Source organism: Choloepus didactylus, chromosome 7, assembly GCF_015220235.1.
Source record: "Choloepus didactylus isolate mChoDid1 chromosome 7, mChoDid1.pri, whole genome shotgun sequence".
In the NCBI taxonomy this organism is placed as follows: domain Eukaryota; kingdom Metazoa; phylum Chordata; class Mammalia; order Pilosa; family Megalonychidae; genus Choloepus; species Choloepus didactylus.
The window spans coordinates 8,723,003-8,867,181 of NC_051313.1; the positions used below are offsets into that span (position 1 = coordinate 8,723,003).

The following is a 144,179-nucleotide window of genomic DNA, read 5'->3' on the forward strand; positions in this document are numbered from 1 at the left end:
TTATATTGTATGATAAATGCCTTTTGATCACATATATAAATTTACATTAATTGCTGACCAAGAGCAGACGTTAGTAAAGAAATAGGTACGAAACTGGGTAGATGTATCTTAACAGAGTCAGTACTAGCAATGTGTGATTTTTACACTAATAAAACAGCACAGCATTTTACCCTTTGTACATTTTTTAACAAGGATTTAAATTTTTAAGAATTAGGAAGAATTTGTATTTTCATTGTGGAAAGAAGAAAATGTTTAAATAGCTTAGGTTCACACTCCTAGATTGTACCAGTTCATTTTATTGTCTTAAATGAGACTGTGAAACAAAAAGGAAACTGACAACCTAAAGCATTTAAGAGTAATGTAACCTGCATTTAGCCCTAACTAAGAATATTATTACTACTGCATGCATGAGCTAAAGTTTTCAAGTGGTTGACAGGTTATGGCTTTAGTTTGTTAAAAATAATCAAATGAAGACTTCAGAGGCCCCAGAAAACTATTCAACATCTATTTTGCTGTTTCTCTGTTTCAAAACAGAACTTTTTTTTTTTTTTCCATTTTTACTTAGCTGAATTCCATTATAGGTGAGTTTTGCTAGCTTTCCATTTATTTTTTTGTTTGCTTTTTTCTTCAGAAGCCTTCTAATTTAACAATGTCACAAATATTTTTAAAGCTTTTTGTTTTAACAGTCTAAGAATTCAGTTTTAGAAACAAAAAAAAACATTTTAAAATTACAGAATGTTTTAGTACTTTGGTTTTAGTGGTATATTTTTAGTGGTCTCTAAAGGAACACGTTCATATTAAGGATATGTGTAACAAGTTTTTGAATAAATAAACTGCCATTTTGAATCAGTAATTCTTTGTTGAAAATGTTAAAGATGATTGGTAAATCACCAACAATGAAAATGTTTCTCTAGAGTGGTCATTTAAGAAATTTCATTCTGACTTTACTTTTCATTAGATCATAAAGCGAAGCATTAGACACACACTGTGCTTGCTCTGTCTTAGGTTTCATGAGTCAAATACTCAAAATAATATTGTCCATGAAAAATACCAAAAGAAGTGATTCAAAATTTTGGACTCAGATTTGTTCATATCATACCCCAGGTGACTGGGCATGGATGGGGGCCTTCAAAAGCTGGAGGGAACCCTATGGGTCACCGTCCCTTCATCATTCATATTAGATAACGACTTGGCCACTTGCTGAATCTTCCAGAACAGACAGTGCACAGGGTCCGACCTGGCCGGGGAAGATCTGCACCCCCAGTGTTTCCCTTCAGCCTGGTCTCACGTCTCTGTGCTACTTTTGATTGCGCTTTGGAGCACTGACAGCCACAGGAATTTATCATCCTCAGTCTCTGTAGCACAAATCCATTCATGTTTTGGACCATGAAGAATAAATGCATTCTTGATATCTGTAAAAAAAATTTGAGGTACGTTAATCTTAGTGGGTAATAATCAAAAGAAAAGAGGAAAATGTTTTAAAATTCTTGAAAATATCCAAGAATTGACCAAGTCATCTTTATGAACTTTTTGAAGACTAAAATTAGGGATCAAAACCAGTTTCGAATGTAATCTTCCTAAAATTACTGAATAATTCAAATATATCCTAAACTGAAATAATCTCATCTTTATATTACACTTGTTTAATTATAATTAGCAATTATTTTTAAAGACTAAATGATAAATGATGCGATGTTCTGTAATTCCTTGTCTCGGCCTCTCCAGGAGGAGCTGGAATTGGTAGTCTTGACTAGTGGTTTCCTCAGGTGGAGACGCTGAGAGCCAGACCTCGGCCGCCTTGGCTGCATGTCCGCTGTCCGCTAGATTCATGGCCGCGCTGAGACATGGGGCGGGGCTGGTTATGGGGGGAGGGGAGGTGAAAGGAGACACGGTGCACAGTATTTTTAACCATACTCATGGTTATGGGGAACTAACCCGTTTTACCCAAGTGTGTCTTCTGGGTAGAAATTTTTGTCCCCATCATAGTGTTCTTTTCTTTCTCAGGCTCAGATTTAAAATGGGGCTGAAGCTAATGGGAAACAGCCCCCCTTTTTAAGTTAATTCCTTTACTGAGATCTTCGTTCCAGCTTTAACCTTAAGTCCTGCCTTTACTTGCATTTAAAATTCTGGAGTGAGGGCTGTTAGATTTAGATTGTCTGGCCTAACAAACACAGGAAAGAGATGAATCCTTTTAAGCTTGGGAAGTAGAGTGTAGGATAACAACTGAAAATAGGCACAGAAGTTTCAGGTAGGATTTCTTTTTGTGACAAATGAAATTTCTATTTGAATTGCTATGAAAAAAATGTGAGCATTTTGAAGATATAAGCATCCTTTGCAAATCCGTTGATTCCTTTAGGGAAAAACTCCCAACTCAAATATGAATTTAAGTATGGCCAGATACTTAATAATCACTGGGCTCTGGTTGAATGGAACAGTACTAGGGAGAAGTCTGAACCAGTTCTTCAAGATTAGCACCCGGAGGCAGTGTGGGACGGTGGGCAAGAGCTGCTTTGGGGCTCACAGTGAAGGGGGTCGTGCCTGCCCTGTGGCCTTACAGGCTGTTTTCTTGCTGTCTCGCGGATGTGTCTGACAAGGCCAGCAGTCCCTTCTTTTGCTATTTCAGAGGCAGATGAACGTTTATGTTGTTTAATGAAATCCTAATATTTTGGAAATTATTTGCAGGCCGGCAAATTTAAATTACAGTCCTTTTCCTACTTTTTAAATCATTATGAGCTTTATATCATATAGCTTCCAAAGAAGGTATTTATCTCTTGGAAGGAAACAAATACGTACATTTGGAATCTGGAATATCTTCTATAAGTAACCTGTGAAGGGCCACGGAAGCAATGAACTGATGGGTTGTTTTTGAAGTCCTTGTAAATGGGGTGTGAGACATGGCCCGACTAGAAACGAGCAGCGCGTCGTTGAAGAGGAAAAGGCTGAGGTCGCGGATGTGTTCGTAGAGCCTGTGTTAAAAGGAGAGGGGGTTAATGCGCGTGTGCTTTGCTGCACAACTCATCTTACCGCGGGGAAGCCAGTCAAGGCTCTTCACCCCTGCCTGGCTCACCGAAGTCCTCCATAGGAGCGCCCTGGTTGATTAGCCCCCTGCCCCTCAGGCAGCACCAGGGGCCCTCAAGTTTCCTGGGAGGGGTTGGAGCTTGCCCTTTGGACGAGTATTTCATACCGTCAGGAAAATGGACACCGAATGCTCCCTCATTTATGAAATAAAACATACATTGTAACTGTGGGTTTGTTTTTTTTTTTAAATCTTTTAAGTTTGGTATTATATGTGTGGTGTATTTGGGCACTCTGGGGAAATAAATTTGGGGGGAGTTGTTTTAATCTTCAAAGGTAACAGATTGGGGTGAAGAAAGACTCAAGAGCCACTTTGGCACAAGGTGTGCCCAGAGAAAGCAGGGGAGGAGGCACACTGGACCACCAAGAGAAAGCAAAGGCATTTACATTTTGATTGGAGGGAAGTTGGTGGGTGTCTTAGTTTCCTAGCAGCTAAAACGAATACAATACCACAGGTTGGCTTAACGAATTTATTGGCTCACAGTTTCAGAGACTAGAAGATTTGCTTCCTTCCAGGGTCGGTATCTTCTGTCTGGCTGGCAGTCTTTGGGGTTTCTTGGCTTTTGGCTTTTCTATCACGTGGCAATGTTCATGGCGATGTCTTCTTTCTCCTCTGGGTTCTGTTGACTTCCAGCTTCTCACTGCTCCCCAGGCTTCTCCTTCAGGCCCAATTTCCTTTGCTCATAAGGACATCAGCCCTATTGGGTCAAGGCCCCTCTCATTCAATTTTGGGCACCCTAACTAATCACATCTTCAAAGGCCCTAGTTAAGATGGGGTCACACCCCGAGGACCAGGGGTTGGGAGCTGAATCTAAATGCCTTTTGTGAGGGGCTTGATTCAGTCCGCAACAGCAGGTAACTTAGTAGACGACATCGGTGTGAAGGTTTGAATTTAGTAGCTCCTCATTTTCACTGAGGTGGTGTGCACAGCCCACTGCCCTCTGTTTGTCCTGGTGTTGGAGCAGCAGTGCCGTACTGGCAGGTTCGACTCCACTCTCGCAGGGTCATCTGTGTGGGTGTGAGTCCCCCAACAGAGCTCCAGTGACACACACACACACACACACACACACACACACACACACACACACACACTAGCCCCCAAGGGAACAAGCTAAACGTTTATAGAGGGTGACTAAATGCGTTTTTTCTCTTATAAGCATGAAGCAGCCCTCAGGAAGTTACTCTAATGAAGAGTCCATTTGTTGTCTTGTTCAGGGGAATGTTATTTTTTATCTTTACTATCTTTAATTTTTAAATTGTCTATTTAGATCCATGTATGGTTTTACATAAATACGTAAGTGGCGTCAGTTCATACCGTTGGCTTTTTTTTTTTAGGGTACCCTTTATTTTTTCCACATTTCTCTTTGCTTGGCTGATGCCTGCCTATACTCAGGCCACCAAAGTTAGCGAGCTGGTCCACTCATTCGCGCTCTCCTCCTGGCCCAGGTGATGCACAGGTTTGGGCAGGTGAGCGCACCTGTTTGCAAGGACATGGCCATTGTTTGACCAAAACGGGAATATTACTGACACTTGTTTCCTGCTTTTCTCACTAGCACTGGAAATTGCTTCAAGTTAACTGGGATGACTTTCATTCTTTATAATGGCTAAAATTATACTTCATGGTGTGGTGGGACCATCATTTATTTCCTCCCCCCTGCCCTGCCCTGCCCCTGAGGGGGTCTTGCTTTGTTTACAGGCTTGGCTCTCCCTTCCCCTCCCTCATTTCTTTTTTTTTTTTTCCTTGTCTCTATGAATGTTGTTACAATAAGCTGATTCTTACATATAAACAAATTCCTTATGCATGTTGTTATTTCTATTAGACAGGGTTCTGAAGAGTAGGACCAATTAGTAAAAGGGTGTATGTATTTTTTTTTTCTTAAGGAGTTGTGAGGGTAGAAATAAAAGGTGGCTCCAAATGCGGAGTTGGTGAGAAACGTAATTTCTGAGTGAGACAATAAAATAATCAAACAGGTGTATGTTTTAGGAGACATCTGAAGAAAATAAAGATGAATGACATGGACAGAATTAAATAGTTTAGTTTATTTGAAAGAGCAAGGGCTTGGGAACTAGGTAAACACAAGCTGGATGCTGTTTAATAGCGATGTAACACTGATTAGCTGTTTAATCTGAAGAGCAACAGTTTTCTTACCTGTGAGACTGGATTAATGATACCCAGCACCTTGGTTTGTTAGGAAAGTTCGATTATATTATGCACATTAAGCACTTAGCATAGTGCCCATGATATTTTACATTATTACGATTTTTCTGAAAGCAAATCTTATTATGATTGCCCTCCTAGCAGCTAGCCCAGTGCCTTGCAGTTAACTCACCTACTTACAAAAGGAGGATCTTGGGGGAGATTATCTTTTGTGGAAATAAAATTTGATGGTTTTCAATTCAGTTGGCCCAATGTTCCTAGCAAGTCTTTCTGCCAGATACCCCACCTGTTTCCATAGCATTTTTCAGTTCCAACCTCATTCTAATGCATATGTAGATGAAGTGGAGGGTGCAGGAGAGGAAGACCATTCAGTCATTCAGCCACCCAGTAGTGGCTATGGGTGCCTAACATGTGCTAAGCACCCTGTTTTGAAGACACAATGCTGAATAAACACAGACAGTGTGTCAGCTCTCATGGAGCTGAGAATCTAGAATTGGAGAAAGGCAGTCAATTCATCATACATGTTAAATTGCTTTTGTGATAAATTCTGTAAAGGAAAGGCATATAGTGCTTAGAGAACCTGCAAGGTTGGGGAAGGATCCCTCGAGGCTAAGGAAATGATGCTTGAGCTGAGCCCTGAAGACGCATTGGAAGTTTGCTAAATGGAGACAAGGGGCATTTCAGTAAGAAACAGCAGCTTGTGGAAAGGCTGCATGGTGAGATGGGGTCATGAAACTATGCAACATTGACTTACAGGCCCAGCGGGTATATGTATTTTTATCAAAGGATTCCAGGTTCTCCCTACATGCTCTTCTAATTCACTTTATATGAGAATGGCTCTGACTTGTACATAGTACAAACTTAAGTGTGCATCTGAATTGCCCGGGGATTTGATGAAATTCAAATTCTGATTCTGCAGATCTGGGTTGGCCTGAATTGTCAGTTTCTAAAACCCCCTCGTGATGCCAGTTCTGCTCACCTGCAGCCCACGCTTTGGGTAATGAGGCCCTTGAATCATTAGTTACAACCATGCCTAAGAGCTGGGCAGAGACCAGGGAGTGAAGAAGGTTGGAGGTGTGCTGTCTTTGGATTTGGCTCTTTGGAGTTAGGAAGTCATGTCCTGTTAGGTGTGGGGACGATGGAAATGCAGCAGCGCCCACCCCCAGGAGTCCCCATTCCCTGGAGCCAACCCCGCCCTCCCACATCTCCCTTATACCCGGGTCTGTGTAGTTACAAGTGAGGCTGGAGGGATGGGTGCATCCTGCTCCCTCGTGATCAAGTCGATGGGTTCTTAACAGAATAGTGGATTGGCCAGAACCAGGGATGAGGGAGAGAGGGCACAAGAAAAGTGGGGATGCGTCTTAGATCTGTGTGGGGGTGGGTGAGGAAGGGCCACTTTGAATGAGCAAAAGAGCTCCACCCAAGGTCTTGCCTTTTTTTTTGGGGGGGGGGGGGCAAGATTTTTACCATATCACTGATAAGAACAATTATTTTGGGTACCAAAATTAAAAACATGCTTAATGTTATAATAAAAGTTTGCTGTTATCTGAAATATTAGAGCATGTGCCTGGGGGTGGCTTCGACAGGGTGTCAGCTTTGGTAGATAGAGGCGCCTTTGTCTTCCGTTGGAAGGGCCAGCACTGAGGATGGGGGGAAGTGAAAGAGCTTTCCAGGTGTGCGGCCCATGAGGGTGGGCCATGGGTGCAGATGACTCGGGGAAGGGAGCTGAGGCCACCGGGAGGGGAAGGTACTCACGCATGTGAGCATGGGAAAATGATTGCTCCGAAGAGGGAGAAACTGTGATTTAGGCCACCTTGAAAAAAATGCTTATAAATCCTGACGCTTCCAGCCACAGCAGTTTTTTTAGCACCCTGAAAGTGCTGAATGGAAAGGATGATACTTACACTGGTTTAAAAAACAGTTCCATTGTCCCGTTTTAAAAATCTATTTGCTAAATCAGGCCCCCCAAAATGTTTCCGAAAGCCCCCCACTCACACTCTAAGCAGCAGTCCCTAGGGTGGAGCTATTTCCCTGAACTTAGGGTTTCTCACTTATTTACAAATAGGTCCCTGGCTCAGCAAAATGGAACAGATCTATGGTCATTTAAACTTTTAACTACCCTTGAGAAGCGTGTCGTTGCTGCACCGCCAGCCCAAGAGAAAGGCAGGACGTGTCCACCTGCCAGAAACACATGAGCCTTTAAGAGAACTTTCGGGACACAAGCTTTGTCGTGAACAGACAGCAGCAGGCAGGCAGCTGGGCCGGTGGTGTGATGGCCTGAGCCCCCCACCTCCACGCTCACCTGGCCCCCACCTCCATGCTCATCTGACCCCCATTTCTGCACTCTGGGTCCTCAGGGTGAGGCACTTCTGAGCCAGAGCCCCTGCCAGGTCTGGGATTTGCCACCCCACCCCATCCTCCACCCCCACCTCCAAGGTGCAGGCACCCTGGGGAGCGACGGCCCCTCCCTTGGGGAAGCTGAGACGTGCTTTCTAGAGCACAGTTTGGCAGTGTGGGGGGTCATTCCTCAAGGGGACTCTGGGTCTGGGGAGCAGGTGGCTCCTCTGGTGACCCCGGGCCAGGCCCACCAGTCCTACAAGCCTCTGCTTTTGCCCCTTTGGCAAGGCCCCACTGGGACAGAAAAAGCAGCTCACTTAAGAATCAGGAGGCTTCAAGTCCTAAAGCCCCACAAATGAAGATTGGTGTTTCTGAAAAAGCCACAATACTCACAAAAGGTCCACAGTCCACAATATGGACATAAAAAGCTTAATGTTCCTGCAGTTCTTCATGCTATGTCCTCAGAGGGGCCAATGCCCCAAATTTCCTAGCCCTGATAGTGACTCTATGACTTCATCTTCATCCCAGAGTAAGATTTTTCTTTCATAATGCAATTTGCTTAGATCTGTGGCACAGCTCTGAACTGTGCTGGTGGCTGATATGTGTAGCGGTCGTCGTGCTGGTTTGTGACGGGAGAGCAGCTCACATACGGCTGCATCGGGTGAGAGAAGCGGAAATCCGTGGTCACCATAAAACCGCGCTCTCGCTGGGCGCTGCCACCCGCGTGGACACAGAGCAGCTCTCCTCCAAGTGGGAATTCCTGATGCAAATCACAGGGAGTGCATTTCCTGGATTTCATGTGACTTTCTAAAACGACCGAAAACAAGGTTGCTGGCTAAAGATTCTGTGTGGTACCCTTTGGAATATGAGCCTGTTCTGCATTTACTTAATTTCAAATATGAATATAAAATGGCATTTATAGCACTTGCTTGGCAAATCACTAAGGGTCTCTTTAAAAATAAATGCATGGCATAATTAGAGGGTAGAATAAGTTCACATTCCTCCGTTATCCTTAGATGCTCAAGTGCACTCTCATCTGCTACCCAGATTGTAGTGGAAGTTTGAGTTCTAACAACCAAAACCTGGGTCCGTGTAGCACGTCTGTGGGTTTGGAGTTGCAGGGTGGTGGCTGGTTGCCTTCCATCACAAGAACTATTTTCTGTTGCTACTAACCAAAAGGAAAAAAAAAAAAAAAATCTCCCCCTCTACATAAAAATCACTGTGCTAATGGGAAAGGGGACACAATCATGTGATCTGATTTTTCTTGAAGAACCACTGAAGTGGGATGGGGAGGGGGGACTGATTTCTTCAACCTGCCACCCCCCCACACACACTGGGCCTCTGGGAAACATTCTCAGAAATAGCCATTGAAATAATCGACAAATCACTTGTTATTTCCTTGGTTGGAGTTGGACAAATTAAAAGACTTCTTTCACTCCATTTGTTTGCTACTTGCTGCTATTTGCCGTTGATACTGAGAACATAATTGGATGAACAGTTCCCTAGAGCAGAGGTCCGCGAACGCTGGCCTCTTCGGTCAGTCACGTTTTATGGGGACACGGCCGCGCCCACTCGCTCCGTCCGGCATGGTGGTGTTTAGGGGCGTTGTGCTGGTCGTTTGGGGTGGTATCCGTAGCTGCTTTGGCTACGAACGAAACTGAGTGCTCGCTGCAGAGATCAATCAGTCCGTAAAACCTAAATTATTTACTCTCAGACGCTCTGCAGAAAAGGTTTGCCCAGCCTTGTTCCCCCACACCCCGACCTGACTCGGCAGGAAAGTGACCGACCACCAAGTTCCTGCCTCTGTGGCGCTGGTGGTCCTGGCAGAGACACTTATTTTTTCCCATCCTGCCCCAGGAGCTGCCTGGAATGAGAATGAGCTGGTAAAGAACCTGACACCGTCTCGAGGGGCGGGTGTGGGGTGTGGGGGTGCGGATGTGGGGGTGTGGGGGTGGGTGGGAAGGGGTGGGAGGAGAGTGGGGAACGGGGGAGGTATGAGGGGTGGGGGCGTGGGTGTGGGTGTGTGTACAGGTGGGGAGTGTAACTTTTCAGCTCAACACCAAGATTTACCATAACCTCCCATGTGCCCGACTTTGTCGCGGACGCCAGGCAGACAAGAAGATAAGACTCACTCACCTCTTGGGGCACCCTCCACCTTAGGACAGTAACTTAGGATAGTCACTGGTTTTTACCTTAAAGAGAGACTTATTTCCTCATCACAGCAGTGAAGTTGGGCTACATCTTGGATCCTAATCAGATATCTGTTTACTTCTGATAGAGTCTATGAAAACAAAAAAAAAAATTAGAAATACACAAAAATTAAAAAAAAAAAAAGTCCCACTACTGCAGAACCATTTTATATCCCAGAATATTCAATTGTTGACTAGTACTCAGTTCAATTCCAAAAAAAAAAAGTGTTTCCATTTTTTATAAAACAGGCTTTTTAGGAAGACCACACTTTTTAGGAAGATCGACAATGAAAACTGTATTTGAGGGCACTAAATTTATAAACTACTGAAATTCTTATTGATGAATGCTTTCCTAGGAACAAAAACAAAACCGATGGGGATGGGTGGGGTAGAGTGAGGGAAGTCCCCAAGGAAAGGAAGTGAAAGGATCATAAGAGGACACCATAAACAACTGTATGCCAAAAAATTAGACAACTTAGAAGAAATGGACAAATTCCTAGAAATACATGAATAACCTACACTGACTCTAGAAGAAACAGAAGACCTCAACAGACCAATTACAGGTAAAGAGAGTGAGTGAATCAGTCATCAAAAACCTCCCAACATGTTCCTTTTTACTTTTATTTTCTATTCTTATTTTTACTTTTTCTGGTATAAGGAAAATGTTCAAAAAATAGATTGGGTGATGAAGGCACAGCTATATGATAGTACTATGAACAGTTGATTGTACATCAGAGTTGGCTGTACGGTATGTGAATACATCTCAATAAAACTGAATTAAAAAATAAAACAAAAAACCTCCCAAAAAAGAAAAGCCCAGGACCAGATGGCTTCACAGGTGAATTCTACCAAACATTCCAAGAGGAATTAATTAACAGCAATCCTGCTCAAATTCTTCTAAATAATTGAACAGGAGGGACCACTACCTAACTCATTCTATGAAGCCAACATCACCTTAATACCAAAGCCAGATGCTACATGAGGAGAAAATTATAGACCAATTTCTCTTACGAATATAGATGCAAAAATCCTCAACAAAATACTTGCAATTTGAACCCAACAGCACATCAAAGAAGTATACACCATGATCAAGTGGGTTTTATCCCAGGTATGCAAGGGTGGTTCAACATAAGAAAATCAATTAATGTAACACACCACATCAACAAAACAAAGGGAAAAACCACATGCTCATCTCCACTGATATAGAAAAGGCATTTGACCATATCCTGCATCCTTTCTTGATTAAAAACAAACAAACAAACAAACAAAAACAAACTTAGACAGGAATAGAAGAACACTTCCTCAACATGATAAAGGGCATATATGAAAAACTCACAGGTGACATCATACTCAATGGTGGAAGACTGCAAGCTTTCCCTCTAAGATCCGGAACCAGACAAAGATGTCCACTGTCACCACTGTTATTCAACATTGCACTGGAAGTTCTACCCAGAGCAGTTAGGCAAGAAAAAGAAATAAAAGGCATCCCAATTGGAAAGGAAGCAGTAAAACTTTCTGTATTTACAGATGATGTAATCCTATATAGAGAAAGTCCCAAAAAATCTACAACAAAACTACCAGAGCTAATAAATGGATTCAGCAACGTGGCAGTGTTCTAGTTTGCTAATGCTGCCAGAATGCAAAACACCAGAGACGGGTTGGCTTTTATAAAAGGGTGTTTATTTGGTTACACAGTTACAGTCTTAAGGCCATAAAGTGTCCAAGGTAACACATCAGCAATCGGGTACCTTCACTGGAGGATGGCCAATGGTGTCCGGAAAACCTCTGTCAGCTGGGAAGTCATGTGGCTGGCGTCTGCTCCAAAGTTCTGGTTTCAAAATGGCTTTCTCCCAGGACGGTCCTCTCTAGGCTTCAGCTTCTCTCCAAAATGTCACTCTCAGTTGCTCTTGGGGCATCTGTCTTCTCTTAGCTTCTCCAGAGCAAAAGTCTGCTTTCAAAGGCCGTCTCCAAAATGTCTCTGTAAGGTGAAGCTCCTCTCTCAGTTCCAGTGCATTCTTCAAAGTGTCCCTCTTGGCTGTAGCTCCTCTTCAAACATCACTCAGAGCTGCACTGAGTTCCCTCTGCCCGTCAGCTCATTGATATGGCTCCACTGATCAAGGCCCACCCAATGGGTGGGCCAACACTCCATGGAAATTATCCAATTAGAGTCATCACCCACAGCTGGCTGGGGCGCATTCCAAAGAAACCCTCAAAGAATTACAATCTAATCAACACTGATTACATCTGCCTACACAAGATTACATCGAAGATAATGGCGTTTGGGTGACACAATATATTCAAACTGGCACAGGCAGGATATAAGATCAACACGCAAAAATCAGCAGTGTTTCTATATACTAGTAATGAGCAATCTGAGGAGGAAATGAAGAAAAAAATACTATTTACAATAGCAACTAAAAGAATCAAAGCTAGAAATAAATTTAACCAAGATGTAAAAGACTTACACATGGAAAATTACAAAACCTTGCTAAAAGAAAGCAAAAATGCTCATGAATTGAAAGAGGAAATACTGTTAAGATGTCAATCCTACCCAAAATGATTTACAATCAAAGCAATCCCAATCAAAATTCCACCAGCCTATTTTTCAGAACAGGAATAGCCAATTATCAAACTTATTTGGAAGGGAAAGGGGCCCTGAATAGCCAAATCTATCTTGAAAAAGAAGAATGAAGTTGGACGACTCACATTTCCTGACTTTAAAGCTTATTACTGAGCTACAATGGTCAAAAAAGCATGGTACTGCAACCAGCAGGCATACAGACCAGATGAATCCAATTATGAGTTCAGAAATAGACATTTCTATCAATGGCCAACTGATTTTTGACAAGGTTTTTAAGGCCACTCAATTGAGAAAGAAGAGTCTCTTTAAGAATAGTGCAAGGAGAATGGATATACACATGCAAAAGAATGAAAGAGGATCCTTATCTCACACCATATACAAAAATTAACTCAAAATGAATCACAGACCTAAATATAAAACCCAGAAATATAAAAGTCCTAAACCCTAAAAGAAAATGTAGGGAAGTATCTTCAGGATCTTGTATCAGGCAAAAGTTTCTTAGACTTTACACCCAAAGCACACACAACAAAAGAAAATAGACATTTTTGAGGGACCTCCTCAAAATTAAAAACTTTTGTGCGTCAAAGGACTTTATCATGAAAGTGAAAAGACAGCCTATGCAAGGGCAGAAAATATTTGGAAACCACATATACAATAAGGGTTTATTATCCAGAATATATAAAGAAATCCTACAACTCAACAATAAAAAGACAACTGGCCCAATTAAAAATGGGCAAAAGACTCGAATAGACATTTTTCCAAAGAGGAAATACAAATAGCTAAAAAGCACATAAAAAGATGCTCATCTGCACTAGTTATTAGGGAAATGCAAACCAAAACCACAATGAGATACCATTTTGCACCCACTAGAATGGCTACTATCAAAAAAAAAAAAAAAAAAAAACAAAAAAAAACAAATTTGCGAGTGTTGCAGAGGATGTGGAGAAATAGGAACACTCATTCACTGCTGGTGGGAATGTAAAATGGTGCAGCCGCTGTGGAAGACAGTCTGGTGGTTCCTCAGAAAGCTGTGATATATAGAATTATCATAGGACCCGGCAATCCCTCTACTGGTGTATACCCAAAAGAACTGAAAGCAGGGACTTGGACAGATACATGTACACCAATATTCATAGCAGCATTATTCACAGTTGTCAAAAGATGGGAGCATCCCAAGTGTCCAACTGATGAATGGATAAACAAAATGTGGAATATACACACAATTCAAAATTATTCAGCCATATAAAGGAATGAAGTTCTGGTTCCCGCAACAACATGGATGAACCTTGAAGAATCATGTTGAGTGAAACAAAAGGACAAATATTGTATGATCTCACTGGTATGAAATAATTGGAATAAGCAAACTCACAGAATTAGAATATAGAATATAGATTACCAGGGACTGGGGTGGGCATCAGGAATGGGGAGTTAATGCTTAACTTGTACAGAATTTCTATTTGGGTTTACTGTAAAGTTTTGGAAATAGATGGTGGTGATGGTAGCACAACATTGTAAGTGTAAATAACAGCACTGAATTCTATGTGTGAATGTAGTTAAAAGAGAAAATTTTAGGTCACAGAATGTAAATTAAAAGATAGAATATACAACTGTACAACACAGTGGACCCTAGTGTGACAGAACAATTATAAAAATGTTCTTTCATGAATTATAACAAATGCAGCATATTAATGCAAGGTGTTAATAGGGTGGTATGTTGGGAAAAAACACATCCTAGTTTAAACTATGGACTACAGTTAACAGTACAATTATAATATTCTTTCATCAGTTGTAACAAAGGTCCCACACACTAATGCAGAATGTCAATAACAGGGTGTGGGGTATTTGGGAACACTATATTTTTTACATGATTTTTCTGTAAACCTATAACTTCTCTAATTACAAAACTTTACAAAAAGAAAAGGGAGCGAATGAGTCGGGGCTGATTAAGCGGTCAAGTCTGGCACTGGTGTGGACCCAGGAGACGAGGGCTTGGCATGGCCCTGCTCCGGAGGCTGAGCTGTGAGCCACAAGTTCTGTGGATCCTGGGACTTCCAAGAATTTGGACTTGATGCCATCTTTTCTATGCTCAGCTCCGGTTCTCTTTCCCCACCTAACATGCAGATCTAAATTATGACAACTCCACTTCGATCCCCAATTCGACAAGATAAAAATAACAGCTTCAATCCACTGACTCTCTAAGACAACGAATCCATGTATTGAGCTCCTACGATGCGCCAGACCCTGAGGCAGGTGTGGGGCTGGGAGACCAAGTGCAGCCCGTAGCTGGTGGAGCTCCTGGTGCTGGGGCTGCAAGGGATGGGAAGGTCAGGATGCTGCCGAATGCCGAGGAAGGGGTAACCCAGTGCTGGAGATGTTGGGGGAAATGTCACCAAGAAGCTGGTGATTGACCTGATTGTTAAAGGAGTTTACCAAGTGCAGTGGGAAGTAAGGCAATTTCAGAGAGTAAACACCAGAGATGGGAAGTGAGGCTAACCTTGCAGAAGGGTGAGTGGATAGATGTGTGTGTTCTGCACACAGGGCTAGGGATAGAGAGAAAGTGGGGAAGCAGTTAGGGAGAAGGCCCAGTGGGTGTGGGTGGGGGTGGTGACATTCTGTGGGCAACAGAGGACTTCCAAGACTTTTCAGATATCCTCAGTGTGCAGAATCCTGCACCAGGTACAACGTGCAAGGAGACAGACACTGACACAGCCCCTCTTCTCGGGCCACCAGCAGAGCAAGACCAAGCAAGGGGCGAAGGCTGCAGAAAGGCGCTAGATGGGGTCCAGCATGCTTGGGCCTCTTCCCCCACAGCTTCCCTGCAGATCCAGGAGGTGAAACAGGGGCACATGGCAGCACCAGCTCCTGGCAGGCACCAACACACGCTGGCTCAGCTGCAATCCACATGTCCTTCGCTAGTGACGTGAGGTTACATTCATGAGCACAAGAGCTGGCAAGTGTGTTGCAATACGTACAGGGCACCCACAGATGCTTCTCTGGATGTCCGACAGCTGATCTTTCCTAAGGAAGTTTTGCTTCATCTAGAAAACAAAATGATTTTAGACAAACTCAAGTTGTGAAATTTTTATACGGAAAAGAGATTGAAATATTTCATGGCACTTGACACCGGACTCGGTATTTTCAGAAGCTATAATGAAAATCTCAATTTTCTTTACCCAATGACTTAACAAGACAAACGATAAGACTGTTCCAAAAGGCATCTTCTGGGCACAACGTGACATGAGCCTGCAATCAGCAGGGCCGTGCCTCAGGCTCCCCACAGTGTCTTTTCGAGTGATAGGGCTGTGTTCCCAGATGCTGGGCTCTTTTTGAGAGAATAAGCATGATCAGTACACTTACAAAGGTGAGGAAGCTAATTAATGCATTAAAAAGCTCTAATTGAATCAAAGGATTTGAACTCTTTTTTAGTTATCCGGAAAAATCCGCCAAAATACCCCATTCTTCAAACTCTCGTATTAATAAGGCTTTTATATTACTTGTACAGAGATTTTAAAACCATCTGTCTCATGTTATTTGGTTTAGAATAAATGCCTGTTGGACTCCGAATCACTGAACACAGCTACTGATTCAGCATTAAAAGGATGAAGGACTCTTTTAACGTGGTGCAGAGGGGGAGGCGTCTGGGAATCTGTCAGGCAGGGCCCCGTGGGAGCACAGCCACACTTAACGCTTAGAAGGACACAGATCCCCATCCACCAACCTGCTCGATGTAGCCTTTGTAGTTTTTGATTTGCTCGATGGCAGTGGTCAGGTCTCCGCGATCGGCGTGTTCTGCCGGGGTGTGCAGCCTCAGGGCGTAGAGGAGATGGAGATACTCGCCAAATCTCCGGGACGGGCACAGGAGCAGCTCCTGCAGGCTGTGTGGACAGAGGGTGCGGCTGTGTCCTCTGGACATCACGGGACGCCCGTGGCTCCCAGCCAGCGCCCCAAGGACTCACCTCAGCATCTGGGTCACCACGGTCCTATCGCGCCTCTTCAGGAAGGCTCGGAAGGCTGGTATCATCTCCCTGCACTGGAAGGGGAGCATTTGAGGGTCAGAACTGGGTTCCTTGATCATTGCAACGCCGCCTTCTGTTCCACCAGACACGCGCGAGCTCCAGGACATGCAAAGCAGCAGGGCCACCTCTGCATCCATCAGTCACGGCATGGTTGGTGCTTTGGGCGCCTTGCTAATATATTAGAGTGGATTAATTGCACTATAGACCTACCCAGAGTCATGGAACTTAGCGTAGACACATGAGAACAGACGGCAGCCAGGGAGAGGTGGAATCGAGTTGGAACGGACGGCCAGTGCAGCCTTGCCAAGGGACTGTGCTTCCCTGGGCCTCAGTGTCCTCCTCTGTAAAACGGGTATCGTCCCTAACTCACAGGATTGCGGTGATGGACAAAAATCCCATACAAGTGCGTGACACTCAGGAAATGTTACCTCATATAGTAAGGGACGTCGCTGGCACTCGCCTGGAATACAGCTGTCAATCATGTTATGAAGGCGCTTGTCCCTACCTAATTTCTGTTTTCAAATCTAGTCCTGCATCACTGTGAGAGCTCCTTCCACCGAGAGTAGGTGGGTACACGCTACATGATGGAGCAGTGCTAATTCCAAGAAACCAAATATGCACTGATTTCAATACTATTAATGGCTGTCGTATATTGAGTACTTCCCTGCTGATAAAATAGGTATAGCTATTAGCCATAGTTACAAAAACTTTGGCTCCAATTTGTGGTGAAAGTGCAAGCAGCCCTGTGAGGACATATTTGAGGAGAAAGTTATGTGTTTCTGGTAACAGGTGGTGCTGACCTCAGGGTGGGCCCTCGGAGATTGCGTCATTTGGGCATCAAGCGGCCCCACAGTGGCTCAGCTCCCCAGCAGGGTTACCTGTGGGAGACACGCCCTGAGGCCAGGCTGCCTCTTGTGCTGCGGGGAGGGGCTGGGGGCTCAGCAGAGGACACCCCAACAAGGGCAGCAAGGGCTGCGAAGGAGGTGGCTATTCCTGCTTGAACTAAGAGCTGGCCTAAGTCACAACAGGAAAAATCGGTCATAATGAGCTCTCCAGGGAATGTAAGCCAAAGGAGCTCCTTCCTCACAGTGGGATTCCTAAATTGCATGTTCTTGTTACAAGAACTCTCTGCCTTGTTATTTCCTCTCCCAGGGCAGGTTGCTGAGCTCCCAGGCCGCGTAGGATGGCTGGAACAGGGTGGAGGCAGCTCCCGATCTTGTGATCTTGTTGCTACCTGATTGTTGACCAGGCCCCAGCAGCCGGGACACAGGAGGGGCTGCAGGGGTGGCCGCTGGTGTGGGCACTAGTTCACTTCCACACCCGGTTCCCGGCCCCTGCTCCGGGCCGGCCACTGTACGGGCCCCTGTGGCCAAAACCAAGCAGGTCCAGGTCCCTGCCCCCAAGGGGCTCGCAGAGCTCGGGGGTAGCCCGGGAGGCGAGAGGAGGGAGGGCACTTTGCAGGTCACGCTGGTCTCTGAACTGCACACGCGCGTCCTTGCTCACGCTGAGCCCAGTGCAGTGACAGGACAAGTCAACCACTTACCCTCTCAATAGTTTTCAGGATAGCAGGGTAGTTGTTGAAGAAGTTGGTGTATACGTCCAGCCGGCTCCCAAACTTGATGACTATGTCCCCCACACAGTGGGCCGGGCCCCAGCCCCGCAGCCGCTCTCCCAGGTGGGCTAGGAACTGCCTGCAGAGGAGGGAGCCGGGCGTGAGGACTCAGAACGAGCTGGCGCCGCCTTTCTCGGCCGCCAGGGGCTGGGGGGCAGGCAGGAGCTGGCGGGGGCGGGTCCCCAACTCTCCCCTCGGGGCCTGAGTCCGAGCACAGATCACGGGCTGCCCCGGTCGCCCTGTCCCCAGTCACCAGGCGGGCAGCGGGCGAAGATTTCCAGCGGTCCCCGGGGGCAGCGTGTTCCACGCCGGGAGGTGCAGGAGCTGCCATCGAGTTGGCCCCGCCTGCGGGTCCCCACGCAGGACCCGAGATGCTTAACCCCATTCCGTGCTCCTGTCCCTTCTCCGTTGCTCCATCTCGCTGCCTCCTGCGCGCAGAGCGCACGGGTTCCGGATCAGCCCCCCGGACCCTGGGTGAGCCCCGGCGCCATCGCGGCTGCCCTCGGCCCGGAGGGACGCGCGGGGTCTCCTCGCCCGGGACGATCAGGCCCCCGGGAAGGGCCGAGAGGACGGAGCGTCCCCCGCGACTGAGACAACTCGAGAGCTCCTGGCGCCGCACGGTGAGTGTCATTCAAAATACGTGTCTGGGCGTTACCTGTTGAGACTCAGAATCCGCAGGACGTCGGCGAAAACGACGTCGGCGCTGGCGGCGCTCAGCACGGCCCGGTTGGAGGCCAGCGCCGCCGCCAGGGGCCGCGCGTACACGGCCCGCACCGTCTCCAGCGCCCGCACGTAGCGCCGCTCGCTCGCCAGCAGCTCCGCGACCACGCGGGCGCGCCCGGCGGCGGGGTCCTCCCGGAGCCTTCTCTCCTGCGGAAGAGCCGCGGGTCGGTGGGGAAGGCGCAGCGCCTCTGCCCCGCAGCCCCGTCGTCGAGGCGGCCGGAGGAGCGGGCGCAGCGAGCCGCCAGTCGCTCCGAGCCTCCCCTCCCTGCGCACCCTCGAAAGGGGACTCGGGGGGACGGCGCTGACCGCCCGGGTCCCCTCAGGCAGCCGAGCCCCCCAGCAGGGCCGCAGCGGAGGGGAGGGCGCGTGAGACCTTCCTCCCGGCCCCCCAGCATGGCTCAGGCGTGTGGTGCCAGGTGCAGCTGCGGAGAGACGAGACAAGGACGCAGAGCCAGGCCGCCAGGGTGTTTCCGTCTCCAAGGAAGCCTTTGGGTGCTCCACCCTGGGGAGCCTCCCCATTGCCCCCGTGGTGTTTCACTGATTATCCTGCAGACGGTAGAACCGAAGCGAACTGTCCCTGCCCCCCCCCGGGCACGCTCTGGAACACTAACACGCAGCTCTGCCTTCCAGATGAACCTGGGACAGTCAGGTTTGCAGGTGTCCTACCTTTTCTATTTCAAAGTCCCATTTTATTTTTAATGTACAGGGGAAATCATAACCTGAGGTAAGGAAATTCCACGCACAGATATTATTTGTGCTATGTCGGCATGTGGAGAAATCAATTCTCATCTCTGGGACTAGTCATTCTTTTTCTTTTATCTGTATTTTTAAAAAATCAAAAAATAAGCAACTTTACAATAGAAAGCCATTAAAGTATTTAATTTTAAAATTTTACTGGTCTGGTATTTGAGCTGAGAGCTAATCACATCTTTGAACACCATTTTCTCTTTTTCCTCCAGCCCTAAGTATGTCCCACACTGCCCCAAATAAAACAGGACAAGGCAGAGAGTGCTGTGAGATCTTCAGTAGAGGCGAGTCGACCATAATTTCACGACATACAATAAAAATGTAAAAAATGATGGAGAAAAATGAGGAAATGCACTCTGTTTGAAATATTATAAACACACAGTTCTTAGTTATTTAAATTTTCCTTTCAAACACATGGTCTGCATGTAATGCTTACTAAGACACAGCTAACGAGTTAAAAATCCATCTGCCTCCCACTTGGCAGCTGGCTCGCAGCCCATCTTATATTTCTATGTGTATTTACATTTATATGTATTTTAAATGTTGGAGTTAATCCAATAATTGATCCAAAATAATCTAAATTAATAGTTGTGACCTGAAGTTTTGGTTGTCAAACCAAAACCATTGTCAGATGTTATCACCAATTGTCAGATGGGACCGTCACCCCTGTGGCCATCTGTGAACACGGGAATGGCCAGTGACACTGGTGGTGAGCGACCCCTGGCCTGCCAGGTCTGCGGCCAGCGAGTTAGGCCCAGCGTGCCGTGGGGCTGCAAGGATTTCCAATCCAGCTGGTCTGCCCTTAGGGAAGCCACTTAGCTTTTCTAACTTAGCTCCTCATCTATAGAACACAGCTGCTAACACTTACTGCACTGGTCTCTGGTGATGGACTGTGAGAAAATGCATATGGGCTTTGCAGAAGTACAAAGCAGCATGCACTTGCTGTGTTAGAGGACAGGACCCAGCTGCAGCGTCTTCAGAAAGTTATACCTACTATACTCCCTTTTGGAATCAGGCCATAGGTTGGTGGGTCAATTAGAAACCATGCGCCTTAATGTCAGGCGCCTTTATGTCAGGTGCCATTAGGTCCTACTGATAATACTGGAGCATCACAGAGTAACATCTGGACCAACCACACTTCCACGATTTCTCACTGCTTCCTCTGGGCTCGACTTTTTTCAGGCCAGGGCTTTGTGTACAGACCAGTATTCAACTGGAAATGCTGCCAGCTGGATTGCCCCCAGTTATAATCAGTTTTTTTCTGCCTAGAGGAAACTTGCAAGGTAAAAGGAGATGACCCAGGATAAAGGCTGAAAATTCACTGTCAGGAGCAAAGACCGTGGAAAGCGTGTGCCACGACTCAGTGGGCTCACCAGCGCGACCAGCTCCTCAACATTTGGACCCTTGCTTCTGAGACTCAGCGTGGTGTCCTGAGAACTGTCTTCTGTGACTCTGCCTTCCTGAGGAGGAAATGGAGACCTGATTATTTGGAGGCAGGACTGGGTGCCCACGGGACCTCGACCCAGGGCAGAGCTCGGCAGCCATCTGCCTTCAGCCTTTGCCACTGAGTTCCCTCGACTCAGTGAATTAAGTGCATGGAAACTGGATGCCTCACTTACATGAAATTTGGTGTTAAAAAATAACCTTTAGAGTCTTTCAAACTACATTCTACTTGGGAAACAATTCACTGGGGAGGCTCCGTGTTTCCCAGCGGAGTGATTCTAGCAGTCGGCCGCTTCTCACCATCCCAAACATCCCACGCACTCCCGGGCACCAGCCTTGGCCACAGCTCTGCTGGGTCACTTGTCTGCTGAGGGCAAAAAACTTACCTTACGTTTAAGATGCCGGAAGGAAAAGCTCACAAAACTATAAAAGTCACCCTTCTTCTCACCTGATGATAATGCGTCATAAACAAGTCACATAACTTTTCTACACCTATCTGTTTCCACTTTGAAATATGACATATTCTTTCTTCACCCTTCTTTGTTTTATTGTTTTTGTTGTGGTTTCCACATAAATCAGCACAGGTTTTTCAAACAGCCCCATCCGGCTGCATCTCAGAGTCCGCTCGAGCAGTGGACCCTGGTCCCATGTTGGCCTTGAGAGAAACTGATGTCCAAGTCATTGCTCCGTCCTCCCTAGTCAGAAATAAAGCCACCGCCGAGAGCCTGGAGGTCCGGGGCGAGGCTGGAGGGAAACAACCAACGGGGAACCAAGGCTGCCCCGGCCGTACTCTACTCAGACAAAATGCATTTTTGCCCTGAGATGGCAGCTGCCCCACGTCTAAGGCACCCGGCGCACTGGGCTGCAGCCAGCAGCTCCCCCTGGCCCATGCCAGGCCCCCCTGAGCCCCAGGGAGACTTGCAGTCAGGGCTTTGTCCTCCCTGCCTGGGGTGCCGCACATCAGCATATGTGGATTCTTCAGGCTGGGAAGAGAAGCTACTTTGAATTTTGACAAAATAATCCAAAATTTCCATCTGAGTGGAACACTTTTTTTACAAATAAATATATTGATAATAGTGCTGATTATTTATGGTCAAGAAATGACAACTTCATAAATACCTGAAACTATCCAACTGCAATGATTGTATAACTATGTAGCTTATATGGGGTGACAGTGTGATTATGAAAATCCTGTAGATTGCACTCCCTCTCTCCAGTGTATGGATGGATGAGTAGAAAAATGGGGGCAAAAACTAAATGAAAAATAGGGTGGGATGGGGAGGATGATTTGGGTGTTCGTTTTCTTTTATTTTTTATCCCTATTTATATTCTTTATGGTGTAACAGACTGGGGTGATGAATGCACAATTATATGATGGTGCTGTGAACAGTTGACTGTACACCACAGATGACTATATGGTAATGTGAATATATCTCAATAAAACTGGATTTTTTTAAAAAAGAAAAAACAGAAAGAAATGACAACTTCAAAGAGTCAGTGGTGCCACCAGTTGTCATGCAGATTGAAAGTGGCTGCAGAAAGAAAATGAAAGTCAGACTCTAAGGGGTGCAGGCTGAGATGAGTGCATCCCAAACGATATAGAACCGTGTGGGGTCTCGTAGACCAGGAGACACCCTCCCTGGAACATCACCCCACTGTGCAGGCTCACTTAAAAACTTCTACGCTAAAATGCAGGTGTTGGCATGAACCCAAGAACACCCTGGCTATTCTAGAACCTTCTTCCTCACATGGGGGCTTGGTTTCATCTTTGGCTCCAGAGCAGCCACTCTTTTCAGTCTTTGGTTCTCCTCACTCCATCCTTTTCATGGACCCTCGCTTCCTCTGTCATTTTATGTTTTGTAATTTTTTGTTGCAATCTGGACATTTAGATAGTTTAATGTCAATTAAGCTTGTATCCAGTCAATGCTTTGATAGAGATTTCCTTGAAGGCCAGGAGCTAACAACAACAACAAAAGGATAACAGAAAACGCCTTTCCCAGTCTCTGCAGATGGGCCTGTGGGCGTGCTCTCCCTCAGAACTGAGCCGTCTTAATAAAGAGGCAAGCACATAGAGTCCTCCCCAGTCTTCTCTGCATGTGCGTCTTGTCCTGGGCATGCACGCAGGGCCTAGGAATTCCCCTGTTTATACGGATATGGAGGTCCTCAGTCCCCTAGGACACAGGGCCTCCTGAGTGTCCGCAGCTGGGGCACCTTTGTCCGGAGACAGTTCTCTACAGTGTTCTCCAGCAGAGCTCTGTGGGATGCCGCGACGTGCAGAGCAAGTTCTGGGACAGCGAGTCTACAACCTGTGTCCTGGTTCATCCCTTCGGGCCACCACCAGTCAGACTGGCACAGGCATACATGGTCCCAGTATAAGCATGCGGGAAACTCCGCTCCCTCCAGAACCAGGAGCACCAGCCGGCTCCACGCCAAATGGTGAGGGAAGCGGGGGTGGGCAGCAAGGTGCCCCGAGCTTTGCCTACCATTTCCAAGACACCTTTCTCTTGGCTCGGCATGCACCCTGCTACTGCAACCCTTTAACTGTTTCCTGGAGCTTCAAGAAAGCCGTTTCTGCCTGTTCTTGGATGGTTGTTCAAGCTTCTGTAGGGGACAGAGTCCCAGAGCATCTCACTCTGCCATCTGATCAGAAAGTACTTTTTTAAAATAAATGTTTCCTTGTGGATAGGAAATCGGCTTAGTGTATTATTTTGTTTGAACCTAAAAATGGCAACTTCTCTTGTTTTATATTATACTTCTAATTATTCAGAGTTTCAGAACCTAGTTTTAGACTAAGGTGCCATCCCATGCTTATTTTATTTCTGGTGATGATTTCAGAGGAAGTAACAGGGGCAACAGACTTTGCACATCCAGGAGAAAACTGTGTACTGGGGGCTGGTGGGCTTTGCCTTGACTCCTTCCAGAACACATAGGGGAGAGCGTCAGAAATGAGCTTGCCCAACTAGCCTCTGCCCACACGGGGGGAAGCTCCCCCAGGACGCAGCAACGGCAGGCACTGCATTTTCCGGAGACATCCAGGCCTGGTGGTCGCTGGGGCTTCCCCCAGAAAACCCTCGGCTGCCGGGATAGGGGCCAGAAACAGTCGTGAAAGTGAGGGCTAGAGCTCAGGAACAAGGGGGTCCCCACTGTGAATCCATCACCATGGTCTGCGTTGTCGGGGTCTACAGGAGCCCAGAACTCAGGAGGGAGCACGGAGAGGACAGCAAGGTGGATGGACAGACAGATGGACAGATGGACAGATGGATGAGAGAGACAGGGACACACACACATGTGCAGAGTGTGTCTCCACAGTCTGGGTCTGGCAGGCAAATCCTGTTGCACGAGCCCCTGTGGAAGTATCTTCTCACAGTGGTCTCAGCAAACACTTCCTTTCCACTCCTCTGGACATGAGTCGCTGTGCTCTTCTGAACAAGTATTCAGTTTTAAATATAAACCCTGATGTGTGGAGAAAATGAGCATCTCTATTTGATTCAAAATCAGCACCTATGGTTTTTCCTCGTAGATGCCCCACATTTATTTTTATGGGTTTTGTGCACAAGCTTTTAAGCATTAAATAATAGAAAACCAAATGAGAATCTAATGTATGCTTTTTCTAATTTGATTTTAGAAAGAAAGAAGGAAAACCATCAGAGAGATTCCTGGCAGGAGGGGCTTTCACATTTCTTTTTTTTTTGTTTTGTTTTGTTTTTTTACATGCAGGTGATGTAACAAAGCAAGCTCAGTTTCTAACAGAGACACCTTTAAACCCAAACATTCTGAGTTATCTTATGGATGTGATCAGAGGTTTCAGCCAACAGCAGGCTGAGAAGACGGCTCGATGAGGATTTTATGTGGTGGGGAAAACCTAAGGGCCAAGAGTGGCAGCGTCTCTGAAGGGCAGTGCCCAGGGATCACCCCTGCAGGCCTGGGGGATTCGAGGAGGCTCTCACCAGTCCTCGGGTTTTCACATGCAAAACTCAGGCTGCAGACGAGGGAGCCCCTGCCTGTCCTCCTGCTCTCAAGTCTTCCTGCTCCCAAGAGGGCCATGTCCGGGGTGGGGGTGGGATGACAGCGTCCCCTTAGGGTCACAGGTGGAGGTGGAGCTCCCCCAAGGTTTCCGGGGAGGCGGGCATCATCACAGGAAGGCTCTGGAACCCGGGCACTGGGAAAACCAGAGTGGTCATGAGGCCGGGGCGCTGCTCCCCAAGGCCTTCATGGGCCAAGGGCTGCGTGGAGACCACCTCCCCAATGGGGCAGGGGGGCATCTCAGGTGGCTCTCCATGCCCGGGGCATTGCTGGGGTCAGCTGTGTAACCACGCAGGGGACCGACCTCTCCCAGGGCAGTGGTCACAAGAGAGAGACTTCCGGAAACAGGTTCCTGCCTGCAAAGGTCTTCATATGCCCCTGGGAGTGTGCTGTTAAGATCCCCTTGGGGAGGATGGTGGGGTGGAGAGTGGGGTTAAACCAGGGTCTGACCCCAGCAGGCAGTGGGTCGGGGTCACTGGGGCCCACCTTTTGCTGAGCAGCTTGCCTGGCAGAGAGGAGGCTCCCCAGCACCTCCTTCCCACTATCCTCTAAAGAAATGCCAAGCAAACCCGAAGAATATCAGCTTAGGGGGGCAACCAATAATTTGCCTGAGAGGAGAAACCAAAGGCTCCTTCCACAAACAGTCTCTGAGCAAGTCTGTTGGAGGCTGGTATCCAAAGTCTCCAAACATCAAAAACAGGTGATTTTTCCCCAGGGGTAAAATGCTTCTGAGATGACTTTTCCCTACAGGGCAGTCAGCTCACTGGATGACAACACAATTTTCAGTGTTTCACGAGGTGATTATTTCACTTTGCCAACAGTGTATGGACTCTGACAAATAGTGTTGGGAAAACTATTCTTTTTCTCGGAAAAAAACTGGCTTCAAATCCATTTTTTTCTTTTAGGTATTCGAATCTCAAGAAAAAAAAAAGAGTCATTCTTAGTTTCACAGACAAGAGTGTCCTGGCTGCAAATGAAAAAAGGTTTTCTCCTTAAGATATGTTCTGGTTTGCTAATGCTTCTGGAATGCAAAACACCAGAAATGGATCAGCTTTTATAAAGGGGGTTATTTGGTTACACAGCTACAGTCTTAAGGCCATAAAGTGTCCAAGGTAATGCATCAACAATCGGGTACCTTCACTGGAGGATGGCCAATGGTGTCCGGAAAACCTCTGTCAGCTGGGAAGGCACCTGGCTGGCGTCTGCTCCAAAGTTATGGTTTCAAAATGGCTTTCTCCCAGGACGTTCCTCTCTAGGCAGCAGCTCCTCTTCAAAATGTCACTCTCAGTTGTTCTTGGGGCATTTTTCCTCTCTTAGCTTCTCCAGAATGAGAGTCTGCTTTCAATGGCCATCTTCAAACTGTCTCTCATCTGCAGCTCCTCTCTTAGCTCCTGTGCGTTCTTCAAAGTGTCCCTCTTGGCTGTAGCAAGCTCGCTCCATCTGTCTGAGCTTATATAGTGCTCCAGTGAACTCATCAAGGCCCACGCTGAATGGGCGGGGCCACACCTCCATGGAAATTATCCAATGAAAGATCTCGCCCACAGTTGAGGGATCACATCTCCACGGAAACATCCAATCAAAAGTCTGCAACCCAATCAACACCAATACATTTCCTGCCCACACAAGACTGCATCAAAGATAATGGCATTTTGGGGGACATAATACATCCAAACCACCACAGAATATTTCAGGGTTTGTCAGAATAAGAAGCAACAAGACAAAATGCCAAAGCTGAACTCTCCCCCCAGCCCAGACAGAACTGTGAGCCCGGGGCTTGTGGACCACGCCTGCATAGCCTTGCAGAAGACATCTGCTTTCCTGGCTGTACCTTTCTGAAATGGACAAATGTTACCTACTTATCAGGACTACAGAAAACCATTTTTTTGGGTACTAATCCTAGAAGATGAAGGTCGTAGGACAAATGACAAATCAAAAGCTTTCCAGGGCATCCTCACCCCCATCTGTGAATTCCTTCCCCGCGGGGTCTCCCTCGACAGGGGAAGCGGCTGCCTGAGAGTGCACCGACAGCTCACCTTCGCGATGGACGCTGCCTTCGAGCCACATTTTGCCGGAAGACCATTCCCTTCGACTTCTTTGCTCTTTTCACTGCATTTCTTCAGCAGGAAAGATGACAAGAATTCCAGGGGGTTGTCCTGAAAAATCCACCCAACATCCCACAAAAAGAATTCCTATTTAAAACATCCATCTGAAATACAGGTCATCAAAGCGAAAAGAGAATACATCTTCTTTTGTTTGTTTGTTTTTAGTAAAGTTTTGGCATTCTACCTAATTAATTTATATCCCCAGAAAATAGAGCAGCTATTGTTCAATTCAATTCAGTCGATGGGACTTTCTACCTGATGACACATTCCAGCTCCCAGATGTACTCTCGGGTCTCTGCCTGTGTCACGAGCTGGCTCGGGTGGCAGCTGGGACGCAGCATCTCCCCAGGCCTAGGGTGTCCCTGGGGCCGTCCCTGACCATCTGTCCTCGGGGAGCTCAGGCCGCAGCTCCCTGTGGCCTCTCCAGGTCCACCCAGGGTGGCTGGCGAGGGCAGGCCCAGGGCCCACATGGAACCTGGAGCTGAGACAGAGCATGTGAGCAAGGACCGGGCAAAGTCACCGCCGGGTCCAGTCGCTCCAACGGGAAAGAAGCTCCAGGCTTTCCCTGGACACCAGAGACCCTCGCCCAGCCTCTGTGTCCTTGTCGGCCCTCGCCCCCTTGTCCCCAGCCTAGTCCTGGCTGCCCCGGACAGACAGCTGCCTTCTCAGGCCCCATCAGCCTCGCTGTCGTCCTTGTGCTTTCCTGGACTGGCCTCTCCTGTTTCCTGACCCTGTTTCCTGTTTCCCTCCTCTGCTGGGAGAACCCCCAGGACTGGCCTCAGAGGAAAAGTTTCTCCAGGCCTCCCACGCCCACCCCCAACCAAATCTCATTTCGTTATTTCTGGGCTTTTGTGTCTCCTTCCCTCCCTCCTGCAGGCCCCTTTGCCCTTCACCTTTTTATATCCGGCCCCAGGCTTTTTCCACTTGCCCCTCACACTGTTGGTTGATTTAACTGTTGGGTAATGTTTGTGTGAAATGCAAAGCCACTAGCATATTTTTTAAAGAAGTCACTTCTGACTGAAATTAAGCACCATAAACAGTGCACAATGTAATCAACTGTAAATAAGTTTTCCATGTTCTCTTCTGTGTACCTTGTACATCTTGGGCCCAGAATCCCTCAATGGCTGTTTTCATAAACTGATGCAGTTTCTCCGAGAAACTGTGCCCCCCTGGTCAAAGTAATAATTATAGCAATGAAAACTAAGAATGCAAACTCCAAAATACATGTAAGTGCTGGCGTTTTTGTGCTCTGCTTTCTTCCACAAACACTCACACAGTTTTCTCTTGACAGCTCCGTAAGTCCGTCTGCCAGGGCTTGGGCAGTTTCTTGGTTCTCCAGAATTCTGGCCACACTCATGTTGTCGGACACAAACTGCCCTGTAAACACAAGGCCACACGCCCTGTCATTTACATAAGAGCTGTGAGCGAGAAGAAAACAACTCAGTCCTCACAGCTGGTTTTCAGTGAATGAAAATACAAAGAATAAGAATAAATATTCTCTTCTGCTTTTATCCACCATGATAAAAAAAAAAAAATTGGCAAAAGCAACCCAAAGTGCAGCATGTAAAAACACCCACCTTGAATATAAGTGATAGTGCTGGGCTATCTGTGAATGTGGCTGAAAGGGGTTGTTTAGAGTCATGGATGTCACCAGAAGGAAAGTGGAGGTGAAAACATGGGACCATAAAACACAGGGAACCTTGTAGTGGACAATGTCAGTGATTGACACTAAAAATGTAAATAAGTTCTTTCATGAACCAGAACAAAGAGTTAATAGAGGGTATATGGGGAAAAGAAATTATGGACTATTGTTAACAGTAATATTTTATATTCTTTCATCAACAGTAACAAATGTATTCAAATTGATTGCGATGATTGCACAACTATGGGATGATACCAGAACCACTGATTGTGTATTTTAGATGGATTATACTGTGTGTGAATATATCTCAATAAATACATTTTTTGCACTAAGAAAAAAGTAACTAGCCTGACAATGCTAAGATTGGATGAAATCTCTAAAAGGGGACAATACAGAAGGAATATGTGAAAAGGAACCTTATACATTTAAATTTTAGATTCTCAAACCCATCAAAAATTCTTCCACACTTTCCTTCATCTTTGTCCTCAATTTATAAATATTTTAAGTTCACAGGAAATTACATACAAACATATATACATAGACTTACTTAGTTTTCTTTTACATTTTGAACATGCATTTAAATGAAAATAATTTTCTTCCATTTGATGTCTCATTGCTTGTATATACTTCAACAAAACACTTTTCTCATTAAAAAGTTTATCTTTCCATCTTTCTCTCTAGTCCTTAATATCTATGAAAGGACAAAGAGAACTAATTTATCACCCATTTATAAACCCCATTACTATTTTGAAATCTTGAACACTTACTAAATGTGGTAGAGTACATGGTACATAAAGACAAGAAGACAAGTCCCTCTGCTGGAGGCTTTTCTTTAAAGAGATGTAGGAAATGTAGAGACAGATGGGGTATCTGTGAGCAGGCTGCTGGGTTACAGCTCGTGTGTCAACAAGTAGCTATGTAAACAGACCCTAAAGATAGCTCAGGGCAGAGGAAGGGACAAAAGGAAGGCTGTCATAGTTAACTATATAATACAGAATACAGCATAATTATATACTATAATTATATACTATATAATTTCATGTATTATATAGTGATTTCATTGATGTAGTATTTTAGTCAGATGGGAAGAGTTAGGAAAAACTTGAATAGGTAAAGATGGGGGCAAAAATACTTTATTTTAAAAATGGACTGATTTAGGAGAAGATCCATAAGTGAGATAGGAATGTTTCCAGAAGACCCTGTCATGCCAATTCTTTCACGGGAATGGAACGGGAATGGGAAAATGGGTTCAGTGATGTCTGATAGGATCAGCAAAGGACCACGGAGCCCGTCACCAAATTACATTTCTGGGTAGAGTAGGACAAGGCTTTGGGGGAAGCGTTTTAGTAATGGATTCTGTTGCCCCAGAGATGCCTCGAGGAGGTGTTTGGGGGCAACTTCTAGAGCAAACCAGTGAGAAGAGGCAATGCTCTCTAGCTCAGCAAACACTTAGTGAATTTTGTCTCAGTAAGTGGCTGCCTCACGCAGGATTTAATAATATGGCCAAATGTGGAAATAAGAACTAGCTTTGGCATTTCGAACCTGAGCGTATTTGTGGTCTGTGGGTGTTTGTTGTATTTGAAAGGAGCTACGAATAGCAAAGGGAGTCAAGTTCTGCTGGAGCTGCTGGAGGGTGGACCTGCACTTGTGACGCCGACCCCGGAGAGGCCGGGGACAGGGACCCGTCCCCCGCGAGAGAAGCGGCGCCGGTTCTCACCGATGAGCCTGCCGCTGACCTCCTCCTGCAGCTCCTGGAAGAGCGGGCGCAGCTGCCTCCTCGCCGCCGCCAGGGCGTCCTCCAGGCTGTCCGTGAAGCGGCACCAGGCCTGCAGCTTGGGCTCGCAGAAGTAGACGGCGGGGGGCGGCCCTCCCGGCGGGGGTCCCAGCCAGTCGCTGAGAACTGACAGCACGTTCTCCTTTTACCATCGCGGACTTGAGCTCGGGGGGGGGGATTGTTCAAAGTGCAACCAAAATGGGGTCGTATTTATATTGGATTTATGACCCTTCCTCACTAGAAGACTGCAACACTGAGAGTCTGCTTCCAAAGGTGAAATTGGAAATTCCAAAGGAACGCAACGGATCATTTCAAATGCCTACCTACTCTTTGACAGACAAGGGTTGACATATTTGAAACCAAAAAATTAAACAGCTGCTGGGTCGTGCCTGGGAAGCAGAGTGGGCATCTAAATAGGACAGTGCTGCTTTCTCTTTATATGCTAAAAGGGGAAATACAGGAAAAACCCCCTCGGCCTGGCTTCCCTGTAACACTGTGAAGTCATCTCCATCGTAGCCAACCTTGCATCCTTCTCACCTTGGTTCCAGCTGCCGCCTCTCTACAAATTTCCCTACAAGCCTGTGCTGGGCACTTACGAACATTTCTTTCCTTGAAGATCGATTCATCTGAGTGATACAACAGCTCGTTAAATTTGGTTTTCTGTCCTGAGTACTGAGAAAGCCTTACATGCTTTCTTCCCCCAGCCTTATGGACAGACACGTGACAAGCGTATGACAGGATCTGCCATAAGGAGGATGAGGAGAAGAGGGAGGGTCAACGGAGGAAGGGAAGAGGCGAAAAAGAGGAAAACCTGTTCCACGTTGCAAAAAACAACATGCCAGGCTGAAGCCTCTCTCTGCAGGCAAAGAGACTATGGTCTGGCGATGCTACTGTATCAAATAAAATCAACAGGAGACTTATGCTTCAAGACTATATTAAGTCAATGTGCTTTTTTGACATCTACAGGGAATCTTTTCCTTTACTAGTTTAGAAACCGTGCCAGCTTTCCCCAGTCCCGAAAGGCCCTTGGCATTTGGGATTGGAGAGGCAACGCTTTCAGTAGATTCTACATAGCTCCCAGCTCTGTCTGGCAGGAGATAAAGGAGTTTTAAAGTGGAAAATGATTAGCATAACTGCAGCAAGGCAACTTGGTTCTCACGTTGGCTGGCTGCTGTTTCATTTTGACCCAGGATTTGCAGCTTTAATATTGGAATGGAAGTTTGCATTCAGGTATCTTTTGGTTCTGACTGTTTTCTCCCCTCAGATAATGCTACTGAAATGGAAATGAAGGGAGCCCCTTCTGCCATCTCTTTGTAGCTCTTTCATTTTTCCGAATGAAATCATAATGATATTGAGTATATTTTATTAAAAAGAAGTTTCCTTTGTCTTTCATATTTCTCTTGAATAGCAACTGTAAATCTTTGCTTAGCTGTTAAAGATGATGTTCTCGACAGAGTTTTTGCAAATGATGGTTTGAAGCAAGTGTTTGCAACGAATCATCCCCTTTTAAGAAAAAGACTGAGTGACATGAGATTATAAGTAATTTGGGAGGAACTAGCATTCTTCTGAAAAAGCAAGGAAGACAGGAATGGGAACACAGTGCCCACCGTGAATACCTGTGCTTTCCTGCATCGGTCCCGGCTCGGTGTCCCCACCCACTTACTGTGATGGTAGGAGCCAGCCGCGGTCCCCGTGGGGGCGGTGAACAATGTGCCCGTGAGTTGCGACAGCTGAGAAAGAACTTCCATTCCGGCCTCTGTGCTGTCAAAAACACTTCCATTAGTTTACTCACAAGTTGAAATGGAACCGCCACGTATTACCAAGGAGCACTAGTGAGCTGCCGAGGAAGGTCACCAGCAGCTCTCTTCCTCATTTCCAATCCCCCCAGGGAGCACCCCTAAACATTTTACAGGCCACCCCTAAATGCTGACACCAAACATTTAACTTATGAGGCCAAGACAACAGGGTGGGAGAAAGAGCAAGAATTTCAGCCTGGCGCTTGGGTTCAAATTTGGAAACTCAACCCAAGGAAAGGGAAAATCTATGTGTATTTTTAAAATAGTCTGACTCAAAGCAGGTCTCCTTCGAAGAGAACAGATTTGAATGAGAAACACACAATAAATATGATGGTCCAAATTGAGGTTCAGTTCACTCTTTGGTGATGTAGCAGAAACACTTGGATGAAACTCATATAATGGGTCGTGTATTTTAATTCTTTGTTGACCAGGAATGAGCAGTTATTCCAATCCCCTTCGATGGCTGCTTCAAACGGGATGGCAGTAGCTGAACAGGTGGGCTGTCTCTTACTGGCTGGGATCCAGTGTTTTCAGAGTTTCCTTGCCAAGTTTATAAAGCATTCCTCTCTGTGCTCAGAAAAGGTTTGATATCTTCCTTCCACAGAGCTCTTCCCCCGTTTTACGAACAGTGAAAAGGACACTGGACTCCGAGTTAGAGGTCTTGGATTAAAGCCCCAGCTCTGCCAGTCCCTGGGTGTGGGATTTTCTGGGTTTCACACTCTTATCGGTGAAATAATAGGGGCAGCTAAACAGACTCTGCGTTACCTCCCGGAAGGCGTATTTGACTCTTGTTTATAAAACTGTTTCAATGAGTTTAGCATTAGATGGCTTTCAGCTTCGAGTCCCACAACACCAGGTTCAACATAAATTAAACAACCGAGGAAAACATCCTTTCCTATCATTTAGTCTCAAAAGAGAGGCAGGGCCGGCTCCGGGAGGGACTCGGAGGCTCAGCAGTGTCATCAGCAGCCGGGGTTCTCTCCCCGCTGCTCTGCCATTTCCAGCACGGGCCCTGGGGGTCTCATTGAAATGCAGACTCTGAGGCATGAGGGGAGCTGGAGACTCTGCACCCCAACAAACCCCCCACCCTCAGTCATAAGATGCCCACCAGCAGCAACCAGGGCCCTGCCTCTCTGGTCATGATGAGGGGGACAGAGAGAAACTCTCTCCCAGTGAAGGGAGAAAAGCCCCTCATTTTGGTCTGATCAGGCCAGCTTAGTCCTGAGCCCACCCCCCGACCAGCACTCCACAGGGCTCAGACTGGCCTTGAGTTACCGGGGCCCACCTGGACCTGGGGATACAGCCGGTACCTCCGGGCAGGGTGGACCCTGTAACAGTTGGGGTTCTGATGGGAAGGAGGAAGAGGGAGTGGGTCCTGACTCAGCCACCAGTGGTGTCTGTCAGACACGGTAGTGAACTTTGTGCTGCATCCAACCTCAGTCACCAGTGCAAGGGCATTGCCTCTGATTTCTATCACTTAGTCGTTTGGTGAAGCTTTAAGTGCTCCTGCGGGCACAGCACTGTGCTGACGGTGCGGGTATCACGTTTAATGACACATTAGAAAGTATTTCTAATACAGCGTCATATGCATTTTGCAGCAGCACTGAAACGGGAGATGTGTCACTGAGGGAGGACGCTCCCAGCTTTGCAGGCTCAGAAACCTTTTTGCACATATCTTAAGAGTGACTCAATCTCTTGGGGAATAGACTCAAAATGAGCCCACTCACTAGAGCTTGATAGATAAACCAGAGTGCCACTTTCTTAATTTATTAAAAATATAACCAAGGGGATGAGACTTTAAAGTCCTCTGGCCAGCACATTCTCCCCTTGAGAAGAAATCTCCGTGAGAAGATGATATTGCTTGAACACCGGGGCAAAGGGAGTCAGTCTGTGATGTGCTCAGGAAGTGCACCCCGTGACAGTGAGGTAACACCAGCTGAGGTCATGGCCGGGGAAGCCCGGGCAGACGGCCCCCACCCAGGGCCCCGCGGCTCCTTTCACCCCAGTCGCTCCTTCTGAGCGAGGAAGCCCCGCTATGGAGACACTGCACCAACAAAAGTCAGGCCTTCCTGCTCCTTGCCTGGGGCCTGAGCCTTTGGGATAGACGCCATCCTTTTCAACGCCCAGCGGCTGAGCTGGGGAGGGGAGGGAGGGCCCGTTGGTGCCTCGGTGTTTGCCGACACCCTCATTGCAACCACGTCTGGAAGGACGTCCGGGATTCTGCCAAATGTGCAGGATTGGAAGACAGTGGGAGAGAGAGGGACGCTAGCAGAGATTCAGGCTTCCAAGCACGGGACTCTGCGTGTGCAGAAGCGTGGACGAAAGTAAATGGACAGCTCGGCTTGCTCAGGAAACAGGAGAGTAAAGAAGAGGCCGCGGGGCCTGGGGGCTGCATCGGGGAGACCGGGAGGATGTCCGTCTGGGTGAGACGCGGCTGCGAGGCCACAGCAGGGTGAGGACGGAGAAGGGACAACCGGACTTGGGCGCATGGAGCCCCGATGGTCTCACCGAAAAAGACCCGGGGTAGCTTGAGGCGAGAACGGGGTGGGGGGGTGCAGTGAATGAAGAGCATTGGTTCCCAAAGTGGGGTCCAGGGACTAGCAGTGTCGGCACCACAGGGGAACCTGCTGAAATGCAGATTCTGGAGCCCCCCCAGCCCTCCCGAGCCAGAGGCCTGCGGTGGGGCCCAGCTATGTGCATTTTAACAAGCCCCCCCAGGTGAAGCAAACACACACTATCATTTGGGGGGCCTCAGAAGGGCTGAGGAAAAGTGTCTGCCTGGTTTTAAGACCAGAGATGCCTCAGGTGTGCCTGATGCAACAGGAAGGAGCCAATAAAGAGGGAACTGAGGCTGCAGGAGCGCAGTGGTGAGAGGTGAAGGGACAGAGGTGAAAGGTGAAGGGACGAATGGAGTAGCTGACCTTTGACACTAGCAAAGGGCCTCTTCCACCGAAAGGGAAGGGAAGACGGAACGAAGGTGGGGGGGGTGGATATGGGGGAAGGGGGTGGAATCAGGAAGTTTCCACGCGATGCTGCTCTCAGGGAACTGAGAGGTGAGGTCAAAAGCCGAGAGGCTTAGTGAGAACCTGAGGACAGAGAAGGTACGAGATGGTCCCCGCACGGAGCGGGAAATGAGTTTACTGAAGACGCGTCGTAGGAGTGCGCTCGGCGGCGCGGTCCTGTTTGACTCCGAGGCCGTCACAGCCGAGTTCGGCCCCGGAACGGCTGTCTTGCTGTCCCAGTGGTGTTCAGTGCGTTAGTGAGGCAGGAGCGGGGGTGTGGATAGCTGTGTGCCCACCAGTGTTGGGATTCACCCAGAAGAGGTGGGATCGAGCCAGAGACAAGGAAGTTAGGATTCTTTGCAAGGCAGAGAGGAAATGATGGGCCACTAAAGCCACGTCTAACAAGGATGAAACCATGGCGGAAGGGATGGTGACACCGAGTGAAAAGGTGGGGGGGGGTGGCTTCAGGGTCCTCACAAAGAACTGCTGGAGCGGGAGTATGTGGTGGACAATGGAATGGTCTGGAAGTGGTCCTCAGAGGTTTGCTGTGAAGGTTTCAGAGGGATATAGCCACTGGGGGAGGCGAGCTCAAGGGGAGACCATGGAGGCCTGAGGCGGGGTGCAATGGGAGATTCTGGTCTGAGAAGCGGGGTCTCTGATGGTTCATCCAGGTGGATTTTGCCTTAATCAAGAATCTCAAGGATGATTACAGCGCCCAAAATGGTGGTGGGAAATCTGTTGTTTGGGGGCCATTAAGTTACATTTGAGACAATTTTTAAGTCACCAAATCCACTGTTCTTTCCTTCTTTTTGCCCTTATTCACTCTGCGTTTCAATACTTCACTTTCAATACTCCACTTTCTTCTACGCCAGTTAAAAAAGTTGCTTTTCTGCAATATTAGTTCATTGCAGAAATAAAGGCAAACAAAAGAAAAAAATAAAAGGAAGACTCATAATTCTATAATTCTATCCAACTACTCTTAAACCTTGTTATACATTCTTCCAAACCCTCTTCTATATGCACCCCCCACACAAAAACATGCATTTTAAACAATAGGATCACACCATCCATGCTTTCTGCAGCCTACTTTATGAAACTGATTTCAAAAGTAGAAAAGTTGATGTACATCTAGAGAGAGATGCTGTTCTATTTTGCTATGCTTTCTCCTTGATTTTTCTATGTATTTTTTATATAGTTAAAATTAAATAATTGAGTGAAAGTAAAAATAAATTTTACCAAAATATTTTATCAAATACTTTGTATTTCACTCTCTTTTGAAGCCCCTTCCATCCATTTTTTTTTTTCCTTTCTGCCAGGTGAAGCCGCTGGGGCATGCTTTGCATGTATTGAATAGCTGGATGAAATATGAGGATTAAGGAGAACTTTAAAGCTCAAAGTCCCCTAAGGAATGGGTAAGAAGAAATAGTTTGAGAAAATTTAATTTCACAATCCCGCTGCCCTTCTCTGCTTGGTAAAAAGGCAGAGCCCATGAACGCAGAGCTTTTATTTAAGAGCTTTACTAAGAGTAAATTTGACTTAATGGTTCCAGAGTTTTCCTTCAAAGAACAGAAATCAATTTTGCCTCAAGGTGGTTGATTCTAGACAGTCACTTAAAATTCTATCAGCAGCCAGACACCATTGAAGATGGCAGAGTGAGAAGCTCCAGGGCTCCATCTCCACACAGAAGCTTTGGACAACCAGTAAGAACTGGCAGAAACCTGTTTCTCAAAGCTCCATGGAACTCTTAAAGGATTGCAGAAACAGGGCAAGTGCTGAATCAAGACAAAGGCCACTAAAAGCAGTAGGATCTCCTGGCACCCTGGCTGGCCCCTCCCACCTCACAGGCTCGGTGCAGAGCCACCCTGTGCTCCCAGTGCAGATCCCTGGTCCCAGTTTTGGAGGGAGCAGAGTAACCTTCATGCATGTGCTGGGTGCATATGTGTCTGGCCCCATCTATCGGGTGATTTGCTGTCCCAGAACTTGCCTCATGTGTACAAAGTGGCTCACCAAGCTCTTCTACAGAACACTGTGGGAAAGCAGTCAAGTTGTGCTGCTGGGGCAAGAGATTGCTGGTTGTAGGACATATGGTGCAGTGCCTGGGACCATCAGTAAACTCTTTCCCAGTGAAGGGGGAGCATTTGGAACAAGTAAATGGGAGAATTCCTAGGGCCACACACACATGCCCAAGGCAAGGCACGTGTGCAGAAAGGATCACAGAAGCCCCTTTGCTTTGGCCCTGAGCTATTCTCTAAACTCATTATAGGGATAGGTCAATCTGCAAAAACTGGGAAAGGTGTTTTCTTTTTTCCTTTTTTTTTTCCTTTTCTTTTCTTTTTGGTTAGCTTCTGGCTTCTGGCATTCAAGGAAAGCTCTGCCATAAGACTAGCTGGATACAAGTTTAAGGAACAAACATCTCAGAGTCTAAATTCCAGCAATAACACACTAAAGTATTAAAATGTCCAGGTTTCAACATACAAAGAAATGGGAAGTGATGGCCCAGCAACGGAGAAGAGTAAAGCATTAGAAACCATAAATAAGGAGGATAAGAACTGGGACATGCCATACAAAGACTTTTAAAAATATGGTCCTAAATACGCTCAAAGAGCTAAAGGAAGACATGGACAAAGAACCAAAGTAAATCAGGAAAACAATAGATGAACACAAAGAGAATATTATTATAGAGAAGGAAATTATGAAAAGGAACCAAACAGACCTGAAGGCCACCATTACAGAAATTTAAAATTCCCTAGAGGAGTTCAATAGCAGATTGGAGTTGGCAAAAGAAAGGAATGGAGAACTTGAAGATAAGGAAATTCAAATCATTCAGTCTGAGGAGCAGAAAGAAGAAGGAATGAAGAAAAGTGAAGAAAGCCTGAGGAACCTGTGGGACACCATCAAGCTCACCAATATACACATGTGAGAGTCCCAGAAGAAAAAAGAGAATAAGGGGCAGAGAGAATATCCAAAGAAATTATGTCTGAAAACATCCCAAATTTAATGAAAGACATGAAATACACATCCAAGATGCTCAGTGAACTCCAAACAGGTTAGACCTGACTAGACCCACATCACAGCATATTTTAGTCAAATTCTCAATTGCCAAAGGCAAAGAGAGAATTCAGAAATTCAAAAGAGAGAAACAACATGTCACATATGCGGGAGCTTCAGTAAGATTAAGTGCAAATTTCTCATCTGCAACCATGGAGGCCAGAAGGCAGGATGACCCATTTAAAGTGCTGACAGCACAAAAGTGTCACCCAAGAATTCTATGTTCAGCAAAACTTTCAAAAATGAGAGGGATTAAAACATTCCCAGGTAAGCAAAATCTGACAGAGTTTTTCACCTCTAGACTGGCCCTAGAGATGTTAAAGAGAGTTCTGCAGGTTGAAAGGAAAGGACAACAGACAGTAGATCAAAGCCACATGAAGAAATAAGGATCTCTGGTGAGAGTAACAACAGGGATAAATATAAAAGCCAGTACCACTGTATTTTTGTTTGTGACTCCAGTTTTTACTTCCTAAAGGATTTAAAAATCAAACAAATAAAATGATAAATCAGTGGTTTGGGACTCAACATATAAGCATATAAATGTGACAAGAACAACATAAAAGTGGGGGATGGAGGGGTATAGGAATGTAGTTTGTTAATACTATTGGCATTAATTTGGTATCAAAGCAAATGAAATTGCTATAGATTCAAGATGTGAAATTTAAGCCCCATGGCAACTTGAAAGAAAATACTGAAGACCATGCAAGCTTACAGAGATAGAAACTGGTGTACAAGGAGCAGGAGTGGGGTAGTGGGAATGAGGAATTAATGCATAATGGATATAGGGTCTCTGTTTGAGAAGGTGGGTAAGTTTTCGTAATGGAAGGTGATGAGGGTACTGCAATAGTGAATGCGATTAATCCCAATGAATGGTATGCTTGGGAATTATTGAGATGGGAAAGTTTATATTGTATATGTGATCCCACAATTTAAAAAAGAGATAAGGCAACTAAAATGACAATAACCATTAAAGGCAATACGTGATCCTGGATGGGATCTAGAAAGGGAGGAGGAAAGGTTAAAAAAATCAGAATATAGACTGTAACCTTTATATCAATGTTAAATTTCTCAAACTTGATAACTGCACTTAAGGTGGTCACATAAGTGAATATCTTTGTTCTTAAGGAATGTACGTGGCTGTCCCATGTGCTCAGGAAGCACGATGTACACAGTCTACACTCAAGGGATTAATGGGGATAAATAGATGAAAAGACACAGTCAGATAGAAAGATGATAGATAATAGATAAATAGATTGATGATAGACAGATTATAGGTAGACAGAATGATATGGAAAATGTGGCAAAACATTTAAACTGGTGGACTTGGGTATCTGGAGGTGATGGTGGAGTTATGTTTGGTTCTCTGTGTGGGGTTTGTATTATTTTTCTAACTATCCTATAAGTTCAAAGGTATTGCAAAATATAAAGTCTATCAGCAACCTCAGCAGTCTTCAACAAAACTCATGTTTACAAAGCACCTCACTAGTTTTACTATTTCAGTATTATGTAAGTATATTATTATTTATTTGTATGGTTCAAATATTTATGTTACTTTGATATTGACAAGTCCTGGAGGTTAGGTAAGGTACTATTATCCTAATTTTCAGAAAGGGGAGCAGAGACCCATGAGCTTGCCTAAAGCGGCACAGCTGCAAAGTGCCAGGAGTGGGATTCGAACCTGGGTCCTCGGTCACTGCCGGGCTCCGCACGCCGCCCCCCACCAGCAGGGGGCGTTTCCTCGGGCGGAGCCCTCGTGGTTCCCATGGCGCTGTCTCCGCCCCCTGTGCTGATTGGCTGTGTGTTCCAGAATAGGCAGAAATGAGGCCGAAGGGGCAGCCACTGTGACCTCTGACCCTGACTCTCCTCGGCCCCCAAACATCCGGGGAGATGAGGTTTCAGGAGAGAAAGAAACAGGAGCAGACGGCGGCAGGGCCACCTGCAGCGGCTTCCCCAGTTCCCACGCTGCCGCCGCGCGTGCGCGATCTTCCGCGGGTCTCCGGGCTGACCTGAGGCCGCCAGCGGGGCGAAGAGGTCCACGTGGCCGCCCTCGTCCGCAGGCGCCACGGAGCTCCCCAGCGTCTCCCAGAAGCCTCGCACCTCCGGCCGCAGCACGTTGCTGAGTCCAATGCTGCAGCCTGCGGAGAAACCGAAGCGTCCCGTGAGTTTGTGCCGTTGCCGGGTCCCTGGGCAGCTGCCGACGTGCAGCCGCGCACTGGGGAAGCCACCATGTGCCTGTGACCGTGTCCGAGCCCTGCGGGACCTGTGCGTGCACCGCGAGGGGCTGCACACGACACTGCACACCAGGGCTCAGGACGTCGTGACCCGGGGGGGGCAGACACTCGTGGCTCGGGGGTCGCGGGGAAGAAAGCCGAACAGAGGAAGACGTTTGCCTCACCTCCCAAGCAATTCTTTCCACTCCAAAAATTGTTCCAACTGGCATTCCTCAGGAAATAAGACTTTGCAATAGTCATTTGGCACATCTGTCTATGGCTTAATCCCAAGAGAAGGAAATAAATTTGAAGGGATTAGACCACCCAGTCGTACCCATAAGAGCACCAAAGCCGTGAGGGCAAAAACATGCCAGGCAGGAGCTGGAGAAGGGGAACATTCTTGGGATTCTGTTACACACACACACACACACACACACACACACACACACGCACATACACACACCTGGAGGGGAAAAAAGGAAGGGAACAACTAGTGAAGTTTAAACATATTAAAGAGAACCTAGATTTGAAGGCAGCCACAAAGTCCACAACTGCAACTTCTATTATTCAAAAACTTGAATGGAAAGCAGTAATTTCCATTATTTTAGACCGCTAACTTTACTAACTTACTTTACACCACTCCTAAGCAATGCAGGACAAAATGTTTTCACCGGTTTCTCTGTGGGTCAGCTGCACGTTGGGTAATGAAAAGCCTGGCGCGATGGCGCAGAGTTGGACCTTCTAACAGGCTGGGGTCATCTGTCCCGGGGGTCGCCGTGGCATCGTGGCCGGCACCGCACGGAGGTGTGGGTGGGCAGAGGGTGTCGGCCAATCCCGGGATTTGCAACCAAGTACCCAAGCAAAAGTATCGCAATTGTCAATCAAAAAATAAAGAGTTTGGGGTGGAGGTAAGACATCCAGAGACGCGTAAACACCACTGAAATTCTCCTTTCCTCTCACGTCGTGGGTGTTCTGTGTGATGGCTCAGCCTAGCTGCACGTGTGTAAAGGAGCCCCACAGACTGTCCATTCTCTCAGTCACGGAAATTAAATTATTAAGAAACCAGGCACAGAGCTCTGGCAATTCTCTCCTTCCCATTCAGAAGTCCACATCCACAAAGAAGGACCTCTTCAGGGACTGGGGCAAAAGATTTTGTTTCTGTTGTTGTTTTTAAGGCAAAAACCTTTGGGGAAAAGACCACAATTATACAGAAGGAAACTTTAGTTTTCTGCAGTATTTTGTTATTGTTGCTACTACTTTAAAAAACAAAACAAATACACAAGGAAAAGGCAGAGTTTGGAAACATTTCTCATCTGGGGAAAGAAAAGACTGAGATCCGGAAGCTGCAATAAGCTCTCCCTGTCCATGTGAAGTGAAGCTACTACTGGAGTAAATCACGCAATAGAAAACTCTCCCCATTTAGAGAAGAGATGCCATGTAATTAATCAGGAATTTAAATCCCAAACAGTGTCTGGGAATTGCCTTGGAGGGATATATAAAATTGAAGTTGGAACACAGCCTGCTCCAGGCATAAGGTAAACTGGACAAGGAAAGCCAGTCAGACAGCAATGCAGTTGGGTTTTGCTCAAAATGAAACTCCCCGGAATGTTCCAAGCCTGCTGGGTTCCAGCCACAGAGAAAGCGAGTGGAAGGGTGATTCCAGAACCCACTCCGCCATTTTGTGGGTTCCCTGCCAGCTGGACCCTTGACCATTGGCTTCCCACCCTACTCTTGTCCCACAAGGATGGGAGGTTTCACGTTGGGAAACTTGAAAACAATTCTATTTCAGGTATAAACAAGGATGGAGGCAAGGTATACGATGGGGAAGAAGAGAAAGTTAAAGTTGACTTCCAAAACCTTCATCATCTCCTCTCCCTCCAAAAAAGGTAACTCCCGAGACTTTTGAAAGGTGTCCCGTGAGACTTAATGTGGTCAGCCAAGCCCTTCGCTTGCAGTCTGAGCCCAGGGAGAATGTAATGAATTTCATGGGTGACACCAACTTACAGAGCTTGGTGTTTGAAGCTATTAACATTGCTTCCTTTTCTTCATAAAACCAAAATCAACACTTTTTAGCAAATTGGAACTGAAATAGTAGCTGAAGGTCACACATGTGGACAAACACCACCTAAGCACAGAGCCGTGTGGTGGTTCTTGGCCAACGCCCCGTCCTACCTTGGAGGAGGTCGATTCCCCTGCTGTCCCCACCGCTGAATATCCCCAGGCTCTGTGCCATCCGCCCGCCCAGGGCCTTGGCCGTGAGGTGGAGCAGGCTCTCCAGGGTCAAGCCACTGTGCTCGTACACCACAGACACCACCCCGGCCTTGACGCTGTCCACAACCATCTGGAAAATGAAACTGAAGGTGGAGGAACCGACACCCACTATCTTAGAATATTGATCAGTGAAAGAAATATGATAGATATGCAATATGCTGTGATCCTGTATTGGTTTCTTTCAGAAATTATGGAAGCTTATCTTCTTCCTTGGCTTCCAAAAATTATTCTGTTTCTTATTATAAAAGGAGAAAATTAAATACACTCAAAGCTCCATCACTCAGGGATAAATGCTACTAACATTTTAGATTATTTCCCCCCTAGCCTTTTTTCTTTGTACACTCCCACAACAGAGACATATCTACAAATAAAAAATAAAATCATAAAATTATACAATTTTGCAATGAACTCCTTAAAATGGATTTTAGAGTTTTCCTCTTGATTGTGAATTTTTAAATTACCAGGATTGATTGAAAGATATTTGCCATTTAAATAAATATCAAAACCACTCTTCTTTGAATTCAGTCACCAAATTGTGACTGAGTTAATTTACAGCTGCAGACAGATTGGAAAGCCATCGAAGCTGTGGATTTCTCCCAAAGCCTTGGACCTCTTTCTGGAGGGCACAGTTGAGCTGCACAGAGAACTGCCACACAAAAATGCCCTGCTCTTTACCCCCACCCCAGCACAATCATAATCCAATAAGTAATTATGGCATCATCAGCACATAAAGAAGACCAGTGGGAGCTGGGTTTATTTTATACCTATTGTCCCCCCATGCTTGTCACTGCTCATCTCTGGGCCCAGCATGATGTCTTTCAAACATTAGGGAAACTGTGGCCACGTGAAGATTTGCTTTCATGTGGATCCACTGAGCTCCTGAGCTCTAAATGGTGAGAGTCAAGATGCCGGAGGAGAAATGATTTCAGATCTTAAAAGCAATCATTTTGTTAGAAATAGTAATTATATTACAAAGTTTCCAAGTAGATCAATGATTATAGCCTATTGAATGTTCTCTCCTAGATACGTCCCTATGTGTGTGTATTAATATGTATATATGTACATATATACACACATGCATATGCTCACACTTACATTAAAAACACATGCTTCCTAGTCTTCTCTGTGCTTCCTTTATTCTTCTTAGTATTTGTATTTAAATTAAATATATAACTTCATTCAAGAAAGAGTATATTTTAATTTAATGGCACCCTCATTAAACGGATCACAAAATAGTATTTCTGACATTCTTTTCTTCTTTTGAGGGGCACTGGTTGAACAATATTAAATTCTTTGGGATTTTCCAAAGAATTTTTTTTTAATGATTCTTAAGCACCTTGTTCTTTTCTGGATTAAGCATGCAGAACTCACTAAGAATTTATTGGATTCTTATCAAGTGCAAGGCAGTTTTGGCCTTTAATGATTTTTAAAAATAATTTTGATTTATGCTTAACCTTTTTGCTTCCAATTTTAAAAACTCTCTTGGGTCTGTGAGTGGCTGCTTGAATGAATCATTCTGACACACATGGAGGCTAAGAGACTGCCACACACACAGATAAGGGCTGGCCTCCTAGCACACTTCCTACCTCATACGCTGGAATCCGAGATGAAATTAATATCAAGTGTGGCTGTAAAGCTGAAGAGCTGTCACCCTTTTTATAAACCCCACGGCAGTTCTTCTTTGATAACAAAGGGTAGGAATGGCTTCCAGAAACATTGCTTCTATGGGAAAAAGGGGGGATGAGTGAAGTTTTCCTTTTCTCCTAACCCAGCCTTGAAAAGTAACCACTAAAACATTCTCTGGCTGTCAGCTCTTCTGTACCTGGGGATGCCTCAGGGCCCCAGGCTGCGGGGGGTGCCAGGTGGCAGCCTGGGCAGGGGGGGCCAACTGCCCCTGGGTCATGCTCTGCTCCCCCTACGTGCAAGCCAGAAGGTATCACAGAACTTGCTTAGCTTTTGTGGGGACTTAAAACGAGCCTAGTAACATCCTCAGGGGTCCAAAATCAACATTTGACATTTCAAATTTCCTCAATCCGTCATCAGGGCTTTCTGATCACATCTCCTACATCTCCTTTCTCCCCAGCCACCCCCACCCCCTCCCCCACATCAACTCTTATTCCATAAAAAACATTTGTGGAGAAATGTTATTTTTGCTCAATAACTTTTTATACAAGATGTGCTAAAGCCACAGGTTAAGCTCTTTGTGGGGTTAAGAATATTCAAAATAAAAAATGTGAATGCTATACATTTCAGAAAGCATGTTGAAGACTAAGGGATCACTACTGATGATATCCCACGGGCTCTGAGTCGTAGAAGACCCTTGCACGCAGGCTGAGTCATTGAGGAATGAATTCTTGGCATCATCCCACGGCCTTCAGGAATGGGGGCTTGCTTACCGCTGGGGCAGAGCTTCCAAGGATGCCAGCACGAGCTGTTTCTCCAGAGCTCCATGGAGTTCCACCCGACCCTTCGCAGACTGGGAGAGCCGCGGTTGGCGTTTGGATTTTAACAATCTGGAGCAGCATGCTCCACTCACCCAAGGGGGTCGAGCTCTGAACAGCTCCTCTGAAAAACAGACAGCAGCGGGCCAGGCTGTTCACCCCACACTGCTCTCCGCCAAGTCTACATGGACACAGACATCCAAAACAAAGCTGTACTGGGCAATATGCCCCCTGACAGGAATGACAACCGCTTCCACAGGCCCCATTCGGACTTCTCAGCTTCTCATCCTCTGAGCCCTGTGGCGGTGACTTAGCCATCATTCCAGGTCAAGACAAAGCTCAAGAGCAAGCCACTCTTGTCTTGAGGAGACCTGTTCATCAACGTGTGGGCTTCACATTCCTTCCCGCCCTTTTTCTTGGCTTTAAGTAATTTCCTATTTGTTACAGTCTCACCAGAGGGTGAGTCAATTTAAAAAAAAAAAAAAAAAGAAAAACTCAAATGGATTTTGTTGCTTCCTTCCACAGATAGTGAGACTCGGAAGGCTTTGTAAAGCACGTCTTATCCCCTTCCAACCTCCCCTTCTATAAACTGCCATTCTTCCTGTTTGAGTCCCATTTTCACTTCTCCTCCTTTCCCAGCAATCTCAGCTCTCCTGTCTACAGCCTAGTTATCTGTTTGCTCCTGCCTGTGTCCTTACACTCATCCCTGTTGGTCTCCTCCTCCTTGATCTTATAGGCCTGAGAAACCAGCAGCATTTGAGGCTCTGTTTTCATCTTTACATATTTCAACTGAAAAAAAAAAAAAAAAAGAAAAAGAACTCATCCTGAACATACTTTTGTCACTGCCACTCACAATAATCCAGAAGGAGCACTACCCTCCTCTGTGGGGATTTATATGTAAACCCATTTGTTTCTATAATACTTGGATAAGATATAAGGTATTTTTTTTTAAAGACCACTCACTATTACGTAGTGCAATTTTCTCCCAAATTACTTTCCGTAGGCACTTTTCTCTTCGTCTCTCCTGGAGCTCCTCGTTTTCCTCTTTGGGTTCGTTCAGGGTCCCGTAAACGCCAGCAGCCTCCCTGGGTGTCAGCCAGTCTAAGTGGGACACACAGGAGAGGTAGTGGTGCTTCCAGGCGCCGAACTCATTCTCTGTTGGAGTATAGGGCAGGAACCATCCAAACTTAACGCATTTGGGCCGCCATAAGCAATCCTTCAGAAAGAGAAACAGGAGAGAGATGGGTGGCAAACTCTTTTTAGAGACAGTTTTCTAGCTGGAATTTTTTATTCCATTGAGATTTCTACTGCCATCTAAACTTGACCCTGAGAAATAAGAAATGTAAGAAAAATATTCTTTGATGAAAATACTATATATGAATACGTATATTGGTCATCTTTCTGATTTACCTATCTACTTATGACACTCATCCAGTGCTCCCATAGCTTCTGGTTACTTCACCCCTAGATTCAGAGGACTGTGCACTAGCAATGCTGTAGTCATTTGGTTCAGCCCAAATCCCCACTGGGAACAACTTTGATTGAAACATATGATATTACTGATACACAACCATTTTTTTGCAAATAAAAGCAGCAGATTTCATTTGGTTCAAACTAATTGAATAACTAGATGAAATATTATAAAAACAACCATTTGAAGGCATCATAGAGCCACCAAGGCAACAAGACCAGTGTACCCAAAATAGCAGAGAGGAGGGAAACTGGAGAGGTGAGTCTAACGTTCATTTTAAGGCACTTGCTAATTCCAAAATAAAGCCTAGTGGGGAGACGACAGAGCAGAAAGCTGTGGCAGGGCTTAGATGCTTTAAGGAAATTGAGGCAGTCTCACTGGGACGAGAGGACACACAGGGAAATTCAGGGCCCGTGAGGTGAAAGCATCCTGTAGTCACACCCGGCTCTCAGTAAAGACCCTTTTCAGTAAGGATGATACTGAATTAGGCAAACTGTCAGAGGGCTGAAGCCAGCTTTGAGACATCTTGTTCCCTGATTTGATTAAAGTGATCAATTCCTAACCTAACAAAATAACAGAATCAGAAGTGAATTACCCCTGGGGGATGATAACATCATCCAGAAACTCAAATCACTACATCATTTTTAATATGTAATATCTGGTACTCAAACAAAAATAACAAGGCACATACAAAGACAAAAGTGTCTGCTGCTTCTGTTGGGATTTAGTAAATATAGAGAACCCTCAGGAGATCCAGACATTGGGATTATCTCACATGTATGTAAAAAAAAACTGTAATTAATATGTTTAAGAAATTAAATGGCTAGGAAATTTTTGGCAAAAGAATAAAATCAACATTCTAGAACTGTAAAATATAATCACTGAAATTTAGAAATCAATGGATGGGTTTAAGAGCAGACTGAATCCAGCTGAAGAGATAATTAGTGAACTGAAAGACAGGCTAGAAGAAAAATCCTGACTTAAAAACTGAAGGTCAAAAGGTTAAAAAATCTATATGAGAGAATACAAAACATGGAAAATGAATGTAACATGCGAGTATTGAAATCCCAAGAAGAAAAGAGAGAATAAAGCAAAAGAAACACATGAAGAGCTAACATCTGAGAACCTTTCAAAACTGATGAAAGACATTAAATCTCAGATTCCAAAATCACTGCAAAACACAAGAAGGATAAACACACACACACACCTAAATACATCATAGTAAGGTTGCTGAAAACAAAAGAGAAAGAAAAAAATCTTAAAAGCACCAAGAGAAAATAGAAACATTATCTTTAAAGAAGCAACCATAAAACTTCTGACTGCTCAAAAAAAGTTATGTAAGCCGTGGGACAAAGGAACATTCTCAACATTCCATTAAAAATTAACTGCCAACTAAAATCCAAATTCCCAGTGAAAATATCCTTCAAATATGAAAGTGAAAAAGAAATATTTTTAGACGAACAAAAACTAAGAGAATTTATCAGCAGCAGGCCTGTAGGAAAAGAAAGATTAAAGGGAATAGAGAAGGAAAAGGACCCCAAAAGGGAACTCAGACATGCAGGAAGGCCTGAAGATCAGCAGAAAAAGTAAACATATGGTTACATGTAAATAAATGTTGACTAAATAAAAGAAAGGTGATCAAGTCTTGTGAGGTTGAAAATATATATATAAAATGCGTGTGTCTGCATATAAATTATATATATATAATTAAAATATTTGACAACAGAAGCACAGAAACTGACAGTGGGGTAATTGTAGTGAAGGGCCCCTAAGCTCCTTGCATTGCCTTAGAAGTGGTAAAATGACACAAGGATGCATCTCTATGGCAACCATAAAAGAACTGCTAAAAACTTATAATTAGCAGTCTAAAAAATATTTAGTTAATCCAAAAGAAGACAAGAAAACATGAAGCATTAAATTCACAGAACAAATTAAAAATAAATAGTAACCCCTGAGTACCTCTTTGTTGCTCAGATGTGGCCCGCTCTCTCTCTAACTGAGCCATCTCGACAGGTGAACTCGCTGCCCTCCCCCCTACGTGGGACCCAACTCCCAGGGTTGTAAATCTCCCTGGCAACGCAGAGTATGACTCCCGGGGATGAATGTGGACCCGGCATCGTGGGACTGAGAGTATCTTCTTGACCAAAAGGGGGATGCAAAATGAGACGAAACAGTTTCAGTGGCTGAGAGATTCCAAATGGAGTCAAGAGGTCACTCTGGTGGACATTCTTATGCACTATATAGATAACACCTTTTAGGCTTTAATGTATTGGAATAGCTAGAAGTAAATACCTGAAACTACCAAACTCCAACCCAGCAGTCTGGACTCCTGAAGACAATTATATAATAATGTAGATTACAAGGGGTGACAGTGTGATTGTGAAGACCTTGTGGATCACACCCCCTTTATCTAGTGTATGGATGAGTGGAGGAATGGGGATAAAAACTAAAGGACAAATGGGGTGGGATGGGGGGATGATTTGGGTGTTTTTTTCACTTTTATTTTTTATTCTTGTTCTGGTTCTTTCTGATGTAAGAAAAATGTTCAGAGACAGACTGTGGTGATGAACGCATAACTATGTTATCATACTGTGGACAGTGGATTGTATATCATGGATGATTGTATGGTGTGTGAATGTATTTCAATAAAACAGAATTTAATTTAAAAAAAAACCAATAAATAAATAAATAAATAAATAAATAGTAAGATGGAGGATTTAAACTCAAATACAGAGGAAGATTGTGGACAGATGGGGAGAAGGAAGCCCCAAGAATCAGTCCCTCCACCAAAACAACTGTTGAACTGGTGAGAACTGATGAATCAACTATTTTGAAACTCTGGAGTCTACTGGAACAGAATCTACTGGAGCAGGATCCAAGGAGGAGCCTGAGGAGGAGGCTGGTAAATTGCAGTATATACTAGTGAGTTCCATCCTCTCTGTAACAGCTGCCGTCTCCCATACCCCAGCCATGCAGTAGACAGTAGTGGACACTTTCTTCCAGGCTCCTGGGACAGCCAGCTGGTGCCAAGTTGGGCTACAAGGATGCAGTCCTCCAAACTTCAGGGGTGTGTGGTCACATCACTGATCACTGCTTTTGGTCAGCTACTTCAGATCACTGGGGGCTGGCTCTGAGGGTGGCCACTGTTCCAAACGCCATCAGGCAAAGGCAGCAGGGGAGTATTAAAGACAGTACCTTCCCTCAAAATTATGGAGAACAGTTAAAGGGCGGCAATGACAGGGTGAGTGCTGAATCAGGAAAATGAACACAGCTTTAAAGCCAGGGCTCCTGGTGCCCTTGCTAGCCACCACTCAGCCACTTCCCAGCATGGTGCGGAGCCAGCCTGCATCTGCATGTGTGTCCTGGCCCAGTTCCAGAGGGAGCACAATGGCCCCAGAGTGCTGACTGGGGTGTATGTACGTCAGTGCCAATCTATCAACCAAACTTTAACTAGACTGACCAAAAAAAAAAAAAAAAAGAAAAAAGAAAAAAAGAGGATGCAAATTACTAAAATCAGAAATGAAATGGGGGGCATCACTACTGATCCCACAGAAATAAAAAGGATTATAATCAGATACTATAATTCATGTAGACATAGAATGCTTGAACATGCCAACAAATTAGACAACCTGGATGAAACAGATAAATTCCTAGAAACAGGAACAACATATACTGACTCAAGAAATAGAAGAGCTCTACAAACAAATAATTGGAAAAGAGATTGAATCAATAATCAAAAACCTCCCAACAAAGAAAATCCCAAGACAAGATGGCTTTACAGGGGAATTTTACCAAACATTCCAAGAAGAATTAATACCAATCCTGCTCAGACTCTTCCAAACAATTGAAGAAGGAACACTCCCTAATTCATTCTGTGAGGCCGAAATCATCCTCATACCAAAGCCATATAAAGATACCACAAAAAAAAAAAGAAAATTAAAGACCAATATCCCTTATGAATATAGATGCAACTAATCCTCAACAAAATATTAGCAAACCAAAACAAACAACACATTAAAGTGGGGACTCAAACAGTTATTTGCACACCGATGTTCATAGTGGCATTATTCACAATTGCAAAAAGATGGAAGCAACCCAAGTATCCATCAACCGATGAATGGATAAGCAAAATGTGGTACATATGCACAATGGATTATTATTCAGCCGTAAAAAGGAACGAAGTTCTGAAATATGTGACAACATGGATGGACCTTGAAGACATCATGTTGAGTGAAATAAGCCAGACACAAAAGGACAAATGTATGATCTCACTGATGTGAAATAATTAGAACAAGCAAATTCATAGAGTCAGAAAATAGAATACAGCTTACCATGGGCCAGAGTAGGGGTAGAGAATGCAGAGTTAATGCTTAAATTGTAGAGTTTCTATTTGGTGATGGAAAAGTTTTGGTAATGGATGGTGGTGAATGTAATTAGCAACACTGAATTATACATGTAAATGTGATCAAAAGGGAAAATTATAGGTTGTATAGATGTTACCAGAATAAAAAATTTCTTAAAAACCTAAATGCATCAGTATTTACATAAATGTGAACAGACTAAATGCCCCAATTAAAAGTCAAAGATTGCCAAATGATGTATGTTAAAAATTAACAACCATCACCATATTCTGTTTACAAGGCGTACATCTTTAAAAAAGGACATAGAATGCTTGAAAGTAAAGAGGATAGGAAACACTACCATGCAAACAGTAACCCTCACTTCTGAGGAAGATTCTAAGTCCAGAGCTCACTGTAGATTTTTGCATGTGGCCCTTCCATAGAGCTAGCAATTCACTGAGGACCAGATTTCAACACAAGCCCACCCTGGAAATGTACAATTTAAAGAACTTGTATTTAACTTGTATTTAAAGTACGTCCACCATTACACTTGATGAAGTCTTGTAAAAGAAAATGAGGAGACAGGCCAGTGGTAGAATTAATGGTAGAGAATGTTGATTTTAAACAGCTGCTGCTGTGAACTGCTTTTAATTGTGGTGAAAAGATCTGTATTTGTATTTTCAACAGTGTTAGCCAAAGGGGGATCAGGTGAAGAAGTTGTGGTTGAGGAGAAATTTCCTAAGTGGAGCTTTTGGGGCTAAAATGATATCTTGTAAAAACCAAAACTTGAATAGGGCTTAATGAAGGAAGATGAACATTTTTAGTCAAGATAACATTTTCTAAATAATTCATCTGAATGCTTAAAGATTATGAAAATTACATGAATTATTGAAATAGTGTACATCCCCTTATATATAAAATAAATCACTATCTTTAACTTATTCCCCTTTTCTCCCTTAAGGGCACTTTAACTATGGCTCGGGTATCCTCGACAATCTTTTTCATTACTGATTACAGTTGTATTTGTGTTCTATTATGAGGAAGAGACAAACGGAAAACCTGTTCAGTTAGGAACTTCCAGGGCCAGCTGACTTGTGCAGCTGCACACAAATCTTTTGGATTCAGAAAGGAAAAGATATATAGAGAAATGAAGCGTGGTAACACTGTAGAGAAATCCGCTTTGGCCACTTGCTTCCTTTCTGAAAACCAGTCTTGGACAAACCTAAAAAAAGAAAGATACAGAAATTTAGCTCAGAACACTAATATCTAAATTTGACTAAAAATTCATTATAAATATTGATCATTGTTCCTTCTCTAATGTTCTACCTGCTAAAATTAATTAAATCCTAAACAATGTGTCTGCATTAAAAAAAAATACTTTATCCACTTTCAACTACCCTTTTTTTTTCAGGTTGAGATTTTTTTTTTTATCTTCTTTTTAATTTTTATTGAGATTTTTCACATACCATACAACTATCCAAAGATCTAAAGTGTACAATCAGTTGCCCATGGTACCATCATACAGCTGTGCATCCATCACCACAATTAATTTTTTTTTAGTTTTTAGAACACTTTCATTACTCCAGAAAAGACAAAAAAAAGGAAGCTCAAATCCTCCCATACCACTAACCAACCCCCCTCCATTATTGATTCACAGTTTTGATATACTATATTAGTTACTGTTGATGAAAGAATGTTAAAATAGTAGTATATAGTTTGCAATAGGTATATTTTTCCCTATATGCCCCTCTATTATTAACTTCTAGTTATAGTGTCATACATTTGTTCCAGTTTGTGAGAGAGATTTCTAATATTTGTACAGGTAAACACGGACATTGTCCACCGCAAGATTCACTGTTTTATACATTCCCATCTTTTAACCTCCAACTTTCTTTCTGGTGACATATGTGACTCTGAGTTTACCCTTTCCACCACCTTCACATACCATTCAGCATGGTTAGTTATTCTCACAACATGCTGCCATCACCTCTGTCCATTTCCAAATGTTTAAGCTCACCCTAGTTGAACATTCTGCTCAAAATAAGCAACTGCTCCCCATTTCTTAGCCTCTTCTATATCCTGGTAACTTATATTTCATGTCTATCAGTTTACATATTATAATTACTTCATATCAGTGAGACCCTGAAATATTTGTCCTTGTCTGTCTTATTTCACTCAATATAGTGCCCTCAAGGTTTCTTCACCAACCCATTTTTTAAGACAGTTTTGTTCACACACCATACATTCCATCCTAAGTAAATAATTGTTGGTTCCCTGTATAGTCATGAATTTATGTATACAGCACCATCACCACTATCTGTATAAGGACATTTCTATTTCTTCCACAAAGAAGGAGGAAGAGTCAAAGAAGGCAGAGAGATAAAAGAAAAAGAAAAAAGAAAGAGAGAGAAAAAAAAACATGAAACAAAAAAACATGAAAGCTAGAAAGCAACAAAGGAAAGATAGCATTAACCTAAAATAGAAAAAAGAGTCAGACAACATCACCAATGCCAGGAGTCCCATACCCTTCCCCTATTCCCCCCATATGCATTTAGTTTTGGTATATTGCCTTTGTTATATTAAAGGACGTGTAATACAATGTTTCTGTTAATTATAATCTCTAGTTTGCATTGATTGTATTTTCCCCCCAATCCCACCCTATTTTTAACACCTTGCAATGTTGACATTCATTTGTTCTACCTCATGTAAAAACATATTTGTACCTTTTATTACAATCATTGAGCATCCTAGGTTTCATTGAGTTATACAGTCCCAGTCTTTATCTTTATCTTTCGTCTTTTGTTCTGGTGTCCCACATGATTCCAGCCTTCCTCTTTCGACCATATTCACAGTCATCTTTGTTCAGTGTACTTACATTGCTGTGCTACTATCTCCCCAAATTGTTTTCCAAACCTCTCACTCCTGTCTTTTCCTTTCTGTCTGCAGTGCTTCCTTTAGTGTTTCCTGTAGAGCAGGTATCTTGTTCACAAACTCTGTCATTGTCTGTTTGTCAGAGAATATTTTAAGCTTTCCCTCACATTTGAAGGATAGTTTTGCTGGATATAGGATTCTTGGTTGGTGGTTTTTCTCTTTCAGTATCTTAAATATATCACCCCACTTCCTTCTTGCCTCCATGGTTTCTGTTGAGAAATCCACACATAGTCTTATCAACCTTCCTTTGTATGTGATGGATCACTTTTCTCTTGCTGCTTTCAGGATTCTCTCTTTATCTCTGACATTTGATAATCTGATTATTAAGTGTCTTGAGATAGGCCTATTCAGATTTATTCTGTTTAGGTACGCTGTGCTTCTTGGATCTGTAATCTTATGTCTTTTACAAGAGATGGGAAGTTTGCATTGATTATTTCCTCTATTATTGCTTCTGCCCCTTTTCTCTTCCCTTCTTCTGGGACACCCATGATATGTACATTCCTGCATTTCATTTTGTCCTTAAGTTCCCAGAGATGTTGCTCATATTTTTCTGTTCTTTTCTCTATCTGTTCTTGTGTGTGTAGGCTTTCATGTACCTTGTTCTCCAGTTCCTGAGTGTTTTCTTCTGCCTCTTGAGATCTGCTGTTGCATGTTTCCATTGTGTCTTTCATCTCTTGTGTTGTGCCTTTCATTTGCATAGATTCTGCAAGTTGTTTTTTCAAAGTTTTGATTTCTACCTTATGTATGCTCAGGGTTTTCATTATACACTTCATCTTTTTTGTCATATCTTCCCTGAACTTTTTGAATTAATTTAGCATTAGTTGTTTCAATTCCTATATCTCAGTTGAAGTGTAAGTTTGTGCCTTTGACTGGGCCATAACTTTGTTTTTCTTAGTGTAGGTTGTAGTTTTCTGTTGTCTAGGCATCTGGTTTCCTTGGTTACCCCAATCAGGTTTTCCCAGACCAGAACGGGCTCAGGTCTTGGAAGGAGGGAGTAGTATCCTGTTTCCCTGAGGGTGTGTCTTAGAAGATTGATGCACCCTGTGATGCCTCAGGTCACTGTGCTTTTCTGCCCAGCAGGTGGTGCCTGTCAGCCTGTAGCTCCAGACTGGTGTAAGGAGGTGTGGCCTGTGGCTGTTTTCCCCCAGGCTCTGGGGTCTGGTTCTGAATGGAAGGTGGGTAGTAGAGCTGCGCCCCACCTGTTTCCTCTTAAGGAAGAGACACCCCCTAGGGAGAGGTCATTAGCATTTGAATGGTTTCTCTCTGTCTGTGGTATCTCCACCCTTGTCTGGGTGAGAGCACTGGGAACTGAAACTGGCTGAGGCTTTCTCCACTGAGCCAAAAAAGGGACAGAAAGCCCCCCTCAGGGCCAGTCTGAGGCCACCTTCTGGCTCTCCAAGGTCAGTCTTCACCCAAAGCTCTGTCTGCTTGTTGGGGATTCGTAGCCTGTATCAAGCAGTCCATGTTTGTCGATTAAAACCCCAATATTTGCTTGCTCAGAGAGAGCTGCTCTCTGGCACTATGAGGCTTTGCCGCTCAGGCCATGGGGGGAGGGGATCCCGGCTTGGAGTCACAGTTTTTACTTACAGATTTTAGGCTGTGATCTTGGGCATTCCTCCCAATTCAGGCTGGTGTATGATGAGTGGACAGTTGTGTTGTCCCCCCCCCCAAGTTATTCCAAACTATTTACTAGTTGTTCCTTGTTGTTTATTAGTTGTTCCAGGGGGACTAACTAGCTTCCATTTGTCTCTATGCTGCCATCTTCTTCCCTCAACTACTCATTTTAAAGAGGAAGATGAATAACAAAAACATCTAAAATCCACACAAAAAATTCCAAAACTTATCTAATTATTTAAGCCATAAACCTGTTTTTTTTTCTTTTCCTTTACCTCCAAATCCAAAAAATCAGCAAGTTCTGTCAGCTCTACCCCCTAAATATATCCCCCAATTCAACTACTTCTCTCCTTCTGTGCTGCTCTCCCTCTGGCTCAAGCTACTCCACCTCACCCCTAGACCACTGCAGCAGCCTTCTAATTGCCTCCTGCTTCATTCTAGTCTCTTCAGAGACCACTGCCCACCTCGCAGCCCAAGTGGTCTTTCAAAAATATAAATTAGATGTCACTCATGCACTTAAAACCCTACAGTGACTTTGCAATGCAATTATTATAAAAACCTAGAGTTAACATCACACTGAATGGTGAAATATTAAATGCCTTCCCTCTAAGATCAGGAATGAAGCAAGAATGTCCACTGTCACTACTTCAATTTAACATGTACTGGAGGTCCTAATCAGTTAATAAGGCAAGAAAAAAAAATAAAAGGCATATATATTGGAAAGAAAGAAGTAAAACTGTCTCACTTCATGTATCATGTATGTAGAATACAGAAAACAATTATTAAAAACTAAGGAATCCTCAAAACAACTATTTAAATGGTGGAACTAATTAGCATAAAATTGCTGATAAGTTTCTTTTATTAACTTTTTAACATCTGTAAGATCTGTAGCAATATCCTTTTTTTTCATTTCTGATAATGATGATTTGTGTTTTCTCTCTTTCCTTGATTAGTCTTGCTAGGAGTTTTATCAGTTTTACTACTAATTAAAAAAATTTTACTTTCATTAATTTTCTCTAACAATGTGTGTACATTTTCTATTTTATTGATTTCCAGTCCTATCTTTATCATTTCTTTCCTTCTACTTGCTTTGGGTGTAATTTGCTATTTTTTTCCCCTAGCTTCTTAAGGTAGAAAGTTAGGTAATTAATTTGAAAAGTTTTTTTTCTAATATAAGTATTTAAAACTATAAATTCCCTCTAAGATCTGCTTTAGCTGCATCCCCATGTTTTGATTTGTTGTATTTTCATTATCATTCAGCCTGAACTGTTTTCTAATTTCCCTTGTGATTTCTTCTTTGATCATAGGTTATTTAAGAGTTAATTCCCAAATATTTGTGGATTCGCTAGATATCTCATTTTTATCAATTTCCAATGTTACTACATTGTGCTTTAAAATATACACTTAAGAAGATTTTAACATTTTGAAAAGTATTGAGTCATATTTTTCAGATAAGGAAAAGATCTGACTGAGTGAACTTTATGTGTTCAAAAACAAAAAGAGAACATATATTTGGAAGTTTTGCAGTTTATTTTACTATAAATGCCAATTATATCAAAGTGGTTGAGAAAATTGCTCAGATTTTTATATCTTAACCAATTTTTTGTTTAGTTGTTCTATTAAATAATCCTGACAGTTTTTGTTATGTTAGTTAAATCTCTATTTATTTGGTTCACACACATTTATAATTATGTCTTCTTGATGAATTGACCCTTTTATCATTATAAAATAAACCTCTTTATCTTTTTAGTTAGTTCCCTAGAGCAACTAGTAAATAGTCAGGAGCAACTATAAAATAGTCTGGAACAATTGTTTGGGGGACATACGTGACCAGGCACACATCATACTAAAGTCTGGAATGGGTGGAATGGCTGAGATTGCAGTACAAAACTGTCTAAGTAAAGCTCCCCCAACTGAAGAGCTGGTGCTCCTCCTCCACCAGCATGGCAGGCTGAGTTGGAACACTCCCTTGTAGGAAAAAGAAGCAATCTCTGCTGGGAGCAAGGGAAGGTAGCCCAACCAAGCTCCAATTGTGGCTTTAATTAATGAATATAGACTACTAAATACAAGCTATGAGCACAGATAAACCCAGAGCAAGCAAGAAAGGAACCCTGAGGTCTCTCCCAGCAGAAAGGAGGCAGTACTGATGGAAAATAAATAAATAAAAGCAGAAGCTTTTGAAGTTGGCTGAGCTCAGAATACTGGAAAAGGGCTGTGACCCAAGAAAAGGGGCGCATAGAACTGGGTACCAACAATGGTTGACTGGCAAAACTGTGGGGCTGGGGACTGGCTCTGAAAAGGGGATTTCTTTTTTTTTCTGTTTTTTTTTTTCTTTCAGTCTAAGGAGCTCAATAGAGAAAGCCTCAGTCATTTTCAATTGTCAGCCTTGACCCAGGCAAGGGTGGAGTTAAAATAGTGAGAGAGACAAAGCAGTCAAGTGAAGGAGATAGTTCCCTAAAGGGTTTATCTTCCCTAAGAAAAGGTGGGGCAGGGCCTAGCTCAAGCAGCAGCCCTCATTCAGAGAATTCAGACACCAGGGCCTGGGGAAGGGTGGGGGACAAAAACAACTTTAGCTTGGCTTCTGACTCACTCTCAGCCCCTAGTGGGGAAAGGGTCTGCTGAGGATTAAAGGCACCACACCTCTTTACACTGGGGGTAGCTGCAGGCTGAAAAGCATCACCTTCCAGGCAGGATAGGAAAAGCATAGATTCTAGAGGCCTCACAGGAAAGTCTAATAATCTTCTGGGTCTTATCCTCAGAGAAACTTGATACTGATTAACTCTCATCCTGAGACCTGGCCCTATCTGTTCTGGGAAAATCTGATTGGGGAAAATCAAGGAAACCAGATGCCTAGACAACAAAACATTACAAGTCACACTAGGAAAAATGAAGATATAGCCCAGTCAAAGGAACAAACTTACACATCAAATGAGATACAGTAGTTGAACTACTTAAAGATGTTCAAAGGAATTTGGTAAATCAATTAAAAAATCAAACTGAGTTGAGGGAAGATATGGCAAAAGAGATGAAGGATGTAAAGAAGACATTAGGTGAACATAAAGAAAAGCTTGAAAGTTTGAAAAAGCAATTGGTAGAACTTAGGGGAATGAAAGGCACAATAGAAGAGATGAAAACACAATGGAGACATACAACAGAAGATTTGTAGAGGCAGAAGAATGGATTCATGAACTAGAAGACAGACATCTGAAATCCTACACACAAAAGAACAGATAGATAGTGGAAAGAATGGAAAAATATGAGCAGAGTCTGAGGGAACTGAATGACAACATGAAGTGCATGTGTCATGGGTGTCCCAGAAGGAGAAGAGAAAAGAAAAGTGGCAGAAACAATACTGGAGGAAAGAATCACTGAAAATTTCCCATCTCTAATGAAAGATATAAAATTAGAGATCTAAGAAGTACAGCACCCCCCAAACAGAACAGATCCAAATAGACCTACTCCAAGACATTTAATAATCAGATCATCAAATGTTAAATACAAAGAGAGAATTCTGAAAGCAGCAAGAGAAAACAATCCATCACATACAAGGGAAGCTCAATAAGACTATGTGTGGATTTTTCAGTAGAAACCTTGGCGGTGAGAAAGCAGTGGTATGATATATTTAAGATACTGAAAGATAAAAACTACCAACCAAGAATTCTATATCCAGCAAAACTGTCCTTCAAAAATGAGGGAAAGTTTAAAATATTTTCAGACAAACAGAAACTGAGAGAGTTTGTGAACATATACCTGCTCTACAACAAATAATAAAGGGAGTACTACAGGCACATAGGAAAAGCAAGGAGAGAGAGGTTTGGAGAAGAGTGTAGAAATGAAGACTATCAGTAAGGGTAAAAAGAGAGAGAGTGGGAAAAAAATAAAATATGACATATAAAATCCAAAAGACAAAATGGTAGACGGTAGACATTACATTGGGTGAAATTAGCCAGAAACAATAGGACAGATACTGTATGGTGCCACTATTATAAACTAACATTGATGAGTGAACTTTGATAGTTAAAGATTTGAGAACACAGGTTCTCAGGAAATAGAGGTTAGAGATTGGGCATTTGATGCTGAAGGAGTACAGAAGGTTCAACAGGATTGATTGTGTAGATCCAGAAATGGAAAGCATAGTACTGTGTGACAGTAGCACAATACTGTAAGTACTCTGAAAAAAGATGAGTGTGAGTGAGGTTGAAAGAGAAAGGTTAGGGGCATGTATGACACCAGAAGGAAAGATAGAAGATAAAGACTGGGATTGTATAACTTAGCAAAACCTAGAATGGTCAATGTTGGTGATTAAATGTACAAATAAAAGAATGTTTTTACATGAGGGAGAACAAATGAATGTCACCAGTGCAAAGTGTTGAAAATTGAATGGTATGGGGAAAAAATACAATCAATGCAAACTAGAATCTATGGTAAGATGCTTCCATTAATTGTAACAAAGGCAATATACCAAAGCTAAATGTCTGTATGGGGGGGATATAAGGGAGTGGTATGGGATCTTGTTGTTGTTGTCTGATCTTTTCAGTGTATCTTATTTTCATTTTCCTTCCATTTTTTATTTTTTTATTCTTCATTTTTCTCTCCTCTTCCTCTTTCCTTGTGGAAGAAATTGAAGTATCCTCATATAGATTGTGGTGGTGAATGCATGACTATGTGATTATACCAGGAATCATTAATTATTTACTTAGTATGAATTGTATGGTGTGTGAATAAAACTTTAAAAATAATAAACAGAGGGATACAAGTGCTGGAGAAAATGTGGAGAGAGGGAGGTACCAATTCTCTGTTGGTGGGGAAGTAGAATCTGGAAGGCAGTGTGATGGTTCCAGAGGAAGCTAAGTATGTGGTTATCATATGATCCTGCTACCCTGTTATTGGGTATATACTTGGAAGAACTGAGAGCAGGGACACAAACGGACATTTGTACAGTGGTATTTATGGCAGCGGTGTTCATGATTTTCAATGGATGGAGGTGGCCTAAGGGCACATTGACTTATAAACAGAATGGTGAGCTGTGGTGTATACATTCAATGGAATATTGAGCAGCAGCAAGAAGAAATGAAGTTGTGAGGTATGCACCTAGGTGAATGGACCTTGAGGACAGTATGTTGAGTGAAATAAGTGAGAATCAAAAAGACAAACATTATAACACCTCACTAATAGGGACTAACTATAATGTGAAAACTTTGAGAATTGAATCTGAGAGCATAAGTTATCAGAAGAAGGCTTATGGTAAAGATTCCTAGGTTGTAAGCTCTTACAGCTGTCACATCCATTCATGAACTGTAATGGTTATTTCTAAATTCTGGGGTGCTGAGCTGTTTGTGTATAACCTAGTCGATCAGCCCCTGGAACTTTGGGTATCTGTGTGACACATGAGATTCAGAGCTAGATTCAGCAGTTGTGAATGTCAGCATTACCCCATAGAGCAACTGTTAAAAAAACTAAAAAAGAGATTAGACTTCAATTAGAGATATGAATGAAATGGCTTTTGTTGGGTCTAATGTAAATCAGACTAAAGGGTAAAGGATGACATTGACTGTTTTAAAACTTCAACTTCTATGTGAAACCAAAGGAAAAGATGTTTATTTGATGCAAAATCTATATTTTTTTCTGTAACACACTATTTAACTTGTATGGTCAGCTTATTCAAACACCATAATTACATGGAACCTTGCATAGGAGGTGAGAGCTGGTTAGTTTGTATAGGTTAACATGAAGCCCTGATACATCCCAGAGTAATTTGGGCAGAGAATTAAAGGTATTTGCAAAGCCCCCTTGAAAGACTGGGAAAAAACGTGAAAATATTAAACTTCCCCACCTGGGGATTCCTGACATTCTTACAAGCACTGGGAACTACCAGTTTAGTAGGCAGAACCCTTGATCTTGGGGCTTGCCCTTAGATGCTTGTTATTGCAAAGGGGAAGCTAAGCCTATTTGTAATTGTGCCTAAGAGTCACCCCCAGACAACCTCTTTTGTTGCTCAGATGTGGCATCTCTCCCTAAGCCAAGTATGCAGGTAAATTCACTGCCCTCCCCTCTACATGGGACATGACTCCCAGGGTTGTAAATCTCCCTGACAACATAGGATGTGACTCCTGGGGATGAGTCTGGACCTGGTATCATAGGATTGAGAAAGCCTTTTGGCCAAAAGGGGGAAGAGAAATGAAACAAAATAAAATTTCAGTGGCTGAGAGGTTTCAAATGGTGTCAAGAAGTCATTCTGGAGGTTATTCTTATGCATTATATAGATATCCCTTTTTAGTTTTTAGTGTATTAGAAAAACTAGAAGGAAATTCCTGAAACTGTTGAACTGCAACCCAGTATCCTTGATTCTTGAAGATGATCATTGTTCTAGTTTGCTAATGCTGCCGGGATGCAAAACACCAGAAATGGATCAGCTTTTATACAGGGGGTTTATCTGGTTACACAGTTACAGTCTTAAGTCCATAAAGTGTCCAAGGTAACACATCAGCAATTGGGTACCTTCACTGGAGGATGGCCAACAGTGTCCGGAAAACCTCTGTTAACTGGGAAGGCACGTGGCTGGCGTCTGCTCCAAAGTTCTGGTTTCAAAATGGCTTTCTCCCAGGATGTTCCTCTCTAGGCTGCAATTCCTCAAAAATGTCACTCTCAGTTGCTCTTGGGGTGTTTGTCCTCTCTTAGCTTCTCCGGAGCAAGAGTCTGCTTTCAACGGCCTTCTTCAAACTGTCTCTCATCTGCAGCTCCCCTTTCAGCTCCTGGGCATTCTTCAAAGTGTCCCTCTGGGCTGTAGCTCCTCTTCAAAATGTCACTCTCGGCTGCACTGCGTTCCTTCTGTTTGTCAGCTCATTTATATGGCTCCAGTGATTTAATTTAGACCCACACTGAATGGGTGGGGTAACACCTCCATGGAAATTATCCAGTCAGAGTCATCGCCCAACAATCAAAGAATTACAATCTAATCAACACTGATACATCTGCCCACACAAGGTTACATCAAAGATAATGGCATTTTGGGGGACATAATACATTCAAACTGGCACAATCTTATAACTATAAAGCTCACACAGTGTGATTGTGTGATTGTGAAAACCTTGTGGCTCACACTCCCTTTAGCCAGTCTACGGACAGTTGAGTAGAAAAATGGGGATGAAAAGCAAATGAATAATAGGAGGGGAGAAGGAGCATGAGATGTTTTGGGTGTTCTTTTTTACTTTTTTTTTTTTGGAGTAATGAAAATATTCAAAAATTGAATGATGATACTGTACGATGATACTGTGACAACTGATTGTACCCTTTGGATGATTGTATGGTACATGAAGATATCTCAACAAAATTGCATTAAAAAAAAAGAGTGAACCAATTTTTCAAAAAAAAACATTTCATAGTCTACTTAGAGTTAATAGTCATAAAAAATAAATGAGCATTCCCCATCCTTCATGCTAGTTATTATATATACTGTATCTACATGTGTTATAAACTCCAAACTACATGATTTTTGCTTTAAACAGTCATATGTCTTTAAAATAACTTTAAATTTTATTTTACCCACATATTTCCCATTTCCTGTGCTCTTCAGTCCTTCTTCTAAATCCACCTGGTATCAATTTCCTTAGCCTGAAGAACTTCCATTGGCATTTCTTTAATGCAGGTCTCATGATGAATTCTGTCAAGTTTCCTTTTATCTAAAAATGTCTTTATTTCCCCTTAATATATGTGGTGTCACCATGACCCCTTCTTTCCTCTCTCCATATTATTTTAAAGCAAATCCCAGATATCATATCATTTAAGCACATATGGGTCTTGTGTGAGAACAAAATCCAAAGCCTCACCAAAGTCTCCATTCTGGGGATTATAGAGACCTCAGATGAAAGAGACATTTCATGGCCCAATCAGAAGATGCAGTGGCCAACAGCCAAAAAAGACACATCTAAACACATGCTTGCCCCTTAGATAACAGCAGCAGCACATCCACTATAGCCCCAAGTCACCTGATAAGCCTCATATTTGAATGAGAACCACTAGAACAAGAAGCTGTGGAACAAGAAGCTCTTCCCTGGATCCCTAATCTCCCTCCAAACCCAGTGGAATTATAGATATCTGTGCGCATTCTCATGGCTGATTGGAAACTTTGGCAATAAGAACCCACCAGCACTCATTGCCTCAGGCTGTTCGGACAATAGCACTTCTCTCAGTGCTGAGTGTCTGCTGCTGCCCCAGTACGGATCCCTAATGGACACGGATTAACTCACCGAAAGGAAAGGCCTGATTTTCCAAACAGGCCTCACCCCATCATGGGTCTTCTTACCTAAGTCCCACAGGGGCAAGTCAAGCCCCAGTTCCCACATGAAATGAAAATGGCATCTCTTATTGGGACAGGAGTGGTCTCTAAGATTATAGGGTTGGTGACACTCATTAAACCTAGAGAGTCTTTACCAGCACTTTACCCAAACTGCTGGCTCAAAAAACCTGGAGAGCAGGGTTCACTGATGAAGTAGTCTACTCCAAGTGAGGCACAACCAATTCATCACAATGGTGAAAAATTGCTGATAATCCACAGCATCAGGTTGCTCTGGACAATGGACTGAACTTCAAGTGGTACCACTGGCCCTATAGGGCACTGTCCTGAGGCAGACCTGAGATTTTCCTAAACAGACTAATTGGTCAACCCTAATTGTATAGTCCAGGTCATTGAGCCACCCACGATTAGAATACTGGGCTGCCTCCTTATGAATCAAAGACAATAACTTAATCATTAACTTGGTCTTTATGTTTAGTGTACATGCTTCTGTGGCCTGGCCATACTGAAAAGAAAGCCCAAGGATTAAGAAAGTCAATAAAGTACGTGCAGTGTCAACATCTCTACAACAGCCCGCTGGATTTATGCTCAAAAGGATTTCAATAGTGGAACAACCATAAGGGACTGGAATACCTCACAAGAAATTCTTCTCAGTCACACAGAAGTCACTGCTACCCACAAGGCCCATATAATTTGTCAACTCTGCCAGGCCCTCAGTGAAGGGCTGGCTCTCCCACTGTCTTCAGCTGTTAGAAGTCACATTTACCCTCCGTCTTCCTTGGCTGAGCTACCTCAGCAATCAGGAGTCAGAGCTGGGAGTGGGGGAAGAGGAGAGTCTGAGGAGGGGCCATACAATCCCTCCTCCCTCTCTACATGGACAGTACTCTATGGAAAGGGACTGTTCATTCCTCTCATTTTTCATGCCTGGCTTGGCGTCCGTGGATGGATGGATATTCATATTGATCTGATGAAGGCACCTGGATAGACATGAATTTGCGCACTGACTGCCTTAGTGGTTTGATAGCTAACCCTCCTCTTTCCCAGGGGTCACCCATGAGGGTGAAATGGTGACTCTTACGTTCCTGTGGAGCTCATCATTACAGAGAAGGACAGGCTGGCTCATCCTGACAGAGCCTGATTGACTGGCGAGTAGGGAAGTGGGCGAGGGTAAAGGTGGAGTGGGGGACAGAATCCTCTCCTGTTGGACAGATTGCCACAGTCCAGCCACCCATGGATCTCCCACCGTGTTGATACATAACTGTCCCTTGACCTAGCTCTGTGGGATTTTATAGACACCCACTTGAGAAAAACACCTGGAACGCATTGTATTAGTTTTCTATGGCTGCTGCAACAAATTACCATGAACAGTGATGTAAGAAAACACCAACTTATTATCTTGCAGTTCTACAGGCCAGAAGTCCAAAATCAGTTTCACTGAGCTAACGTCCAGGTGTCATCAGGACTGGTTCCTTCTGGAGACTCTGGGGAGAATCTGTTTCCTTGCCTTTCCCCACTTCTAGAAACTGCTTACATTCCTTGGCTGATGGCCCCTTCCTCCATCTTCAAAGCCAACAGTGTAGCATCCTCCCTCCTCTCTGCCTCGGCTTCCATCCTTATACCTTCTCTCTCTGACTGATCCTCCGGCCTCCCTCTTACAAGGACCTTGTGATTACGTTTGGTACCTCCAGATAATCCAGGATAATCTCCCCATCTGAGGACCCTCAACTTAATCACATCTGCAAAGTCCCTTTTACCTTGTAAGATAACAACAAAGTCACAGGCTCCAGGGATTAGGATGTGGTCACCTTGGGCCATCACTCAGCTGACCACAGCATGATAATATGTTTGACACTAAAGACAGTGCAGAGAATGATATTGAGGAGCTCTCAAGTCCCAGGGGCTAGACCGAGAAGAACAGACCCAGATGGCCCCCTTTTTGGAGGCTTGGAAGACAGCTGCTTTGGCAGATCTTGGGCTACCTCTGTGAAAGAACACCTTTCTAACAAGGCAGCTCCTTGACCGAGAAGCCACAAGGATTGCACAGTCCTATAAATGGTCCCTGCTGCACCACACCCACTGTAACTAGATACGGCCTGAAGGTGCAGGTCCTTCTGTACTCACTGCCTATTGGCTGGCAGGGATTCAGTCCCTCAGGCCTGGCCTCTACCATGGGATGACGAGGGCTGGGGAGATTATGTGCTCTGCCACTTCTCTGTAAGGGTTGCCCCCCCCAAAACCCTGCTTTATTTCTGGGTTCGTGTCTTCTGCATGACAAAGCATAGTCCCTGGCACACAGCAGGCACACAATAAATGTGTTGAATAAACGTGTGGCAGGAAAAAGACTAAATTAATGGTTAAATCCCTCTCCCCACTGCCAAGGAGAGGTCAGTATCAAAGTTCACTCGCTGGATTCTGGTTGTGCAAAATCTAGATGTGAGAGGACGCTACCTGCCTTGATTGATTTACATCAAAAAAGGCAAAGTAAGGCCGGACGAGCAAAAGAAAAGAGGCTGGGAGGGCACCAGACCTGGGGCTTTAAGGGAAGAAAGATGAGAGATTTGGGGACCAGCTTTTGTATAATATTGAATTGATAATAATTTGAAAAAGTCTTATACTCTGAGTGAGAAATGGAAAACCTTCCTAACGTTCTTTAAGAAAGATTTGAAAGTAACTGTTCAACGAATTTTGGGTTGGCTAATTGGTAAATCATACCAAAAGTGGGCCCTGAGGAGCTTAGTTCTATGTGGGTAAGAAAAAAGTATTTCTGGGTCTGTATTTTTGTTTTATAATTTATATTTTTTAGGAAGGTGGTCTTAGATTATGCCTCTGGTTATTTTGCAAAAAAAATGGGCAATGTTTTTATTCACTTTGGAGCTATATTTTTAAAAATATGTTTTTAGCAAACTAATACAAATCAGTTTAAAATCAATAGTACTAAAAATGTTTAACAAAAAATTACAGTCCTCCCCCTTCCTTAATCTTGTCCCAAAGAGGCAACAATCTTCAACTCTTTTAGGATATTTGTGGGGATGGTCTATTTCTATTTAATTGGCATATATTCTGTCTTGATTTAAATAACTTAAAACACTATCCAGTGCATTGATATTATAAGGAGTGATGATTTTAGCTCCCATATGCTGCTTCCTCTTCCCACCAATATCAACTATAACATAATATTTAGTTAATTCCATAAGTTTTCATTATAATTAAATATTGTTCAAAATACATTAAGACTACATTTCCTTCCCAGAGTTACCAACTACCTCCTTTAAATAATTGCTTAATTTTCTTTGAAACTGTGGCTGCTTCTCATGTCTTCCCTCATCTTAGTTTAAGCCTTTTTTTTTAATGGAGTACATTCCTCAGCATAAATGCACAAATGCAGAAAAGAGAAAGTTCTACCTCACAAGAGAACACCAAAGAATAAATGCAGAGGAGTCACCAACATAGTGATGTGAACAGCTACTGAAAAATGTCTCTCCAGAGACTCAACAACAACAACAAAAGGACAATTCTGAATTGTTTGAAACTCTGGAGGAGGATATAGACTGGAGAAGGACCCTGGAAGTGTCAAATTAAAGAAAGAGGAGAAATACCAGGTAGGAATCTTCCATCCTGGACCAGCCAGTCCTCTCCCTCACCCTTCACTCGGGTTCAGTGTGGGAAAGGCGCAGAATCAGCAGACAGAACCTCTCCCACCAGGACAAAGATTTTAAAATCTATCACAGCAGTGAGACATACCCCCACCATTTGAAGACCTAGGGGACAAGGGAGGACATTTCAAGGCCCAAGTCAGTGAGGAACAAAGAGACTGAGAAAACATGGACAGAGACTGTGTTTCCAACCCAGGGTGTGAAAGCCCTCCCCTATCCTTGAGGGAAGCAGCAGCCAGTGGCCATTTCCTTGCCTTTCTACCAGAGTACTGGATCAGCTGAGGGAGTGTTTGCCACAGGTGGAGCCCCACATTGAGCCAAATTGTGACCATCAAAGTAAGGGCATAGGAATCCCACAGTTTCAGCTCACCTGTGTAGATACAGCCTGTGCTTGGGGGCAAAGCAGCTTCTGAGGACAATTAACAGTCCTCAGAATTAACAGTGCCATCTGTTGGACAGTCCAGAAGGTACAAGGGAACTGAAACAAAAGATGCTTCAGACCTTTTCTTAGGACCACAGGAGCTGGTCTACACACTCTGCACAGAAACCCAGCCCTGTTTGGGCTAAGAAATACAGAAGACCCAACTGTTAAAGGTTCTAAAACAAACACAGGTCTAGCTGGCCAGTGGAAAACAGAGCACCACTGGAAGCCAGCAGATTTGTTTTACCACGCAGTGAATGTGCCAGTTTGGATGTATTTGTCCTCCAAAATGCCATGTTCTTTGATGCAATCTCGTCAGGGCAGACTTACTAGTGTTGATTAGGTTAGAATCTTTTGATTGTTTCCATGGAGATGTGACTCAATCAACTGTGGGCAAGATCTTTGATTGATAATTTCCATGGAGGTGTTAACCCACCCATTCATGGTGGGTCTTAATTGTATCACTGGAGTCCTATAAAAGTATTCACAGACAGAAGGAGGTGCTGCAGCCAAGAGAGACACTTTGAAGAATGCATAGGAGCTGAGAGTGGAGCTGGAACACAACCTGGGATCAGCAGACACCAGCCACGTGCCTTCCCAACTAACAGAGGTTTTCCGGATGCCATTGGCCATCCTTCAGTGAAGGTATACTTGTGTTGATGCCTTCATTTGGACATTTTCATTGCCTTCAGATTGTAACTTTATAATCAAATAAACCCCCTTTATAAAAGCCAATCCATTGCTGGCATTTTGCATAACAGTAGCATTAGCAAACCAGAACACTGAACTTGCCGCGGTGACCAGTGCCTACCTCCTGTCCCTTTGGAAGGCTACATTGGGTGCCTGTAGGAGCAGGGGGAAGATGGGGGCAGAGAAATCTGACAACTAGCCAGCAAGAGAAACAAGTAAAGATAGAGATCAAAGACAACCAAAAAGAAAACCCTAGGAAAAAGAGAGAAAACAACCTCCAGAATAAACTAATCAAGACAATCAGATGTCTAGACAACAAAAAATCATGAACCACATCAGGAAACATGAAGATGAGGCCCAGTCAAAGGAACAAACTAACACCTCAACTTAGATTCAGGAGTTGAAACAACTAATTATAGATGATCAGACAAATCCTCTAAATCAAACTGAGTTGAAAGAAAATGTGACAAAAGAGATTAAGGATATAAAGAAGACACTGGGTATAAGGAAGAATTTGTAAGCTTGAAAAAACAAATGGAAGAACTTATGGGAATGACAGGCAAAACAAAAGAGATGAAAAACACAATAGAGACATACAACAGCAGACTTGGAGAGGCAGAAGAAAGGTTTAGTGAACTGGAGGACAGACCATCTAAAATCCTACACACAAAAGAACAGATAGGGAAAAGAATGGAAAAATATGAGCAGGGTCTCAGGGAACTGAAGAACAACATGAAGCACATGAATATATGTGTTTTGGGTGTTCCAGAAGAAAAAGAGAAGGGAAAGGGGGCAGAAAGAATAGAGGAAATAATCAATGAAAATTTCCCAACTCCTATGAAAGACATAAAATTACAGGGTCAAGAAACACAGCATACTCCAAACAGAATTGATACAAATAGACCTACTCCAAGACACTTACTAATCAGATTTCAAATGTCAAAGGCAAAGAGAGAATTCTGAAAGCAGCAAGAGAAAAGCAATCCAACATACAAGAGAATCTCGATAAGACTAAGTGCAGATCTGTCAGCAGAAACCATGGAGGTGAGAAGGCAGTGGTATTGATATATTCAACATACTGAAAGAGAAAAACTGCAAACCAAGAATGCTATATCTGGCAAAACTGTCCTTCAAATGTGAGAGAGAGAGCTTAAAATATTTACAGATAAACAGACACTGAGAGAGTTCGTGAACAGGAGACCTAGACTACAAGAAATACTAAAGGGAGTGCTACAGACAGATAGGAAAAGACAAGAGAGAGAGGATTGGAGAAGAGTGTAGAAATGAAGATATCAGGAGATAGAAAGAGGGTGGAGATTGGGCATTTGATGCTGAAGGAGTATAGAATGTTCAAGAGGATTGATTATATAGATCCAGAAATGGATAGCACAATACTGTGTGATGGTAGCACAATATTGTCAGTACTCTGAACAAAGATGACTGTGAGTATGGCTGAAAGAGGAAGGTTAGGGGCACATGTGACACCAGAAGGAAAGATAAAAGATAAAGGCTGAGACTGTATAACTTAACAAAACCTAGAGTGGTCAATAATTGTGATTAAATGTGCAAATGTAAGAATATTTTTACATGAGGGAGAACAAATGAAGGTAAACTTTGCAAGGGGTTGAAAATGGAATGGTATTGGGGAAAAATACAATCAATGCAAACTACAGTGAACAGTAACATTGTAATATGCTTCCATTAATTGTAACAAAGTCAATATATCAAAGCTAAATGTCTATAAAAGGGGGATATGAGGGAGTGGCATGGGATTCTTGGCTTTGGTGTTGTTGTATTTTATTTTTTTAATTGTATTTTATTTATTTATTTTTCTTTTTTTCTTTTTTCTTTATTCTCCTTTTCCTCTTTCTTTGCAGAAGAAATGGAAATGTCCTCATATAGATTGTGGTGGTAAATGTATAACTATGTGATTATACCAGGAACCTTTGTTGGTTTACTTAGGGAATGTATAGTATGTGAATAAAACTGTTTAAAAAATAAACAGAGGGATACAAGTGCTGGAGAAAATGTGGAGAGAGGGACGTACCTAATCTCTGTTGGTGGAGCAAAATCTATATTTTCTGTAGCACACAATATAATTTAACTTGTATAGTTAGTTTATTCAAACACCATAATTACATGGAACTTTGAATTGGGAGTGAGATCTAGTTGGTTTTTACAGGTTCGTGTGAAGCCCTGATACATCCCAGACTAATCTGGGCAGACAATAAAAAAGTATTTGCAAGGCCCCCTTGAGGAACTGGGGAAAAATGAGGAAATATTAAACTTCCCCACCTGGGGAATTATTGATATTCTCACAGGCATTGGTGACTACCAATTTAGAAGGTCCAGCCCTCGATCTTGGGGCTTGCCCTTTTGAAAACTGTTACTGCAAAGGAGAGGCTAAGCATAATTATAATTGTGCCCAAGAGTCACCCCCAGAGAACCTCTTTTGTTTCTCAGATGTGGCCTCTCTCTAAGCCAACTCTGCAGGTAAATTCACTGCCCTCCCCAGCTATGTGGGACCTGACTCCCAGGGGTGTAAATCTCCCTGGCAACACAGGATATGACTCCCGGGGATGAGCCTGGACCTGGCACCATAGGATTGAGAAAGCCTTCTTGACCAAAAGGGGGAAGAGTAATGAATCAAAATAAAATTCCCGTGGCTGAGAGATTTCAAATGGAGTTGAGAGGAAATTCTGGAGGTTATTCTTATGTGTTATGTAGATATCTCTTTTTAGTTTTTAGTGTATTAGAATACCTAGAAGGAAATACCTGAAACTGCTAAACTGCAATTCAGTTCTGAAGACAATTGCACATTATATAGATTACACTGCGTGACCATGTGATTGTGAAAACACTGTGGATCACACTCCCTTTAGCCAGTGTATGGACAGATGAGTAGAAAATTGGGGACAAAAATTAAATGAATAATAGGGAGGGATGGGGGATGGGACTTGGGGGTATTCTTTTTTACTTTTTTATTCTTACTCTTTTTTTTGCAGTAATGAAAATGTTCAAAAATTGTGGTGATGAATGCACAACTATGTAATGGTACTGTAAACAATTGATAGTACACTTTGAATGATTGTAGGGTATGTGAATATATCTCAGTAAAATTGAATTAAAAAAAGGATAAATGTAGGACTACAAAATCAGAAAATCAGCACTTGGCAACCGCCATATCAACTACAATTGTTCAGAGAAGAACCATCAGTGGATGCTGAAACTAGTGGATGAAAGTTTGGTGAGGGACAGGAAATTTACATAGACCCAAATACTTTTTAATTTCTTATTAATTAATAAGTATAAAATATTTAATTACTAACCATCTTAACCAATTGACAAAAGTAGACATCACCAGCAATGGGACAAAGGAGATCCACTGAGAAGCAGCCAGCATCACATCTGTGATGGTTCTGCCCAGAAAGCATACACTGAACAATCTTTAGGAAACCTCAGACAGGTCCAAAGTAAAGGTCACGCAACAAAGGCCCATGCTCTTCATATGGTCAAAGGAATGTGTGTTGGTTTGAAGCTGTTATGTATCCCAGAAAAGGCCATGTTCTTTTAATCCATTCCTCTGGGTGTAGACCTATTGTAGGTGGGACCTTTTGATTAGGTTATTTCAATTAAGAAGTGACCCTCCTCATTCAGGGTGGGTCTTGACTCTCTCACTGGAATCCTTTGTAAGAGGATAAAACACAAAAAGATGAAATTGAGAGAAGCTCATGGAAAGTGCCCTAGAAAAGCTGAGAAGAAGCCAGTGAAGCCAGAAGCTGGACGCAACAAAACCCAGGAGCGAAGGACCAGCAGACACTGGCCATGTGCCTTCCCATGTGACACAGGTGTCCCAGATGCCAGCAGCCTGTCTTCAGAGTCCAGGTATCATCCTGTGATGCCTTGAGTTAGACATTTTCACAGCCTAAGAACAGTAAATTGTAAGTTAATACATCCCCATGGTAAAAGCCAACCCATTTCTTGTATATTACATTCTGGCAGCTTTAGCAAATGGGAACAGAATGAAAGAAAGGAGAAACTGAGGAGTTGCTCCACATTGAAGGTCATGAAAATGAATATAATAGGGGATCCTGGAGTGGATTCCACACCACAAAGGAAAGAGGGGTTAAAAAGGGCACAGTTGGACCAACAGTAATATTTGACCTGAGTCTATGGCTGGGGAGGTAGTCCTGTACCCATGCGGGTTTGCTGATCTTGGTGTTTGTGCTTTGATTTTTCAGGAGAGGGTCCTTTTAGGGAATACCCACTAAAATCCTTAGGGTTTAATGAGGTATCATGTTTGCAACTTACTCTCAAATGGCTCAGGAGAATGAAGAGGCAAAATGATAACCTATGACCAGCTAAGGGACCCACATAAAAAGTACAGAAGGAATCATTTGTACTATTCTTGCAATTTGCTATACATTTGAAATAAATAAAAATAAAAAGAGTTTTAAAGAAAGAAGAAGTTGCCTGCTTCGGTCCCCAGATTCAATGATTTCTGATTTCTGGCATATCTTCTCCTCTCCTGGCCTCATTTTAAGTCACTGCTCTTTCTTGATCCTTGTCACAGGTAATCTTGTCAAATCCTGATACAGAACAGTTGCTTAAAGCAAACCTGTTGGCATGCCAGTCTCGGGAGGTGTGTGTTTGTGTGTGTGTATGTGCCTGTGGGTACATGCTGTGTAAACAGAAGGGCAGAGAACAGGTTCTGTGTGTACATGTAATATCACAGACAGAAGTGTCACTCAGTCTTGATGATAAAAATATGTGCAATAATCACCCTTTCCTTCGAAAGGGATTAACATCCAAGCTGAACCAGACTGCGCCACTCCAAGAACATCTCCAGTGGATTATGACTTCACCTGCCCTGGCTGAAGTGGCCTTCAGAAGCTGTTTGCTGGCCCTTGAGATACAACTTAGTATCGATTTTCTTTGGAATTATAAAACAGATTGATAAAATAAGATGCAAAACAGAAATAATTTCAGCCTCATTTTCAAAGAAGGGCCTGAGGGATTAGACTGAACAATAAACCCAGAGAAAGAAGGATCTTCAGAAAGTTTTATCGCAACCCTCTACCGATCCCACAGCTTCTACCGTTCCATCCTAGGAGAGCAAAAGAGCAGACTTGAATGTGACTGACTTTCCAAAGTGCACCTCAATTATGTATATTTTACATTTGTTCCTAGTCTGCACTGTTACAAGGACACATTCAGGTATAATGAATGTTAAGCAAGAAGGAAGGAAAGTGATTCAGGCACATAAAAAATTTCCATACACAAGCAGCAGAACAGGAGGTGTTTGCAGTTACGACATTGTGGCTCATTGCATTTTAGTTAATGTCACAAAGCCAGAAATCCATGAAGAGAAAGAACAATATGCAAAAAGAAAACGAACAAAATGTGCTTTGCTCATTTATTGTGACAAGGATAATTTAAATAATTCATGATAATGCTTTGCAGTGTGCTTCTGGAAGTACAATGTGTACTTTGCAAAAATAACAAGGCTTAGTGATACGGGACTTGAATCTAATTTTCCACTCTCCAATTTCTGATAAGAAGGAGAAAGGATCTGCCAAAGTGGTGATGAGGATGGCTGGGAGAAGAGCTTGGAGAGGTGTCCCCTAGAGGGGTGAGTGGGTTTGGGGAGGTCCCCGCTTTCTGGTTGCCTGGGTACAACCTCATGGTCTTGTCTGGCACCTTCTCATAAACACTTTGTGCTGTGCTAAGTGTCTGCAGTGCTTGCATGTCCCAGATTCAGTCCCTGGCACAGATTTTAATGGGGCTCCAAGGAGATGAGCTGGGGTGAGAGGAGCACATGCAATTGGAACCAGGGAGACTGGGGCAACCCCTGAGTTCTGTGGAAAAGGAAGACAAGTTGGCAGCAGACAAGCATCACCAGCCATTCACATGGGCTCTTGGATCAACATTTCATCCTTTAGGGGGTGATTCTAAAACAGCAATTAAGGATATGTTTAAAGAGTTAGCTAAAGGATGTTCATCTAAGTGTTGTCTATAGTAGCAACAACTGGGAAACAAGCTAAATGTCCAAGAATAGATGGATTAGATGAGTTATGGCTGAACTGACAAAGGGGCTCATGTGCTAATTTCAAATTTCTAGAAGTGCCGGGGAATATAACAAAAACATTTTAAAGCATAATCTATTCAAAAAAGAAAAGTAATAGAAAAGGTTACAGAAATCACCAGGTAACAGAAATAAAGAAGAAACACAAGTTAGGAGAGTGAGTGGGATATCCTCAGGATAGTTGGGCCCAGTCTTGGTGACTTGGGCTGAGTTTTCCTACTGAGAAGTTCAAGATCGCAGGGGCAAGAAGCAAGGAAGCTTGCCTTCTCCTGGGCTCTAAGAAGGAAGAGAGATCTGGGAGAAATCAGAAAAACAGGCCTTCACAGATCTGGGCACAAATAAAGGTTCCTGCATGTTGGATACACCAGGTTACCACATGAACACCTAAACTGGTGAGGAAACAAGAAACCCGTAGGGTCCCCAAAAGAGGGAAATGCAAACCTGAAACCATTCTGCTCTCATAAGCCAGGGCAGAGATCCTCCTCACGGAAATAACCTCTAAAATAAAATAGCAGGAGGGAAAGCCAGTGTCTCCATTTGCCAGGGCTGCTGTAACAAAGTACTACTAACTAGTTGGCTTAAACAACAGACATTCGTTATCTCACATTTCTGGAGGGCCTTTATTTCACTAGGAGTTGCAAAAATTATGGGCTCCTGAAGGAAGGACATTATACCACCTATGAAGTGTTCTTGCCAAAAAAATCAAACCTGGATCTGATCAAGCTTCAACTACTAATTTGCAGGAAACACAGGAGATAGAAGGTACAATCATAAAACACAGACTGTGGGGAACTCCATTGGACAAATGGCTCTACTTTTCTAATAAATAAATGCAAAGGTGAAAGTAGCAAGTAAGGGAAGGATGCCTAAAAATTAAAAGAAACTCAGGAGTCACATCAACCAATCATGATGTACAGAACCTATTTGGGTCCTGATTTGAATAACTTTTTTTAAATTAAGAAGATATAAAGTGATTGGAGAATTTTTAATTTTTCAGGTTGTTAATGGTATTGTCATTAGATTCTTAAAAGGCGTTCTTTATGTTTAGGGATATATACTAGGATCTCAGTGTAGGAAATAGTACGATGTCCGAGGTTTGCTTCAAAATAATCCAGGATAGATGGGGCATGGGTAGAATTGGGGAGTGTTGTTTAAAATAATATTGTCATGAGTGGATGACCATTGTTAAAAATGGGTGTTGAAGGGGGATGTGAAATGAAACGAAATAAGCTTCAGTGGGTGAGAGATTTCAAATGCAGTGGAGAGGTCACTGTGGTGGACATTCTTACGCACTATATAGATAACACTTTTTAGGTTTTAATGTATTGGAATAGCTAGAAGTAAATACCTGAAACGATCAAACTCCAACCCAGTAGCCTTGACTCTTGAAGACGATTGTACAACAATGCAGCTTACAAGGGGTGACAGTGTGATTGTGAAAACCTTGTGGATCGCACTCCCTTTATCCAGTGTATGGATGGATGAGTAGAAAAATGGGGACAAAAACTAAATGAAAAATAGGGTGGGATGGGGGGAGTGATTTGGATGTTCTTTTTTATTTTTATTTTTTATTCTGATTCTGATTCCTTCTGGTATAAGGAAAATGTTCAAAAATAGATTGTGGTGATGAATGCACAACTATGTGATGGTACTGTGAACAGCTGATTGTACCCCATGGATGACTGTATGGTATGTGAATATATCTCAATAAAACTGAATTTTTTAAAAAAATGGGTGTCCAGGGCCGCGGTTGGTGGCAGCACAGCCTGGACGTGGCCTCAGTTCCCGCTCCCGGGCCGCGAGGGTGGGTCCAGGCCGCCGTCTGGGCCTCCTGTGCCTGGGGGCGGTGCACACCCAAGGCACGGCCACCCCGGGAAGCCACCCCGAGGGCGGGAAAGGAGAAGGGCCCCTCGCGTGAGGGGAGCGAATGAGCGCGGCCTCCCTGGACCCAGCGGCCCGAGGGGGGCGTGAGCCAAGGTTATCAGGCCCGGGTTCCTCCTTCCACTTTCCAGTACCTGAGATTTTAATTTATTTTGAAAATGAGTAAGTGCAGAAAGCCTCCGTTCCTCAAATAGCAAGTTCTGAGATGTTTAGCCCAGATGTTCTTGCTGACATTTTGGAACTCCTCGCCAAGAGTTTTCCCTACGGTGAGCCACTTAATGATGAGCGGCGGTTACCAGATGTCAGTGAGATTTACACCTGTGACAACACGGACTTTAATGCATCTCTTGATCTGAAGAACTCCCTTAAACAAAGTAAAAAAAAAACCTACTGAAAGATAAGAAACTGGATGAGTGGCATGAACACACTGCCTTCACTAATAAAGCTGGAAAAATAATTTCCCACGTGAGAAAGTCTGTGAATGCTGAACTTTGTACTCAAGCATGGTGTAAGTTCCGTGAGATTTTGTGCAGCTTTCCACGTATCCCACAGGAAGCTTTTCAGAATGGAAAACTGAATTCTCTACACCTTTGTGACGCTCCCGGAGATTTTATAGCTAGTCTAGATCAGTACTTAAAATCCCATTGGTTCCCCTGTGATTGAAGTTGGGTAGCCAACACTCTGAATCCATACCATGAAGCAAATGATAATCTTATGATTATGGATGATCGGTTTATTGCAAAACCTTGCATTGGTGGTACTCTGGCCCAGATAACATTGGAGATATGACCCTGAATATCTGACTGGACTTCAGAATTTCATAAGCAGCAGGCTACCGTTCACTGATCACTGCAGATGGGTTTTGACTGTCAAGGAAACCCAGGTGAACAAGAAGCTTTAGTTTCTTCTTTGCATCACTGTGAAGTTGTCACTGCTCTGACAACTCTTGGAGTCAGTGGTTCTTTTGTTCTGAAGAGGTTAACTTTGTTTGAACGTTGTTCCATAAATCTGATGTACCTGCCAGTTGTTCTTTGGACTAAGTTGATGTTTTCAAGCCCACTACTAGCAGGGCAGGAAACCCAGAAGTCTGTGTGATACGTCTCCACTGTAAGGGACAAGAGGCCATCGTCCTCCGTTAACTAAGATGATGCTGAATTTTGGGACTGAAGTGACCAGAAAAGCTCCCTTCCCCCATTATGTGATTCCTGAGTCTTTTCTTAAAAGACATGAAGAATGCTGTGTGTTCTTTCATAAATATCAGCTAGAAACTATTTCTGAGAACATTCGCCTTTTTCAGTTCATGGGAAAAGAGGAACAAGCAAAGCTGCATAATTTAAGGGACTGTGCTGTACAATATTTCATGCAAAAGTTTCAACTGAAGCCTCTTTCCAGAAATAACTGGCTAGTAAAAAAATCTAATATTGGTTGTAGTACAAATACAAATACAGAGGAACAGATATTTCAAAACCTATAATGAAAGGAAGATGCTGGAAACCCTTTCATGGAAAGATACGGTGGCTAAAGGGTACTTTAATAGTGGGGCTGAGGAACATGCTGAATCTCATCCTGGCCAAAGTTCTCCTTGGGAAGGGGCAGCTTCCAATCTTGAGTGTTGCCTATGGCATGTTTTAGAGGGAAAGAAACTGCCAAAGGTAAGGTGTTCTCCTTTCTGTGATGGTGAAATTTAAAAGACTCTTAACAAAGCAATTGAAAAGTCATTAGGACAGCTCTGAATTTGCATTCCAAGTTCAGACCAAAACAACACTATTGTTGTCATGTTTTTTCTGAAGAACTGATATTTTCTGAGTTTAGCCTTACCAAATGCCTTCAAGATGAGCAGGTTGTAGGACACAACCACCAAATAAAGTGACTGACTGTGGATTTCCTGACTCTCCATATCAAAATGCACATACCATTGAAAGTTCGATTCTTTGAATCTCCTCAACTCATGAATTTCACCTGTTCGTTGCCTCATGATGGAGACCCGGTTTACCAGCAGTCATTTTTGGACTGCCTTCTGCATTCATTACAGCAGCTTCACACAGGAGATACTCTGATTTTGCCTGTTCTTTGTTTCACAAGATTCGTGGCTGGTTTGATCTTTGTGCTCCACAGCTGTTTTAGATTCATCACATTTTCTTGTCCCACCTCCTCTGAGTCCCTGAGGAGTTGTGCAGTACAGCTATGTGTTGGTTATCAGGACCTTCCGAATCCAGTTTTCCACCGTCTGCAGAATGTGAATGAATTGTTGAGCGCCGTGCTCAACTCTGATGCACCCCAGCAGGTTTTACAGTTTGTGCCGATGGAGGTGCTCCTTAAGGGGGCACTACTTATTTTTTGAGGGATTTGAATGCTGCCATTGGTAAAGGCATTTGCCTTTGATTATTCAAGGAGAGAGAGAAGAGATCATCCACAGCCTTCAGTTATGAAACTGAGCATTTCCATTCTGGGATTCACTTTGACTTCCTAGAGTTTCCAATGTTATTTCATCCTTCTGCTCTATTGGTTTAGAACCTCAGCACTTTCATTTTAGGGAAAGGCCAGTTTTGCATCAATCAAAGTTTCATCAATTGTGGAAAACCACTAGCTAGTTCTGACCTCTGGGATATGCACGCCCACAGGCACAGGGTTCTTCCAAGTGGTGGAAACGATGCAGTGATGATATTCAACCTCTAAGCAGGAGATATGTTTAGATGCCTGGGTCAGACACACCCATGCTTGCATGTGCAGTTTAGTTGGTCTTATTTATCTATTTAAGAGTTGTCCCGTGGGCCTTCATTCAGATTTTTCCAACTAATTTCCTCTCAAAGACTCTTAGTTCCAAATGGCTCAATGGCTAATATCATTAATGAATTGATTTAGGTCGTTGATGAAAGGAGGTGAGTTACTCCTCGGCAACAGACTTCCTCTAACACTTAGCCCACCAGTTGTGGATTTCAGGGAACTCATCTTGCCAGATTAGGCTATTGAACCAATTTGCTTTTATGGTTCAAATGAAGCTAGTGTGCTGTTATATGAATATTTTACTAACCACAACCATCCAACTAAAGGGATATTAGGACAACCTGACACCAAAGATCATGTTTAAAACAATGGAAAATAGTTTCCCGAGTCTAATACACTCCTGTATCATGAAAAGCTTCATTTAGTGTAGTTATTTTTAACTTCCAGGAAATAATCTGTGAACTTAAAAGATTTTTTTTTTAATTACGAGAGAGTGTTTATGGCCTCATAGTGGGAACATATGAATGTGATGAACATTGTGGATATTGAAGAAAAATTTTAACAGATTCAGAATGATGGTTCAGAATTTTAAAAATTTTAATCTTTACTAATTGTCTTTTTCAGTATGAAAATAGGACTTTACTAAGAAGATTGGCCATGAAATGGTTATTTTATCAGTTACATTTTTATTTCTTTTGAATTGTATGTATTTTACAGAGTAATATGAGCTTTTCTGACAAACCGCATTGAAGAAATCTCCACTACCTTGAAGTTCCACAAGATGGAGAATAATTATATTCTCATATGGACATTTAAGGCATTTTTGTTAGTTATATGAAAAATAGATGTATTTTCTGATGCATTTTGTTGATATATATTAATCTGAATTTTTTTCATGTTCTTTGCTATTTTGAGTTCCATTATAAATTCATGAATAAACTCATTAGCACACACAAAAAATGGGTGTTGAGTTTATGGGGTTTCATGATATTGTTGCTGTTTTTTTTTTAAGCTTGAAATTTTCCAAAATAAGGAAAAAATAATTCATAGTAGACAATCTACCCTACTGGTGACCTTCTCCAGTACCTCCCAGTGGCTGGTGTGCATATAGGAGAGAGAAGAAAGATGGGTTGATCTAAGACTGGAATTTTGGAAGATGAATGTGATGAAAAGACCACAGAGCAAGGGAGTTTTGGAGACTTGAGTACATGTTACTAAAATGAGGGGCCATGGCTTCCACGTGGATTAAGCAGACCAAAGGCAAGGGCTCCCGGGCAGGGCAAAGCAGAGGAGTCAATGGATTAGAAGAATGAGCAAGCTGAACACGGTCAGAGTGGGGAGAGTTGAACAAGCAGACTGAAGATGAGGAAGGCTTCAATCACTTGATTCTGGATGGGACGCCGTTACTGCAGAGTTGTCAGGTACAGTGGAATGGGGGAAAAGCTCCTTTTGGGTGAGAAGGTGAAGCAACTGAGAATTCAGGGTATTAGGTGGATTTTCTACATGGATGCTGTTGAATTGTGTCCCCCCAGAAAGATATGTTGAAGTCCTAACAGTTTAAACCTCAGAATGAGTCTTTACTTGGAAATACAGTCTGTTAATGGTTTGCTAAGCTGGTGTTATACAAAATACCATAAATGGATTGGCTTTTATAAAGGGGGGTTATTTGGCTACAAATTTATAGTTCTACGGCCATAAAAGTGTCCAAACTAAGGCATCAACAAAAGGATACCTTCACTGAAGAAAGCCGATGGTGTCCAAAACACTTGTCAGCTGGGAAGGCACGTGGCTAGTGTCTGCTGGTCCTTTGCTCCCAGGTTGTGTTTCAAAATGGCTTTCTCCAAAATGTCTCTGGGTTTCTCTTAGCTTAGCATCTCCAAACATCCTTCTATCTGCACCTCCAAGCATCTCCAAGTGTCAGTCAGCAAGAGTCTGGGTCTCTCACAGCTGCTCTTGGGGTGTTTCTGTCCTCTCATAGCTTCTACAGAGCAAACTCTGGGCAAGCATCTCAAAGCATCAGCAAGCATCTGGGCCTGTGTCCGCTCTTTTTAAAGGACTCCAGTGAACTAATCAAGACCCATGCTGAATGGGCGGGGCCACCCTTTGATTAGAAATAATCTAAACAAAATTATCACCCACAGTTGGGTGAGTCACATCTCCATGGAAACAACCTAATCCAAACATCCACAAGATTGGATTAAAACATGGCTTTTGGGGGGACATAATATATCCAAACTGGAACAGAGTCTTTGAAGGTTGGTTAGTTAAGATGAGGCCAAACTGGATTAGGCTGGGCCCTGATGCAACAAAACTGGTGTCCTTATAAGAAGAGGAAATTTGGACACACACGAGGGGAGGAGGCTGTCGAAGAGACAAACACGAAGGGAGAAGAAGACCATGTGACGACGGAGGCAGACGCTGAGTCATGCCACAGCCAAGGAGCCCAAGAGCTGCCAACCACCACCAGAAACCAGGAGAGATGCATGGAACAGATTCTTCCCTACAGTCTTCAGAGGAAGCAGGGCCTCATCAACACTGTCTTCTTGAACTTCTGACCTCCAGAACTGTGGGAGAACACATTCTGTTGTGTGAAGCCCCCCAGTTTGTGTGCTTTGTTACGGCAGCCTCAGGGAACTGAGGCAGATGTCAGTGTCATGCAAAATGATGGCTGTGTCTAGGGCACAGAGGAAATGGAAAACCATATGCTACGATCTTAAGTGAATGAAAGAGCAAGGCTAGATGTCAAGAAGGTAATGGGGGAGAGCATAACAAGTTTTTGTTTTAAAGATTTAAAAATAATTTGTATATTGTGGTCCATATATAGTTCCCTGGATGCACCTGAGCATAAAATCATAGAAGGTCATGTCTGGGCAGTGGTATGAGAATTATGAGTGATTGGTACTTTCATCTTTTTATTTATCCATGTTTTCTAACATTTCTACAAAAGCCAGGTATTACTAGTGAATGGGCAAAGAAGTCCCAGATGTCACACGTGTTGTCCCCTGTGGATGGACCACTTTTCTTCCATGTCTCTGCTTGTCTGACACCTATTCATCCTTCATAATCCAGTTTAAATGTCACATCTGCTGGGAAGACTGCCCTGCTCCCCTAGACTAGGTTAGGTCCCCGTTACATTGCTTTTGTCACTTAGTACAATCACTGTGATTATTTGCTAACTATCTGGCTGGGCAGGCCTGCCTTGGGTTGTGGTACATAAAGGACAGTGTGTACACACACTCATCAGTGTTGTGCAGCTCCAGGATGACTTCCATGTACAGCACTGGGGTGGAACAAGAAATATAGCTGGAACCAGCATGGTAGGTTCAAGTCATGTGGCTGGGAAAAAGCTAGTTTTGTAACCGCAGAGGAAGCCATAGAAGGCAATTAAATTGTAGTTTTAGGGTGATGTACCTTGGGGAACTCCCCTACAGGTTGACCAAGCATTGTCTGTATGGGACGCCGGCTGTCACTCACGGAGCACTCCCTACCTAATGCCTTCTCATGTCCTTTGATGAAACCTTTATCCTTTAAGCTTGCCATGCACTAGAGTGTAATCTGGGCCCTGGTTTTGTGGGTTCATTCTTGCTGAACTTTTGTCTGACTCATTCACCACTGAAGGTCTGTCTCCTCCACTGTACCATAACCAGGGACAGTGGCCGTCCGGTTTGCTGCTGTGCCCACAGCACCTGGCACAGTGTGTCCCACTTGCAGGGGCTAAATAAATTGTGTAAATTAGAACAAAGAATGAAGAAATAATAAAAGTTGAAAAATAGAAAAAGAAAATCACTGCTTCTATTAGTTTCCTGATACTGCTGTAACAAATTACCATAAACTTTTAGTGTCTTGAAAAGATTCCTTCCTTCTACAGAACCACCAAATGAAAGTTGTCTTCTGATGATCATCCTTTTGTTGCCGTTGGAACTTCATTCATTCAACGAGTACTTATTGGGACAGCAAGAGTCAAAAAGCTGAGTCCTCACTCCCGTGGAGTTTCCATTCTAGTGGGGTTGGCAGACAATAGAAAAGCAAGTAAAAGTATACCATAGTGTCAGGAGGCTTAGCATACGCTAAAGAGAAGTAAAATGATAAGAAGTAAAGAGATAGTGGTGCCTCTTCCGCTTTGCTACAGCTGCCATTACACAAAATACCAGAAATGGATTTGCTTTTATAAAGGGAATTAATTAGGTTACAAATTTACAGTTCTAAGGCCATAGAAGTGTCCAAACTAAGGCATCAACAAGCGGATACCTTCACCAATGGCATCCAGAACTTCTGTCAGCTGGGAAGGCACGTGGCTGGTGTCTGCTGGTGCTTTGCTCCCAGGATGCGTTTCAAAATGGCTTTCTCCAAAAGGTCTCTGGGTCTCTCTTAGCTTCTCCAGGGCAAACTCCAGGCTTCATCTCTTAGCTTAGCATCTCCAAACCTTCTTCTGTCCACATCTCCAACCATCTCTAAGTGTCAACAAGGATCTGGGTCTGTGTCAGCTCTTAGCTTCTCTCTTAAATACTCCAGTGAACTAATCAGACCCACCCTGAATGGGCGGGGTCCACACCTGCATAGAAATAATCTAATCAAAAGTATCACCCACAGTTGGGTGAGTCATCTCCATGGAAACACTCAATCAAAAGGTTCCACCCTAATCAAAAGACTAATAAATCTGCCCCCACAAGATTGCATTAAAAAATATGGCTTTTTTGGGGGACATAATATATCCAAACTGGCACAGTGCCCTTTCTCACAAAATGAGAAGGGAAGGCATCAAGCCCACAGAAGTTGATTAATGGAGGCCGGGGCCTCCCCACCCAATAAAGCAGCTTTCAGCTTTTGGTTTCTCCTTTCCTTTCAAATTCAAATATTTTCTCCCTTTGCTTCATCCACTCCTGAAAGTCATCCCAGCAACAAATGCTAATATTTGATATGGTCGCCCATGGCCAAATTACTTACATGGGAAGATAAGAACATGCCCAGGGAAGGAAGAGTCAGGAGACCCAATGTCCCAACTTGTTTGGATGTAAAGAAAACAGAACATTTAGATGTGTGCATAGGGTGTACTTTTGAATACTCCCCTCACCTCTCTACCACCTTCATGCAGAAACATTCTTCTTTCAAAAGGATGTTCAGTAAATCAGAGCGAAGTAGCAGTTCTATATTAAAAATTGTCCTAGAAGTATGTTGTCTTTGAAAACCGTACACAGATTGCTGGGGGACCATAACTAGGCATCCTCAATGGAGCGCCGAGGGGCTGCGTGGGGAGCAGGGGTGGGCCGAGCGGGCGGGAGGGGGCGTCCTCTATTTGGTACATGCTGTTTGGCTGCTGGCCGGGATGTTATGCCCTCCATCCCCACTTCCTGTCTGCTGTGTCGGGGGCAAGTGACCACAGCTACTCCTTCACAGCTGTGCATGGTCTCCTGCTGCCTCACACATGTGCACATGCAGGCACACACGTGTACACACACATGCACACATATGCACACGCACACACACAAGCACGGCACTCGCTGACAGTCTGTCCCTGCCTAGGGAACGCGGTTGCACGAATGTTGTCTCCCCCATACTTACAAAGGCTACAAGTTTGAACAGTTCCTGCCCCTGAGTGAAGGCCTGTGTGCAAAGCATTTCCTGCTGAGCCGAGGCAGTTGGAAACCGGTTCCACCAGTGTGGCAAGGACACTGATTCAGACTCTCTGGGGTTTCTCCAAGAGTGACAGACATGTAGACCCCACACTTCCAGTTCCCGTTAAGGAGTCACAGGGAAGGCCCCACTGAGTCGCAGGGATGGCACCTCCCGGAAACCAGTGGACACGGGACATACAAGCACCATGGACTCCGGGGACAAGGCCAGAAGTTACTGGGGATGAGAGATGAGCAGGAAAAGCTTCCCGGGTGAGGTGAGGTTTGAGTTGAGTGAGATGGAGAATTTGCCAGAGGGATGATTTTACAAGCTGAACCTTTGAAAAATGCCTAACAGATTGTAACATTTCATTTTAGAAAGGTTTTTTAAAAATATAACAACAAAATCTTTACTATAACAGAAAAGAAAAAATCATAGATAATTGGATATCTCTTAGAAATTAAGAAGAAATTTTTAAAGAAAATTATGACAATGTATTTTCCACCAATACCGCAATATCCTGTTTAAGCTTATAACTGTCACTGCCTGAATTAAAACAAAATTATTCAGAACTTATAAAACAAAACATCTGTGGCAATGGTTTCTTGGCCTTGAAAAAATTTATTGTACAAATATAGCCCAGTTTACTTGTAAAGATTTCAGGCATTCAAATAATGATAATTTCTCTCATTTATTATCAAGGTTATTCACAGTTTTGGGGAAACAGGAACTATAGGAATTGACTCAAAAGAGAAACTTACTAGTGAAAAGTTGATTTTACCATAACCATATGACCCAGAAATTCCATTCCCTAAAGAAGAAAAAACATCCATATAAAAAAAACTTGTTACATAGATGTTCATAGTACCATTATTTATAACAGCCCAAAGTGAAAACAGCCCAAATGTCCTTCAGCTGATGAATGAATAAATAAAATGTGATATATCCATATAATGGAAAAATATTCAGCAAGAAAAAAAGAATGATGTTCTAATACATGCTATAAAATGGATGAATCTTGAAAACATGATGCTAAGTGAAAAAAAGCCAGTCACAAAAGACCACATATTGTATGATTCCATTTATATGACACGTCCAGGAGGGGCACATTTGTAGAGACAGAAAGTAGATTCATGGTTCCCTGGGGCTGGGGGAGGAAAGCACAGGGAGTGAGTGCTAATGGGTAGGGGTTTCTTTCGAGGAGTGATGCAAATATTGTAAATTTAGATTGTGGTGATGACTGCACAGATCTGCGAGTGTACTAAAACCGATGACTCGTACCCTTTAAATGGGTGAATTCTGTTGAGTGTGAATTATATCTCAATAAAGATGTTTTTTAAAAGTTGACTGCAGTAAACTTGAAGGCATGAGTTGGGCTTTTAGACTGAACTGAAACCGAGCATAGCTGGAACTGGATTTGACCCCGGGCATCCTCCCACACGTGGTATCCGTCACGACTGAAGCCCAGACACTGGGAAATGACTGATGCTCAGCAACAACCCCACTACTCCGCAGGCCAAATCCGGGGACCAGAACCCCACAACTTCCCCTGTCAACCAGCAGCCTGGAACGTGTAGTAACAGCTTCCTGGAACACGCACGTACCCACAGCTCTCTGCAGAAGCGCCGCCGCTGTCAAACAAAGCAGAGCAATTCCACGGACCAAGTTCATTCCATATTCTCTTCCCACAGAAGGGAGAGCTCAGGAACCGGACACAGGATGGAATTTCCAGAGACAAAATGTCAGGTCTAATGTTGATCTCCTCCCAAATACACCACAAGGTCTCCACTGCCCCCTCGGGGTGACGACTGAAATTGCTCGGTCTGTGTGTCCTGCCGAGTGATTACGGTGTGGGTTTGGTTTATTATTTCCTTATCTTGAAAGCTGCAAAGTTTGAGTAAGAGGAAGCCTAGCCAGAGGCTAGTCCCCTTTCCCCCTTATTTTTAAGCTTTCCTTAAAAGAAGAGCCTGTTTTCCTGTGGGCGGGAAGGTGTCTGTCTGGCGGGAAGGTGTCTGTCTGGCGGGAAGGTGGTTATTTCCCAACGCGCTGTCCACCCAGGAGAGAGTAGCTTGGAGAGAAGCAATGACTGACCCCAGGAGATGGGGAGGGAGGAGTAGAAGAAAGGGGAGGAGGAGGTATTGCAAACTAAAATAAGCCGATTTCATCTGGTCCAACTCAGGTACTTTTTGGTAGCCCCCTGAGAAGTACGAGCGTTAGCCTCTCCCCCGACATCACCCCTGGGTTATAAGGAAAGCTGCTGACTCCACATCAGCCGCTTAGTTTGGTGAAACAAACAGGAGCAAGGACTCCCAGGCCACTTCCCACAGTCGCCTTCACCCTCGGTCCTTCCGGTGGGACGTTCACTCAATTCGAAAGGACAATACTCCAGAAACAGAATTTGGTGACCCCCGCTGGCCCCGGGCTCCCAGAACCTTCCAGACGGGCACAGGCCGTGCGTTTGGGGATGAAGCCCAGGGCAATGACCCTGCAGACCCTGCCAAGCCACGCTGGCTTCTCTGCAGGTCCAGGCACGTCGGGAGCGCTCTGAAACGCCTGGTCAGTCTACACAGCCTGAAGACTTTTTTAATGTCACCATCCATCTGGCTAGCTAGCAAGCTGCGAGTTGCTCTGATAGTAGCTAATTTCTGATTCTGCTTGGCTAACTAGCAGAGTGTCCGGCGCCGTGGTGATGCTGAGCCACTTCCCCTACGGTGGAGGCTGCCTGTGCTGGGGAGCGAGTTACTGATCTCACTCATCATGTATTTTTCAGACCCGTCCATCCATTTAACAAGTATTTATGGAATACCTACTATGTAACAGACATGCGATTGGAATAGATTGTCTGACTGACAATTCCAAGGAGAATTTTCTATACTAAGAGAATGCTAAAAATCCATTGGCTGAAGCCATTTACAAGTTTTTGCAAAAACTGAAAAAATCCCCCTTCTCTCCCCCATACATGGAGGTATGAAAGCTCCCCAAAGCTCCATTTCACCCTCAAGGAGGAAACAGGCACTAGGAGAGTCTGTCTAGGGAAAAAAAAGAAAGAAAAAGTTCTTCACTGCATTTTATTTTCTTAAGAAACAACCAGGACCTCATTAGGTGATATTTACCTTAATTGTGATTTTGCGCATCTTAAAAATATCGTGCGTAAGAATTCTTGACGTTGCTTGTTAGTCCAGAGGTCAAACCAATGACTTATAAGAGCAACTCTTTCCTGAAAGAGCTGTAAGGGGGGAAGAAATGACATTTTGCTGAGCGGTTCAATCTGTTCTTAGTTGCTAAGCAATCTGTGGGCAATCTACTAACAATCTTGCAGCTACTATTTGCAGAGCACAAGGCGGGTTACAAAGCCTGTCAAGTATGTTGGCGGGGGAGGGGGGGGGGTCTCCTGCTCAGCTGAGACATTTTATCCAGACAAGCCTGGACTTGCTGGGGCAGGTGGGAAAGGCTGGCGGGGGCTGAAATTACAAAGGGGCCCAAGGAGCCTCTGGTCAACAAATAGCTAACGATCCCTGGCTCTGGTTTCTGTCCAGGGTAACGGCCTGGGGAAACACAGATTCCATCCAGGTAATCTGGAAAACATCTCTTTACTTGTGGAAACACGAGCGTTTGAGGTGGGTGTCATTTTACTAATGCACAGCCCTGGGTCGTCATGGCGCCCACCAAACTGAAATTCACAAATAGTGCTAAAAGGCCATTGCCAGTCCGGCTGCCCCAAGAGTCATACCCCAAGGACAGGGTCCCCCAAAACCTGGGTTTCGGGTTTGCCAGCTTTGCTCAGTCAGGAGACCCCCCTGTGGGGCCCCAAACCATCCAGGGACTACTTCCTGCAGTAGCTTTCAAAGGAGGGCCCCCTCCCCACCCAGCCCCCCAGCCACATCAACCTCTCAGCTGGCACAGGAGGGGAGCAGGGCCAAGGAAGGCCCCTCCCCGGGCACCTGCCTCTTCTCTCCTCCCCCACTAGAGCCACCAGGGCTGTCCCCGGAGTACAGAGGGAAGGGGAGGCCAACCTCCTGCCTCCCACAAGAGCAGTTGGGGACTGAGCTGAAAAGACACCATCTTCAGGGCAGACAAATCTAGGTTTTGATTTTTTTTTCAACTGTGGTAAAATATGTATAACATAAACGTTGCCATTTTAACCACCTTTAAGTGTACAATTCAGTGGTATGAATTACATTCACAGTTGTGCTACCATCACCACTATCTATTTCCAAAAGCTTTGTCATCCCCCAAACAGAAAGTTCTGGACCCATTAAGCTGTAATTCCCCATTCCCTCATCCCCTGGCCCCTGGGAACCCCTCTGCTTCCTGTTTCTATGAATTTGCCTATTCTAGACATTTCATACAAGTGGAATCATATGATATTTTCCCTTTTGTATATGGCTTCTTTCATGTCACAATGTTTTCAAGCTTCATCCATGTTGTAGTGTGTATCAGAACATTCTTTTTTATGGCTGAATAATATTTGATTGTATGGACAGACCACATTTTGTTTATCTAGTCTTCTACTAACGGACACTTGGGTTGTTTCCACCTTTCGGCTGTTGTAAATAATGCTGCTTTGTTCGTTGGCATGCAAATATCTGTTTGGGTCCCTGTTTTCAATTCTTTTGGATTTGGATCCAGACTATTTCTGTTTAAATAAACTGACTCAAAAACTAAATCCTTTAGAGGAGTTTGTAAAAATACGGCAACATGAGACCCCATATATCACAGTAAAATTAACCTTACAAATTAAACTTGTTCTATTCTGTCTGTCTAACTCACCTGTCTGTTTAATGACTTGTTGCTAAAAGGTGTCCAGGCACTGAGTCTTGTGTGGAAGCTCTCCATTTCCAACGTTTCTTGGGAAGAATCCTCAACCGACATCTCAGCAAACTACTTTCTTGGAGTCCCAGGAACTGCAAGTTCATTTCAACAGATGTTTATTTAAGGTCATCCAGAAACATCCAATATATGAATGCTGTCCTTACAGGGCTTTCATAAATTCATTTTTAAATTTCATACATATTTTTGTATTTCTACACAGACAATCCTTATTATTCATGGATTCTGCATATGCAAATTCACCTAGTCACTATAATTTATTTGTTACCCCAAAATCAATACCATTTGCAGACATGTTCAGAGAAGTGGAAAATTTATCACCCAACAAGTACGTTCCCAGCTGAGGTCACACAAGGCGACACTTTACTTTCTTGTTTCAGCTCACATCCGGTAAACAAGTGTCCTTTACACAGTATATTTAGTACCATGATTCTTTTGCATTTGGGAGCTTTTTGTTGGTGATTTTGCTGCTGGAAATAGCCCCCAAGTGCAGTGCTGAAGTGCTGTCTGGTGTTCCTAAGTGCAAGAAGGCTGAGATGTACATTATGGAGAAAATGTGTTAAGCTTTGCACAGGCACAAATTATATTGCTAGGGGCTGTGAGCTCAATGTTAATAAACCAGCAATATATATGTATAAAATAAGGTGTCTTTGAAAAGGAACACATATAAAACAAGGTTATGTATTGAACAGTTGAAGAAAATATGACCAGAGGCTCATAAGAACCCAACCCTGTACTTTGCATCAGAGCAGTGGGTCAGTGTTCTCTAAATCAGTGTTCGTGGCACTTTATAAAGGACAGCAACTGTGAATATTGAGAATGAACTGTGTATTACTAAAGTTTGATGAGGATACTCCCTACAAATACACAGAGGGACTCCAAATCATGGCCATTATTCTGTTCTCGCCTACATGCCCCCAAATCTGAATCCACACCACAGATGCTTTTTACTTTTCTGGGAAAATGGAAGCAAAAGCAAAAAGTTCAGGAAGTAAAATTAATGACTCAAAACTTGGCATGATGCTTTATCAACCAGGAAGATTCACTTTCTCATTACCCAGAAAGTAAGAACTGGAAGTTCTCAAAGAGGGCACTCCACTCTATCTTTTGAGAATACACTTCAAAGAGGATATGGAGAAAAAATTAAGCTAATGTATTAGCTATCTACTGCTGCATAACAAATTGCCCCTAAATTTAATGTTCAAAACAACAGACATTTACTGTCTCAAAGTTTCTGCGGGTCACTAACCAGGTGTAGCTTAGTGGGGTCCCTGAGAGCCTCCCCTCATGCTGTAGTCGAGGTGTCAACTGGGATGGCCGTCTCCTCAAAAGCAGAGGCTCATTCAGGTGATCGATGGCGGATGCAGCTCCTCACGGGCTGCTGGACCGAGGGCCTTGGCTCCCACTGGCTGTTTGCTGGAGCGCACCTGCAGTGCCTGGCCACGTGGGCCCCTCCCTAGGGCAGCTTACAAAGCGGCAGCCGGCTTCCACCAGGGTGAGCAAGAGAGACAGCAAGGGAAGGTGTGCAAGAGGAAGCCACAGCCTCTTTGTAACCTGACCTTAGATGTGACAGCCCATCACTTTTGCCGCATTCTCAAGGTCAGAAGCATGCTACCAGGTCCAGCGCACACTCAAGGGGAGAGGGTTACAGAGGGGCACAGACAGTAATACAACTTCCCTTCCCCACACTCTGATCCTTCTGCCTCTATTTTATAAAGACCTTTGTAATTATACTGGACACACTGGGCAATACAGGATAATTTCCCCATCTCAAGATACTTAACTTAATTACAGATGCAAAGACCCTTTTACCATGTAAGGTGACATATTCACAGGCTCCAGGAATTAGGGCGTAGACACCTTTGGGAGCCATTATTCAGCCAACCACACCCATTCTCACTACTTATAATCAACACTGTCAGGAAGATGCTAGCCAGTGCAATAAGACAAGGAAAAATGATATAAGGGGAAAAAAGATATAAGGATTTAAAAAAGAATCACTATTTACAGATGATATAATTGAATACATGGAAAAATCCATGAGTCTGCCAAAGAATCATCAGAATTAATAAAGAGTTTAATAAGGTTATAAGACACAAAATCAATATACAGAAATGCATTACATTTTTATGTAACAGTAACACATAGTTATAAAGTGAAATTTAAAAAATAATACCATCTGAACCTCTTTCTGGTAAAGCATGTTAGATAATTCTCACCTTTCAACTGAGGACAAAATACTTTAAAATATGTGTTTGAAGCCATCAGAGAGTTAAGAAGGCAACAAAGAATTACAAGGCCAAGATCTGAAAAAAGAAGGAAATCTAGAAAGGTCATTCTTCCCTGCATTAGGGTCAGCTTTTCCTCTAGGAACATCTGTTGAAGCTGGAAGAGCAGAGTGAGAGGGTGAGAAGCAAGCAGAGGTTTAAAAAGATTTAACCTAGCTTGGTAGATAGAAACTGGGGCTCACCACCCCCAAGGAAGGAGGCCCTGGTAAACCACCATTTACTTTGAAATGTGTACACTTTAGGAGTAACAGAGAACCAGGACCTCAAGCCCAGCCTGGAATCCTCTCAATCCCTGGTTATATTAACACCCACCTGGATTGCAGGTGCCCCCACCACCTGCCAGAGGCAAATTTAAATCCTCCCTGGAAAAAAGACAAAATGTCACTTTAGGCCTCAATTTATCTATACTTTTTCATATGCAATATCTGATGTTCAATAAAACATAATCAAATGTATGAAGAGGTAAGGAAACTTCTTGATAACTGAGAAAAACAACCAATAATTGAAATAGATTGTCAGGTATGGTTAAGATGTTTAAAGAAATTAAAGACAAGATGTAGAAGTTTGCAGGAAACTAAAACACACACATACACAGACACACACACAAACAAATGGAAAATACAGAACTGAAAAATACAGCAAATAAGTTATTTAGGAGCTCAATATATTATTTAGCAATTCAATACACGTTACTTACTTTATAGGGCAGAGTGAAAAGTTCTAACATATGTGTATTGAAGTGTCAGGAGAAGAGATACAAAGGATATGGGAACAAAAACAATATTTAAAGAAAAATGGTTAAGAGTTGTCCTAAACTGATGAAACATGTTAATCTCGAGATTTAAAAAGCACTACAAACTCCAAGCAGAGTAAACACAAGGGAAACCATGCACAGGTATGTCTTAGTAAAACTTCTAAAAGCCAAAGCCAAACTTGTTAAAGCAGCCTGAAAAAAAATGTCAGATGACCTTCAAAGGAGCAACAGTTATACTGACAGCTAACTTCCCAACAAGACAGTGGGAGCCAGAATATAAAAGAATGATGTCTTCAGAGTGATGAAATAATTTATTCAAGCAAAACTGAATAAAGATGAAACTGAATGAAGACGAAAGATGAAATGAAGACAACAGAGGTAAACAGAACATGTGCCAGTAGGCCCACACTAAAGAAAACATTAAAGTACACTATACCAAATAACAAATACTAGGAATAACATAATGGAATAATAAACACTTCAGGCAGAAGGATAATGATCGCAGATGGAAGCTGTTAAGGATTGACTCTTGCCCCCGACAAAGGCCTGCTCAATCCTCTCCTCCAGTCCGGTGGGCGTGAACCCATCTGTGATCAGGACCTCTGAGGATGTTACTAGTTAAGGTGCCCAAATTGAATTGGGATGGGCCTTAATCCAATATGACCGGAGTCCTTACAAGGAAAGGAATTTTGTACCTTGTGATGGTTTGGAGCTGTCACGTACCCCAGAAAAGGCCATGTTCTTTTAATCCATTCTTGTGGGTGCAGACCTATTGTGGGCAGGACCTTTTGATGAGGTTATTTCAACTGAGATGTGACCCACCTCGTTCAGGGTAGGTCTTAATCTGCTAACTGGAGTCCTTGAGAGGATAAAACACATATAGAAGTGAAGAGATGAAAGTAAGAGTAGCTCATAGAGAAAAGCCCTGGAGAAGGCTAAGAGAGGTGAAATTCAGAGAAACATCCAGAGAAGTTTAGAAATAAAGTCACATATGGAGACACCAGAAGCTGAAGCAATGAAACCCAGGAGGAGAGGACCAGTGGTGTCGCCATGTGCCTTGCTATTTGACAGAGGAGCCCAAGCTCAGGATAACTGGTCTTCAGAGAAGATGTCATCCTGTTGATGCCTTAACTGGGACATTTTCACAGCCTTAGAACTATAAATCTGTAAGCTAATAAATCCCCATGTAAAAGCCAACCCATTTCTGGTATATTGCATTCCAGCAGCTTTAGCAAACTGGAACATACCTGAAAACAGAAGCCACAGGAGGAGACAGAAAGAGACAAATGGCCAGGTGATGGAGGCAGAGACTGATTGCCAGCATGTCACACCAGAAATCTGCAGACTTCGGAGAAAGCAGGACCTTGCTGACCCCTTGATTTCTAGCCTCCAGGCCTGTGAAACAGTAACTTTCTCTTCAAGCGAACCAAGCTGTGGTATTTGTTACAGCAGTCCTGGCAGAAGCTCAGAGATGCAATAAGAAAAAAGAACAATAAAAATGTGTGAGTTAACAGGACTTCCACCTCTGGCCATGAATATAAATGTGTCCTCCTGCTATAAACAACTGGACAAAATACATGACATGACTTTTTTAAGACCCTGGGACAACAAGCATTTAAAGACTGGTCCCAAAGAGAGGAGAAGAAATGAGATGAGTCTCATGACAGCCCTACCTTCTATTTGGAGGAAATTGTGGACTGAAGCTCAAAAAGGGGAAACCCAAACACTGTATGCTCTGGATGAGCTGAAGATGCAGAAACTGGTGCTTCAGGAGGTTATGCATCTGGAATATTCAGGGGAATGTACAGGAGAGGAATGAGAAAGATCTCCAAAAATCTGCATAATATAGATCCCCTAGAGTCTTTGGTTGAATAGGAATCTGTGCATGTGCAAAATAAAACCAGGCAAAGAATAAATGCAGGGGAGCTATAAGGTATTCAGTTTCCACTAGGAAAGTGCTCTAATTCTATCCACCCAGAGTAGAAAGCTCATTGAACAGAAGCAATCAGTAGAGTCAGCAAAAGAGCAAGGCCCTGGTAGTAGCACTAAAAAGGCCACTCTGAACCCACCTTCACAAAGCTACAATACAAGCCTGGGAAGGGTCAACCCCATCCCCCAATAATGGAACTACCTGCCAAAACACACTTCAGCACTCTTAAAGTAAGAGAAACAAAATCCGAACACTCAACAACATATTTTTTATGATGTCCAACATCCAATATAAACTTTCCTAGGCAGTCAATAGAAGCAGATGCAGTAATGACAGAGATAATGGAATTAGCAGACATGTACTTTAAATAAAATTATAAATATTATAAATACACTTAAGGACTTAAAAGAAAACATGAATACAATTATGAGAGAAATGGAACTTAAGGACAAAAGCAATAGAAACTATCTAAACTGAAGAACAGATTGGGGGATGGACAGGGAGACTGAACAAAAAATAAATGGAACCTCAGTAACCTGTCAGCCATTATCAGATGGTCTAATATACATGCTCAAAAGAGAGGAGATGATGGCAGAAGCAGAAAAAAATATTTGAACAAATAATAGCTGAAATTTTTCTAAATTTGATGAAACCATGAACACACAGACTCAAGAAGCTCAAAGACTATATACTGGATAAAAGCAAAGAAAAACACACCAAAACACATCCAATCAAATTACTTAAAGTCAGTGAAAATTAGAAAAAACAAAAGCAGACAGAAGAACCAAGGTCAGAATTACCAAAGATTCCTTATCTAAAAGTATGCAAGTCATAAAAACAATGGATTGACTTATTTAAAGTTCTGAAAGAAAAAAAAAGCTCTCAACCAAGAATTCTGTATCAAGAGAAAATGTCACTCAAAAATGAAGGTGATTATGGTCTCTTTGAAATGTTAAAAAAAAAAAAAAAAAAAAAATGAAGGTGAAATAAAGACTTTCAGAAAATCAAAAGATTAGAGGAGTTGCTGCAAGTTATAAGAAATATTTTTTAAAGTCTTCAGGCAGAAGGAAAGAGACACAAGTTTGAAACTTTGTGATCTATGCAAACAAAGCCAGAAAAAGTAAATATGTGGGTAAAAAGAAATGAATTTTTAAAAACACTTTTAAATTTGAAAAATATAATTGTCTGTTTAAAAAATCAAAGTATCCTGTGATTATAACACCTGTAGAAATAAAAGATGTGACAACAACAATGGTATACTTGTAAAAGTATACCATTATATGTGAATTAGTAAAATACTATTTAAAGTTAGACTGTTATAAGTTAAAGATGCATATTGTAAACCTTAGAGCAACCATTCATAAAGTGAGACAGAGAGAGATCTAATAAACCAAGAGTGGAGATAAAGTAGAATAATAAAAAATCCTGAAACAATGCAAATGATGGCAGGTAAAGGGAGGGAAAGGAACAAAGAATAGATGAGATAAATAAAAAACAATAGCAAGATGGTGATCTACTCTCATCTACAGCAATAATAATATTAAAGTAAATGGTCTAAACACTTCAGATAAAAATCAGAGATTGTCAGATTAGATATAAAAGCAAGGCCCAACTAAATACTATCTATAAGAAATCTAATTTAAATATAAAAACATATGTAATATAGAATCATAAGAAAGCTGTAGTGATTATGTTAATTACTTACAAAGTAGACTTCATTACAAAGACTATGATATTTTAAAATGATGAAGAGTCAATTCATCAAGAAAACAAAAAAATCTAAATGTATATGCACCTAATATCAGAACTGCAAAATACATGAGACAGAATGGGCAGAATTAAAAGGATAAAGAGACTGATAATTACAAGTGGAGATTTCAACAATCCTCTCTGAGTTATTAATATAAAGATATACAGAAAATCAGTGAAAATATAGAAAACTTGAGAACACTATCAAACAACTCGACCCAACTAAGATAGAACATTACCCCTACAGAGCAAAACCACATTCTTTTAAAGTATATATGGAACATTCACCAAGATGGACCATAAAACTAGTCTTTATTAATTTAATATGATTGAAATGATTATGTTCTTTGACCATAATGGAATTCAATTAGAAATCAATATCTGAATGATATCTCAAAAATCCTAAAATATTTGGAAATTAAACAAAACCCTAGTAACTAGCCCATAGGCCAAAGAATTACAAGGTCTTCTGGAAAATATCTTCTCATGAATGAAAATTAAAGCACAGCATATCAAAATTTGTGGTATGCAGCTAAAACAATGATTAGAAAGATATTTTCAGTTTTAAATGCTTATATTAGAAAAGAAGGACGGGCTTAAATCAATTGTCTAAGCTTCCACCTCAAAAAGCAAGAAAGAGAAAAGCAAAATCATAGAAGGAAGAAAATAATAAATTTAAGAATGGAAACCAACAAAACAGAAAACAAAGAAAATAAATTTTAAATCAATGAAACCAAAAGCTAGTTCTTTTAAACCACTGGTAAAAATGACAACCTTCTAGCTATATTTAACAAGGGAAAAAGAGAAGACACAAATTAATATCAGAAATGAAAAATCATGACAGGTCACACAAATGTTAAATGATATGCTAATGTTACAGATAACTTTATGCCAATGAATGCAATAACTTAGATAAAACAAATTCCTTGAAAGATTGAAACTATCATAATTGCCTCAAAAGAAAGAGGAAATCTGAATGCACCTATATCTATTACATAATCTAAACTGTAATTAAAAATCTTCCCATCAAAAAAACTCCAGACCAGGATGATTTTACTAATGAATCCTGACAAATAGCTAAGGAAAAAACAATATCAATTTACATAAACTCATTAAGAAAATTTAAGAGGAGTAAATACTTCCTAACTATTTAAGATGGGAACATATCAGCCATAAAAAGAATAAAGTTCTGATACATGTTACAAAACAAATAAATCTTGAAATCATGATACTAAGTGAAAGAAGCCTCACTCAAAAGGCTGTATAGTGTATGATTCCATTTATATGGAATGTTCAGGATGGGCAACTCCATAGTGACAGAAAGTAGATTAATGGTTGCAGGGGTTGGGGGATGGGGAGATAAGGGGTGATTGCTGTTAGACACGGGGTTTCTTTTGGGGTTGATGACAATTTTATGGAATTAGATAGAGCTGATGGTTGGACAACCTTTGGGTGTATCCTTACCCTTTAAAAGGGTAATTTAATGGTAAGTAAATTGTGTCTCAATTAAAAAATTTTTTCAAGAGGTCAGTCAAACTCTGATAACCCATTCCTGTTACAAAAACCAGACAAAGACATTAAAAGAAAAGAAAATCACAGACCAGTACCCCTAATGAGCACAACCACAAAAATCCTTAACAAAAGATTAGCAACTCAAAGGGGTTTATCCTGGATAGATTGGTTCAACACTCAAAAACGAAACAATGTGAACTGACCATGCATTAACAAATTGAAGGAGAAAAACATATGATCATATCAATAGATACAGAAGAGCATCTGACCAAATCTTATCCTTACTCACTGTAGGAATGGAGGATGTGGTAGGCAGAATTGTAAGATGCTTCCCAAGATTCCTGTACCATGGCATAACCCCTCCCCCTCTTGAGTGTGTGCAGGACCTGTGAATGTGATGGGCTGGTCACTCCTTGCTTAGGTCACATCATATGACGAAGGTGATGGGTCCTCACTGCCATGATTACATGACCTCATGCAAGACTCCGTCTCATAGATGGAGAGAGGTTCTCCCACTGGCCTTGAAGAAGCAAACATCCATTTTGTGACCCACCTATGGAGACAGGTGACCCCTAGGTGATGAGGGCTTCAGTCCCACGAATGTAGGAGCTGAATTCTGTCTACATCCCGCAAGAGCCTGGAGGAGGACCCAGCCTCAGATGAGACTGCAGCTCCCATCGACACCTAGAGAACAGCCCTGTGAGACCTGAGCAGAGGACAAGGGTACGTCTTGCCCAGATTCACAATCATGGCATCTGTGAGATACAATAACTGTGTGTTGTGTTAAGCCACTACATTTTGCTAAATTTGCTACACATCAATAAGAAATGAATATAGATTTTGGTACCAGAAGTGGGGTGCTACTATAACAAACACTTAAAAATGTGGGGGTGGAGTTAGAACTGGGCAGTTGGCAGAGGCCGGAGGCATTTTGAGAAGAATGATAATGAAAGCCTAAATTGCTTTGAGCAAACTATTAGTAGAAATATGGACATTGAATATGCTACTGGTGAGGGCTCAGAAGTAAGGAACACGTTATTGGGAAGTGGAGAAAGGGAAATCTTTGTTATGTTGTGGCAAAAAAACTCAGTGAAGTCTTCCACAGTTATTTGGAAAGCAAAATTTGTTTAAGAGAAATCTTGTTACATAGCTATGGAGATTTCCGAGCAAAGTGCTAAAGTTGCCACCTGGTTTCTTCACGTTGCCTTTAGTAAAATAGAAGAGGAAAGAGGTAAATTAAGGGAAGCCCTGTTAACCTGAAAGGGACCAGGTTTTGATGATTTTGATAATTCTCAGCCTTTCCCTATGTCTTGGAAGTTCACTGTCTCCAGAGGAGCCACAGACAGGTAGCCTCACTCTCAGCTGGAACGGATGCAGATCACAAGACTGAACATCAAACTTGATACCACAACTGGATGAACTGGGTGGGACTCCAGGTGGCTTGGGACGGGGTAAATGCATTCCGTATGTGAAAGACATGTGGACTGTTGTGGCCAGAGGCTGGAATGTGGTGCACTGTCTGTACAGACGGCCAGGAATTGCTTCCACGCCAGTACAGGCACACACACTTCTCCCACCAAGAGGCGGAGTCCATCCCCCTCCCTCCCCTTGAATTGGCGCTCACACTGACCTGCTTGAACCAACAGTGGAGGTGATGATGTGACTTCTGGGCCTAGGCCTTAAGAGGACCCATGGCTTCTATTTTTGCACTCTTGGGAACCAGCTGCCGTGTCAATAAGCTTGGGCTAGATTGCCATATAAGGAGAGACCACGTGGAGAGAGAGAGGGGTTGAGCCAGCACCCAGCTCTTTCAGCCACCCCAGTCAAAGCACCACCTGCATGAGTGAAGCCATCTGGGATACTCCAGTTCCAGCTGAGCTCCCAGGTGACAACAACCACGAGTGACCCCAGCCTACCACATAAAGCAGAAAAACTGCCTGGATGACCCCAGCCACCCACAGAACTGGGAAATATCATAAACAATTCTTATTTCAAGCTACTCAATTTTGGGACGGTTTGTTATCCAGCCCAGATGACAGAGGCATGTATTGGTGAGAACGTTGAGCATCCAGAACTCATATACAGCTGGTGAGAGTGTTAAGTTCGTATGCTTCCTTTGAAATATTTTGCATTATTTCCTAAAGTTGAACATATGCATACACTTGAGCCAACAGAAATGTGTGCCCATAAGGATCAGATCCTAAGACTGTTCACAGCTGCATCATGTAGCTCCAAAGTGGAAACACCCCAAGCAGCTATCAACAGTAGAATGGGTAAATGTATTGCCATATCTTCATGTAACAGAATACTCTACATCTGTAAAATGAGCAATCTACTGCTACTCACAACTCACACATACATGATGTTGAAAAAAGAAACTGGAAACAAACTAATACATTTGCATGGTTTCATTTATACAAAGTTCTACACTATAACGTCAGAAGACAGGGTGGCTCCCTTTGGGGAGGAAAGAGAGGGCAATGATTGGGAGGGACGTGGGTGGTGATTCTGGGGAGCTGGTGCTGCGCTAGCAGAGGAACCCAGGTGAGTTCACTTTATAATTCAGTGAGATGCACACTTAGGATTTGCATAGTTTTCTACATCTTCTATTTCAACAAAGAAGTTTTAAAAAGATATCATTTACATAGCATCAAACTCTATTGCATACCTAGGAAGAATCAAATTAAAAAGTGCAATTTTTTTAAAGAAAATTACAAAACTTTATTGAAAAAAACACTTTGAAAGATCTAAATAAGGGGGGAGGTATGTTATTCAAGGCTTGGAGGACTCAGTACACAGTAAAGTGACTAAGTCTCTCAAATTGATTGACAGATTCAACGCAGTCTCGATCAAGATCCCAAAAGATATTGTGTGGGTGACTGTGTGGAACTGGAAAAGCTGATTCCAAAATGTCTGTGGAGGTTTAAAGAGCCGAAATAGCGAGACAGTCTGGGAGAACATGGGAGATGTGTTTCGAGATCTTGAGACTTACTATAAAGCTGTAGTAATAGGATGTGGTATTAGGGTGGGCACAAATAGCCAGTGGAACAGCAGAGAATGTCCAAAATAGACCCAAGCACATAGGGACATTTGAGTGATAACAGGTCAAAGAGGGAAAGGATGGATTTTACCATTTACAGAAACAGATTATCTGTTTTTTAAACAAGTGAGAAATGGAGAAAGAAAATAAATTGGGCCCCTTCCTCACACCACACACACGCCTCAATTGTCTGAAGGCTCTTCATCTACACAAAATTAGTTGCACATGGTTTGTGAATCCCCAGAACACAAAATTAAGAATGATGGGTAATGCCAGAGAGGCAGATTTTGGCTCTCCCTGCACAGGAAAAGAAAAGTCACTTCAGCAGCTCTCGCTGACTCTGGATATCACATCCACTACTGGAGATGCTAAGATGCAAGCTGGATGGCCACTTGTCAGTGATGGTCCAGCTGGGATTCAAGCACCAGAAACTTCTCAGGTCTCTTCCAACCCTGTTCCTATAAATTCCAACACAGAGAGAACAGTGTGGCCTGCAGTACTGAAGTAAACCTTAACGGAGAGTCTGAAGAATTCGAGAATGAAACAAACATCTCCAGTGCCTCTACTTTTATTACAATCCAGTGAGACAGAAGCACATTTTCTAAATGAATATATTGGAAAGACATGTACCATAATAAAATACATTTTAGAAATATGACAGAAAGGTAGTATGAGACAGATTTGAATCCCCACTCTAAGCCCCAAATTGGAGAACTGAAGTAATTTACTATGTGAGCCTCTGTGTCCTCATGTGCAAAGCTAGGCAATGATGCGTCTTGGCAAACTACAGTCTAATAATGTGTCATTCAGATAAAAACCTCATGGCAATGTGGAAAATTAAGTACCTCCTTCTAAATCAACACTATATCAAAATCATCCTTGGTTTCATATGATATCCAGCTGTTGTCATATGAAATCCCTCCAAGAGCCAACATAGGGGATTTTTGTTAAGTACTCAAAATTCTTATCCTCTGTGGTAGGGGATTACTGAGTTCCACAATGAGCAGAACATTACAGAAAGAATAGTAGCTGTCTCTGCTGGTGGGCTTAAATACATGAGCACAGCACATCAGACACAGATACATGTGTGTATGCAGGAATGTGTATATGTATGCTTGTATATATATGTGTGTGTCTGTGTATATATGTTCTAGTTTGCTAATGCTGCCAGAATGCAAAACACCAGAAACAGATTGGCTTTTATAAAAGGGGGTTTATTTGGTTACAAAGTTCAGTCTTAAGGCCATAAAGTATCCATCAACAAAGGGTACCTTCACTGGAGGATGGCCAATGGTGTCTGGAAAATCTCTGTTAGCTGAGAAGGCACCTGGCTGCCATCTGCTCCAAAGTTCTGGTTTCAAAATGGCTTTCTCCCAGGATATTCCTCTCTAGGCTGCAGCTCCTTTTCAAAATGTCACTCTCAGTTGCTCTTGGGGCGTTTGTCCTCTCAGCTTCTCCAGAGCAAAAGTCTGCTTTCAACGGCCGTCTTCAAACTGTCTCTCATCTGTAGCTCCTCTCCTCAGCTTCTGTGCATTCTTCAAAGTGTCCCTCTTGGCTGTAGCTCCTCTTCAAAATGTCACTCTCAGCTGCACTGAGTTCCTTCTGTTTGTCAGCTCATTTATATGGCTCCAGTGATTTAATTTAGACCCACCCTGAATGGGTGGGACAACACCTCCATGGAAATTATCCAATCAGAGTCATCACCCACAGGAAACACTCAAAGAATTACAATCTAATCAACACTGATACATTTGCCCACACAAGATTACATCAAAGATAATGGCGTTTGGGGGGACATAATACATTCAAACCGGCACATTATATATACTCCACAAGATTTACATATTTCCACATGATTATTTACACTATCTAAGACATCAACTTGCCTGACTAGCCGGTCAGCTCAGGGAGAAGTGGCATGCTGGCAATCACTACTTCCAATGGAGAGCTTTTCTTTTATTCCAGCATTTTATAGTCCTCCAAATAGTGGCTCCATAAGATAGCTACCACTGTGTAACAAATCACCCCAAAATCAGTGGCTGGAAATAATACCCATTTATTGTCTCACAGTTTCTGAGAGTCAGGAATTCAGGCACAGCTGGGCCAGGTCCCCGTTGAGAGCCATGCACAATGGGCTGTGAGCACCTCAAGCCTGGAAGAGGAGCCTCAGTTCCCCATGGCTGTTAGTCAGAGGCCCACTCCCAGGGGGGCCCCTCCATAGCTTTGCTTGCAAAATGGTGACTGGCTTCCACCCAAGAGAGCAAGCAAGAGAGCAAGAGAGGGCTGGCCAGGCAGAGGCCATGTCTTCTATAATGGGATTTCCGAGGTGATGTGCCATCACTTTGCTATTTTCTATTCATTAGAACAGGAGTCAGCAAACATGGCTAGCAAGCCATATCTGGCCCACCACCTGTTTTTGTAAATAAAGTTTTACGGGAATGCAGCTGTCCCATTCATTTACATATTGTCCATGGCTACCTTTATGCTACAACACAGAGCTGAGTAAATGCAACAGGGGCATATGGAACATAAAGCCAAAATTACTTAATATCTGACCCTTTAGACCGAGAGTTTGCCAGCCCTGTGTTATGAGAAGCATAAAGGGGGCGGGATTCTCAGGGTGTGAATCCATGGGGCTGGGGTCACTGGGAGCCATTCTCGAGGCTGCCCCCCACTTGGTGCCTGGCACAGAATGGGAAGTCAGTATTTGCTGAGTGACTAAATGAATAATTGTTCACATATACCCATTTTCCAAATGCAAGGCATGAAAAGCAAGTTACTAGCAAAGGAAAAGCAAAATTCCTTCCCCAATGATTAGAATTCAATACCTGTGACAATATATCACCTGCTTACTGTGAAATCCTCTTATTAGTATTTTCCACTGTTATGTGGTAAGTAAGCTTAGAACCAGAATCAATACAGAGATCTGACAGCTGAGGCTTTCATGACATCAGGAAGCTGGAAGAAAGGAAGTATTTCAGGGTCCTGGTTTGAGCGAGAAGGACCTCTGGGACAGGAGTACTCTCTGGGGACCATGTTCACTGTATGACCATCTCCACTAACTTCTACCAAGAAAGACTAAAAACCTAATGATACAAAATCAAATTCTTGAAGGGTGTGCATTTTCCAATGCTTGCTGCCTCTTTGCATATTCATGAGCCCAGCAAGGCCAGCCCTCAGAGGTGGACTTCAGGGAAGATGATGGATTAGGAGAGGCAGAGCAAAATTCTCCCCCATAAAAAAGACTAGATAAAGGGACCACTGTGCCCTGGAGTGGTATCCCTGCCAAACTGCACAGGGCCTGCCCCCCTCCCACAGGACTGGCAGTCCTAAGTGCACATAGAGATCCGGTACACTAATTGGATTTCCATATGGTTTGGACCCTGCCTAGGTAACAGGCAAAATTGGGGGAGAGCTGGCCTGAGAGTAAGAGATGGCTCAAGAGTGCCATCTGTTTGTAGGACAGAGAAAGTGCACTCCGCCAAGCTGTAGCTCTGCCAAATTATAGATAAACATTTGAATAATCCTACATATCCCAAATAACCTTATCAAGATAAGCAACTGCAGTGAGGCCAACAACAGAAAATCATAAAGCACTTGAAGAAACAAAGATATGGACAACCCAAATGACCAAATTAAAAAGCTGGAGGAGACACAGAATTTGGAGCAATTAATCAAAGAAATACACACAAATCTCTAAAACAACTTCTAAGAGGGGACAAGATGGTGGGATAGAAGGGTGATGAATTTAGCTAGTCCCCTGGAGCAAATAATAAACAACCAGGAAAAACTAGTAAATAATCTGGAACAACTGCTGGGGGACAACTGTGATTGTCCACACATTGTACACCCATCTGGATTGGGTGGAATGGCTGAGATCACAGCATGAAATCTGTAAGTAAAAACTGCGGAACCGCACCGGGAGACCCCTCCCCCATGGCAGGCTGAAGTGCAACACCTCACTGTGGGAGAAAGCAGCATTCCCAGAGCAAGCAAATATAGCTCAGCCTAGCTCCAACTGGGGTTTTAATTAATAAATGTGGACTGCTGAATACAAGCTACAAACACAGACAAACCCCTAACAAGCAACAAAATACTCTGAGGCCACTCCCAGTGGAGAGGATGTGGGGCTAACAGAAAAAAAAAATTAATTAAAAAAAAAAGAAAGAAAAATGCAGAGGCTTTTAGAGATGACTGACCTTGAAGAGCGAGAAAATGCCTGTGCCCGGGAAAGGGAGCCCAGAAGACTGGGTGCTCTCTCTAACCAACAAGTGAAACTGGGGATCCATGGACTGGTTCTGAAAAGGGGGCTTTCTTTCCCTTTTTCTCTCTCTCAACCTGACTGGCTCAGTGGAAAGAGCCTCCGCCATTTTCAGTTCTCAGCACTCTGACCCAGACAGGGGTGGAGTTAACAGAGTCAGAGACAAAGAAGTAATTCAAGTGCAGAAGATAACTCCCTAGGGGGTATATCTTCCCTAAGAGGAAAGAGTTGGGGCCCAGCTCTAGTGCTGGCCCTCCCTTAAGAACTCAGACCCCAGGGCCTTGGGGAAAACAGCCAAAACAGAAACAACCTAAGCTAAGAATTAAAGAGGCCACACCTCTTTACACCAGTCGGGAGCAACAGGCTGACAGGCACCACCTGCAATAGCTGGAGGCCTCAAAGAAAAATCTGTCAATCTTCCAAGACACACCCTCAGAGAAACTTGACACTGTATATAAACCCATTTTGAGATCTGAACCCATTCTGGTCTGGGAAAATCTGATTGGGGTAACCAAGGAAACCAGATGCCTAGACAACTAAAAACTACAAATTACACTAGGAAAAATGGAGATATGATTCAGTCAAAGGAACAAACTTACACCTCAATTAAGATACAGTTGACATATTGTTTCACTTTAATTAAACAATCAATTACAGATTTTCAAAGAAATATGCTAAATCAATTCAAAAACCAAGGCAACAAGTTCAGGGAAGATATGGCAAAAGAGATGAAGGATATAAAGAAAACACTGAGTGAACATAAGTTAGAAATCAAAAGTTTGAAAATATAACTGGCAAGAATCTATGGAAATGAAAGCACAACGCAAGAGATGAAAAACACAATGGAGACATAAAACAGCATATTTCAAGAGGCAGAAGAAAACACTCAGGAACTGGAGAACAAGACACCTGAAATCCTACATACAAAAGAACAGATAGGGAAAAGAATGGAAAAATATGAGCAACATCTCAGGGAACTGAATGACAACATGAAGTGCATGAATGTATGTGTTATGTGTGTCCCAGAAGGAGAAGAGAAGGGAAAAGGGGCAGAAGCAATAATAGAGGAAATAATCAATGAAAATTTCCCACCTCTTATGAAAGAAATAAAATTACAGATCCAAGAAGAGCAGTGTACCCCAAACAGAACAGATCTGAATAGACCTATGCCAAGACACTTAATAATCAGATTATCAAACATCAAACACAAAGAGAGAATCCTGAAAGCAGCAAGAGAAAAGTGATCCATCACATACAAAGGAAGCTTGATAAGACTATGTGTAGATTTCTCAATAGAAACCATGGAGTAAAGAAGGAAGTGGTGTGATATAGTTAAGATATTGAAAGAGAAAACCCTCCAACCAAGAATCCTATATGAGGCAAAAATGTCCTTCAAATATAAGGGAGAGTTTAAAATATTCTCTGACAAACAGACAATGACAGAGTTTGTGAACAAGATACCTGCTCTACAGGAAATACTAAAAGAGGCACTACAGACAGATAGGAAAAGACAGGAGTGAGAAGTTTGAAACACTATTTTGGGTGATGGCAGCACAACAATGTAAGTACACTGAACAAAGATGACTGTGAGTATAGTTGAAAGAGGTTAGGAGCATGTGGGAAACAAGAAGGAAAGAGGAAAGATAAAGACTGGGACTGTATAACTCAGTGAAACCTAGAGTGCTCAACAATTGTGATAAAATGTACAACTATGTTTTTACATGAGGGAGAACAAATGAATGTCAAGCTTGCAAGGTGTTAAAAATGGGGTGGTATTGGGGGAAAACACAATCAATGCAAACTTGAGACTATAGTTAACAGAAACATTCAATGTAACAAAGATAATATACCAAAGCTAAATGCTTATAAGTGGGGGATATAAGGGAGGGGAATGGGACTCTTGGCATTGGTGATGTCATCTGACTCTTTTATTGTACTTTAGTTTAATTCCATCTTTCCTTTTGTTGCTTTCTAGCTGTTATTTTTTTTCTTTCTTTTTCTTTTGTCTTTCTACCTTTTTTTGACTCTTCCTCCTTCTCTGTGGAATAAATGGAGATGTCCTTATATAGATAGTGGTGATGGTGGTGAATGCATAAATATGTGATTATACAGGGAACCATCGGTTGTTTACTTAGGATGGAATGTACGGTGTGTGAATAAAACTGTCTTAAAAAAAACAGGTTGATGAAGAAACCTTGAGGGCACTATATTGAGTGAAATAAGTCAGATATGTAAGGACAAATATTGTATGATCTCACAGATATGAACTAATTATAATACGTAAACTCATAGACATGAAATATGTCACCATATATAGAATGAGGCTAAAGAATGAGGAGTGGTTGCTTATTATGAGCAGAATGTTTAACTAGGTTTAATTTAAGTGTTTGGAAATGGACAGATGTGATGGTAGCATGTTATTGTGAGAATAACTAACAGTGCTGAATGGTGTGTGAATGTGGTAGAAAGGGAAAGTTTAGTCACATATGTCACCAGAAAGAAAGTTGGAGGTTAATATATGGGTATGTAAACAACAGTGAATCTTCTGGTGGACAATTTCCAAGACTAACTGTACAAATATTAGAAATCTCTTTCATGAACTAGAACAAATGTATGACACTATAACTGAAAGTTAATAATAGAGGGTGCTCTAGTTTGCTAATGCTGCTGGAATGCAAAACACCAGAGATTGATTGGCTTTTATAAAAGGGGGTTTATTTGATTACAGAGTTACAGTCTTCAGGTCATAAAGTGTTCAAGGTAACACATCAGCAATCGGGTACCTTCACTGGAGGATGGCCAATGGTGTCCGGAAAACCTCTGTTAGCTGGGAAGGCATGTGGCTGGCGTCTGATCCAAAGTTCTGGTTTCAAAATGGCTTTCTCCCTGGACATTCCTCTCTAGGCTGTAGTTCCTCAAAAATGTCACTCTCAGTTGCACTTGGGATATTTGTTCTCTCTCAGCTTCTCTGGAGCAAGGGTCTGCTTTCAATGGCTATCTTCAAACTGTCTCTCATCTGCAGTCCTATGCTTTCTTCAAAGTGTCCCTCTTGGCTGTAGCTCCTCTTCAAAACATCACTCACAGCTGCACTGAGTTCTTTCTGTTTGTCAGCTCATTTATATGGCTCCACTGATCAAGGCCCACCCTGAATGGGTGGGGCCACACCTCCATGGAAATTATCCAGTTAGAGTCATCACCCACAGTTGGGTGGGCACATCTCCATGGAAACAATCAAAGAATCACAATCTAATCAAAACTGATACATCTGCCCACACAAGATTACATTGAAGATAATGGCGTTTGGGGGACATAATACACTCAAATCAGCACAGAGGGGTATAGAGGGAAAAATATACCTATTGCAAACTATGTACTACAGTTAGTATTTTAACATTCTTTCATCAATAGTAACAAATGTACTACACCAATACTATGAGTCAATAATGGAGGGGGGGTGGTTGGGGGTATGGGAGGATTTGAGTAGTATTTTTTGTTTTTATTTTTTTTCTAGAGTGATGAAAATGTTCTAAAAATTGAAAAAAAAAATAATTGTGGTGATGGATGCACAGCTACATAATGGTACCGTGGGCAATTGATTGTGCACTCTGGATGATTGTATGGTATGTGAACAATCTCAATAAAATTGAATTTTAAAAAAATAAAATAAAACACTAAGATTCAGAATTAAAAAAAACTATGGGTTGGCAAAGGACATAAGGGACATCAAGAAGACTCTAGAAGAGCAGAAAGAAGATTTGAGAGAGTAAATTAAAAATAGCAAAACTTATGGAAATAATGATACTGTTAATCAAATTGACACACAACAGCAGATTTGAAGAGGCAGAAGAAAGAATATGTGAACTAGAGGACTAGACAATTGAAAGTTGAATGCACAAAAAATAAATGGTGAAAAAAATTTTAAAATTTGAAATGGATCTCAGGGAAATGATGGAAAACATGACACACAAAGATGTAAGAATCATTTGTGTCCCAGAAAGTGAGGAGAAGAGCAAAGGCCTAGGAAGAGTATTTGAAGATATAGTTGGGGAAAACTTCGCAGCCCTTCTAAACAACATAAACATGCAAATCAAAGATGCCCAAGGAACTCTAAATAGAATAAATCCAAATAAACTCATTGCAAGACATATACTAATCAGATTGTCAAATGCTGAAGAGGAGAGACTCCTGAAGGCAGCAAGAAAGAAGCAATTCACCATATGCAAGGGAAACCACATAAGACTAAGTAGTGACTACTCAGTGGGCACCATGGAGGTAAGAAGGCAGTGGTGTGACATATTTAAGTTTCTGAAAAAGAAAAATTGCCAGCCAAGAATTCTTTATCCAGCAAAGCTCTCCTTCCAAATTGAGGGAGAGTTAAAAATTTTCACGGACAAACAAATGCTGAGAGAATTTGTTAACAGAGACCTATCCTGCAAGAAATACTAAAGGGAATTCTACTGACTGACAAAAAGAGAAAGGAGGGAGAGGTCTGGAAAGGGCACAGAAGTTAAGAGTATTAGTAAAGGAAACTTAAAGGGGGAAAAAGGGGGGGGGACAGCTCTGACAAATAAACACTGAAGGATAAGATGGTTGATTCAAGAACTGCCTTCACAATAATGTCATTGAATATGAATGGATTAAACTCCCCAATTAAAAGACAGAGATTGGAATAATGGGTTTAAAAGTATGAACCATCAACATGCTGTTTATAAAAGACTTATCTCAGACCAGCAGCACAAAGAGATTGGAAGTGAAAGGATGGAAAAAATATTCCACGGAAGCTACAGTCAAAAGAAAGCAGGGGTAGCAATACTAATATCAGATGAAATAGACTTTAAATGCAAAGATGTCATAAGAGACAAAGTAGGACACTATATATTAATAAAAGGGACAATTCACCAAGAAGAAATAACAATAATAAATGTTCATGCACCAATCAAGGTGCTTCAAAGTACATGAGACAAACACTGGCATAACTGAAGGAAGCAATAGATGTTTCCACAATAATAGTGGAAGACTTAAAGACACCACCCTCTTCCATACATAGAAGAACCAGACAGAGGACCAAAAAGGAAATTGAGAACCTGAACAATATAATAAATGAATTAGACTTAATAGATATATATAGAGTGCTACATCCCAAATTACCAGGATACACATTCTTCTCTAGCACGCATGGAATGTTCTCCAGGATAGATCATATACTGGGGCATAAAACAAGCCTCAATAAATTTATAAAGATTGACATTATTCTGATCATAATGGAATGCAACCAGAAGTCAATAACCTTCAAAAAACCAGAAGATTCACAAATATGTGGAGATTAAACAACACACTTCTAAACAACAAGTGGGCCAAAGAATAAATTGCAAGAGAAATTGCTAAATATCTAGAGATGAATGAGAACAAGAACAAAACATGTCAAAACCTATGGGATACAGCAAAGGCAGTGCTGAGGGGGGGAACTTACAGCTTTAAATGCATAAATTAAAAAGGAAGAAAGAGCTAAAATCAAAGAACTAACAGAATAACTGAAGAAGCTAGAGAATTATCAGCAAACTAACCCAAAGGAAAGTAGAAGAAAAGAAATAACAAGTATTAAAGCAGAAATAGATGATATGGAGGAAAAAAAACAGAGAGAATAAATAAAACCAAAATTTTTTCTATGAGAAGATCAACAAGATTGAAAAGCCCTTAACTAGACTGACAAAGTCAAAAAGTAGAAGATCCAAATAAATAAAATCATAAATGAAAGGGGGGACTTATTGTGGATCCTAAAGAAATTTTAAAAAATCATAAGAGGATACTATGAACAATTGTACACCAACAAACTAGACAATTTAGAGGAAATGATTAATTTCCTAGAAATACATGAACAGCCTAGAAAACAGAAGACATCAACAAACCAATCACAAATAAAGAGATCCAATCAGTTATCAAAAAGCTTCCTACAAATAACAGCTCTGGACCAGATGGCTTCACAGAGGAATTTTACCAAACTTTCCAAAAACAACTGACTTTGAAAAGCTTTCAAAAAATTGAAGAAAAAAGAACATTACCTAACTAATTTTATGATGGTAACATCAATACAATAACAGAACTAGATAAAGATGCTACAAAAAAGGAAAACTACAGGCCAATCTCCCTAATGAATATAGATGCAGAAATTCTCAACAAAATACTTGCAAATTGAATCCAAAGACACTTTAAAAGAATCATACATCACAACATGCAATGCTGGTTCAACATAAGCATGCAATGATGGTTCAACATAAGAAAATCAATCAATGTAATACAACACATTAACAAATTGAAAGGGAAAAATCAAATGATAATCTCAATGGACATAGAGCATTCAACAAAATTCAGCATTCATTTTATCTCCAGAGTGTTTATTAAATAGATGTTACTAGATACTTAAATTTTAACTGTTTCTTTCCTGCATAAATCTGGGTGCATTTCTCCAGGCAGGGCTATAAGGCTTAACAAAAGCATGCCATTTTTTCTGGAATTTTATTTATACAGTTTGAAATATTTGATTTGTATGTCATATTTTAAATCAATTCAAAAGGTAGGAATTGAAAGAAACTTCCTCAATATGATAAAGGGCATATATGAAAAACCCGCAGCCAACATAGTCCTCAATGGTGAGAGACTGAAAGCCTTCCCCCTAAGTTTGGGAGTGAGATAAGGATGCCCACTGTCACCACTATTATTCAACATTGTGCTAGAAGTTCTAGCCAGAGCAATCCAGCAAGAAAAAGAAATAAAAAGCATCAAAATGGGAAAGGAAGAAGTAAAACTGTCATTATTTGCAGATGATATGATTGTATATTTGGAAAATCTTGAGAAACTGATGACAGAGCTACTTGAGCTAATAAATTCAGTGAAGTGGCAGGATACAAGATGAATGCACAAAAGTCAGTAATGTTCCTACCCACTAGAAATGACCTAATTGAAGAGACACTCAAGAAAAAAATTCCATTCTCAATAACAGCTAAAAACATCAAGTACCTAGGAATAAACTTAACCAAGGATGTAAAAGACCTCTACACAGAAAATTACATAACTTTACTAAAAAAAAATCAAAAGGGATCTAAAAAGGTGGAAAGATATTCCGTGTTCATGGATAAGATGGCTAAATGTCATTAAGACGTCAATTCTACCCAAAGTGTTCTACAGAGTCAATGCAATTACAATCAAAATTCCAAAAACTTACTTTGCAGACAAGGAAAAGCTAGATTTCAAATTTATTTGGAAGGGAAATGGGCCTCAAGTTTCTAAAAACATTCTAAAAAAGAACAAAGTGGGAGGACTTACCACTTCCTGACTTTAAAACCTACTATAAAGCCACAGTAGTCAAAACAGCATAGTACTGGCACAAAGATAGACATATTGATCAATGGAATTGATTCAAGAGTTCTGAAATAGACCCCAGATCTATGGTCAACTGATTTTTTTTTAAGGCCCCCAAATCCACTGAACTGGGACAGAATAGCCTCTTCAATAAATGGGGCTAGGAGAACTGGATATACATATCCAAAAGAATGAAAAAGGACCCCTACCTACCACCCTATACAAAAATTAACTCAAAGTGGACAAAAGACCTCAATATAAGAGACAGTATCATAAAACTCCTAGAAGATAATATAGGGAAACATCTTCAAATCTTAGTATTAGGAGATAGCTTCTTCGACCTTACACCCAAAGCAAAAGCAACAAAAGAAAAAAATATATTAAAAAAACTCTTCAAAATCAAAAGCTTCTGTACCTTAAAGGAATTTGTTAGAAAGGTGAAGAGGCAGCCAATACAATGGGAGAAAATATTTGGAAACCATGTATCTGTTAGGAGACTGATATCCTGCATATATAAAGAAATCCTACAATTCAAGGACAATAGTACAAACAGCCCAATTATAAAATGGGCAAAAGATACGAAAAGACATTTCTCTGAAGAGGAAATACAAATGGCTAAAAAACATATGAAAAAAATGTTCATCTTCACTAGCTATCAGGGAGATGCAAATCAAGACCACAATGAGATATCATCTCACACCAATAAGAATGGCTGCCATTAAACAAACAAGAAACTACAAATGCTGGAGAGGATGTGTAGAAATTAGAACTTTTATTCATTGCTGGTGGGACTGTATAATGGTACAGACACTCTGGAAGACAGTTTGGTGGTTCCTCAGAAAACTAGATATTGAGTTACCCTACGATCCAGTAATTTCACTTCTTGGTATATACCCAGAAGATCTGAAAGCAGTGACACAAACAGATATTTGCACAACAATGTTCATAGTGGCATTGTTCACAATTGCTAAGAGATGGAAACAAACCAAGTGTCTTTCAACAGAGAGTGGATAAACAAATCGTGGGCAGCAGTTAAGAAAGAACAAGGTTGTGAAACATATGACAACATGGATGAACTTTGAAGACATAATACTGAGTGAATTAAGCCAGACACAAAAGGAGAGATATTATATGTTACCACTACTATAAACGCCATGAACAATAATGTAGAATATAGGGGACCTAGAGATAGAAGCTAGGGAAGGGGGAATGATAACCTAATATCTATAGACACGATGACGAGGGTGAACTTAAAGGTATGGGGATGGACAGGGGTGGTGATAATTCATGAATGGGATTATAAGTATCAGTGATGCACTGAAGGCAAACATGATTGAAAGTCATTGTTTATAGGTATATAACCCACAGAGTAGCACTACAAATATAAATAAGTGTTTGCATGATATATTTCTAAGGTATGACACCGGTACGAAGAGTTAACAACAGAGTAGTATGTGGAAAAGCCACCCATTACATATCATAGACTAGATTTAATAGGAGTACCCTACCAGCACTACACTAATACTAGAGATGAATTATTAGTGGCTAAGAGCTCTGGGATATTTTGTGTTATGATAATTGTTTAAAATTGAGAGTGATGATGATTGTACAACTAAGTGAAGATAATGTGAGACACTGATTGTTTGTCTTGGACAGAATATATGCTATGTGAATTTAGGAACCCCTTTCTTAATAAATCAAGCCCTCAATCTTGAGGCTTGTTCTTGTGAAGCTTAGGGCTGTAAATGAGATGCTAAGCCTTCCTATAATAATGCCTAAGAGGCACTTCCAGAGAACCTCTTTTGTTGCTCAGATGTGGCCTTTCCTTCTCTAAGCCCAACTCAGCAAATAAATTCATTAACTCCCCCCTATGTGGGACGTGACTCCCAGGGGAGTGAATCTCCCTGGTAATGTGGGACACAACTCCCAGGAATGAGCCTTGTCCTGGCATTGAGGGACTGAAAATGCCTTCTTGACCAAAAGGGGGAAAAGCAAGGAAATAAAATAAGTTTACGGTGGCTAAGAGATTTCAAACGGAGTCAAGAGGCTATCCTGGAGGTTTCTTTTATGCAAGCTCCAGCTCGGTGTCTCAAATGGCCACAGTATGCCAAGCCCTTACCAATAGTAGTTCCAAAATACCTAGGTTCCTATCTGAGATTCTATAAAATTTTCACTCACTAAGTTTATCTCTCAGAAAATTAAATCCACGAGAGTTCCTATGCCAGACAAGTCCTAAAACCCAGAGGCAACAGCCTAAGAACAACAACCAGATGCAGCCCCCCACCCCATAATGTTGACCCCCGCTTTCAATATGAACAAGTTAGGGTGGTCTCTGCCTAAACACTCCCGAAGATGGAGACAGCGAGGAGAGGAAAGGGTAGAAACAGGCAAGGCAGGATTTAACAAAGAATTACGAACACTGAATCTTATATAATTTTTTTTAGTTGCTAGGGTATTAGAATAGCTAGAAGGAAACAACTGAAACTGTGGAACTGTAACCCATAAAAATCTTTGAAATTTGCTCTCTACTTGTTAAATCGTACTTTGAAAGTTATCACACTTATGTATATATGTTACATTTCACAATTAAAAAATGGATTATAAAGAGCCGCCCATTTTGGAAAACAGGAAAAAAAAAAACAAAAAAAATGCAAATTCTCATCCATTTTTCATTTTTTGAATGCCTTCTCTCTCCAAAAGCCCAAATACCACGCGGTGAGGTTCTTCCTTCAGAACCTACGATTACCTTGTTCCTATACAGTGGCGCCCCCTAGTGGAAAGGAAGCCTCACTGACAGTATCGTGAGTCCCTGGAGCAGGCCAGAACTTGCCCTGATACCCCAGGGTGGGTAACGCAAGCCCGGGCCTCCTTACCTCACTCCGGAAAACAAAGGCTCTAGAGGTTTCTAAAGTTTACTGCAAGAAGGGAATTAAATAGGCGACCTGGATCTGTGGCTCTTCCCATTTGTAACTGGATTCCACTCAGCACACATATGAAGTGACAAAAGCAAAATGGGAAGAGGGGAAGTAGGAACGTTGGCTTTCACATGTGGGTTTTGTCTGCGTGGCCATTGCCTGGCGCTGCACTGGTGGTCTCTTCCCACACTCTAGCTCACTGGGCACCCACCCTCACCCCGAGAGGAGACTGCAGAGGAAAAAAACAGTCCTGAGAACTGTCCCACGCCACTCAGGCAGTCATCGGCTAACAGCTTAAAAATTATACTGGTATTTTTCCTGAAGTGTGACTATAATCTGATACATGAATCTGATGCATGACTGCTACTGACCAATTTGGAAACAAAATTTCCATTTCCTGGCTGAGGATCATTTATAACCTGGATATTCATGAGAAACTCAGATAGTGATCCCATCACCTCTAGGCTTACCAAAAAAAAAAAAAAAAAAAAAATGCTGTGTTTGACGACCAAATCCAGATGAAGGGAATAGATGACTGCGTGACTCTCAGGACACACGAAGGGTGGAGTGGGCTGGGTACATCCCAAGAACCAAGTGGCCAGGGAACTAGGCCAGCACGGGTCCTGCTCCACCTGGTTGGCAAGGCGACTGGGAAAATTCACAAGCACAGGCCTCTACAGAGTTCTGTTGCAATACGCACCTGCAAGGTGTATGATGATTCATTTATTTGATTATCTAAATTTCTACTCCTTACACATACACCTCCCAAGAGGTTGTCTGGTTCTAGAGATTGCAAAAGGAAACTGGAGTGGAGGAAAAGTGAGAGTGAGTAGTGGAAAAACTAAGAAAAGACCTCCAATTAAGTTAGACGTGCTACATTCAGGACATATACAAAATCATTTATTATGCACAACAACAGGCATATAATTTTGATTAAGTGCACAGATAAATAAAGGGTAATGAAAATAACAGCACATTTTGAGGAAGTCTGTGCTTTTGATAGCACCAGGGGTATTAGGAAACGCCAGTACTTGTAGTAAAATCCAGACATTATCAAATGTTGGACAGGTTCACTCATACTCAGGTTTAAAGCAACAAAATTCAAGCCATTAACAAGAAGCAAGTGAATTATCTAAATGATCCAGGAAGAGCAACCTGTCACTGTGTTCTGAAACTTTCAAGCGCCTAATCCCACTTTCTCCCAGTGAAATGATGGTTTTTAGAGCATGATTTTTGAGGCTCTTTAGGAGTATAGGTGTCCAGTGACCCCAAATCAGACTGAAATGGGCTTGAAAACAACTAGCTCTGAACTGTAACACAGATGACGGGATATTCTGTCCCGAGAGTTCTGGCAAGAGGCATAAATAAGCACAGCTTTGGTACTGTTAGAAGACACATATTCAGAAGTATCACTGTCTTCACTGTTTGCCCTAGTCCTCAAATCTTAGCAGCTCGCCCTTAGAGATGTGCAGTTACACCCACCAACTGCATTCGCATTGATGCTCTGAATTTCTCCATCTCCGCGCCTCCGGACGCCCTAGCTGGGAAGAGGCTGCGAGGTGGCAGAGCGCGGACTGGAGAGAGCCAGTTTGGGGGCCTTTGCAAACCAGCGTTTCCCACAGTGCGCAACACCTCGGCTTCCTGCCCACCCCAAACCACTGCCCCGGCGGAGAGAGGCGTTTACCTGCCGGAGCCCCCGTCCAGCCTGGCCCGCCGCGTGCCGGGTGCTGCCGCTCCCCGAGCCGCCTGGGGGTCCTCCCGAGGAACCGCGAGCCCCGCGCCCGCGCCACCCAGGGGTTCCCGAGCTGCCCGGAGAGGCCGAGCCGGCCAGAGCCCAGGGCGCGGGCGCTGCCTCGGGGCGGGGTCGGGGTCCCAGGCCCGGCTGGGCGGGACCTGCCCGGCGGAGGCGCGGGGCGCGGGCGGTGCGTCTCCATGGAGACCCCACAACAAGCCGCGCCCGGCCGCGCCCCACTCCCCCCAGGCGCGACCTCCCAGGGCTGCAGCCCCGGCCCCTCCCCACCCTCCAGAGACCCCGCGGTGGGAAGCGGGCTCGGGGGCTCCAGCCGCCTCGCCCCCCAGCAGACCCGGGGCGCCGAGCGTGGCCCTAGAAGAGACTGGGCCCTGTCTCCACTGGGCTTTGGCTCAAACCCAGCGATCCTAAGGCCGTGGGATGGGCAGGCGCCGGGGAGTTGCTTACTCTTTACCTATTTGTTTTTGGCAAACCCTCAGAATCGTTTAATGCTTATTTCCAATTTAGCATTGTAAAGGAGGTGCAAAAACAGAACAAAACAAACCTTCCCACTCCCAGGGGTGTACAATCTCCCTGGCAATGTTGGACAGGACTCCAGGGTTTGAACCTGGACCGGGCATCCTGGGATTGAGAAAGCCTGCTTGACCAAAAGCTGGAACAGAAATGAAACAAAATAAAGTTTCAGTGGCTGAGAGATTTCAAATGGTGTGGAGAGGTCATTCTGGAGGGCATTCTTTATGCCTTATATAATTATTATGCCTTATTTAGATATCCCTTTTTAGTTTTTAGTGTACTGGAATAGCTAGAAGGAAATACCTGAATCTGTTGAACTGCAATCCAGTAGCCTTGATTTTTGAAGATGATTGTATAACTATACACGGTTTGACTGTGTGATCATGAAAACCTTGTGGCTCACACTCCCTTTATCCAGTGTATGGACAGATGAGTAGAAAAATGGGAACAAAAAGTAAATGAAAAATAAGGGGGATGGGGGTGGGATGTTTTGGGTGTCTTTATCTGTATTTTTATTCTTGTTTTTTTTTTAATTTTTAAAATTATATTTATTTTTGAAGTAATGAAAATGTTCAAAAATTGATTTTGAATTAGAATGGCTGCCATTAAACAAACAGGAAACTACAAATGCTGGAGAGGATGTGGAGAAATTGGAACTCTTATTCATTGTTGATGGGACTGTATAATGGTTCAGCCACTCTGGAAGACAGTCTGACAGTTCCTTAGAAAACTAGATATAGAGTTATCCTTCGATCCAGCAATTGCACTTCTTGGTATATTCCTGGAAGATCTGAAAGCAGTGATGCAAACAGATATCTGCACACCAATGTTCATAGCAGCATTATTTACAATTGCCAAGCGGTGGAAACAACCCAAATGTCCTTCAACAGATGAGTGGATAAATGACATGTGGTATATACACACAATGGAATACTATGCAGCAGTAAGAAGGAACGATGTCGTGAAACATGACAACTTGGATGAACCTTGAAGACATAATGCTGAGTGAAATAAGCCAGGCACAAAAAGAGAAGTATTATATGCTACCACTAATGTGAACATTGCTGGGGGAAAATGCGGGGGTGTTGGGCTTCCCCACCTCGATTGTTGCTGATGTGCTCACAGACATTGGGGACTGGATGTTTGATGGGCTGAGCCCTCAATCATGGAGGCCCTTGGGAAGACTTACTGCAAAGGAGAGGCTAAGCCTGCTTATAATTGTGCCTAAGTGTCTCCTCCTGAATGCCTCTTTTTTGCTCAGATGTGGCCCTCTCTCTCTAGCTAAGCCAACTTGGCGGATGAAATCACTGCCCTCCCCACTATGTGGGATCTGACACCCAGGGGTGTAAATCTTCCTGGCAATGTGGAATATGACTCCTGGGGAGGAATCTGGACCTGGCATCGTGGTATGGAGAACATCTTCTTGACCAAAAGGGGGATGTGAAATGAAATGAAATAAGTTTCAGTGGCTGAGAGATTCCAGAGGTCACTCTGTTGGGCACTCTTACGCACAATATAGATAACCCTTTTTAGGTTCTAATGAATTGGAATAGCTAGCAGTAAATACCTGAAACTATCGAACTACAACCCAGAACCCTTGAATCTTGAAGACAATTGTATAAAGATGTAGAGTATGAGGGGTGACAATGTGATTGGAAAAGCCATGTGGATCACAGTCCCTTTTGTCCAGTGTGTGGATGGACGAGTAGAAAAACGGTGCAAAAAAAAAAAAAAAAAAAAAAACACCCAGTGTTTTTTACTTTAATTGTTCCTTTTCAATTTAATTTTTATTCTTATTACTTTTGTGTGTGTGGTAATGAAAATGTTGAAAAATTAATTTCAGTGATGGACATACAACTATATGGTGGTACTGTGAACAACTGATTGTGTGCTTCGTGTGACTGCATGGTATGTGAATGTATCTCAATAAAATTTAATTATTAAAAAAAATTGATGTGTCAGTTTGAATGTATTATGTTCCCCCAAACGCCATTATCTTTCGTGTAATCTTGTGTGGGCAGACTTATCAGTGTTAATTAGATTGTAAGTCTTTGAGTGTTTCCATGGAGATGCGCCCCACCCAACTATGGGTGATGACTCTGATCGAATAATTTCCATGGAGGTGTGTGCCAGTTTGAATATATTCTGGCCGCCCATTGGGTGAGTCTGAATTAAATTACTGGCACACTACATAAGATCAGACAGAAGGAGCGAGCTGCTACAGCCAAGAGGGACACTTTGAAGAAAGCACAGGAGCTGCAGATGAGAGACAGTTTGAAGATGGCCATTGAAAGCAGACCCTTGCTCCAGAGAAGCTAAGAGAGGACAAATACCCCGAGTGCAATTAAGAGTGACATTTTTGAGGAACTGCAGCCTAGAGAGGAACGTCCTGGGAGAAAGCCATTTTGAAACCAGAACTCCAGAGCAGATGCCAGCCACACGCCTTTCCAGCTAACAGAGGTTTTCCAGACACCATTGGCCATCCTCCAGTGAAGGTACCCGAATGCTGATGTGTTACCCTGGACACTTTATGGCCTTAAGACTGTAACTGTGTAACCAAATAAACCCCCTTTTATAAGAGCCAATCCATCTCTGGTGTTTTGCATTCCAGCAGCATTAGCAAACTAGAATAATTGATTTTGGTGATGAATGCACAACTATATGATGGTTCTGTGAACAATTGGTTGTACACTGTGGATGGTTGTAGGGTATGTGAATATTTCTCAATAAGACTGAATTAAAAACAAAACAAAAAACCTTCCCAATTGGTTCTAATAGTTCTGGGCAAAATACCTTTAAGTGTTTATTATGAAGCTTTTAAATTTTTTTCTTTTGCACACAGATGAATAGTTTTTCCCATGGGAAGATGTAAAGATGTTCACCATATATTAAGTATGAAAAGTAAGCTAGAAAACCATATGTATAGTATGACCTAATTTTTATAAATATGCATGTACAAGAAGTCTGGAAGGATATACACAAATATGTTAAAAGGTTTGCTCTGATAGTATTTTTTCTAATCTGTAATAATTCTTCATAATGAACATGCAATATTTATATAAGTATTTTTATTCTAAGGCAGGCACTTTGCTTTTTTTTGTTGCCTTTGTCATACATTTAAGGTGACTGAAGAGGGTGTAATTAGGTAAGCTAAAATTCTGTCACCTGAGACCCACATGGGTCCTGTCACAAGGTCAGCCTGCTCTGTCACTGACCCTCAGGAAATCTCTCTTTTGCTTTGTCAGTTACTAGAGTGTTAATTTTCCCCCCAAAACCCCTACTCTCTTGAGTCAACTGAAAAGCTTCAGATATTACATGTATGTATTCTGGTAATTTTCTCATTTTAAAAAGGGGTATTAAAAAGACCAATTAGATCAACTGGTCAGAACTCCTTGTATTCAGAATGCCAAAAATAACTAAAATCCAAATTTTTTATATCACTCAATGGGCCCCCACCCCAGTTATGTGCTTGTTTGGTGGCCTGGAGACAGTGTGGCACACAGAAACCTGGGCCTCTTCTACAGGGTGAAAGGGACTGAACTACAGAGTAGACAGATGTGGTGTATCCATGCAATGGAATAGTATGCAGCCACTAAAAGGAAGTAAGTTCTGGGCCATGCTACAAGGTGCATGAACCTGGAAGACATTATGCTAAGTGAAAAGTCAGAAACAAGAGACGACATATTTCATGATTCCTTTTATATAAAATGTTCAGAATAGGCAAATCCAGAGACAGAAAGCAGATAGGTGGGTTCCTAGGACTGGAGAGAAGCAGGTGGAAGGGAAGTAACTACTATGGATGTGGGGTTTCTTTCTGCTGTGATGAAAATGATGGAATTAGACAGTGCTGATGGTTACACAACTTTTTTTTTCTACCACAACCTGGAATGAATTAAACAGCCTTTTGATATACTAAATACCACTGAATGGTACCCTTTTAAAAGGGTGAATTTTATGTAATATGAATTATATCTCAATAAAGCTGTTAAAAAAAGGTACTTAAGCTATTATTTGCCAAATGTTAACTGTTGTCGGTTATTGTGTGAAGCATCTCACATGCATTTCCTCCTACCAACCAGTAGGAGGTGCATATTAACCTCAATTTCTAGATTAGAAAAAATGAAGACATAAGGAGTGTGTGTACATGAACACAGAGCCAAGGGGCAGAACAGGGATTCAAATCAAGGTCCAGGTAACTTTCAAGCCTGAGTTCTTTCCATTACACCAGTATTTAAATGTGCAAAATTTGCAAGAAAGTTAGTTTCACAACTTCTAATTTTATAAACAGTTTAATTTTGAGGATTGAACCCTTGCGTTCACAGATCAAAGACTACAGATTTCTTCAAAGCAGACAATAGAGATTAATTTAAAACAATCACTTTATTAAAAATAGCAAATTTCACAAATACTTATTTAGTATTTTGTTGTCACTGGCCACTGAGAAACACACCAGAAGTGTGTACTGATTGTCTAACGTAAACAGAAGCTAGGCTGCCACGAGAAGCCTGAGCGTCAGCAACTTATGAAGGACACTGGAATTATTAGTCTGGTGAGCTCAGGATGGACACATCCTTCAGCCCCATCACCAACACTGAGCACAATGCGTTTCAAGTATAACCCATAAGGCCACAGTATAAAGCACAGCAGCGCAATCTCTGCACCACATTTCCTGATTACGCCTTCAACAAGGCCTTGGCCCCCAGTTGTGGTGAATCACAGCAAGCCAAATTCACTAAAAGCAGAATGTGAAAGCAATCATTGCACTGTAATTACTTTAATTCCTTATTGTGGAAGATGATTCTGCTACTGGACAGCTGAAAAAGTAAAGAATGCTGCTTTTCTTCAAGTCACAAGAAAGCAAACTGCATTTCATTTTAGCTGGTAGAAGTATTCGGAACTTCTTGTGCATCTGCCAAATGAAGTTTTTGTCTGAATTCATCAGTTAAGAAATTTTTCATTCTATAATGAGCAATCTTAAATTTTTCTGGAAATTTACACTCCGGAGCTCAGAGACAGAGGTAGTTAGAAAACAAGAAGTTTTTAACTCAGAAGGAACTGAGAAACGTGGACATGGTGAGACAATTTCAAAATGTAATGAAGTCATTTTACACTATGTCTAAAACTTAAGACTATTTCTAGAATTTGAAGAGATTTTTTTAAGTCACTGAATTAAGACTATGTCCTGGGTTCCAAAAGAGCACAGAATTATTTTCTTGGTTAAGGAGCTGACTAGAGAAGCAAATATAAAAAGACTTGCTGGATTAAAAAAAAAAAAAAATCTTATGGGCAGAAGACACCATATATGGGAAAGTTTCCTTATAAAAGCCAACAATTGAAATAAAATTTTAATAGCTCTAAAATCTTTTCTAAATCCTCTTAAATATTCCTCTGGAAGTTTGGAAGCAGGATGGAATGCCTACTCATATTCTTCTCTTCCCTTATCATCACTGCCTTACATTTTCCTCTTTCACATACATTTATATTTAGGGTTACGCTTTTCAAGACCCAATGCAAACAAGGCTATGGAGACACTTAGGGCAATGAGATGCTAGCAGTACTTGGGTGGTAGGCGCTCCACAAAATGTTCTGGCACAGGTGCCAAGACGACCACATACAAAATCAACAGGCAGAACATAACTAACTGTGGCTGAGACATATACGAAACACTGGAGGCAAAGGCACACCTGCGCAAAGTAATGTGATGAGGAGGAGGGGAAGCCAGGGCAGCAAGAAGCAGCAAGTACAACCTGCCAAAGGTGTAACGGTGGGAGTGAAAAACATGTTCTTGGGCATCCAGTAAACCAACTTGGTGGGATGAAAAATAATGAAAAATAAAGCAGGATGATCAGGTTGTGAGCAGATTATTGAGAGTCTTTCAAAGATTTGATATGGTAAGAAATTTGCTAAGAAATAGGAATGACAAATGTAAGTGATGTTGTAGGAAGATTAATTTGGTAGCAGTGTCTAAAGTCTAGAGCAGGGCTGTCCAGCAGAAATATAATGCAAGCCACACATGTAATTCTAAAATGCGAGGTGAAGAGAAGTAAAGCTTCAGTAGCTGGGAGATTTCGAATGGAGTCGAGAGGTCACTCTGGTGGGCATTCTTGTGCACTGTATAGATAACACTTTTTGGGTTTTGGTATGTTGGAGTAGCTAGAGGTAACTATCAAATGCCAATCCAGTGGCCTTGACTCTTGAAGATGATTGTATAGCAATGTAGCTTACAAGGGGTGATGGTGTGATTGTGAAAACCTTGTGGATCATACTCCCCTTGTCCAGTGTGTAGATGGATGAGTGGAGAAACGGGGACAAAACTAAATGAGAAACAGGGTGGGATGGGGGGGGGGGAGTGTGATTTCACTGTTCTTTTTTACTTTTATTTTTTATTCTTATTCTGATTCTTTCTGGTATAAGGAAAATGTTTGGGGACGAATTGGGGTGATGAATGCATAGCTATGTGATGGTGCCATGAACAGTTGATTGTGCACCATAGATGACTGTATGGTATGTGAATATATCTCAATAAAAGTGAATTTAATTTAAAAAAATTTCTAGGAGCCACACTGCAAAGACAAAAGATGTGAAATTAATTTTAATATTTTACTTAACCCAATATATTCAAAATATTCTAATTTCAATATGTAATTACTGTAAAAATTATTGAGACATTTTACATTCTCTCTTTCATACTAAGTCTCCGAAATCAGCTGAGTATTGCTCAATGGCCAGGCGGCAAGTGCAGCTCTGGAGGTGAGCAACAGAAATTTATAAGGTTATAGAATCGGGCAGAAGGCAGCACTGATGACGCCTGACAAAAAGATCCCATGCCCAGGCCCAGGCTTGAGGCCAGGAAGCGCCGAGATTGATTAGCATTATGTCTGCCATGGTCACAGGATGGATTTTTAAAAGTCCTGGAGGTTGAAATGATGGAGACACTGATGACAGAGAGGGCAATTAAGAGGGAAAATCTGAGTAGGGAAACAGCATTTAGTACAGATAAAGGAACTAGCGTTGCCAGGCTCTGCTCAAGGATACATGTTGCTTACTGGAACCAAGAATTCCAAATGGAATGCTCTCCTACTACACCAGGTTGCCTTGTTTAGAATTGAGAGAAGTGACGAGACAATAGGCCCGCTTGTTTAACAGGAGCTCAGCTGAGAGGACAGAAGATACTGAGGAGACAAAAGCGCAGAAAGAAGCCAAGAGCACGCCGAAATTCTAAGGGTAACAGAAAGAAAAAAACACAGAACCAAGGACTACCCTTAAGAAAAATCTCCTAATTAACTGAATTCTTACCCCCTTCTTTAAGTCTTTTTGATGATACTTTATACTGATCTCTTCCCACAGTTTATGTGCCTTCTCAAAGCCTCATTTTTTTTTCATCTGTAAAATGGGGAATGTAACACCATTTATTTCCTAGCGGAGATCAAATGAGATAATGTATATGAACATTTTTGCACAATGCCTAGCAATAGTAAGCATTCAATAAAGATTAGCTATTAGTTATTACTGGATTTTTATATACTCCCTATTTTATAATTGTTGTTACCACACAATTCAGCATTAATAATCACAATATATAATGCTATAGCAGTAACAGTTATCTCTCTACATATATCCTATTGTTTGGAAAACTTCACATATACATCATTACATGTATAAATTGCCTCCTCTTACAGAGGAAGTTCTGAGATGTGAAGTAATTCGCCCAAGTTCACACAACCAAAAGGTGGTGGAACCAAATTTCAAAAACCAAATGTCTTGACTTCATAGCCAGTATCCTTTCGAATAAATGATTATCTGGTTCAAAGGGGAGATCTACCTCTCAAATTCTTTCATGACAGGATAATTTCTTACTGCTCTTACTTATCTCACATTGTACTTACTGTTATGTTCAAAAATACATTTTGAAAAGTTCCTTAAAAAATTGCCATAAATCGAATGCCAAAAACTGAGCATCTTACACAGGCCTGCCTGATTCCTTTAAGCTGGTCCCATAATATACTTTGTAACTTAAATTATAAAAATGTCATTTCACAAGCTATGCAAGATCCCTTGAAGAAAGGTTGCACTTTAATGATGTCTATTATTCAATTGTATGCATCTAAAATAGTCTACATAATGACATTAAATTAGGTATTGTATATTATCTCTGGATATCCTACTGCCATCTAGCCCCACAATCTAAGATTAAAAGTAACTTATAAGGCAATTAGCCTATCTTCAATTCCTTGATTTTAAAAAAAAACAAACTTAAACATGTAAAACTCCAAAAACAATACAAAGTAAAGCAGAACAAAATAGAAACAAACAAAATTTCAGTATACGAAACAATCTGAAAATTCCATAACCAGAAGAGAAGAGAGATGGTCCCAGTGAATGAGAACAGATGTCTCTGTCCACAACATCTGACCTACACCTATCCAGAATTTGACTGGGACTATTTACCAGACAATATACGTCATAAACTTCTCACTGTTGCTAGGAGGCAAAGGATACATGGAAGAATTCAATTCTTCTAACTGTAACACAAAGAAACAAACATAACTTTAATTTTCATGAGATAAATATCATGAGCATATAATTGTTAACAATACATTTTTAAATGAAAAATTCTTTTAAATTTTCTTTAAATAAGATAGGAAAATATTAAAGAATAATTTACCTAAAAATTTGCAGATTCGGAAACTCACATGCACAAGATAATTATATAGCCGTGTTAGCATTTACTAAAGAAGAATATTAGCAGAGAATGAGACCAGATGATAAAAATGGGAGTACTATAAGTATTCTTAAAACCATGCACAATTAAAAACATCTCTAATAGCAGTTTTGAAAATTAAAAAAAAGTTTCTGTTTTAATGATCAAAATCTTTAAAACCTTTACAGCTTCCAAAAAGATTTCACATGCCATTGAATCTTCAGTAGGAGGTAGAATTTATCACCCCTATTTTACAGAGGGAAGAATCTGAGCTGCAGAAATTTCACTAAATTACTCAGTTACAATGTAAATGCAGACCTAGAGCTAAAGAAAGGTTTTCTGGTTTAGAATTCAATGTTCTTTTCACCATATCAAAGTTACTGTCCTAAATATATCATAAGTCCAGACTGTATTAGTTAAAAGGAATAAATCACGAACTGGTAAAAGGAAATCCTTGCAGGATTAAACATGGCAGAATTGAAATAAAAAGAGTATGGACTTAAAATGTCAAAGTATGGGCAAAGAATGATACAGGAAATGTGACAAAATGTTAAAATTAGTGGATCTGGGTATCTGGGGGAGAGAGACATGGAGTTCTCTGTATGGGTCTTGGATAATTTTTGCTTCTGTATTCCAAGTTGGAAATTATTTCAAAATGAAAAGTTTAAGTAAAAAAAAAGAGAAAAAAAGTAAGAGAAAGTCACTTTTTGTCATTGGTGAATATGAAATATGAAACTAAAATATGTTGAACTCAGTATTTATTTTTGTTCCTAAAAGGATTTTAAAGAGGTGAATTTAATCAACCCTTCTCAGTATTAGAACCATACATGACAATGTCCTAAATTACTATAAACACCAAACAACTCTGTATTTAAAAATAATCAGCCATCACGAGAGTAAACACCACCAAATGTATTAACCTGCTCAGGAAAAGGTCTTTTGACATACTGTCTTTTACATCTTAAGATGTTATCATGTATGTACAGAAGCAAGGATTTAGCTTCTAGACTTGCCAGTATTCTCAGAATACATACTTAGATCTAAATAGTATAATTCCCTTGGGATATATTTCTTTAAAACAGAATAAAGTACAACTTGAAGTCTGAAAACATGCTAAGGCAAAGAATCCTGACACAAAAGGTCACAGGGTGCAGGATTCCCTTTACACGAACTGTCCAGAAGAGGCAGCTCCATGGAGACGGCAAGCAGATGAGTGGTTGCCGGGGAACACGGGAGGGAGATCAGGAGGTTTGGGGCTTCTTTCTGGGGTGATGGGATTAGTTAGTGGTGACAGTCATACAACATTATCTGTATACTAAAAAGCAATGAAATGCATACTTTAACACAGCTATAACAGAGAATTTCCTTCTCAATTAAGAAAAGAAAAAGAGCGGTTCTCACATCGGACAGAAGCCGATCCAGATTGGAGTCACTTGCTGTCTTTCTCTTCTCCTCAGGAAGCTCCTCTAACTCCCCATAGAGCTCCAAGTTCAAGCGAGCTAGTTTCTCCTGCATTCCCCGAACATGTTCCATCTGTTCAATAGAACATTCATTTCCTGAGGGAAAATTCCAGAACATTAATAAACATCAGGAAAATTCAAACTGACCTTGAGGAAAAACTGTTACAATACAGGTGCTCCAAAAGAAATCTAGCATCTTTCTTTTTAAAATTAGATTACCAATACAGGCTGCATATTTTCTGTACATAATTACAAATCAAATTTCTCACCATGAAAACAATGACCAATCAAATAAATGACCTTGGACACCAAAAAAAAACATATAGGGACAATTAAAGAAAGGCAAAACCATTCCTTAAAAGGAGAAAATCTAGGTGTATAATATGTATTCAATTGCAATATCATAGATGAAAGCAATAAATAGCATTTGACAAGTGCCATTTGAATTAAGTGACCCAATATTTTATAATAATCTGAGTGAAATTAAGATTCCTATCAGAACTTCAACATTGTTTTGTTAACCAATTACATATTCTTCCTTTAAAAGGTATAAATCAAAACATTTATGAAGCATGAGGAAATAATGGTCTCTGATGATCAATCATTAGAGAAAACAAATACAAATGCTACAGTTGGACACATGCTAGCAACATTCAGGCACCCATCCCATTGCTCTCAATCTTGAGTGAAGCTGGTAAAATTCGTTTTACAAGCTGATTTTAAGGAAACAAATATCTGCAATTGTATACACAGAAATACAGGACAACTTAATTGCTAGAGGATAGGGCTGATGTTTTTTATTGGATAGAGTCCTCGGAGGGGATATCAGCTGCCCAAAGAAACTCATGTACATACCTAAGATATATGATATGTTTTCATATGGCTGAAGCAACAATCTCTGCAATCTCTTCATACTATAATTTTCTCCAAAAAAACTTTGTTTTCCCAAAGGCACTACAAAAGTGTACTACAGCTGAGTGAAAGTTGAAGTGTATTTCTTGAATTGCTGTGAATTAATGTAAACTACACTATCATTTCCCTTAGCCAGCATTATCACATCATCATAAATTGCTTATACTATGTTACATTGAGGACCACTAATAATTTCAAAGCCAGTTATGTCTCTTTCAAAATCAGACTTTTTTCAAAGTACTACATCTTATGCTTCCTCTTTTTCAATACTCAGTAATCTGGAAGATCAAGTGGAAGGAATTATCTCCAAAAACAGAGTAAAACTATAAAGAGGTAGAAATCACAGGGGAAAAGAAAAGTGATTCAGAGGATGGATCCAGGTGAACCTAACATGAGAATAACAGAAGCTCCAGGGGAGAAAAAGAAATAGATGGAGGAAGAATAATCATTAAACAGTAGAAGAAATGTTCCTTGAGATGAAAGACCTGAGTCTGCAGATACGATTTCCTAGAGGCACTGACAAGAAAAGAGAAGACTCCAGAGCATAGCCTGGTAAATGCCCAAGCTTAAGCTTACGCAGCAGAGTTCTCATCTGCAACACACAGGCAAGGAGTCGACTGATAGACGCAGACAGGAAAGAAGGACTGCAGGCCATGACTGCCGAGTTAACAGGGAGTAGGAGTGAGAGCAGTGCGGGGGAAGGGGGGGAAGCGAAGGAGTGGAAGTGGTCGGCAGACCAAAACTGAGGCACGGGAGAGCAGAGGGGAGGAAAGACGACCTGGAAGTTGTCTAAAGAGACCACCTTGTTGGGGTGAAGTGAAGCAAGGTGTAGCAGTGCAACAAAGCATCTTTGTGATAAATAATGCATTTATAGTGTCTCCTATTCAAATTATAGTAAAACCAGGATTGGAAACCCAGAAACCATAAAAAGAGAGAGTCATAATTGAGTGTACAAAAATTTAAAGCTTTTACAAGGTTAAATGTACCAGCAGCATAGTCCACAAACACAATAAACTTGGTAAAATTAATAAAAACAGAAGTCAGAGTGTTAATATCTAAAATATACACAGGGGCTCTTAGCAATTAGCAATAACAACCAAAGGATAGAGAACCAAATAGAAAATTGGGTCAAGGATCTGAAAAGGAAATTCACAAAAGAGAATCCTACTGCTTAACAAACAAGCATGGCTATTCAAATTCAAAAGCAACTGAAGAAACCTCCCTTGACAACAACAAACTGGCAAAACTTAGAAGACAGACAATACCCATTGTGGGTGGGAATTCAAGGAAAAGGGAGTCTCATAAGTTGCTGATGTAAACCAAAAGTGCAACAGCTATTGTGGAAAGAATTGGGATACTTCCACTAAAATTAAAATTACACCTCTGCTCTGACCCAGCAGTCCCCCTCCTGGGATCCATCCCACAGCAGTGAAAGCAGCAGCCCACGGATAACCATGAAGGCCACTCACCGCACCATTGTGTTTAGTGGCCCAAAACTGGGAACAAAGCAGCCAAATGCCCTTCAGTAGGGGAATGGATGAATGAACCAGGGTACACTCAAAACGTAGAATATTATGGGGCCATAAAAACAAAAATAAATGAGCACTATGCCACGGTATTTGCAGAGATTTTCATCAGATATTGTTTAATGAGGAAAGCACAATACTGAAAAATATATATTACATGCTATTTGTGTAAAACAAAAATGAAACAAAAATCTGTGTGCTTATGAATATGCGTAGTATAACCTGAGGAAAACTTTAAAGGCTCTACACCTGTGACGTGGTTCACTGGTTGGGGCGAGGATGGCAGAGGCAGCAGAGAGGCAAGGGCAGGGGCAGGGAAGCCAAGACACGAAAAAGGGGGCAGGAAAGTGCTTAAAAAATCAGTATGTGTGCTGATGACATTTATGCACGTGTGTAAGAATCTAGATGTGTAATATTCCATAATTTTTAAATTGCTTTTAAAAAGACGGCAAGGAATAATTTTAGAATCAGGAAAAGCATATCAAGTTGTGAAATGAATATGAAAAATTTGACCACATACTTGGTGAACTCCGTGGATACTGAAAATACCTACTCACAAATTCTACTGAAACAATCAGTTAATTACTTTTATATCTTCATGAAAGAACAAGAAAACTGGCTTCTTTCATATTCAAGTCAGGAGTCCAGGGCAGGAAACAAGTTTAGGCTTACAAGGATAAAGGGAAATGATCTTGACACTTTTCAAAACTAAGACACCAAAATGTTTTAACTGACAAAGAATGTCCCTTTTATTTGTTATGCTCTCAAGACACATATTTTGCAATAGCAATTCTACTTTAATATTTCAACTAAATCTCCACATACACACCCCTTTTTTTTCTACTTTCCTTCTGAATTTTAGAAGGCAAATTATTTTCCATAGAAAATAATATCTAGGATTATTGCATTTTATGTCCGTGAACTTTAAAAAAAAGATGACAACTTTAAAAGGACAGTAACACACACATGTACACACATGAAACAGGATGCAAACATCTTGAAAAAATAAACCTCAAAGAGAAAACTATATTGCTTACCAAACGCTTGCAGTTTCCCAGAGTGGAAATCATTCAGCAGGCTCAGGAGCCCTCTCTCCATCTCCTGGACGTCGGAGACATCGGTGAGGAAGGAGTGCTGAATCGGAGTCGACTGCGCACCTTTTCCTTCTCCGCCCTGAGGCCTGCTCTTCTCTTTCATCACTCTGCAAAGACCATGCAACTAACTTCAACTACAGCTTTTCAAACTGCTCTGGATTAAGCAAAACTAATGAATTAAAAAGAATTTCCCTTAAAAACAAAGAAGTCAGAAGGAAGTCGATACTAAATAAAACCAGTACATCAAGCCAGAAGCCAAAGATGGAGTTGTGAAAATCTCAAACAATAGTATAAAACATTCTGCACTACAAAGGCATGTAGGAATTTTGGTCAACACATTTAAACAAGCTACTAATTGTTTGGACTGCAAATAACGGAAGAGACTTGATAAGTCTTCTCACTATCCTTTGTTTTATATTTCATCTCTCAGTAGAACATCTTATGCCTTTCCCATCTAGACATTATCCTGTTTGCTCCTGAAGCAGTCACTGGTTCAACAAGCACTGATGGCACCCCTGTTCTGTGCCAGCTACTGGTCTACACAGGTGGCACAAGTCATCAGTCACTGTGTCCAGGAGAAAGGCAGACACATTAATTCAAACTCACAGTATGGCAACGTGCTAAAAGCCTGTATCATCCTGGACTCCTGCAAGTTCCCAAGCCCCCACGTGCCCCACGAGGTCCAACGAGAATACACATAAAGTATTTCTCTCCTCTCTCTGCTTCCCTCCGCTGCCACCATCCTGTCCATCTCTTGATCAACTATTCCAACACCTTCCCAACAGGTCTCCCGGCCTCCCCAACCCATTCTCCACAAAGCAGCCCAGTTAATTTTTAAAATAATCAGATCATATAATTTACTGCACTAAAACCCTTCTGTAGCCTTGTGCTACCTGATGGATAAAGTCAGTAACATTAAAGAAACCCTAATCTTCATCTTTCCATGTTCTCACCATTGTGAACCTTTTGCTTCATAGAAAACCCTTCTCCTACCCTCTCCCACGCTAACCCCAGCCTATGTTAGCATCCTTCCCCTCGTGCCTTCTTTGCCTGCTACCTCCCACACAGCCTTCAAGTCTCAGTCTAGATGCTGGTTCCTCAGGAAGGCCTTTTTCAAAACCAAGACCGGGTGAGTCCTTATGACAGTTTCTGGCCTAAACCAGACCCAAGTGATGGCACGAGGCCTCCTGTGGTTGGGATGAACTCGAGCCACTCACTCAGCCCAGAGCAGCGAGAGAAAGCTTCCCCACTGTGCTGTGAGTGAAGGATTAAGGGCTAGGAGGAGTCGGCCAGGCCCACCCTAAAGCCCCCGACATCTGCATAGCTTTGGCACTCCATCGATTGTTATGTTTTCTAGAATGAAGACACTGTACCCACCTCTGCACTCACCACAATCAGGATAAGACAAATGGGGTATATGGGGGGTGGTGAGCAGGGGGGGCAAGAAAGAAACTAACACTCTTTCTTTTGAGCAACTCTGAATATTTTAGTGGTTGAGAGTAGGTCAGTAACAGTTCTTCAGAAAGCAAGATCAATATTTTTTACACATGGTCCTACATCCCATTCTCCAGTGCCTCCCTACTCTAAGTGCCACCCAGGACCGACAGCATGAACATCACCTGGGAGCTCATGCTAATCCCAAGCCCTCCCTCAGCCGAACTGAATCAGAACCTGCATTTTAACAACACTCCAAGCCAAACACACATTAAAATCTGAGACACATCAACACAGAACGTAAGGTTTCAGTATAGGAAATATGTATTCTTTCCCTTCAAATGTAGAGGTTTTATCCAAGTGAGGGTTTGTCATCAAAAACCCTCTCAGAAAACAAAATCAAAACAAAAGACAGAACCAAAAACAACCCATTTATTCCAAATCAATGTTTTTGATCATGTCACACTGTCACTTATCTTAAAATCATCCAACAAAAAGAAGGCATTCACTGTAAGCAGAGCCCCACTGGAAAGGGCATCAGGTGCGATGACCACCACAACAGCCCAGCTCTTAGGAAGCCTACACTCGAGAAGAGGGTACAGAAGTAAAACCACCAGGGAGAAAGTGACAATGAGATCAAATAAACTGCTGTAAGAATACAGAGAAAGGAGAGATTGCCTACAAAATCTCTGGGCTTTCTTTTCCCACAAACATGTATCCATAACCTTCAAAATCAGACTCCAACACCTCCAGGAGGAAAATCCCTGTTCTATCTGATAATTTATTCAAATGAAATCCTCAAACTCTTGTTTATCCTTTAGTTCTTATTAGAATACTACTTTCTAGGTGTTCTTGTGTCTTTGACTGTGTCCCTTTCGTTTCTACAGAGTACTGCAAAATACTCACATATATGAAACAATAATATTCAACACATTTAAACGTCTTGCTCCTGTTTGCTTTAAACATCCTCAACACAAATGATGTTCACCAAATATTAATAATGATTATTTCTTTATGGTGGGACTTAAGTGTTTTTACTTTCTTTTTTGAGCCTTTCCTATGCTTGAATTTTTACAATAAATACAAAACATGTCTACAAAAACAAATCACTAATTTTAAAAAATAAAAACTACCAAGGCCACAAACACTCAGCTTAGTTTTTTTTTTTTTAAAAAAAAAAAAGCACCTCTTACGTTTTTTTCTTCTAGTTTCTGGAAAATTCAATAACTTTTGTCTACAGATATTTTTGTTGTGTGTATTTTAAATGTGAGACAGAGAAAGGGTCACTTTACATTTCTAATCTCCAAACCCTGTAACCTTTATAAGTTTGTTTTCGGAATCACATATAACATATGTCTCAAACTCTTTCAAAAGTCATGCTTTGAGGAAAACAATCGTTAAAAGAAGAGGTGGAGATGGTATTTACTTCAGTAGCGTTTTGCAGTGATCATGTGAAAGAAGAGAAGTCACCTTTTTAACTTTGGCCTTTGTGAGGTTGCCTGTGCTGTTGGGTTTGAAAACCCAGTGCTTTTGCTAACGGGAATGGCATTTTTTTTGGCATTAACACCCTGAGTTGAGTGGGCACTAAAAGACTTAGGACTCCTCCTCTTCATTTTCCGCTCTTCCATTGTTTTAAGTTCTTTATTGCACCGCTGCCAGCTTCTTAAGACCTAAATAAGGAAACATAGCAATTACACATGTGGGCTACAATATGCAAAAAAGAAAGTGGTTCAAAGTCCCTATTCATAGGCTGACAGAGGATAAAGAATTTCATAACTCATTAGAGAAAGTGTGAATAAGTTTAATCTACTTTACTATGTACACAGAAGCACTTGGCAAAACCATCTGGTAGATGAACTTTTTTTTTTTCTTTTCTTTCTTTTTTTTTTCACTGACTCTCTTCCACATGCCAGGCAATATTCTGCGCACTGGAGAGATAGCACTAAACAAGTCCAAGACCTTGTCCTCAAATGCCTACATTATAGAAGGGGAACAACTATAGAAACAATAAGCAAATCACCAATGTTAAATTCCCAGCCTGACTCAAGCTTAAGGATGCCTGTAGGTTTCCCTTCTAAAATGTATTACTAGGAAGAATCAACACATTCAAATAGATGTATAATTGACAGGAGTACGTGCATTTTTAAATCAAGACTACAAGCATTTTTCAATTACTAAGCAGAAACTCAATTTCTGTCTAGAGCTAATACTGATTCTAGTTACTTGATCAAGTAAAGTGCAATAAGACTAAACTTGTTTCATGTCTATTTTGAATATACTTTCTCAACCTATTTCTAAGGAAACATAAAACTTTATTATATGTTTGGTTTTGCCACATGAAAAAGTTATACTATGAACTTATAAATGGCCCTTTCATGGCAAATGTGTAGTCTCCTGTTTTTTCCCATACCTTCCCCTTACTTTATATGTTAACCAACTTGTTTATTTTTCTAACACACATCCATCTAAAAATATCATTCTACACTTCTTTTTTACCTTGTGCATGGTGTTAAATCTTTCTTAATTATATAGTTTCATGTATCATAAGATGAGAAATTTATATGGCTGTTTACTTCACCTGACTGTAAATTGCTTTAAGAACATTAGGACGTTTTTGCATATTGTCTTGAATTTAATATGACCATTCAAAAAAACTCAAACCAACTGCTGTCACTCCTAATTACTTGAGAATGCTAATAAAAACAGATTTTTGGTTTTGTCTGGACTCAGTGCCACCAGCACTGCAATTTAAACCATTCAGCTCTAGACTATCATAATGGCAGCTATGATACACCCCAAAAAGAAAAGGTTTTAACAGGAAATACTCATGCCCAGTCCCTTATCCCAGATACTGATTGTAAATCCACTTAACATCCTGGCTAACAATTTTTCCTTTGAAAGAAAAAAAATTTTTAGTTAGAGAACAATCCTTTGAGGGTTGTTTCCGCATGCAATACAAATTAAATGGCCTTGTAAAAGATGACTAAATAGAGATGATGGGATATAAGTTCTCCCAAAAGGTAAGAATCGGTACGGATTCACAATCTACATAAACACACAGGGCTTCAAATATAAAGATACCGATACATGTGCGATGATATAAGAAAAAAAATTAGGGGGCGGGGGAGCGATATGGGAAGCAAAGCAATGCAAATAACCAACAAGAGCCTAAATGAAGATCTGAGGGGCCAGGGCTCCAAAGTAACACCTGTCACAGGAGCACGGAGATCCTTCTTGCACACCACACAAGGGGCATTCCAGAGCAGGCCCAAGTAAACTGCTAGTAGTTACTTACTTACACTATGGTTTCGAGAGCCAGGGAGCAGCAGCATCCAAGCAGGACCACTGGGGTCCCTCTTGACTTCCCTCCGGCCCCTTCCCCAATCTGCCGGCGCGGTGGACCTTCGCCGCCCGCAGCCCAGCAGTGGCTAGAGGTGGGTGGGGAAAGGGAGCTCAAGGCGGGGTTGCGGTGGGGCCTTTGCTTCCACTTCATACCTGAAGAGGAAGTGGGTCGGGGTCCCCTTTCCCAGCCAGCAAGACCCGCGAGCCGCCGCCGCCGCCGCCGCCGCTAGCGCTGCAGCCCGGGCGCCGGTCACAGCGCGGCCCGGGAGCCTCCACCGCCCCCTTTGTTTACGGAAGTGACGTAAGGCGCAGCCTCCGCTCTCTGGGAGGGAGCCCCGCCTCTTCCGGGTGCTCGGGTTTCCTTCGGGGCTCCGCCTTCCGCGCCACTTCGCTGCCGGGTCCGGCCTTCGCTTCATGAGTCCTCTGGCGGGCGTGGGCAGCAGAATCCACGGCCGAGTGATCATGTGGGGTCCCGGGACCCACAAGCAGGGCGGGGGTCAGGGGTCGACGAGGGTAGGAACGGGAAATGCAGCACGAGGCCCGGAAGCTGCCCCTTTCGCCCTCTACTGGCAGCTCCCAAGCACTACAGCTCCCAGCATGCTGTTCGGGCAAGCCTGGAGGCGGAACCGGCTTGTCGCAATGGCAACGGCGCCGGGACTGTTTCCGGTTCTTGCCGGGGTTTGTGGGTGACAAGGAACGCCGGTTTAGAAGGCAGTTTGGTCAGAGCTAAGCCCAGAGTTTGTTTGAATGAGATTCTATTCCCTCTCCAGTGAATAGCGACTCTGTTCAGGCACTAGACACACGTTATCTCTAAACTCTTTATAGTCCTAAGAGGTAGGTGTTATGATCTCCGCTTTAAAAATAAGCAGTGTGACACCCAGAAAGGCTGATAAATCCATATCTTTTTGTCGCCAAAGACAGTTTTCCTTCCAGTATTCATACTGCCCCTGGAGAAGAAATCGCGGATTGTCAGGGACTGACACTCCTAAACGAGGGACGAAATGCATGTTCCATTTCCTAAACTGGGTCGCCTTCCTGGGAGGGGGTGGGTGGGTGGGAGTGTTAGATTTGCAGTCTGTTCGATTGAAGGGACTTTGGAGAGCACCGCATTCTCCCGGTTTACCGACAAGGAAACCTAATCTAGAGATGTCTTATCTGCCAGAGTGGCAGCGCAAGCCTGGATCCCAAATCTTCTAGCTTCCAGTAGGGGTTCTTTCTCCTTCCCTTCTTCCAACAATTTTTTAAGTAATAGATGTGATGTTCTGTAATTTCATAGTTTTAAAAGAAAAATAAAACATTTCATATAAAGCGGATGCCCCCGGTCCCTGTCCCACTTTCCTACTTCCCTTGCTTCCCAGAGGCAACCACGACCATGAATTTGATATGTATCTTGCTAATCTGGGTTTTTATACTTTCACTGTTCCTGTCTATTCTGGTTTTGGGCTTTTGAAGTTCTACCTGAATGCCACTTATTTTGTGTGTTGATCTGCACCTTGATTTTTTTTCACCCAATTCTATACTTTTGGGATCTATCCATTTTGATGTATAAGGCTATACTTCATCCATTTTGGCCATATAATATCAAATAAGTTTGCCACAAATTATTTGGGAATAATCATGGTGATGGATATTAGGTTGCTTCCCATTTTTCATTATTACAATGTTGTAGGATACAATTGTCCTAGTATCTTTTCTCACTTTCTCCTGACTAATCTGTAGATGGCCTTATCTGTATAAGTGTAGTTTGCAAACTGGCAATTCACATGCTGTTTTCAATTTTTGTAATTGGTTGCTAACAATTAAAATTGAAAGCGTTTTGTAAAATAGGCTTTTGGCATCCCATGAAAAAAATGGGAAGAATGCTAGAGCTGCATTCTAGCATGGCAGCAGTGGGCCAATGCGAAGAAAAGCTGCCTCCTTTAGACCAGTCACATGCTCTCTAGTTCTTCTCGAACCCATCTGATTCCTGTGGCAGTTGACTTTGCACAGATTACCCCTCCAAATGTTCATGTCTCAGGTGTACACAGTTATTTATGGAGTTCCCTTTGGGGCCAGACACTGTTGTAGGAGGTTGGGATGCATCCATGAACAAGATGGATAAGAACCCTACAGCCAGAGATCTTAACATTCTTGATAAAGAAAACAGACAAGTTAAACACTAAGACAGTTTCATCTGGTGATAAGTGCCCTTAAATAACAGTTTAGGGACATAGCACATTATTATCAGGGGTGAGCACTGAAGAGGAATGTCAGGGAATGCTTTCCTGAAGAGGCAACTTTTGGGTTGAGATATAAAGGGGAGGCGCCAGCCATGAGATGATCTGGGGCAAAGTGTAGGACTAAAGCACAGGTCCTTGATTGGGCATAGATGAGCTGGGCACATCTGAGGATGCAAGGGGTCCTTGTGGATGGAACTCCCTAGGGACAGAACAATGTGAGATAGAATTGGAGAGGAAATCTCTGGAGATTTTAAGCATGATTTTTCTTGCCTGTGATATCTGCAGTTCCTCTGTGAAAGAAATTTTATTCTTTAAGATAGACTATATTTTTATTTAAACTGCAAACATCTCTCCTTTATGTTAACTGTTGAATGTACATCTTATGTGAATCACTCTAAACAGACACTTTCTAATGATGATATTTAGAGAATGGGAGTTTTGATTGATAAGATCCAGGCTCCCACCCTACATCCAACACCTTGTTTATCTCTCTATTTAACAAGGAAATTTTTTAAATGTTATTTAAAAACCAAACTGCTACCACACTGTCTTTTAAGGAGTTGACATAATACTAATCAGTGGGGAAATGAATGATTTTAAAGGGCTGAGAAAAAGGATGAGACCCTGAGAAGATGATCCTCTGTATGTCATAATACAGCAACCCACTGTGTCATGATCCAACAATGAGAGTTTGGCTATGCACAGGGGGCTGAGTTTGGGGATAAGAGTTGGAGAAAGCTGAATTGTTCTGTATAATAAAGAAGGAAGAATTGTTGACTGGGGTGGGGGTTGGAAATTGTTGCTCAAAGAGTGCAAAAAAAAGGGGGGGGGCAGAGGGAGAAGGCCAGTCAAAATGGCAGGAAGGAGAAGCGCTTTTAAAAGAGCAATGAAACCTATTACTCAAATTGTAATTGTCAGTGTTGCTATAATTTACTTTCCTTCTCTGCTCCCCAACCCCGCTTCCAAATATTAAGTTAAGCCCTCTACACACAGCATTGAATGAATAGATCATCTTGGAAATCAAGGAAAAAGGGTGATGCTCCCATCTTTGGGAGAGTTGGTGGAGAACAAGGGTGATGTGTGTGTGACAGTGGAAGCTGGAGCTTGGAGTCCAAGGTGAATGGGAAAATTACAAACCACCTACTGTCCTAGAAAGAGGGAGAGATACGAGGGTTGGGTTAGATCCAGTTTCACTTAAATCTTAAAGGGCAGGCATCTGGGATGATACCTGCTTTCCCACTGGAATGTTAGCCACTCAGAATTAGGAACTAAGTCTTATACATCTTTATATTCCCAAAGTCTAGCATCGGACTTGGCATATAATAGAAACTTAAATGTTCACAAAGTGAATGAATAAATGAAAGAATTAGACTCTCCTGACAGCAAGTGGCAGAATGGCACCACCAATTCATCATCACCCTATCTCAGATTACATACCCAGAAATTAGAAATCAGGTTGATTCTTAGTCATAACTGCCTGTGACCTCCAGATGGCAGTATTATCTCCAATTAAATTGTTTTGATAGCCCAGATGCCATTCACCATTTAATAAAAGGGAGTCGATACACATTGAAATAAAGATGTAATCCTGTAGCTTATTTCTGAAATTATACATAGAAATGAAGAAAAATGTATGAATAACATTTATAAATAAAATAATTATACAAAGAAATAAAATATATTATGTAAGATTATGGATTTCTTCCTCAGTTCCAACATTATTGGGAATTGCTGGTAGCTTTCTAATTGGAGCAGTTTCCAAAACTTTGAGAGTAAATACAAATTGGTGTACTTTGTTTACAAAATACATTTATTCCTTTAGGGTATAAAAACTAGTGTGTCAGACATAGGGGACTGGTGGTTTGATGGGTTGAGCCCTCTACCATAAGTTTTACCCTTGGGAAGACGGTTGCTGCAAAGGAGAGGCTAGGCCTCCCTGTATTTGTGCCTAAGAGTCTCCTCCTGAATGCCTCTTTGTTGCTCAGATGTGGCCCTCTCTCTCTGGCTAAGCCAACTTGAAAGGTGAAATCACTGCCCTCCCCCCTACGTGGGATCAGACACCCAGGGAAGTGAATCTCCCTGGCAACGTGGAATATGACTCCCGGGGAGGAATGTAGACCCGGCATCGTGGGATGGAGAACATCTTCTTGACCAAAAGGGGGATGTGAAAGGAAATGAAATAAGCTTCAGTGGCAGAGAGATTCCAAAACGAGCCGAGAGATCACTCTGGTGGGCACTCTTACGCACACTTTAGACAACCTTTTTTAGGTTCTAAAGAATTGGGGTAGCAGGTGGTGGATACCTGAAACTATTAAACTACAACCCAGAACCCATGAATCTCGAAGACAGTTGTATAAAAATGTAGCTTATGAGGGGTGACAGTGGGATTGGGAATGCCATAAGGACCAAACTCCACTTTGTCTAGTTTATGGATGGATGTGTAGAAAAATAGGGGAAGGAAACAAACAGACAAAGGTACCCAGTGTTCTTTTTTACTTCAATTGCTCTTTTTCACTCTAATTATTATTCTTGTTATTTTTGTGTGTGTGCTAATGAAGGTGTCAGGGATTGATTTAGGTGATGAATGTACAACTATGTAATGGTACTGTAAACAATTGAAAGTACAATTTGTTTTGTATGACTGTGTGGTATGTGAATATATCTCAATAAAATGATGATTAAAAAAACAAAACAAAACAAAAAAAAAACTAGTGTGTATGTATGAGAAAGAGATTAGTCAGAGATATGTCTAGAAAGATTAATCTCCCAACAAGTAAGGTGGCCAGATTAAGGGCCAAAGCAGGGTGGTCACTTAAATTTGAATTTCAGAGAAACAATTACCTTTTTAGTATAAGTATTTCCCATGCAATATTTGGGACATACTTGTACTAGAAATGTATTCATTTCTCTGAAATTCTAATTTAACTGGCTAAATTTAACTGCTAAATTTAACTGTTAAATTCTAATTTAACTGCTAAATCTACTGAAGAAATAGTTTGTTGTCATTGTTAGTTCCAAGATGATCAGAACTTCACCAGGTCTGCAGGGCAAAGCAGTGCTTCCTTATTGGAAGAGAGATAAAGGAGGTAGCCAGTAGGGTCTGCTTCCTTGTTGTAAGTCTAGCTTTATCGCTTTTGTACTCTACCCAGGGAAACCAGAGTCCCTCAGCTCAGTAACTTATCTTCAGGAAACGAACCCCTCTATCAAGTGCAGATGGTGCTGCCTGAAGTAGTTATTTTATAGCACTTTTGTGTCTGGATGCAAAAGCCAGGCCCTGTGGGTGAGCTGGGAAATCCCGATCCACCTCTGTGTACACGTCTCCAGAGGACAAAACAGCTATGATGTCACAAATAGACAAACTGGTTTTGAAATTAATCATAGTTCCAAAAAGTAAGGAATTTTCTGGTAAATTAAATGATATAGTTTTATATGCATTTGTGTTTTTGAGATAAGCATTCCCTTTCTTCTAGATAAATTGTGCTTGAAATTTTCATATGTAAATAAATTTTTGAATTAAAAATAAATTTTCCAAGGAAACAACATTATGAGTGGAGGTCACATCTCCAGGTTACCGAAGAAGAATATACATAACTGATAATATGACTGAAACACTGTATTTGCCATTAAAACTAGTTTTTTAAAAAGATTGTTGTAATAATAGTAATTTAAAGAGTAAGAAATAAAAAGAAAAGGGGTTTTTAGGATATTGAATGTTCGTGTTTGAAGAAATATCAATAATGCACGTTTATTTTGCTCTTGCTCTACACCAGAAGCTATTCCAAGTGCGTTATAAAAATGAACCCATTTGTCCCCATCGTAACCCTGGGAGGTGGGATCTGTGATGGGCCCACTTTACAGATGAGAAACTGGGGCAAAGGTTGAACAGCTGCCTGAAGTCACACAGCCACCAGGTGGTGGACAGAGCCTGGAGCCGGCCCACTGCCGGCTGCTCACCCCTGAACTGCACAGCTCTAAGTGACAGACTGTTCTGAGAGGATTCCTTGGGGGCCCTCCTGGCACCACCCAGGGTCGAGCACTGTGTGTTCACAAGTCTAGAACACTTCCATGCAAACGCTGGTCTTGCCTTACTTCAGCTGCATTATGAATCTTATGTTTGTGCTGATCAACCAGGATAGAGCTGCCTGGGCACTTGAGAATGGAGCCAAGGGTCAGAAAGAGGGCGAGGGCTTCACCTGAGGTAACTGGAGGAGAGTTCGTAGATGTGGGAGAGAGACGAGCAGGTGTGTGGTGCATGGGGAGCAGGGTTGTGACCCTGCTAGCCAACCAGCTCTCTAACCTTCAGAGAGTGTTAAAGTCTCTGAGCCCGTTTCCCAAGCTGTGAAAGTGGGCAACAACCCCCTTTCAGGATCCTGCAGTGCACGTGACCTGAAGCAGGCCTGGGGCGGCTCAGCTCCAGCCCCACCGGGGCTTCCTGCAGGGGAAGGACCTGGGTGTTCATTGTGCTCTATGTGCCAGGAGCCTGGGTTCAAATCCCAGTGCTGGCTGCAGTGTGTGAGACAAGTTCTGTCACCTCTGGGTGCCTCCTTCCCTTGAGGAGGGACTCATAGGACCTTGCTCAGGGTTGTCAGGAGGATGGAGGGGAGCCCTCTGGTCAAAGCCCCTGACAGACACCAGCACCAAGCCGTCATTCTTCACCACTCCACTGGTCTCGTTGCCAATTTACACTGGGGGAAACGCGGCTCAGAGAGGTTGGGTTCTGTTCACAGGCACACAGCAACTGTCAGAGGGCTGGGGTTCACCCCGGCCTGCCCTTCAGCCCTAAGACTGTGGCTCTCTCTTCTGCAGTGCTGCCTAGAGGAGAAAATGCAGTATCACAGAAATGAGAAGTTTTGCATTCTTTTCCAGAGTGACATCAAATTACAGCCTGCTTTAGTTTCCTAGGCTGCTGAAAGCGGATACCATGAAATGGGTCAGCTTAACAATGGGAATTTATTAGTTTATGGTTGAGGCTATGAGAATGTCCAAGTCAAGGCATCATCAAGACGATGCTTTCTTCCCCAAGACTGGCTGCCCGTGATCCTTAGCGCCTCTGCCGCATGGCAAGGCACACGGTGATGTCTGCTGGTCTCTCCCTTCTCTTCCAGGTTTCGGTGATTTCATAGGACTCCAGTAAGAAAATTAAGATTCCTGAATAAGGTGGGCCACACCTTAACTGGGGTAGTTTTCCTCAAAAGATCCAACTTATGATGGGTGCACACCCACAGGAATGGATTAAATTTAAGACCATGGCTTTCTGGGATCCAGTTCAAACCACCACAGAGCCTTTTGCCACTAAGTCCTCATGAATATGGGAAAAAAAAGAAAGAAAGAAAGAAACAAGTTAAATAACTTATTCCTAAAATAACAAAAATGGAGGTTATTTCAAAAGCAAAAAAGGAGCTTTCGAAACATGTAATTAGTAGACACTTGTAGCATTCATTCAGTAGAGTGACTTTTATTTAAATATATTCTTTATTCCACAAATAATGTAAGTGTACTCATTCAGTACGCATGTATGGAACATCTGCTCACTGCCACCTTCCAGGCTCAGTGACAATACAGAAAAACATCATCCTTGTTCTCATGGAGCTGGCATTCACATGTGAGCAGGGAAGATTATTAGAAATAACCTGATAACAAACATTTCTTTCTCTCGAACGGAAAGGGATAAGTCCTCTAGGTGAAAAAGA

General features: G+C 42.2%; 2 protein-coding genes and 1 pseudogene across 12 annotated transcripts; 1 reads left to right on the top strand and 2 right to left on the bottom strand.

Moving 5' to 3' along the window:
* Positions 1 to 475: 475 nt before the first annotated feature.
* On the bottom strand, positions 476 to 117,351 carry ECT2L (epithelial cell transforming 2 like). 8 transcript variants are annotated; one of them, XM_037844201.1, is made up of 22 exons: positions 117,223 to 117,351; positions 89,674 to 89,807; positions 88,017 to 88,129; positions 52,061 to 52,223; positions 46,154 to 46,406; positions 45,146 to 45,314; positions 44,336 to 44,471; positions 42,651 to 42,819; positions 40,275 to 40,403; positions 32,086 to 32,178; positions 30,366 to 30,548; positions 28,280 to 28,383; positions 26,938 to 27,057; positions 20,812 to 20,898; positions 18,624 to 18,838; positions 17,900 to 18,047; positions 16,297 to 16,370; positions 16,059 to 16,215; positions 15,313 to 15,378; positions 9,763 to 9,851; positions 2,794 to 2,966; positions 476 to 1,412 (listed from the first exon to the last, which is right to left on the bottom strand). In XM_037844201.1, exons 2-22 carry the CDS (start codon positions 89,773 to 89,775, stop codon positions 1,285 to 1,287), a joined length of 2,871 nt encoding a protein of 956 aa, XP_037700129.1. In that variant the 5' UTR covers positions 89,776 to 89,807; positions 117,223 to 117,351; the 3' UTR covers positions 476 to 1,284. The 8 variants fall into 8 exon arrangements, 7 of the variants coding, with proteins under 7 accessions (XP_037700129.1, XP_037700130.1, XP_037700131.1 ...); XM_037844202.1 differs by lacking the exon at positions 117,223 to 117,351 and adding an exon at positions 90,983 to 91,800; XR_005218044.1 differs by lacking the exons at positions 476 to 1,412; positions 2,794 to 2,966 and adding exons at positions 8,771 to 9,238; positions 9,333 to 9,434.
* On the top strand, positions 76,728 to 78,998 carry LOC119540151 (annotated as a pseudogene).
* Positions 117,352 to 122,162: 4,811 nt separating the features above from the next.
* CCDC28A (coiled-coil domain containing 28A) lies at positions 122,163 to 136,544 on the bottom strand. Of its 4 annotated transcripts, XR_005218070.1 has the most exons (7): positions 136,228 to 136,400; positions 134,399 to 134,598; positions 131,438 to 131,601; positions 127,904 to 128,058; positions 126,250 to 126,323; positions 124,837 to 125,019; positions 122,163 to 122,730 (listed from the first exon to the last, which is right to left on the bottom strand). XR_005218070.1 is itself a non-coding variant. In XM_037844436.1 (6 exons), exons 2-6 carry the CDS (start codon positions 134,554 to 134,556, stop codon positions 122,676 to 122,678), a joined length of 555 nt encoding a protein of 184 aa, XP_037700364.1. In that variant the 5' UTR covers positions 134,557 to 134,598; positions 136,424 to 136,544; the 3' UTR covers positions 122,163 to 122,675. The 4 variants fall into 4 exon arrangements, 3 of the variants coding, with proteins under 3 accessions (XP_037700364.1, XP_037700363.1, XP_037700365.1); XM_037844436.1 differs by lacking the exons at positions 124,837 to 125,019; positions 136,228 to 136,400 and adding an exon at positions 136,424 to 136,544 and having other exon boundaries at positions 126,301 to 126,323; XM_037844435.1 differs by lacking the exon at positions 124,837 to 125,019 and having other exon boundaries at positions 126,301 to 126,323; positions 136,228 to 136,395.
* Between the last annotated feature and the right edge of the window lie 7,635 nt (positions 136,545 to 144,179).

Coding starts and splice junctions, on each gene's coding strand:
- ECT2L (XM_037844201.1), bottom strand. CDS start 89,775: ATGTCGGTTGAGGATTCTTCCCAAGAAACGTTGGAAATGGAGAGCTTC. Junction 88,130..89,673: donor ACAAGTCATTAAACAGACAG/GTGAGTTAGACA, acceptor CCCCCCTTACAG/CTCTTTCAGGAAAGAGTTGC. Junction 42,820..44,335: donor CTCGGATTCCAGCGTATGAG/GTAGGAAGTGTG, acceptor TTCATTTTCCAG/ATGGTTGTGGACAGCGTCAA.
- CCDC28A (XM_037844435.1), bottom strand. CDS start 136,260: ATGCTGCTGCTCCCTGGCTCTCGAAACCATAGT. Junction 131,602..134,398: donor CAAAGGCCAAAGTTAAAAAG/GTGACTTCTCTT, acceptor TGGTCTTTGCAG/AGTGATGAAAGAGAAGAGCA. Junction 126,324..127,903: donor TGGATCGGCTTCTGTCCGAT/GTGAGAACCGCT, acceptor TTTGTGTTACAG/TTAGAAGAATTGAATTCTTC.